Below are 144,179 nucleotides of genomic sequence, written 5' to 3'. Positions count from 1 at the left end.
CTGGGAATACAGGCATGTGCCACCATGACCAACTTGCAAAGATGACTTTGGTGTATCATTGTAAGACTCTGAGGGTTAATTCAGGGAATTTTATTTCTTACGTAAGATCTGTAGATAATAATTGCTTAGTATTTCTTATTGACTGGATTACTATAATCCATAGACATACCCAATTTTACTTAGTTACAACTCATGTGCCTTATACTTCAGTTCTCTTTATTTCTCCTTAACCATGATTACATAATGGTTTCATATTACTTCACATGTACTTTATAATGGTAGTTTTATTATTTTATGGCATTCTATGACATTAACACATATCTCAATTTATGATTGCAGAGGTATGTTTAGGTTATTCCCTGTTCTTGTTATTATGGGTTACATTTCATTGAGTATTCTCATTCTAGTACCTTCATGCTTCTTTTAAACTGTTTCTTGGGATAAGTTCTTAGGACTTGACTCATTTACAGAAGGTACAGCCATCTTTATAAATACTGTGTCTCACTCTATTATTTGGGAAAGGATTTTACCCACTATTGACAAAACTACAGGAAAAAATGTGTCCCTTCCCATGTTTCTTCTGAATTGAATGTTTAGATATTAAGGGTTTCCCCCCAGTCTGGTAGACATTTAAAAGGACAGCTGTACTTTGTCATTTCAACTTCACCAGCTGCTTTCTTTTTAAAATTTGTTTTTACTCATTAATTATTTTTTCCCCGCCTGATCAGAGTTTCCCCCTCCCTTTCTCCCCTCACACTGGTCTTTCCCTCCAACCTCCCTTCTTCCTCACTCCCCAATCCACTCTTCTTCTTTCTTTTCAGAAAAGGTCAGGCCTCCTATGCATATCAGCCAGTCATTGTATATCAAGTTGCAGTAAGTCTAGGCACCTCCTCTCCTATTGAGACTGAATGAGGCAACAACATAGAAGGAGGAAGATGACCCAAAGCAGGTAACAGAGTCAGAGACAGGCCCTGCTCCCACTGTTAGGAATCACACAAGACCAAGCTATACAACAGTCACATATACACAGAGTGCCTAGGTCAGACCCAGGCAAGCTCCCTGGTTGGTTGTTCAGTCTCTATGAGTCCCTATGAGCTCAGGTTAGTTATTCTGTGGTTTTCTTGTGGTGTCCTTTCCCTCTTCCACAGGATTCCCAGATGTCTGCCTGAGGTTTAGCTGTGAGTCTCCGAATCTGTTTCCATCTTTTCTGGGTGGAGCTCCCTAGTGGCAATTGGACTGGGCATCAATCTATGAGTATAGCAGAATATCATGAGGAATCACTTAATTGACATTTTTTTGCCAGTCATGTTTGGTTCTATGCCAGGTCTCTAAGATGTCCAGTCTCTGGGTCTTGGTTCTCCAGGTGTGCTTCCTCTCATGGTATGGGTCTCTAGCTGGACCAGTCATTGGTTGGCCAGTCATTTCTACATCATCTTTTCCCTAGCATATCTTGTAGGCAGGACAATTTTATGTCAAAAGTTATATGGCTGGATTGGGGGTCACAATTCCTCCACTGAAGGTCTTGCCTAGTCATAGCAGATGGCTGGTTCAGGCCTCATATCCCCCATTACTAGAAGTGTTAGCTGGGGTCACCCTTGTAGATTCCTGGGAGCTTCCATTGCACTTGGTTTCTAGCTCATTAGATATTTTCTTTAATTGTGTTTAAAAAAATATGACTTTGGAGAAGGGAAGGAGAGGAAGGATGCAGAGGTCATGAGGGAGCAGAAAGGTTGAGTCAGGTGTAGATTAGAAGAAAAAATATGTGATAGGTAGAGATTTAGTTGGGGGATGGGAGGGGAGAAAGGGAGGGAGAAGGGAACTGGGATTATCATGTAATTCAATCTTGTTTGTAATTCAAATTAAAAAATGATAAAAATATGACTTTGGAATCTTTGGAGTTTTAAAAAAACATATCTAAATTGTTATACTATTATACCTGAGAGACAAACACTTCACATATTATGTTAAGTGTAAATACTTTTCTTAATGTATGGTTGTCCTATAATTTTGCTATTTTTAATATATGAAATTAAGAAATTATATATTACACTGTACTACTTTTCTGGTATGATTGTTTTTGCTATTGAAACTTCTTCATTCATTAATACAGCATGGTGATGTACATTGTCAACCTTATACAAATATGAGTCATTTGTTTGTACTTCATTCTTCTGAAGTAATCAATTTTATTTTCTTAGTTTACGTACTTAGGCTATTGTTTTTTCTTTTTTGAACTTTTTCTTTCCATGTCTCTTTCTTTTCCACCCTGGCTTTCCTTTCTGCTTTTACTTTTCTTGCACTCACTAAGTGTCTTCCTCATTGTTCCTTGTTCTGCTTTGAGTGTCCATGATGAAATGGTGACAGCAGCCCATTACCAAATTGTACTGCAGTTCATATTCTACTATCATCTGTTGGTTTAAATGCTTGAAAATCCTGAGCTTTTGTTTTAATTAGAGGTCAATTCATATATTATACATAAATGGACATATATGTATGTGTTTTGTTTTGGGTAAAAACAATACAATTCTAATGATAACTTCTTTGTCCATAATTATAAACTAAGGCAGAGGCTGGCCACACTTCTGGACAGCTGGACATGAAGCTGAAGACTAGATTGCTTCCCTGCCATGCAATTATCTCTACTCTTAGGGCCAAGTCTATTCTTTCTTGTTCTTGATCCCTCCTTAAAGTGGTGCCTTGGCTGTGTGGTACTGATAAGCTAATGCTTCTTTGAATTCTCCCACTTTGACTGACTGGAAGAATCTCCTCTTAGTTCATTGAAAGGTTATTATGATGGATGGATGCTTGTAGAGCCTAGTCGTCAAATGTTTGCTTTAGGATGTTATTCATCTAAGCTTTCTTATAGTCCCTAGTGTGTGAGTGTCTCACAAGAATGTGTCTCTCACAAGTCTGAACAAAAGGAAAAACGTATTTTCTATCCTTGCAAAACTTACCTGTAGTTGGGTAAGTAAAATGTGAGTGTGGAGGGGGGAACACTGCACACTAATAACTATATAAACAGGAGCCACTAGCAGGGCCCAGATCTTCATATGCTATGGAATTTAATATTAGGGGCCACAGTAGAAGCATGGCAGCATCAACTAGCAAAGGTCTTATAGGTTGACTTGTGTCAGAAGGACTCTCAATGACTGTGAATGTGAACTTAGTCGGAACTAGAGTCTTCACAGGTGTAATCAATTTAAGACGGAGGTTATACTGAATTAATGTAAACTCTACTCTAGTATGAATGATACCCTAATAAGGAGAAAAAAACAGACATACATACATATTTTCATAAACTTGATATCTCCTATTGCTTGATCTTATTAATGGTGCCTGTAGATTCTGATAGCTTAGATAGAATTTTAAGATCAAATAGAGGGTCAAGAATCACTCAAATCAGAAGTGGCATGCTTTAAATTTTAAAAGCTTCTGTCAGTTATATACCATATGAAGAGTAAAGTAAGAAGAGACTTTTCCTGGAAAATCCATCTGAAACAGTTCTTGCAGGCTTTTTCTTTCTTTGCTACCATTGTTGGCAACTTTAAACATCCTTTGACCATACATTAATCCTGGAACTTTTTGTTACACCACCCTATTAACTTCTTTGTAGAATTTATCTCAATTTATAAGCATGTCATACTTTTATATTCTTAGCTCTTTAAGTTTCTCACCTCAAAGAGTCTTTATCTCTACACATGTGGCCATTTATCCATTGTCACCCTTTCACGGTGATCATCACATCTTTCTTTTTGAGACCTTAATGATAAAAATATCTACATTTATTAAGATAGTTATATTGATCTGAGCTGTTATATTCAGCAAGCTCACTCTGTAAAAGCTGGACAAGTCAATGAGACTGAATTATTATAACTCCTTTCATAGGTAAACTGATTGAGGGGGGTGATTTCACTTTCCAAGGTCAGTTAATAGATGGCCAAGTCAGAATTCAAACTCATGCTTGTCAGATGCAGGAAAGCTTGACTTCGCTCTCAGAAGCATCTCCCTTCTCAGCATCTCATACCCCATCTCTAGTGTTCCTCATCACAACCTAATCCTCACTGAAACGTTCCTCATCAAACCCATTCTATTTCAGCATGGTCTGTCTTCCTTGGTTCTCTTTCCTGAAAAGGAATGCAATTTAAAAATCTATTACAAAAGCAGACTGGTCACCTAGAACCTTATTGGTTAAGAAAAGGGAAACAGAACAACAGGTTATTTTTGTGAGGATTTATGGCATACAGACAACTTTACTGTTATTAAATATGTCTTATAACTTGTTTGAAGATATGCTAGAACATCATTTGATGTGTTTTTAAGGCAATTTTTAATGTTTTCTAAGTAAATTTAATGATTTCTTATATCTTCTAAGATAGAAGATATAAATTACAGAAATTGGAATTATTACAATTACAATTATTTGAAAAGCTGTTAAAAAGCAGACTAGTCATCTAAAGCCTTCCTTGTCAGGAAAAGGGAAACTGAACAATAGGTTGTTTTCTTAAAAATTATATTAAATCACAGGCTGGGGAAATAAAAGAGTGGGTAAATGCTTACTGCGTTAGCATTAAGACCTGTGTTTATATCCCCAGAAGCCACAAAAACCCATAAACCCAGGTGCCATAACACATGTCTGTATTTCCAGTATACCTGTACTGAGATAGACGTAGCCAGGAGATCCTGGAAATTCAGGGACCATCATGTCTTACAAAGAAGTGAACAAGAGACTCTGTGATGGAAGGTGAACTGCAACATCCAAGGTTGTCCTCTGGCCTCCACAGAAGTACCAAGATACAAGCCACATTCATGAACCTTTACACACACACACACACACACACACACACACACACACACACACCATGCATACAAATTGTAGCAAATCAAAGAAACAATATTTGGTTGGGGGTGTAACATTCAAATTCTGTGGCATGGCATTTCAGCTTCATCTCCTGTTATTTCTGCCTATCTTCAGATAGACAGATCAGTTCACAGGAGCTGAACATGCTACATGCTGGTGATCCCCACACTTTTGTGTATATATAGTGTGTGTGGTGGGGAGGGATTAATGAATGACCTGAGAACTTTAAAATCAGGAAACTCAAGCCACACCTTGGATTCTCTGATCTATGGATGGATGTAGGCATTTCTGCTCGAGAACTTGTGCTGATCTCACTTGCAAAGTGGGCATCCCTGATAAATGCCAATGTGTTTCAAGATTGGAGGTCTTTACATGTATGTCCTCTATATGGAGCTCAGTGAGTCATATACTCTGCCATAAAACACAATTCAAATGCCAACATTTATCTTTGAAACCTCTTTGATGCTATCCCCTCATCCAAGTCATATGTAAATTTATTTTCTGGTTTCTTGAAACACATTCCTGTAATCTGCTTATTTATTAGCATGTCGATCTCTTCTATATACATGACTTTACATGCGTCGCTGAATTAAACTGTAACTTTGTCAAATTCTTTTAATATCAGCCTTAAGATTTGAGAACTAATGAAATTGTGTTATCTGAAAGAATTCTATTTTTTATTCATGTTAGTTTTGTTTCTCACTGTTGGAATTAAAGGTGTGCACCACAACTTCCTAGCCTGGAGTACTTTATTTCTATATAACACATACACATGGTCCTATTTAATAATTGCTACTACTCTTTAATGAAGTTATTTTAATTCAAATGTTATGTCTAAGGGAAAGTTCTGTGGAAGTCAGATGAGGTTTTTCAATCGGAAAAAGTGAAATACATGGTATTGAAACTCATCCATTTTCTAGCTACTGTCAATTTGCTTTCTTAAAAAAATCTCAGTATTTAAATATATTTCACATAGTAAAAGATGTTTAAGACTGTAGATGTCATTAAAATAATATTTTTGAATTTTGTGTATACTGCAAACATTTAAGAACTTTGGTAGCCATAATTAGTTACTGTCCTCAGAATCTGATGGTCTTACTTTTAAGTTCCTGCCACTGTGTTGTTCTAGTCCCTCCACTTGAAGTCTTTCCTGGTTGCAAGACATGGTCAGTTCAGGCTTCATATCCTTCATTGCTGGGAGTCTTAGATAGGATCACCCTTGTAGATTCCTGGGAGTCTCCATTGCACTAGGTTTCTAGTTTTCCCTAACTTATCCCCCAATTACAGCTGTCTGTTCCAGGACTCTCTACCTCCATTCTCCCCATACCTGATGTTTCCTGTTCCTGTGTCCAACTCCATCTACCCTTGATATCTATTCTATTTCCCCTTCCCAGAGAAATACATGCAGCCCTCCTTGAGCCCTCCTTGTTGCTCAGCTTCTCTGTGTCTAGATTATAGCATGTTTATCCTTTACCTCAGAACTGGTATCCACTTGTTAGTGAATACAAGTCATGTTTGTCTTTTTGGATCTTGGTTACCTCACGTGGGATTATTGTTTTTCTAGTTCCATCCATTTGCCTGCAAATTTCATGATGCCACTGTTTTTAACAGCTGAGTGATACTCCATTGTATAAATGTACCACATTTTTTTATCCATTCTTCAGTTGAGGGACTAGGTTGTTTCCAGTGTCTGGCTATTATGAATAAAACTGCTATGAACATAGTTTAGCAAGTGTCCTTGTGGTATGATGGAGTATCCTTTTGGTATACACCAAAGAATGGTATAGCTGTGTCTTGAAGTAGATCAATTCCCTTTTTTTTTTTTTCTGAGAAACCACCACATTGATCGCCAAAGTGGCTGTGTAAATTTGCACTCCCACCATCAATGGAGGAGTGTTTTCCTTGCTCTGAATCCTTGACAGCATGAGCTGTCACTCATGTTTTTGATCTTAGCCATTCTTACAAGTGTAAGTTGAATAACCTTTGACCTAAAATTTGTCCTGCCAGAAGTGTTGGGGTAAGGGTAGTGCAAAAAATGGTGGGAGTGGTCAACCAAGTGGTCCAGCTGGAGACCTATGCCATGAGAGGGAGTCCACCCTGGATGGCCAGGAACCAGAGACTGGATGGACCAGAGACTCAGGAGAGAATCAAACAGGATTGGGAAAAAGTCAATGAAATGATTCCTAATGATACTCTGCTACACTCATAGATTGATGCCTAGTCCCATTTTCATCAGAGAGGCTCATCCAGCTGCTGGTGAAAACAGATGCTGAGACCCACAGCTAAACATTAGGTGAAGCTTGGAGGAATCTGACAGAAGAGAAGAAGGGTAGGACGGATTATAGGAATCAGAGGAGTCAAGGACACCACAAAAACTCCCAGAATCAACTAACCTGGGTTCATAGGGGCTTACAGAGACTGAACTGACAACCAGGGAGCCTACCTACATGGGACCTAGGCCCTCTGAATATATGTGACAGTTGTGTAGCTTGGTTTTCCTGTGTGACTCCTAATAGTAGGACAAGGCACTTTCTCTGACTCTTTTACTGGCACTGGACACCCTATCCCTCATACTGGTTTGCCTTGTCCAGCCTTAATAAGGGAGGTGCCTAGTCTCACTGCAGCTTCATACACCATGTTTGATATCCATGGGAGGCCTGCCCTTTTCTGAAGAGAAATGGAGGAGGAGTGGAATGGGGGGCAGGGAGAGAGGGAAAGAATTGGAGGAGAGGAGGGAGGAGAAACTGTGGCCAGGATGTATCTACCAAGGTTCTCTACACAGTAGCTGACAACCAGTGGCTCTACTTTCCTGGAAACGATTTGTGCCTTAACATTGCAACTTTAATTATACCTATTACAATTGACAATTTCTCTTGAAACCAGCTCCACATAGTGCATTATTGAGGATGCCTACATCTTTCTGTCATAACTGCTTTAATCTGTACACTTGAAAAAACCACCCCTTTCTCACACCTTCCACAGTTAGCACTTAACTGGAACTCAAGTTATGGCATCTTTGGAATTTCAGCTTTGGGAAGACACAACTCCATATGTGTGGTAGGAGAACTCTGGCTTTACACACCATTAGATGGGTTTTTCATGATCAGAAAAAATACCAAAGAGGGAAAAGATCAACAAGACAAAAAAGAAAACCAAGCAATTAATAATAGGAGCAGCTGGAGAGAGGAGAACAGGGGAGCAGCTGATGGGCTGGAGGGAAGGAAAGATGAAAGTTTTCAGTGAAAACCCATTATTATTCAGAAGCAATCTTTGATATAGCTAAAAGCTGTTTAACAAGAAAAGGCCTGACCAACATTTCTGAAGACAAGGAAACTTTTTAATGCTAAATATAGCTTATAGAAGATCAAGAAAAAGAAGGCATAAAATGCCTTTGGAACTTAGGATAATAAATGAAATTTAAATCACAGTTGAGGGCCTTCTAAAACAATTTTCTTTAAAAAAATTGGGATATTGATAGGTAGAAGATGATTAAATATTAAGACACTGGTTGTTTTTAAAAATCATGTTATATATCACTGAGTGCTACTGAGAGAATTCCCAGTTATGTTTCAGATGATTCACTGATAGACATGAAGAATTAGAGTGGGATATTGACTGTTAAACCCTACATAGTGAAAATTGTTGACATTAGTCGGTAACTTAGCAGTTGATTTTAAAAATAGTTTTGAATGGAATAGTATATTAGTGATAAATAAAAGTTACCCCAAACATAAGGACCTAAGATACGAATCAGTTAATGATCTAACAGTTTCTTAGAATCAGAAATTTAGGGTGGCCTTGCTAGATGACTCTGTCTCAGAATCTTTCATGATGCTGATAGTTCAGTATCCATCTATCCATCCATGCTGTAGCTCAGGTTATCCATCATCTGAAGACCAGAGTGTGGCTGGAGGACCCACTTCTGAGTTCAGTCATATAGTTATGTGATTTATGTTGTCAGGAGACCTTTGTCCTTTTCTGGTCACTCAGACTCATTAACCATAGAACTGCTTATGGTTGACAAGATTTCAGCTGGCTTCCTCCAGGGACCAGAGAGTAGGGGATGGAAGTGGATCTCTGGATGATCTGAAAAATATAAAACAGTACTTCATATGCTCTTCTCAAACCATGAGGAGTTTTCACATGAGACATGTTGGCTTTCCTTTATCTCACTCCGTTTTTCATGTCTTCACCTGTTCTAATATGTTGTCTGCATTTTGCTTTCGGATTGACAGTAGGGTTTGCAAATATTTTTAAGTTTGATTTTTATACTTTTTATTTAATTTTTATGTGAAAATACTTAGCATATTATCTAATAGTTTTGCTAAGTATCTTCTAAATATGTTAAAGTTTGCCTTTGTGTCATGTTCTGAATCAACTGAAAATAGACTTCTGTATTTGCATATCTCTATGTGCATCTATAACAATGAGATAGACACCCCCTTCTTCTTTTTAACTATAAAATGTTTAAAATGTATACAAAAATGTAGAAGAATTTGTTTTAAGGGGAAAGTGATTATTTTGGCTGGTGATTTCAGGGAATTCAGTTCAGTTTCTGACTCTACATTTTTGAGCCCATTGTAAGGTGGAATATCAGGTTAGTAGAGAGTATGGTGGAGAGGCAACTTCATGGCAAAGAAAGGAGTGTGGTGGACCAGATAGTTTTCTCCTTTTCTCCATTGTATTCTATACAGTCCTCTAGCCTTTCTGATGGTGTTACCCACATTCATCACTGTTACTTTAGACACATCTAGAGGGGTATATTACCAATATCCTAGATTATTCTAAGTCCAGTCAAGATGACAATGAAGATTAACCATTACAAGTACCCCATCATCAGTTTGATATCCAAATGTGTCTTAAACCTAACATCCTACCCCTGGCCTCCAAAAGATCAAGTCCTACTAGGAATACAAAAAGTATTTAGTTGAAATCGGAAGTTTCTGCAGTCTTACCAGTTGTGACATTTTCCAAAAGTAAGTTCAAAGTCTTCTCTCAAACTAATGGAAAATGCCCATCCATTAGCCTTTGTGAAACAAACCAAATGGCATGCTTCCAAAATACAAAGGCACAAAATAAATGAGAATAGTGATTGGAGGTCTGGCTCAGCTGTTAAGAGCGCTGGCTGTACTTCTAGTGGTACTAGATTAGGTTTCCAGCACCCACATGTTGGCTCACAACCATCAGTCCTGGTTCCAGGGGATCCAATGATCTCTTTTGGCCTCCCTCAGCACCAGGCATACACATGGTACACAGATATGCATGCAGACAAAACACCTGTACGCATAAAATTAAAATATAAGTCTCCCCCTCCCCATTTTTTAGAAGTAAAGTGTAGAGACAAAAGAATCACAAGAAAGAGTTAGAACACAGTAATAACAAAATCCAGAAAGGCAAACACTAAAATATAAGTTTGTATGCCTGGCATCCAGTATGCAATGCTGTGTTGTGAGCTGCAGGGGTCTTACACAGTTCTAGTCCTGAAGCCCTTCTCATGAACTCCAACCTGCTCTCTCTCTCTCTCTCTCTCTCTCTCTCTCTCTCTCTCTCTCTCTCTCCTCCCTCCCTTTCTCCCTCTAGCTAACTCCTCTGAAATCTTTGGCAGATTTCCACCTTTGTGTCCTCACTTACATCCTGGAGTGCCTAATGCAGCTATAGCTTTATCCTCACAGCTTCACACATGGCCTTTGCAGGGGACCCCCATGGGGAATCCTATTCTACTCCATATTACCCAGCCTCCCAGGTTTACCTTTGGGATCTTGGTAAAAGCTTCTCTGGTCCCATAACTCTTGCATTTTGCATGCCCACAAAACCAGCATCATGTGGTATAGCTACCATGGCCTCTGAATGCTTGGTGGCTTACTCTAAGAAAACATGTCCATAGGCAGCATTGTGAAAGCAGGGTGCCCTGATATCAATGTCTTCTCAAGGGAAAAATTTTCACATAAATTTGCAATTTTATGTCCTGGTGTGAAGTCCGGGAAATTGTTTATTGTCCCAATGCAGAATGTCTGACATCTCTTTATGACACTAGTCTCTGTAACAACCACAGGTTCCTTCTCTACAACTCTAAACTCTCTCCTTCTCCGACCAAATGTCATTGTCTTTTCAAATATTTCTTCTCTACTTTTAAAAATCCCAATTATTACTGTAAAGACTAAACATAGCCAGAAATAACTGCCACAGCCTATACGGTTGCTGTCTTGAGATAGCCTTGGCTAAATTAATTAGTTCATAACTTGTAGGTTCAGCCTTATTAAAGCTCCAAGTGTTGTGTAACTGTTTTCTCTGAGATTAAAACCTTCCATTTTGGAGGGAAACATTTTAAGACAGGATTATTCAGGGAGGTGAAATAGCAGGAAGTTTTAATGGGAAGTGAGATACTGCAGGGAAACTCCTTAAGACAGGAAGTAAACAACTCAAAATAGCTTCAGGAAGTTCCTGAAACCACACAGATTTTCTAGGTTCCTCCCTCCTCAAGAGTTTATAAACAGTAAAGACTGATGAGAGAAGACATCATAAAAACCCAGCAACCTAGAAGAAGCAGAATTTATCCAAATTGCTAGAAGAAATGAAGCCAAGAGCTGCTTCTAGTCTCACATGGCCTCCAAAATGAGGTGCATCTCCCAACCACTGCTTGCAGATTTGAGCCACCAGCCTGAGCCCTGTCAGTATGCCATGAGCTAAGATGCATGGTGGGTTCCTGCAGTATCTCACATGGGCTGTGGTACAGAGAGACATCTCCTGCTGCTGCCTACAGGCTTGAGTCACCAGCAAAAGCAGAGCCAATGCTCCATGTGGCAGGTTTTAGGCTTTTCTTACACAGACAGAAAAGATTACAGATATGCAATAAAGACAGATCCAGATAGAAAAACCTCTCAACGGGTCACAGGGTGTTTAAACTTACGCATAGGCTTGAGAGAGAGAAGATAAAGGGTATATAAAAATAGTTTAAGAATAATAAAGTCAATAAAAATGGAATAAAATAAAATAACTATGCCATGTAAAGATGGGAAATATACAGAGAGTCTGGATCTTGTATGTTATTGTGTTGTCTTAAAATTTTTGGCTGCTAAGAGACACTAGATTGTAAAAACTGCTAAATTAAGCCAATCTATATATTTTTAAAAATATCTTGACTTCAAATCAAAGGTGTGTTCCTTTGGAAGAGAGGTTATGCATTTATTTCCACAGGAAGTGAGAAGCTATAGATTCATTATAGGTTGAAGAAAAACAGTTTTGATCAGGGAAGACTCCCTGAAATCCTAATTATAGACATAAAAAATATAAACCCAGAAGAACTGAAAGACACATAATGTATGCTTTACCTGCTCAAACATAGAACAAAAGATCATCTTTGACTTGTGAGCACCACATATTTCATATTTGTAATATATTATAACTTTAAAAGTTTGCATATTCTCAGAACAAGGGGACTAAACACCAATGAAAACAGATGACCTAGGTGATCCAGCATTTTAAAATGCCTCTGGTACAGTCTCCTAAAATTCTATATTCCAGAACAGCTTCAAGGTTTTTGGCTGAGATGATCTAACCTCACAAACTACTCCAGGTAAGACCTAACAATTATTCTGATTTTCACGAAGTTTCTCCAAAGACACCAGCATCCACAAATAATAGGAAGTAGTCTAGAAATCTCTGCTCACATCCCCATAAGATGGGTTATAGATATTTATCATTATTTAAGGTGAGTGGGTTACATAGTCATAGTCAGAAAAAAAAGGCTAGACAAAGGACTTAAATTCAAAGATCTCTTTCTAAAGGAAAAAGTGGGGATATACTATAGAATTGAGATGATTGATTATTGAATTCACTTTGATTCAATAAATAACTATTAATTTCAAAATATATATTGGTACAAATTTAAAGTTAATTTTGTTATACTATATGTATGTTTCTACTCTTACTTAGGGTATTATGTTTTTGCAGCTCATTTAAAATGTAATATATAATTAAGAAATACAGATTAATAGTCATCTATAAGAGTCAAACTTATAGTCACGTTAGGTATGTTTTCAAGGTCATAAACAGATATGTTTATATAGATGGTCTTCAAACACCTCAAAGACCTACAGAATATGACATTTAATATGCATAATAACCCAAGGCTTTTCAGGATAGTGAGACATGTCTTCTCCTGGCAGCACCAATCTACTTAAGAGAAGATGAGAGTATTGAAGAAACTGCAGTGAATTTGTTTTCTTTATGGAAAAAGCTAGCTATCTTGGCAAAGAAACTGTCCTTGCCCCAATTGTTGACAGTATACTGCCCAAACTGGAGCAGCAGGACACAAAAAGGCAACTGCCAAACTTTACCAAGACAAGGCAGGAGAGTTCTTCAAATTCCCCGCTTCTCAGAAATGTCTGTCAGATATACTAGATCTTTAGACAAAAGATGGATGCCCCAACATTACAGAAGAACCTAGGCTGACTGTTCAGGCAGCCAGACGTCCTTGTTATTAGGTAACATTTTACCCATCTTGGGTCTTTGATAGAGTTAAGGACTAGATAATCATAGTTAAAGTTTTCCTTAGTTATGATAAAAGGTAAATTAGGTATAAAACTTTAGAGTCACAAAGATAAGATAAATAATAGAGTATTTTCTCTAAATTCGCCAAATACAAATGGACAATTTATTGTAACTGTAATTCTTACTTACTATCTGTTTTGTTGTATATAATTTTACTATGTTAAAGTTAAAACCTTCAGTTTTAATTATACAAAAAGGGGGAAATGTGGAATATCCCTTTACACTGTGTGAATATATGTCACTGATTGGTTTAATAAAGAAGTTGACAGGCCAATAGATGAACAGGATAAGGTTAGGAGGAGAGCCAAACAGAGAATGTTGGGAAGAAGAAGGATATAGTCTGAGGAGTATTGAGCAGCTACAGAGGGGTGGAAGGCAGACATACCATACTGAGAAAAGGTACAAAGTCACATAGGAAAGCATAGATAAAAATATGAGTTAACTGAAAATAAAAGATTTAGCTAGAAACAAGCTTGAGCTATTGGCTGAGCATTCATGTTTAATATTAAGCCTCTGTGCAGTTACTTGGCAGCAGTTTGTGGTGCTGAAACTTCTCCTACAGAGTAATTTCCTAAATCTCTATTTTTCTTGTCAGTATTCCAATTCCTCAAGAATGTGCCTTCTGTCTTTTTCTTGATCTCTAAGAACACATTTATCTTTAAAACAAGTGGCTACAACATTGTAAATAATGAAGTTTAGAAAATGTTTGAGAATAATAAAGCCAAACCTGTTTTAGATGCCTATGAAAATCTAAGACCCAGAAAAATGAAAATATGTACTTAGAGGCTAGGCTCATTATAAATGAAGACCTTTACACTGGCATCAAACAATCCCCTCATCCATGAGTTCTGTGTTTTTATTTTCAAGATAGATGGGGAAGAAATGATAATGGTGGGAATAAGAATGAAAAATGAGTAGCAGAGAGAAGAGCAGTAAAATAAGAAAATGGTCAAAACTTGCATTCTAGCTTTGAATAACAGAAAGAATATTGTTAATCCAAAGTAGCACTATGATTTTTAATCAATAAAACTAATTCAATAATTTTAAAGCACAAAAATCTTTTGTTTGATCATAAAGATTTTCTTTTTTCTTTTTATTTTTTGGTTTTTTGTTTGTTTGTTCTTTTGAGACAGGGTTTCTCTGTGTAGCCCTGACTTTCCTGGAACTTACTCTGTAGACCTGGCTGTTCTAGAACTCACAGAAATCTGCCTGCCTCTGCTGCCTGAGTGCTGGAATTAAAGATGTGGACCACCACCACCCAGCTGAAGATTTTCTTAAATTATTTAGTCACTTGGTATTTTAGTTAGGGTTTTATTGTTGTGAATACCATGACCATGGTAACTTATAAAGGAAAGCATTTAATTCAGCTGCTTACAGTTCAGAGGTTTAGTCCATTATTGTCAGGGCCAGAAGCATGGTGGCACACAGGCAGTCATGGTGCTGGAAGATTAGATTAGAGTTCTACATCTGGATTGGCAGGCTGTAGGAAGAGAGAGTGATACTGATCCTGGATTGAGAATTTGAAACATCAAAGACCACCTTCAGTGACATACTTCCTCCAACAAAGCCACACCTACTCCAACAAGTGACACTCCCTATAGGCTTATGGGGGCTATTTTCATTCAAATCGCCACACTTGGTTTTCATTCATTCATATAAGTCTGAAATTCTATTTTATTTTTTGTCATCATTATTAATAGAATTGATATTTATTGACTGCTTACCATTATCAAGACAAAGTATTATCTACTACATAAATTATCTCATTAAATTCTAGCTGCTATTTTATGATATATATTCTAATTTTTTCATTTGAAAAAAAGAATTAGAGCAATAGAAATGTTCAAGATTTTTTATTACACAGCAATAGTATGTGGTGGAATATAAAGGTGTATTTAGATCATCTGATTCCATAATTTTCACTTTTATTAGTAGATAGACTGTTCTAGACAAGAACCCTACAGTCATATATTTAAGAATGATCAACACAGAAGTGAGCCATGAAAATATGTGTCCTTTATAAGGTAATAGTGCTAACTAACTCTTGGAGGATTAAAAATCAAGGAGCATACAGAGTTGTACAGGCTGGGTAACTGTGAAGTGAGCCAGTCTTTTTGGAATCAGTTGACTAAGTATAGACAGAGTTTCAAGAAATAAGTGATATTCTGTATTTTTGGCAATAGAAATATGAAAGAGAAGGGGAGAATAAATGCCATTAAATAGATTGGTGTCTGAAAGTCTACATGGAAAACGGATCATAGAGAGTTGAAATGATACACTGAGTGATTTGCAGTAGAGAGATTTGATTTAGCAAAAACAGTGAGTTCAATAGTCTCCTTTCAGAAAAACTGTGGTAACATGTTGGCCAAGTAAAAGCCAACTAACATAGAAGAAAGAGTCTTTAGGAGGATCAAAGTGTAAACTTAAAGAGAATGGAAGAAAAGATAAAAGTATTGAGAAGCCAGAACAGTTCAGAGATAATGAAAAATGTTTTTCAGAGCTTTATGTGAGGTAGCCGTGATCTCAGGAAGGCTTTTTTGGTCATTGGTTGAAAGTAAAGATGGAAGGAAATATCTGTAAGAAAAAGAAAACTTGTATTGAATCCTATACTGCTTACTGCATTTCAGTATCAAGACTCAAGTTTTGCACTCTTTGTGGATTGTACATTCTTTGTGAGTCATTTTCATAGTCCCTTTCCTAACACAGTGAGGAAGTACGCACTAGAAGTACTTCCAGGAATGGAAGGTATAGTCAAGTTTGTGGCTACACAGAGGTATCATTGCATTGTAGCAAGGAAGGCATGGTGCCAGAAGTGGCTTTGTCCCTCTTGAGAACACGAAACAGCTGTGAACCAGTGCTGGGTGATGAGACTTCCTGTGGAGATGATGCGCCCACACATCTACTCACCTCAAATAGGGAATGTACAAAAAAATTAAAAAGTCAGTTTTTGCATATTAATTGTATTGAAAAATATGTCTAATAGTGCATAAAGAGCTTCATCGGATATCTAAGAAAATATATCTTAGTATTTTCTTCCCGTCTCCCCTTTCAATCCCCCCTATCTCCTTCATCCCTTCCCTCTTTCCCTCCCTACCCCTCTCTGACTTGGGACCTTGTTCTGTAGCTCAGGCTGGCCTTGAATTCACAATGATTCAGCTACAGCCTCATGGATGCTAGTACCACAAGCACATGTCACCATGCTTGGAGTTGCTTTAATATTCTTTATTTATACCTGAGCATGATAGGTTAGGAATAACCAAATATTATTCATCCAGGTCTGCTAGTAATGTTTGGAAATGAAAGGCATATATTCAATTCTTGTTAGTGTTAGTGAGACCTTCTAATTTATACACATATATTTTAAATTATATAGTATCACAATAAAGGAGGTATGGTTATTTTGCGCACACGTGTGTGTGTGTGTGTGTGTGTGTGTGTGTGTGTGTTTGTGTGTAGTCAGAGGTTAACATAAGGTTTATTCTTTTATTGTTCATATCTTATTTTTTTGAGACAGGCTCTCTAACTATTAGAAAGCCCACTGATTTGCTACACTGACTGGCCAGTGAGATTCAGGGATCTGCCTGTCTCTACTCCCTCAGCAGTGGGTTATACCTGTACACTGTCATGCCTGGTTTTTACATATGTTTTGGGGACTGGAACTTGGTCCCCATGATTGTGTGGCAGACACTTTTCCCACCGAGCGTTCTTCCTAACTCTTATTTTTTTTTTTGTATGTGTGTGTGTCACATATATAGGGAACTGAGGCACAGAGAAGGTACACTTTTACTAAAAGGTGAAGAAGGGACCTCAAATCAGGCACTACAGCTTGGTCTGTACTCTTTTAGAGTATTGAACCCTGGCAGCCTCTAGACACTGCATCCCACTAAAGCGTAAAGATCATTCTAGTTTTTCCACTCATACATTCTAAATTAGTTTCTTAGAGTGTGGACCAATTTAATGTTCTGTGTGCTGAACACAAATAGTACACCCGACAAGAGTTTGTAAACTATTTGGCAATAAAATTCTATACAGCACATTTCATGACCATTTGGGCATAAAAATAAATGTGCTTTTTCCTCAGTGTTCACAACAATGATTCTCATATATCTACCTCATAAAGGATTTGAAAGAAGTTGTGCTTATCCAATAACCAATTGGACATTTAGTTTGATACTCCCTAGGAATCCAATCTCAGTATTTAAAAATTCTATCTATTAATCCTCCAGAAGTTCCCACTCTCAGCATCCACAAGCTGGCCAAGCATAAACCTAGCCACCATCTCTACCCTCCTACTCCCAAGCAAAGTCAATTTATGGGACAATCAAATCCATCTGCTTGAATTTTTTTCTTGTTTTCTTATTGCTTACCATTCCCCCATGCTTAACATATTTCCCACAGTATTACTTTTTCTAAAACACACTTATTCTCTCCCATTCCCCATCAACATCGGTGAATAGCAATGTGTAGCTTTACTCAGGCTGTTGGGTTCTTCACTCTATCCTCTTGTACCTCTTCCCACCCGTTCCACTCTTCACAGCCCCTCTGACAGCAGGATGCTCACTCCAGCCTTGTCTACAAAGATTTTTCAGAGCAGAGAGGGAGATTGTTGGGAATCATTTGAATAAATAATGCAGGCACAAGGTTCTCTGATTTATACTTCTCTTTTAAATTTTTTAAACAATCTTTTTTCATTTTTACATACTAATCCCAGCTCCCACTCCCTCCCCTCCTCCTGCTCCCTTCACCTCCATCCCCCCACCTGTTACCATCCACTCCTCAGAGAGGGTAAGTCTTCCCATGAGGAGTCAACAAAGTCTGGCACATCACTTTGAGGCAGGACCAACCCCCCCCCCCCAACTTCCCCTCTATCTAGGCTGAGCAAGGTATCCTGAAAAAGAGAATGGGCTCCAAAAAGCCAGTTCATGCACTAGGGACAAATCCTGGTCCCACTGCCAGGGTCACCACAGACTGTCCAATGAATGTGGGTAACAATCACGTATATTTCTTATCTCTACAATTTATTCCAAAGGTTCTAATTCTAAGTACTATGAAGGCAGTGGTGGGAATTGCAGAGAAACAGTGTGATTAGTACAGGGTTAGGAGAAACATGGAGTACCTCACATACAAAGATGCAAAAGATACCCATGAACTCAGGAAGTCAGGGAAGTAGCTAATGATTGACATCTCAACCTGATCTGGAGGAGATGCAAGAGTTATTAAGATAAAAGGAGGAACACTTCTCATCTGAAAATCTCTATAGGCAAGATTGGAGTGAGTCTCCTGCTGTCAGAAAGGCAACTTGAAGATAGTAGTGGGAGATGAGAATTTTTAGTTAGATTGTTGCTTGTTCAGGCTCTCTCTCTCTCTCTCTCTCTCTCTCTCTCTCTCTCTCTCTCTCTCTCTCTCTCTCTCCCTCCTCTCTCTATGTAGCATGAGCTTGCAGTGAACTCACAGTTCTCTGCCTTGGCCTCCCATGTCTGTGTGCCATCATACTTCTGTGATGTTTCACATAGGACCACTGAAGTGTGATTAAAATGGAGACTGTACAAGAAAATTGAAGAGATAACCAAGAGTTGTTTAATGTGCACAAAGCAAGAATCATGGTCAATTACTTCCCATAAACCGTAGGTCTCCATGTGTAATTCATTGGGTCAGGATGGAACTCTCTCTGTGAGGTACCCTCCCTCTACTCCTTTGGGATTATCATTGGTGGGCTTTCAGCCAATGGTTTGGTTCACAGCAGACTGTCCTGTGCTCCCATCTTGACTCCTGAAAACAGCAGTTACATAATTGTTTGGTTCATTTTGGCTGTGGTATAGCATATAAGGACCTGTTATAACCAAAATAAAATAAAATGTTAGAATATATTAAAATAATTTAGCTCTGCATTGAAAAGAACTATCCAGATTCACATTAGCAACTAACAAGAAAATACTTTTCATAATTATGTCTATATTAGTCAAAATATTCTTTTCCCTCCTAAGTACACTATTTGTGAAGAAGATGCTTTTAATTTAGGGATCATTTCCATATCTGTTGATTTTTTGAGGATAAATCATTACACTTATGAAATAAATTTGACAGCTAGGCATTGCTTAGTGAGCTTGAGGGAAATCTAATTTATGTATGTTTCTGACCCCTGTAAGGGCTATTCAAGTCTCCAGTTTTCTCTATGGACTCAACACTCACCAGACTCTGAAGTCAGTTTCTAGGAGACTGGAAATTCACTGGTATCAGAAGAATAGCTACAGTGTGTAAATCAATGGACTGTGGCTGATTCTTTCGTATCTCTAAAGGGAAAATGAGCTTACAAGAGCCCGCTAAGCACCTTGCATCGGGCTGTCACCCTCAATGTACCTTGGCTATCCTTGCTTCCCGTGAAACGGGAAGATGGGAAACAGAAAGTGTATCATTTCATTCACACGGACTTGTTCTGGAAGTGTGGCTGTGATATGATTTCTGTCAGAAGCAATCTGCTCGATTTACCTCTGTTTTTGCTTGGGAACACAGAGCGACCTGTGTGTTTGCTAACCTTAGGTGCTCAGATGCGCTGCCTTGTCAAACTGCATTTGTCTTCACTTACTACCTGCTTGTTGAGCAGAGCTCAGCCTCACTGTGGTGGCAGGGAGAGCCTTAAGGCTGCTCAGTGCCTGTCTCTTCATGTAATTAACTGTAGCCCCAGATAGGGAGCAAAACAGAGATTTTGTGCTGTGAAAGGGTAATGTGTCTAGACAGGACTTTCTAAGCAGCAAAAAGATTTGTTAGCATTTCTGTTCAAACAGAACATGGTTTTTGCCTCAAAATATTCTGAAGGTAGTGTCTGCTTGCTTCTAAAGCAAAGGAAATTTTGGAAAAACTACTTAATGTGGCTTAAACCTATCTTCCACATCCTTCATAACAATGCTAAACATAATACACTTTAAAGATATGGAAAATGCAGCCCCTGGTTGTTGCTTAAAGGGGAAAAGTATAAAAGGGCTGACTCACATAGGGATGTTTGAGTCAATGCTGACAGATAAATGATCAATAAACAACAGATTAGAGAATCCCTCTTTATAGTAGAGTGTTAACTGATAGACTCTGAATGGAGGATGAAGTTAGGAAATCACCATTTCAAAACTATCCTGTTGAGAATCTGCTAATAGATAATGCAAAGTTCACAGATGAGTGTTGTTAAGCGTTGGTACATATAGCCTTACATTATCTCTGCGCAATATTTATACATATGTGCTCTACTGATTCTGGGTAAAGGACTCTGGGAAGTTTTTTGTTGTAAATTTTCTGTTTGAAACTGTATCAAAGCTACCCCCCAAATAGAATTCACACATTGTTTTGGTTTCTTCCTAAGTTATCAAAACATGACTCAGTCCTACACAGGCATGACTTCTTTCTAACATGGTATTAGGAGAAATGTTTATGCTGCCTATCATTGTTACTCACCAGCCACCAAAAATACTGCATTGCTACAGCATGCCAACCAGTCAGGATCTGCTATGCCTTAGGAAGAGGGTCATCCTGAGTATTTACAGTTCAGATGTATTGAGATCCACAAGGATTTCCAAGTGGACCGTGAATGTCTGTCTGTGATTCCATGACACAGTTTAAAGTACTATTTGACTTCATAGAAAAGAACACTGACCTTTAGAGACATAAGGCTTGTGGTTGTTTCTGTGTCATTCTTGATAAATTTCTTTTGAAGATAAAGAAGGAAAAGTATTCTCCTATCATAAGATGCTGTTGTGTGGCCATAGCAACTCCAAACTGCTATGAGAAAGAAGATAAATATTGTAATAAAGAGTAAAAACAGTATTTAAGACAATTAGTCTAAACTTCCTTGGATATTTTTGGTCTTCATTTAATACAGAGAATGTGAAAGGAACAGATTCATAAAGTAACATAACAGAATTAAGCAATCCAGTGTGTGTGTGTGTGTGTGTGAGTTGTCACTAAACAGGTGAGCAGGTGCACTAACATGCATCTCTCATTGGTAAGTGATGATGGGCTTGACCACCCCACAGGCTGGATAGACAGATCCTCTTAGCTAGAGCTAGTTGGTGATGAATGAGATAGGTTCACTTCACAACTAAGATAATAATGAGTCTACCAACAACACAACATCTGGGGAACCCCTAGGATTCAATTTCTTTACACTATATACATATATTACATCAGAAAGTATTTTGAGTTCTTGTGCTTGGAAAAAAAATCTATCATCTTCCTTCTACTATGAAGATTGAAGAGGTATATAGGAGTCATATTGTCTGAAGTCCTTATTTAAATGAAGAAATTGAATCCCAGGAGTTCCCCAGCTGTTGTGTTGTTGGTAGGAAGAGAAATTGTAGTAAAATTCTTGATTTCCAGCTCATGGTGGGTGTACCATGTTGTACCATTGACAACAATAAAGAATTTGTTCACTTGACTAGAAATGAAGGCATAACAACTTTTAGTTAGACCATCCAAGGAAATGAAATTGTGTGCAATATTTTAAAATATTTTCTTAGATATAATTTTGGATTCACAGAATTTTAAAGGTAGTATGAGGTTCTTATATCTTTTTAAAAATCAGCTTTCCCTACTGCTAACATCTTACCTAATCATCATGGAGTCATGAAAGCTATGAAACCAGTATAAGTACAATAGTGTTAATTGTAGATTTAATTGTAAATGTAATGGTTTAGTTTTTAAATTTTTTTTGTTCTTGTTGCTTATTTGAGGTGATGTCTCACTATGTATTCTAATCAGGCTATGCTCACAATACTCTCCTACCTCTGCCTTCCCATCGATAGGATTACAGGTGTATGATATCATGTCAAGTAAATTTCTTTTTCTGCTTTTAGGCCTCATATGCATGACTAACCACTTTCAATACTCATGTTTTCTCAATCTCTTCTAATCTACTACAGTTTATTGGAGTATGATTAGTAAAACCAAGAGATTGGTATGGGGGTTCAAGCTAATGATCAGAGAAGCAAATCAGCCAGCCACTAGCTCTTACCTCTACCTGTTGATGAAAGTTTTCTTGTTCTGCCAGGTCCTGCTGTCCTTTTCAGCCCCAAATAAGCACACAGAGACATATATTAATTATAAAACTGTTGGCTGATGACTAGGGCTTCTTACTGGCTAGCTCTGTCTTAATTATTAACCCATTTCTATTAATCTATGTATTTCCATGTGGTCTTGGCTTACTGAATAATGTATGAACATTCTATTCCTTTGTTGACTAGATGGTGACTGACTTTGGCAGGCTCTCCCTGCCTGCCTTTCCCAGAATTCTCCTCACCCTAGTCCCACCTATCTTCCTGCCTCATTGGCCAGACAATGTTTTATTCATCAACCAATAAGAGAAACATAAGAAGGACATCCCCCATCATCTTTCTCAGGCTGAAAAGGCTATCCTGTCCTCAGCACAGCTAGAGAATAAATTGTCACATGAGGCCTTTTGCTTTTTCCTTTTATAACCCTCTCCACCCAGCCATATCACTCCTGTCTCCACTTCCCTAGTACTGGGATTAAAGACATGTGATCCCAAGTGCCAAGATCACCTTTGTGTGAGCTGTTTCTCTTTAGGATTGGATCAATTTCATGTAGCTCAGTGTGGCCTTGAACTAACAAAGATCTGTCTGCCTGTCTCCTGAGTCCTGGGCTTAAAGGTGTATATCACCACTGCCTGACCTCTGTTGCTTGTGGCTAGCTTTGCTTTCTGTACCCTCAGGCAAGCTTCATTAAATCATAAATAATATATCACCATAGTTTATCAACTCTTTGTCTTTCCTTGATCCTTAAACAATGGTCAGATATTGTACAGAATGCCCTTCAATATCAGTCAACTAGAAAATGATCATGATTAGACTAAAAAGATGGATCTGGGCCAATACCACAGACATAATGTACCACCTTCATTGTATTATATGATGGGTGGTGCATGATATCAGGATCACATCACTGGAGATATTAATTTTGATCTTGGATTGGAATGGTGTCTGTCTCCCTTCCCATGGTGAAGTTAGGTTCTACTTTGCCACATTTGCTTAAAACACCCAGTTCAGCCCACTTTGCAGTGAAGAGGAACTCAGCCAGAGCTCCTAGATACATAAGCAAGAATTTGCTAATATAGTTAAGATGACACCACAGTTAGTATTTGGGGGATTGCCTTAATGTGGAAAGATACCAGTCTCTCCTGCAAGTTTCACCTGTTAGCTGAGAATTCATTGCTGGCTTTTTGCAATGATTAGTTATGTCCTAAGGCTAATTTAACTCCCATTAGTTTTGCATTTATTAATTGGATATTTTTGTAAAGAAGATCTACCCATTTGGTGATATTTTGTTTATGATCTAATAAATAAAGCTTATCTAAAGATCAGAGCATAGAGCTGGCCACACTAGTCAGTCATAGAGGTCAGGTGGTGGTGGTACACATCTTCAATCCCAGCACTCTGGACACAGAGGCAGATGGATCTCTGTGCGTTCAAGGCCACCCGGGACTTCACCTAAAGTTGATCCCAGCACTTAGGATCACATACCTTTAAACCTAGCACTAGGGAGGTAGAGACAGGAGTGATATGTCTGGGCAGAGAGATGAATATAATGTGGGAGGAGACGAGCTCAGGGCAGTCTGAGCAGTCAGTCTGGGCAGTCAGTCTGAGGATGCAGTCTGAGGACAGGATTGCCGCTTTGGTCTGAGCATTTGTAGAGGTAAGAAGTATGGTGTTTGGTCACTCTGCTTCTCTGATCCTTCAGCTTTCATCCCCTGATAGCTAACTCTGAATTTTTATTATTAAGACCAATTAGAATTTGAGCTACATACTTATCTCCACCCATTTACTTATTCAGTTTATTATTTATAACCAAACTATTTGCATTTACTCTTTGAGAGATAATTAAATACTGTAATTAGTCAGTTTTACTCAGGTTGTAAAAGGTGTTAGCCCCTGGGAGCTGCTTTATGTTGGATTTCTTTCCTTCTGATATTCATTGTACTTACCCTTCAAAAGCACCCTTTTATCAAATGCTACAAGATACTTAGGTCCATTTCATATGTTCCCTGCCACAATAGTAGAATTGGTCATTTGCCAAATTGCCAATAAGTTCTGGTTTATTTTCTGGAAAAAGCTGCTTAGAAACCACAATCTGAACAATAAGTATGCTCATTGCTACTTGAGCATGTTTCTCGTAGACCTTAGTAGATAGAAACATGCGCGAGCACGCGCACACACGTACGTCCATATTTAGATTTATTTCTGTCTATAATAGTAAAAATACAATCATGAAGTCATACTGTTATGTTTGATTCTAATCTAGTAACTCAGGGGCTTGTTCTAATGTCTGTTATTTGGGAGATTATTTGTAATCATTTCCCTGACATTTGAGCAGGATACTAGTTGTAAGCTTTTATTGTGTTCATTTGTGGTAAATACATTCCATCTTATCCTTTAATTACTTCCATACTTTGTTGATTGTGTTGTGTCTCCTCAGTGAAATTTGAATACAGGCCCACATTGTTCTTTCCCAGAATTGTTCTGTCTGACTATTCAGATTCCTTTGATGTTCCAAACAAATTTTAGAATCAGTTTGTCAAGATCCCCAAAAATATTGGCATTTTTATTCTAATTGAGATCACACTGACTCTGTAGATCAAATTGTAAAAAAATAGCACTTACCAATATTAACTTGTCTACCTCATAAATATGTTGTATATTTTCATTTACTTAGATCATTTCTTTCTATTGGTATTTTGTAATTTTCAGCACATAGAGACTGTACAAATGTTTTTTTTAATTTATTTATTAGTTCTAGTTAGGGAACAAGCTTGTTTCACATGTAAGTCCCTTCTCCCTCTCCCTCTCCTTACCCCATCCCTCCTCCCCACCCCCAGCCTACCCCCCACCCCATCCACCCACCACTCCCCAGGCAGGGTAGGGCCCTCAACAGGGGCTCTGCAAAGTCCACCAAATCTTCCTGTGCTGGGCCTGGGCCCTTCCCCATGTGTCCAGGGCCAGAGTGTTACCCTTCACATGGGATGGGCTCTCAAAGTCCCTTCTTGCACCAGGGAAAAATACTAATACACCACCAGAGGCTCCCTGGAGTGCAGAGGCCTCCTTATTGACATCCATGTTCAGGGGTCTGGATCAGTCTTATACTGGCCTCCCTGACAGCATCTGGGATCAATGTGCTCTCCCTTGTTCAGGTCAACTGTTCCTGTGGGTTTCTCCAACCTGGTACAGACCCCTTCACTCTTCATTCCTCCCTCTCTTCAACTAAATTCCCGATTTCAGCTCAGTGTATATCTGTGGATGTCTGTCTTTGCATCCATCAGCCACTGGATGAGGGCTCTAGGATGGAGACTGCACAAATTTTTAAGGATTTGTTTATAAGTATTTCTCTTAATATTTTGTTTAATTGAAAGTGAAATGTTCAGTGTCAAATCTCAGTTTTTCACTGCTGGTCTGTAGGAATATAATAGGCTTTCATTCTTTTGGTTGCATCTTACAATCCTGTGTACTCTCACTAGTTCTAGAAACTGTTGAAATTTCTCTGGACTTCCTTTTCCATTTAGACTTTCTTGCTGTCTATGAGTCAGGACTGTTTATTCTTTCCAAGATGTATGCCTCTCATTCCTTTCAATCTCACTGTTGCACTGAATAGTAACAACAAGGGATGAAATCTCTGTTTAGTTTCGATTTTAGGGGAAGATCATCCTATTCCTGACCACTGAGTATGATGTTAGGTCTAGATTTTGTTGTTGATTTATGGCAAATACATTTCATCCTATTTCTAGTTTGTTAAAAGCCTTTATCATTCATGCATTTAAATTTTAATGGTTTCGAAAACAATTTTATCATACTTACTTACTGAGTATATACATGCACACCCTGGTATACAGAGAATGTATGGAGGTTTGAAGACAACTTGCAGGAGCCTATTCTCTCCATGCACCATGTGGTCTTGGGGATCAAACTCAGATACGAGGCATGGCATCAAGATTTTCTACCCACTAAACCATTTCACTAAACCCTTAAATTGAGATGGTAGCAGGTTTCTCTTATTAATCCAATATAGAAAATTACACCAACTGTGATAGTTTGAATGTAATTGACTCCTATAAACTCATAAGGAGTGGTACTATTAGGAGGTGTGGCTTTTGTTGAAGTAGGTGTGGCCCTGTTGGAGGAAGTGAGTTACTGTGGAGGTGGGCTTTGAGGTCTGACATATGCTCAAGCCACACCCAATGGTTCAGCTCACTTCTTATTGCCAGCCAGTCAAAGTGTAGGAATCTCAGCTCCAGCACCATGTCTACCTGCATGCCACCAATTCCCACCATGAGGGTAATGGACTAAACTTCTGAAACTGTAAGCCACCCCATTAAATGTTTTCCTTTGTAAGAGTTGCCGTGGTCATGATGTCTCTTCACAGAAATAGAAACCATAACTAACACACTGACTTTCAAGTGCTGAATAGGAATTCTTGGAATGAATCTATTCTGTTACAGAAGCTTTGACCACCATTTCCTTTTTAAACAGCTGGATCTGCTTCGTTACTACCTTGTTGAAGATTTTTCTTTTTTGAATCTCTGTTCATGTTGGTCTGTAGTTTTGGGAGATTTCATTTTGTTTGTTTTTTTGTTTTTCCTTCCTTTTGCATCTTGAGACAGGGTCTCACTAAGTTGCACAGGTAGTCTGACTTCTGTAGCACAGGCAGGCATTGAACTTGGGGCTGTTCTGCCTTAAGGATGTTTTCTGTTCTTGGTAGATCCTCTTAATGTTAAAAACAGTTGTTTTTCTAGTATCATATTTATATGAGAGAATTGATTTGGCATTCATCTTCCATAGGAAAAAGTTACTTGGATATTTGTTGGAAAAATATTTTTCAAACAAACCTCTCTTGGGGCTGTGCCTAACAAGTCCTTGCAGAAATTATATATATATCAAAGGTATCAGGAGAAAATGGGGAGGAGGTTTCCACCATGTGGTTACTGTGGCAAGTTTAGTGACCTCTGCAGTGAGTGGCAGTCCTTGAATAGACATTCAAGTTCAAACTTCCTGCTTCCAGCCCTCCTGATATATGCACAGGCCTTCATTCTTTATTTCTGGTTATCATTACTGTGTATATTATTGTGTTTTGATATGCATCTGCCTAATCTTGGTTCTCGGTGATTGGGCCTCCCTCCTCCTGAGGGAGCAAGGCAGCAGCTTGCTCATGCGTTCTTCTGTCTGCTCTTGAAGGTCTGAGCTTTCATTATAGCTAAGCACCTGCTGCTTCAGGCCTGCCTCCTCTGAGTTTCAGGGATGTCCTTAGTCTTCCCTCAGCAAGCCCATTTGTCATCTGCCTCATCCCTTGGCAGCACCTATTCTTATACCAGTAATATTACAGCTTTCTCACATCAGCGTTCCTTCGTAATTCTCACTTTAGTGTGCCTGTATTATCCTAAAGAGCTTCCCACCCCAGAATTATTTTGGAATGGCACAATTTCAAGTCCACTGGCCTGGAAAATGTCACAAGAATGGAAAGTTCTCACCCATGCCACTTGCTTGAACGTAGGTTTGCCTCGCTGCACTTGAGCAATTAATGTTAGTGAAACTGTCTACCCGTGGCATGTCTCTACTAAATAACTGCTGAAATATAGCTCCACCGTGCAAGCAGATTAATACCATTAGCAAGAAGAAAATAAACTCAGAAATGTATATATAAACACGTGAGCTTTAGTATTAGTGTGACCCTCATGTCTTCGGGCCTCAATTAGCCCGAGGTCAAAATAAGGTTACCCAACAAATGCTCCTGTTTCCTGGCTAAGGGCCTCACCTATATAGGTCCCAAACCTTTATCTTTCTGGATCAATTTCCCTGGGTCTCCTGAGTTGTTCCTGGAGGACTCTGCAGTGTTTTATAGTATGTGTGGTTAGTCATCTTGCCATTGTTCTGATGGTAACTTCCTCTGTGAGAGTGTATGACTCAGAAGGAAGATGCCCACTCGGCCACAGGTTCTCCCACATTGACCAGGCTCCCCTGCTCCTGGGAGACACTTCCCATGACTTTGTGTATTACCAGTGCTTCCAGTGGTATGAAATGTTGTGTCTGCTTAACTTTATAGTCATGATGCTCAAATATATTCCTTGAGGAATATACATCCGAATGAGATTTTATAGCAGTGGAATATTTAAAAAAATTTTAAGGAAACAAATGTACTTTATGTTACAAAATAATAAACTGTATATATGGTGTGTGTGTGTGTGTGTGTGTGTGTGTGTGTGTGTGTGTGTGTGTGTTCCCCTGCTAGTAACACATCAGCCCTAAGTTGACTTTTGTCACTGAGTTTCAGCACTGTGTGTGCCTTATGTTGCACAGTGCCTTATGAGGAAGCATCTCCTTCATTTCTGAGTTTCATGGTAGACTTGGGTGCTGGCTGGAGGACCAATACATCAAACCCATTTCCAATATCTTAGACTCAGGCCACATACACATGCACACAAGCCATGCTCAACTATTCAAACAAAAGACACAGGTCTTCCTTGTGCCTCCTCTTCCCATCAATCACAACTTCCCTTCCATCAAAACCCAAATGCCTAAAGTTTTTCCATTTCACATTGTAAGATTAATTGCAAGCTGACTTTTCTTTTTCATTTTGTAGCAACCAATTTTAGCAATTTTTTTTATTTTTGATAAGCTGGGAAATGACATGAATGTACAGTATTATATATCATTCAAAGAAAATTTTCCAAGACCTATATTATTGGATATGTTTAGACAAAAATAATTTATACTACCTAGTACTATGTAATTGAAAGTTAGAAATATGTCTCTTTCTGTGGTGTAATGTACTGAAGAGCACATAGCATTTGAGTGAACCTTGAGTGAGCATAGTTTGAAGTGATGTTGGTGTTGTTGTGCAATAATAGACAATGGGAATGAAAAGAGCAATGGGAGTTCTCCAAAATACAATTCCAGGGAAGGCAGCTGTCAGCCAGATCAACTTGGGAGGAAGGGGGAGATCTGTTCCAGTTTAACTACCTTGTTTTCTCCAGAAAAGGAGTGACTGTCTTCTGGTCAGGTGTTCCCATCACATCCAACTAAATATGGAAAAGGGCATCTGCCCAAGGTTTCTAGACCTGGGCTCCAAGAGAGGAAAGGCAAAAATTCTGCTATTCATTGTGGCTGGGGTGGGCAGTATTCAACCAAGCACCACCCATGACTCAACCAAGAGCCCTCGCTCTGGATGATCCGGCACCAGTGTAGTGCTAGAGAGTACGGCAGGGGGAGGGGTGTGGAAGATAGAGACAGAATGGTTCATGGGCTGGGGAGAAAGGTAGATTTGGAGATGTGAGGGTGGTCAGGAATCGGCTGGTATGAATAGCCAGCTGATCATCTGAGTCCAGGTGATATCTGGGTCTGGGCTATGACCAAGGGCTAGTCTTAGTCCGAGGCCCTGGATCAGCTGGGAGACCTATGTTGATGTCTGTGGATCTTGTCACTGCTGGGAACCTTGCATGGGCCTCTGATTGAGACGCTACCTGGGGCCATGTCTGAGGACTGCACTGCCATTGGGGCCATGCCTATCTGGGTGGCCTGCATATCCACTTGGGGCCATGGTGACATCCTGACCTGGGCTTCTTCTGTGGACCATGAATGGGTCCATGGTCCTGTGGTGACCGGGAACTGTGCTGATGTCCTTGGACTATGTTGGTTCCAGAGGTCACAAGTATACAGGGGTGAGGGGTGAAGGGCTGGGGGAAGGGTCTGGGCTACAACCTGTGACTATGTTGATGTCTGAGGGCTATGCCTCACACCCTGCTGGGGCCAGGCCAATTTGGATGGCCAGGCCTGTCAACTTGAGCCGTGATATCATCCCAACCAGAGCTGCAGCAAAGGGTGGTGTCTGTATCTGTGACCCTGTGCAGCCAGCATTTCTGTTGATGTCTGTGGCTCCTGAGACCATGCAGGAGTGGGCAGTACTGGGCTACCATCTGGAGCCATGTTGGTATGCAAGGGCTATGCTGCTATGGCTAAGGTCATGCCAGTATGGTGGCCGGCATTGCCACCTGGGACCATAGTGAAATCCATCCCAGGCTGCTGCCTAGGACCATGCCTGGGTCCATGGTCCTACCATAGCCAGGGTCTGTTTTGATATTTGTTACCCATGTTGCCACCAAAGGCCACACAGGTGCCTAGAAAAGGTGTGTGTGTGTGTGGGGGGGAAGGTTGGGCCACAACCTGTGTCCAGGAGGGCATTCAAAGGCTGTGTTGTCACCAGGGAATTCTGATGAGTGGCCTGCTCTGTCACCTAGGGCCATGGTTTCATCCGGGCCAGGGCTGCCACAGAGGGCCATGTCTGGGTCCATGGCCTTACAGTAGCCAGGGTCTAAGTTGTTTTCCAGGGCTCCTGTTGTCATCAAGGACCATGTGGATGACCATGATCTAGTCAGCCACCTCAGACCATGTCAGTGTTTGAGAACCATGCTACTCCCAGGGCCTAGCTGATCAGGGTAGCCAGTGCTGTCAATTGGAACCACAGAGACCTCTGGCCAGGGGGCTGCTGCCTAGGGTCCTTGGCTCCAGTTGCCACCAGGGGCCCTGTGGTTGCCTAGCATCTTGGTCAGCCACCTGAGACCAGGATGCCTCCAGGGCTGTGCTGTTTTGGGTAACCTGTGCTGCCACCTGGGCTGTGGTAACATCCTAGCCTGAGCTGCTACCAAGGGCCATGTCTCTGTCCATGGTTCTTGGACAGGTGGGGTCTGTGTTGATGTCTGTGGCCCATGTTTGCATAGGGGTCTTTGGAACCATGCTGTGCTGAGCTGGCCTGCTTTTTACTGGCCGAGATGGCTGACCCTGCCCCTTGCTAGATACTGCAGCGGGCAAGCTGGCCCTACTCCTCAGGAGACAGCTTGCCCCTGCAATTGGGAAAGATGACCCCACCCTTCCCCATGGGTGGGTACATCATCTGGTCAGCACACTAGAGCTGACGCTTTGGTCGGAGACACGGGTGAGCTGACCCTGTGGGCATGAGGGCAGGAGAATTGGCACTGTCCCACACCAGCTACAGCACATAGGCAACTAGACCCTGCACCCCGCCTAGGCAGCACACTAGAGCTGACACCTTTGTTGAGGCACAGGTGAGCCAACCTTTAAGGTATGAAAGTAGGAGAACTGAGCCTGCCGCCTCATATGCCCCTACAGCAATCAGGAGAGAGGACCTTGCACTTTGCCTGGGCAAAATGCTAGAGCTGACCCTGGTAATATGAGTGAGGGGGACCAAATCTGAGGGCCTGAGGACATGAGGAGTGGCCCAGCTCCTAGCTGTAGGTCGCAGCAGATGAGCTAACAGAGGCAGTGCAGAGAGCTCACCAGGATAGTAAAGACGAGGGAAAGCCGGTAGGCTGAACAACCCACCTACAACCAAATCTGTAAGTATGAGCATGTGAAGGGGACAAACCTACAGATCCAAAAGGATCTCCATGACACAAGACAACAACAGGATATCCAAGAGGATCCCCAGTGAGAGCCCATTGTCGGTAGCATAGCAGAAGCCAGAGGCCTTGAGTCAGACCAATGCAAATAAAGATGAATGGACTAAAGGTAAACTACGTGATTCAATGGGCCACACTACAGCTTCCACAACAAGATTCTTCTATATTTTTTCTGGTTTTGTTTTGTTTTTCTTTGTTTTGCTTAGGTTTTGTTTCTGTGTTTTTGAAATTTGGTTTTGATTTTGGGGAGGTTGTAAGGGGAGAGGGCAGATTTGAGGAGATGGGGAGATAAGTGGGATCAGAATGCCTAATGTGAGATCCACAAAGAATCAATAAAAGGTGGGAAAGGGGGCATTGGATCCTCTGGGCTGGAATTACAGGCAGCTGTGGGCCACCAGAGGTGTGCTGAAAACCAAGCAGAAGTCTTCTGCAAAGCAGTAAGCATACATAGCTCTGGAGTTGTTTCTCCAGCCTGCCTCACCCCCACCGTTGTGATGTTTCTTCAGGGCAATTAGAATTCAGTGTAGTCAAAAATGCTAACTACTCCTGTGTCCATTGCAGATATAGATTTCCTATGACATAAAAAGTGGAACCCATTATGTGGAATCTTTGAGAAGAGTATTTGAAAGGTATTGACTAAACTATTAGGTGGATATTCTTTTACATTTGCATCTTGTCAATCTTGCTGCCTGGAAAAAAAAGAGAGAGAGAGAGAGAAGGATGCCTGGGACTGTAGCAACTAATTTGTGACTGTGAGGCAATAACAAAGAAAGAAAAGATAAATAAGGTAGAGGAAAATGAAGACATATTTATAGTCATGATGAATCAATGTCATACCAATTTTGAGCTGACAGTCTCTAGATTTATGGATAATAGTAAAGCAAACCAATCATGTTTAATCCACTATTGTTTGAGTTTTCTCAGTTCAATGCAGCTGAGCCTGTTACTGATTTCTCAGTCCCCCCAAAACATGGTATTTTCTCGACTGTTGAAACTATCAGAAAGTCGGTCTTAATAAATTGCTTTATAAAATGTTCTTACTAGCCATGTGACATAATTTGGTGGTGTAGCTTATCCCTTTGAGTGTTGATTTTCCCTGTCCTCTATTTTGATAAGACACTACAGTTTGGAGAAGAGATTTATGCTCTAAGGACTGGTAGCCTTGTGTTTAAAACTTAAGTCATCTACTGTCTGATCTTTGACAAATTTCTTAATTTAATCAGGTCTTACTTCTTTATATCACCTCATATGATTTTAATACCATATGCCTTTTTGATGGTATACAAAAATAATGGAAATTGTCTCTTTCTTGAGGTCACACTTCTCCACACATATCTAAATGAGTTTAAAAAATTACTTGATTACACATCTGAGATTTTTTTACATCTTACTTAAGGTAAATAATTTCTTAATTAAAAACATATCACAAATAGGCTTGTCATAAATGGGGAAAAAAGAAACTCCCTGATTTCAGTGTTCTAACATGATACCATGGTTTCCCTAATGAAAATGGAGAGACTCATTCAGAGGGAAGGGAAGTTCTTTTAACAGATCTTTCAAGTTGAAACTCAGAAAGAGAAGTTTACATCCTCTAGAAGTACAGACAAAATACCATATCGTGCTGAAGTTTTCTTTCCTACTCTTGGACTCCTTTATTAGAGAACATTACCCCCAAACCTGTAATTCATGATACTTTTGTGATATTAATTGAAGAACAACCTTGTGCTAAAGAGAATGATAGGGAGTTTATAGTGAGCCCAAAATGAGAAGGCATGGCCTAGGAACATGGGTTCAGATTACCCTGAAAGTCATGACCTGTGTGGAAGATGTTCATGAACACTGATAATCACAGAACAAAAGAAAACCATAAGTCAATGCATTTGCCACATATATTGGTACAGACATCTGGTAGGCAGAGAGGAGCTGAAAAATTTCAGATGCTAGCCTATAATAATCTTAACTTTAATGTTGGTGAGAGTTAATGGTCTGTATTTCAAAGTTTGCCTAATGCTCACAAATAGAGTTTGGTAATAAATGGTTATCAAGCCAATAAAGACAACCCAAGATAATTTTGACACTACATCTGCAGCATTTCGCATCACCACCATCGTGATGCTCTAGTCAGTCAGTCAGTCAGTCTGTCTGTCTGTCTGCCCATCTTTCTTCAGGAGTCTTAGTGGAGATCCAGATTCTTCAGAGAGCAGCAGTTCAGTTTCCAATGCTGAGACTTGAAGTTTAGGAAGCAGAGTCTTGCGTTTGCATTTCTGATTTAAATTGGGGCATCAGTGTCCCTGACCTTGGGAAGTCTCTTAAAGAAGTGCTGGCTCCAAAATGGGGATACGGTCCTATTGCATCTGTGAGAAGAACTTCTGCCAAAGTCGAGTGCACAGGCTTTGAGGCCTTAGGAAGCTCTCCAGGGTAGCCCCTTCTTTTATGTCCAATGGTATTCCTTGCCTGAGCTTGTGAGTTCCTGTCTGTAGAGGTTTTCTCCTTCTCTTATTGACCCCAAATGTATGTAGCACATGTGCGAGCAGCTCCCCCATCCTTTAGAGGTACCAATTTACTTCTGTGAAAGACAGACTGCTTTTCCCATTACACATTATCCTGGACTTTAAGAAAACAGCTGTGTGGCGGCCAGATGACCTGCATTTAACCAAACAGCTGCTGCCCAGAGTCACCAGCAGGGTTTGTGGGTCTTTGTGGGTGGAGTCATGTCACACCTGCATTTGTTTGTGAACATGAGTTGTCATGGGTCTGAATGATGGCTGCTTCTCTTCTTGATTGGATCATGAATCATAGGGGATGGGGTCCTGTGATGGTTGGTCTAAAGCAACTTGCCCAAGATCAGACCAAATAGATCTGAGTTATGGGGAGTGCCTGTTCTTGCTTATTATTTACTCATCAGACAAAAAATGAATTGTTTTGTGAGAAAAAGAAAACTTGTCTCCTTCAGGTTATTTCTGAACTGAGGATACTGAGGCAATAGCTCCATGGCATATGCTGCTGAGTAGTATATTTACTGATGAGGTAAAGTGCCCAGTGCCACTATTCAGTAAACACACACACACACACACACACACACACACACACACACACACACACCTCTCAGCGAGTGACTGAAACTATGGATTTAGATATCTTTATTTCTGTCTTTGTGAAATAAACTCTGAGATCCATGGAATAAACTCCATTTATTTTTGCTCCTTTTACCTCCTCACCTGTACCCTGCACAGTAATTTTACTCCCCAGGACAGCTTTTAAGATTCTAATCTTGTTCCTGTCCAGCACTTTTCTCACAGCAGTAAGGAGAGGCCTGGACTTCCTCCAGTACTGTATGGAGAGGAGAACCTGTTCACAGAAATAGGAGCACTGTTTATGTTGAGATTCCCTGAGCTTAGCTGAACCTTCGATTATGTCGTCCATTCAGATAACCAGATTTTTACCCCCTGTGGTCTGTTTCCATTCTCGGAGAATTGTCAACAATTTACTTCTGCTCTGGTGATTATTTTCATGACAGAGAGAGAGAGAGAGAGAGAGAGAGAGAGAGAGAGAGAGAGAGAATTGATTTTGATAACTGATTCATGTATACAAAACACTAAGCACATTTTTAAAAGATATGATATAGTTTTCCCTTAAAATGGCAAATTGAACTCAGGATGGAGGAGGCACTTGTAAGCTGGGCCAATGTTTAAGTATAAATCACACTGCTAACTTCATTTCAGAAGGCATGGAAAAGGTCTTTATTTTTAGTTCAGAAGCTGAGGTATATTATTATGTTTAAAATTGAAGATGATTTTCTAATTTGAATGGATCCCGATTGTGAGCCAAATAATCCTTTTATTTGAGTAGAGACTGTACGACGTAGAGTTAGAATGGATGGACTTGAAATTGGTCATCAATTTGATGCAACAGAAAACCCACAGTGCAAACCCTCTCACCTCAGATGTTTGTCATTTACTCTAGGGCATCGTGTTTTCTCTAGCTTTCCATTCTCACTGTACACAGCATCTATAAACAGTGGAAAGTTGGTGACAACTTGGTGGTCAATAGCCCCTGCTTACTAGGAGAGACACATGATTATCTTTTTAGATACCTGGAAACATTGCTTCATCCATGCCCTTCCCACTGCTGAACGTTTACAAGGAGCGGAGAATAGACAGAGCAGAGACACCCTGTTTTGGACTTTGTTAAGTTCCACATTTACAGCACTGTATATGGAATGCACATAAATGGTGTTTTTTAAAAATCTATTCCTGTTATATTAGAGCAGTTCACGCCCCGCTCTCAGCATTTTCCAACACAGCTGTAGCTTAAAGCCTATTTTTTAAATAAGTGATGCTCAATTTGTCTTTGATGATCCGGATGATTCAGGTGAGATGGGAGCACGTTGGGCCCTTATTTGCATAAAAATTAATCACAGAAAAATGTAAATTGATAAAATTTTGCCTGGCTTTTCCCCCCTATTTGAGAACCCGAGGACGGCTCCCAAAAGCAATCATCTCAGCATGGGGCCGCATTGGATGCTGTACAAATGATCACATTTGTGTTGAATACTCACTCATTTAAATGTCAGCACTGATGGGGAGGTACATCAGTGGGAAAAATGAAAACGAAATACACAGCAGCTGAGCACTATCAAACCCGTGGGCACTCTTTAGAGATATATGATCTAATGTGAAAAAATTGCAGATTAATTATCCTTCTTGCAAAATGGTAATTGTTTTAGTATCACACCAGAAAAAAAATCTGCAATTTATTTGGAATCAAACAAAAAACCCATAATGTTAAATACGTCATTACATCATTGTGTTTATTAGAAGCCTACAATTAATTCCTGAGGCTTCTTTAGTCTGTAAAGCTGTATAATATGAAACAAAAGAATGTTGCTATTAATTTTCAAACAAATTCTTATCTTTCAAATGAGTTGGACTCCTGGGAGAGAGGAGCCAGGCTTATGGAGTTTGGTGGACATGGTGTGTTGATTTTGTTAGGTTTCTGATAATATATACGTGGATCCCTTTGAAGCAGCGAGGTTAAAATGTGAGGGTTTTGTTCAAAGAGCATGTAAGTTTAGCACACCTTGGTAGAAGTTGTGGCAACTTCTCATTCTCATAGGCAGAAGCTTACAGAAAAACCATACTGAGACAAACATTGGAATTAGAAACTATTCCCAGAACCGGCACAGGAGAACAGCTACAGTGCACTGTTGGCCTGCATGAAAACTTAGGCATGCAGCTTCTGTCTGTTTGAAATCAAGAATTTAGAGTAGCAACACTGAGGAAAATTATAAAACCCTAAAACACTATTTGGTTAAAAGTAGGGGGGCAGGTACAAGCAAGGCCATTGTAACAGAACATATAAGATGGTGCGTGGCCTTCATTGCTATCACTGTGGGATTCTATAGCTCATCCAAGTTATTTTTGTGCTTCCACGTAGTTCTCCTTGGCTCCTATATTCCAGACTTCCGGCATTCTCCTCTACACTTTCCGTACAGCTTATGACAGTGATGGAAATCTCTGCTATATTGGAGCATCCCTTGTAAAGGACTGAAACACTGCCCATGTTTGAGTAAGAGAGGGAAGTCAAAGAGAGAAGCCAGTGTCCCCACTTGCCTACCCAAACAGCTCCTATTCAATTCCTCATCCACTAACTTCCCTCAGCCCTGGCAACCTAGTTCAAACATTTGTCAAAGCTTGGAATCTGAGTTGCTTTGTTGTTAGCTAGCTTAGTGACTAGTCCTGAAAACTGAAACTGGCCAGCGTCTTAGAGAACAAATCTGTTGGGGATTTGGATGTTGAATTATCCTCTAATAATAACTAATACTATGAGTTATATGCTATTTAACAATGTCACATTCAATTCTGGAAGTCAGCCATTCAAGGCAGCTCTCTATGAATCAGACACTGTTTTATGCCTTTACAAATAAGGATGCCTTTTTAATAATTGGTGAACAGTAATAGTCTTGCCCAAGTGTACCATACCCAAGGTTACCCTGCTAGTCCAAGATGAAGCCTCAGAGAATAGTCGAGAAGGTGAAAAGAGGCACAAACTCCATGTAGGTATGTCCTCTTGCTTCCCTGCGTTCATTGCCACTGATTAAATCAGGGGCCACAACAGAAGTCCAGCTATCTAAGTTGGCGGTTAGTGTTGATCAGTGTCTTAGGAGTAAGTGTTGAGTGTGGGCTCTATGGCAGACATTGTTCTAGGCATGTGGGACACACTGAAACAAAGCCCAAGAGTCCTGTGATATTCACATCAACAGGCTGTGAAAGAAGGAGGGTTGTTGGCTGTGTTCGTTGAGAGCTTTGGATTTGGGGCAAAGCACAGCATTAGGAAGCAAATGCAAAGGATGCCTTGAGTGGCACTGAGGCAGTGAGAAATGCGTAGCTCCTTGTGTATCAGAGAAAACCAGGACCACCTACTCAGCTGGCCTTGGAACCCTAACTAGAGGCGGCAAGAGAATGAAGAACAGATACACACACACACACACACACACACACACACACACACACACACACACACACCACACACACACACAGAGAGAGAGAGAGAGAGAGAGAGAGAGAGAGAGAGAGAGAGAGAGAGCAGAGTAAATAAAGTAAATAAAGCTAGGGTCAGGGAACTGTGCACACTGATGAAGTAGCACCTGCTACAGCTCTAACCTGGAACCCCATCATGTTTATTAGGTACACCATGAGGTGGGGTTAGCTATTCTCTGTAGGAGGTCCTTGTAGGCAAGCAGTCTCAGGCTGTAAGCAACTCGGTGGAAGAAGCTACAATTGCTAAGTTTTGTACACGCCTGTCATTTGCTCACACTCCCTGAGGAAGGCTTTTCTTTCCATCTGAACCTACCTTATATAGGGAGACAGGTTTGCCAGTTTCCCATGGTTTGAGTCCTTGGAGCCCTTGGCATAGCATAACTGTGTTAACAATATAGCTTTAACAGGACTTCACTGACTCGGGGCTTCCTCTGCTCCCTGCCAACCAGAGAGGTTTATCTCTCGGTCTGATTTCAAGTACACCTGATAATCCTTTACTGACAACAAACAGTCCTAACTGCCATACAGTAAGTCACCTTACAGGCACTCAGATTCTGTATGTAGTGGGACACACCCGCTTGAGATATGAATGATTTTCTGGGCTGTAGTGGGAGAGCTGAGTTTACCATGAGCTATTCCTGTAACCAGCTGAACAAGTCTTCTTGGGCCTCAAGTGTTAGACCACATACACTAAGCAGTAAATTCCCTTCCAGTCTAGCAACAGAATCATCTGAACCTGACATTGGTAAGCCAAAGTGATCCCTGCCCACCTCTAGTAATGGCAAAGAGAAAGAACATAGATCACACAGTCGCTCAGCATGCACTTGTTGAGCATCTGACTGTGCCTGCAGGGTGGTTCAGGAGTACAAGGTGATGCGGCTTCCCAGTTTGATGCAGTAGCCCAGGCTAAAGGGTCCGTTAACCCAACAATAAATACCTACCTCACTTTAAGATTTCTCTTACAATCTAGCTTAGGAAATAATTTGATATTAAAGCCCTTGAGAGATTAGTGCTTTCTCAGAGACTGGCAGGGTACCAGCCAGCATTAGGCTCAGGACACAGAGGTGACAACATAATCCTGCACTAATTGCGATGCATGGGGTCGGATGAAAGGAGAGATGGGAGGGTAGAGAAACAAAGAAGGAATCCGTTGCATTCACAGCTAGAGTTGGTCAGCTGCGATCCCTTAACACCATCCTTCACACAATTCTGCTAGGAGATGAAACACCTAAACATTTGTCACCCAGAAAACGTAAGTTACTGAGAACAAAAACTTGAGTGAAGACATCTCATGAGGTATTATTGACCATTTTAGTCAAACAGTAGTCAAATACAGTCCCAATCAGAGATTGGGGACATTGTATGGACAATAAGGTTCCAATTTAACTGCTTCTTAAATTCTTCAACGCATTTCTACTAAGATGGTGCCTATTCTTCATTGGTGTGGCAGTCAGCTCAGGTTGGTCAACCTCTGTGACTTCCACCATCTGCCAGGGGTGAGCTGTCTGCACTCCCAGAGTTGTTGACTCTTGTGCTATGTTGCAGTGCCATGCTGGGGAGCACCACAGACAGACATGGTTAGTTGACTGAAGAATGAATTTTACTGTTTAATTCAAATGAATGCAGCTTTGCATTTCAATAGCCATGTTTATTGTTTAGCTGGTGACAGCTAAACTGCACTGTATCACTTTGCCTGCCTCCATATTGCCTTCCTACAAACAAGAAAGTCAAGACTACCTTTTCTTTCTTTTCATTTCTTTTCTTTTCTTTCTCCTTTCTTTCCTCTCTTCCTTTCTTTCTTTTCTTCCTTCTTTCCATCTTTCAACCTTCCCTTCCTTCCCTCTCTCCTCCTTTTTCTTGTGTGTTTATAGGTGTTTATCATTGGCTCCAAGTTCTCATGTGTAGTTGTCAAGCATTTTACTACTGAACATCTTACTAGATTCAAACATTATTTTCTTTTATTTATTGAGATTGAGGTCTTCCACATAGCCCAAATATTCTCAGCTAAATCATTAAATTTAATTTTTTAAAATTTATTTTAAAAATTTCATATATCTGTAAATGGAGTTCTTAATTGGTCTAAATAATAAAAACCTGGAGTCAGATATAGAAGAAAATGCTGAGAGATCAGAGAGAAGAAGGAGCAAGCCAAAGCCACCTCATTAGCTTTCCAGCAAGAAAAATGAGCAAGTTCCTGTTTCTTGCCTTTTATATCTTCTCTCCACCCAGCCATCTTACTTCCTGTCTGTCTGTACAGACATCTAGACCTCTAAGCCTCTACGGTTAGCTAGTGGCAAGCTCCATCCTCTGATCTCCAGACAAGTTTTATTTGTACAAGCAAGATATCGCCATATGTATATGTATATGTATATGTATATGTATATGTATATGTAATGTAATATATATACATATATATTCATATGCATGTTCTTTGAAAAAGTGCCCCTGATTATCTCATTATCTCTCTCCTTCCCTCTAAATACCTTCTTTCCAAGTCCCCCCTCATACTTCCATGTCTGTTTTGTGTGTATGTTGTATTTTTATAATCCTTTTTAAAATTCCCCTAATGCTTAGGGGAATTTTTTTAAAAGGAAATTTATTTATTTTATACCCCAGCAATAGCTTCCCCTACCTCCCCTCCTCTCAGGACCTCTCCCCTACCTCCCTCTGTTCCCAACCCCCAAGCCATCCCCCCCTCCATTTCTGTTTAGGAAAGGATAGGTCTCCCATGAATATCACCAACACATGGCATATCAAGTTTCAGTAAAACTAAATTCCCCATGTGTTAAGGCTGGGCAAAGCAACCCAGTATGAGGACTAGAGTTCCAAAAGCCAGTAAAAGAGTCAGAGGCAGCCCCTGTTAGGAGTCCCCCCAGGAAGACCAAGCTACACAAACGTAACAGGTACAGAGTGCCTACCTAGGTCAGTGCCATGCAGGCTTCCTTGTTGTTGGTTCAGTCTCTGTGAGCCCCTATGAGCTCAAGTTAGTTAATTCTGTGAGTTCCCTTGTGTTTCTGATGCCTCTGGTTGTTAGATGTGGTGTATATAAGCTCTTGATGACTTGTGGTTGTGTTAAAACATTTTGGGGGAAGAAGTACATTCGAATACAGGGATGGGCATTCTAACAGTAGAGCTTCCAAACCCCGAGTTTCAGGAATGTCCCACTAACCTTCACCCTCCTGTCAGGTGATGGGCAGTCTTTAGCACCTCCAATATGCTGTGAAATATTAGTTTAAGATGTGTTACATTCATTTATGCTGCTGAATATTTGTTTAATGATACAAAGATGTGTTGCATTCTTTTTGTTGCATTTTTTTTAAACTTTGTGAAACTGTGTTCCTTTTTCTGCCTAAAACACCTGATTGGTCTAATAAAGACCTGAATGGCCAATAGCTAGGCAGGAAAATGGATAGGTGGGGCTTCTAGTCAGAAACAATTAAAAAGGAGAAGGGAGGAGTAAGAAGCAAGAAGGAGAGGAGGACATCAGGGGCCAGTCACCCATCTACATAACCAGACACGGAATAAGAATGAAAGAAAAAATGTACAGAAATAGAGAAAGGTAAAATCCCAGAGGCAAAAGGTAGAAGGGATAATTTCAGAAAAGCTGGCTATTAATAGACCAAGCTAAGGCTGGGCATTCTTAAGAAAGAATGATTCTCCACGTGATTATTTGGGAGCTGGGTGGCAAGCCCCCCAAAGAGCAAATAGTAAAGAAAATTAAAAAACACTTGTATGTTGTGTTTCAGACTCTGGAGATATAGCCATGAGCATGATGACTAAGAAATTAGTTCTCAACAACCTTCCATTTTAGAAAAGAGAATAAGATGATTACCTGACTACTAGTGGAGTGTTAAGTGGTACTGGTGAAAAGTACCTATAACACAGAAGAACGTAATCCAGATCCGTCTGAGACAGTCCTAGTAAGTCTCCTGACCCACATCAGAATGTCTGAGACACTCACAAATGGCATGGATACCATGGAGCTTTGAGAGAAATTCTTATTTTTTAATTGCTTCTCAAGTCAGATTTGAGACTTTTTAAACAATATAGTTAAAACACCAATATTGTTCTTATATTTTTTTACAAAAATTTTCAAATCTAGTTCCACTCCTTTAGAAAACAAAATTATGATATGTGTTATGATTTTAAATATTAATATTATTTATATCAGCAGTTGCATTTCTAAATATCCAGGGCCTAAGGAAGTTATGAAACATATTGAGAGGGCAAAAGTAAGTGATCAAGCAAATATATTCACTTTAATGTTTTATATCATTCTAAACCTTAGGAGTGTCTTAAATGTTTAAATGCAAGGATTTAGTTGAGAAACATGCAGCATGCTTTTTAAATTTTATTTACTTTTACTTTTTGTAAACTTTGTACATGTATACAATGTGCCTTACTCATACCCACTTCATAATCCTCCCGTCAGATCCCCCCTCAACATAGCTCCAATCTCCCCTCCAAATTTTGTCTTTTTAAAAAGTGACCCAAGAAGCCCAATTAGTTCCATACATATGGCCATGTGTGTTCAGATCATCCACAAGCTTATGGACAAGCTACCAGTGGTCAGTCCTCCTAAAGAAAACTGACTGTCCCTCCCTCAGAAGCCATCAGCTACCATTAGTTCCTCAGCTTGGAGGGGAGCATCAGGAGCTCCTCCCTGGTGTGTACAAGAATTTTTAACTCTATTGATCCTGTCCTGTGAGAGTAGCCATACCTGCTGTGAGTTCATGTGTGTAACAGCCATGTCCTTCCACAGTTTTCCTCCTCTTCTCTGTCTTTTAATTCTTTCTGCCCTGTCTTCTTCTTCTGTATTCCCAGAGCTGTATAAAGTCCATCCTTGCCTGAGTGCTCACAGTCACTATTCTCAGCATTTTGAAGAGTTATAATACTCTGCATTAACCATTGCCCTCTGCAATAACACATTTCTCTGACCAATGTTGAGAGCAGTGTAAGACTATGGATATAAACATAAATATTTAGAGGGGAGTTTGAAAACATGAGTATTAGGCAAACAACATTAATAGGTTCTTCCCTAGGGCCTATGACTGCCCAAGTCATGGAATTTGGTTATATTTACTATACCAGGAATGAATGCCCTCCTGTGAAGCAGACCTCAAACCCAGTCAAGAGAGTGGTTGGTTACCCTATGAACAGTGTTGCCTCTATTGCAGCATTGGATATATACTGCCTAGTAGGACATTCATTATTGTAGCCTTTAGGGTTCAATGTAGATCATTGGTGTCGTTTCTCCCACACACAGTCTGTACACATTTTCTAGCACTATGAATGCTAGCTAGCAGGGAAAGTGTTTCCTGGCCAGTTCAAGATGGATTTCTAGATGTCCTACAACCAAAGAGTGTGGTAGCTTCAGAAACAGTGTCTTACCATCTACTTATGAAGTGCAACTAAAGGCAATGGCAATACCCTGTCTTATTTTGGGTACCTCTGAGACTGGACAATTAACCTAGACACCCCTAAACTGATGAATTGATAATGAAAATGTGCTACATGTACAAAGGGGAATATCATTCATCTGTGAATAAAAATAAAATTTGCCAATAAATGGATGGAACTGGAGAAATTATACCTAGTGAGGTTACCCAGGCCCCAAAAGACAGATGCCACACGTTCTTTCATCACCTCAATGATTGCTTCTATGGTTACACTGTCCTCTCATTTTTGGTACTGCCAAATTTTCTTCTGTTTGTCTCTTTTGTTTAGTTGCTTTATTTTGTTTTGAGGACATTTTTCATTACCTCAGAGTGGTCTAGAACTTTCTATGCAGCTGAGGATGTCCTTGAACTCCTAATCTTCCAGTCTCCCTCTCTCAAATGCTGGAATTACAGTCATGCTCTACCACATTCTCCCCCTCTGCCTTTCTCTTATACAAAATATTTGTATTTAAATTAAATGTCCATCCAGTTAAGTCAAGGTAATTTCCCCAATTTGAAGTCCTTAGCCATGCTTGAAAAGTTGAACTTTGCTTCATTGCATGACATCAACAAATTCTAGTGATTTCCTGAGGATATATTTTGAGACACCATATTTCATTGTCCCATGTGATAATGGCAATGACATCCTATGGCAGCCTTGGCAAAATGAAGGCATCTTTATTTGAGAATAAATAAATTTACTGTTAACAATAGATGTTAAGACTGAGTTTTGAAAACAAGCTTGAGTAGACCTTGCAATCCATCTCACAGAGGACATCCCTTGCTATAGTTAGGTATAATTCTTGTGTTCTGTCACCTTGGGTTTAAAATCAGGAATCTTGGGGATCAATCATTCTATCTATCTATCTATCTATCTATCTATCTATCTATCTATCTATCTATCTATCTATGGAACTCACAATTCTCAGCCTGACTTTATTTATTTATTGTGTATATATATGAGTATAGTATGCATTCCTGTATATTTGTATGGTGGTAGGTAGATGTGTGTGGGGGTCCAGAGTCTCAGCTGGGCATCTTCCTTGGATCACTTGACATTATCATTTTGTTGAGCAGGGTTTCTCACCAAACTGGGAATACTCACTGATTCAGCTAGTCTTAGCTAACCAGCTTGCCTAGAGTATTCCTATCTCAGCCTCCTGAGTCCAGGTCTTGTAAGTGACCTTCAAGCCTGCCAATTTTCTACATGGGTTGTTCTGGGAATTTGAACGCTGATCCTCACACCCGTGTAGCAAATGTTTTATCCACTAAGCCATCTCCCAACCAGCCCCTTGTTTATCTCTTATACTTGTGTTGTGTGTTCATGTGAACACAGTTACATGGCTGTAGGAGTGCACATATACGTAGGACAGAAAAAACTTTGGGCGTCATCCTCTCTAGAGTGCCACTACCTTTAAGAAAGAATCTTACTGTTGTGGAGCTGGATTATTAGGCCAGAGCTCCAGGGGCCCTCCTGTCCCTGCTCCCTGGTATTGAATTACAAGCATGTATTGGGCAGTTTTAATAAGTTTGGAGGAACCAAACTCAGGTCCTCATGCATACAAGACCAATGCTTTACTGTCTGAGCCATTCTCCTATTCCTCTCTGCCTGGATACAGTTTCTTAGTTCATTTACTTACTCAATACATATTTGATGTATGTGTAAGAAATTGGACAGCTCTCTCTTCTGAGACTAGAGGCCTAACTTCCCATTTCCTTTTTTTAACCTTTTGATCTCCTCAGAGGGAATGAGTGAGCCTTTGGTTAAGTATCTGTAGAACTGTGCAAGCATTATTCTTACACTAACTCACCCCACCTCTGCATTCCTGGGACTCCTTCTGTTGGTCCATTCTTTCTGGAAAACTGGGATTTCTTGAGGATAGAAACTGCCTCCGTCCCTTAATCCTTTGCATTATAAATATGGATGCTAAACACATGTTGGATGATGCTTGTCAAAACAAACTTTAGACAAAGGACTCTTGTTACTTCATTATGTTTGTAGACTTCTTATTAATAGTTATTCTCCATCTCTCAGAGCTTTCTGACCCTATCTTTTCTCCTCTGTATATAGCTAATTTTTGATTGACATGGGGCCAATACTGTGGCCTTCTTTCCTCTTCAGTTTCTTGTTTATCTTCTTTACATCTATTTTCTGAGATCTTTGGCTGCCAGAGAACTAAATGAACAACAGGTTATCTACGGACTTCCAAGGCTGTTTGGAGAAATATTTCTCAAGAAAGACAATGTACTTACTGAAAGCCACCACTCTCTTCATGTCTACCATTAACCATCACTACCTTAGTAGAGATGGTTAAAATTCACCCCACAATTCTCTGGATATGCAAACAGAACCACCTTGGAGTGAACTCCAATCCCTGACCCCAGACCTCTGGAAACTACCTTTCTCTTACTCAAGTTTCTTTCTATGTAAGGAGCATGTCATCTGTTTCCTTCAAGGCCATCTGCTATAACTCTTGCTGAATATTCTTGCTTTTCCCTATAGTTTAATCTTACGTTGTGTTAAAAGAATCTTTCCATATGTAAACTCTTTAGGAAGTGCTGTGATTTTTGAGGCTGGAGAAGACTTGCTGCAAGAGCATGAAGACGTGAGTTCAAATCCCTAGCACCTCCAAAAAATGTAGATGTGGTTACGTGTGGCTATAGCCCCAGAACTGTGGGGAAGGCAGGGACAGGAGGATTGCTAAGCCACCAACCTAGCTCCAATAAGCTAAGATGAGACAGCTTATTCTGTTTCAGAAGAATAAGGGAGACCGAGAGTAATAGAGCAAGACAGCCAACATCTCCTCCTTCCTCAACGAACATGCGTACAGAGGCTTGCTCACCTGCATATTCACATAATGTACCATACTCCATTCAAACTCATAGAAAATAAAAAAGAATAAAAATTATAAGAATAAGTAACTAACGTTCCTGAAGATTGGGCTACTATTTTTTCATTTTCTGTGATGTCCATCTAGCCTAGGCACAGGAGGAGAGCAATGGTTCAATAGACAGAATCATTCACTTACTTGCAGAAAATAGATATGGAAACGTCAGAGGGTTTCTCACAGATGTGAGAGACCAAAGCTATCCTATGGGAAGCAGATGCAGCAGCCCAGGATCTCCTGGAGTTCCAGCACAAGCAAGAATCCCGGAGAAGAGATTTTATTTTATTTATTTTTATTACAAATCTTGCACTTGGTAGAGGCTTTACCATAGCTGCAGAGAGAACTTGCTTTTACACCAAGTATGAAACCCCCTGAGTACAGGAGATAATGATAGGGTTTTAGAGCTGAATATAGATTACTCCTATGGATCCAGGATCTAAATAGCCAGGAAACTCACCCAACTAGAAAAGCAACATAGAGCAGGTAAAAGACATTTTCAAAAAGGAAACTTCCAAGAGATGTTATGACTGGCTTTGTATCTATTTTTTCCTAGACTCAATGCATGTGTGATGCTCAGACTTGTCTTTAATAAGCCCTCCGAAACTCCCTCTATAGGACATAATTGATCTTTTAAATATAACTGTGGTGATGTTTAATTGAATGTAATATAAAGACAGATAAATTATAATGAAATAAATATCCTTTTCATTGTCACAGTTGAAACAACTTCTCTTCCTACAAATTCCTTGAGGTAGATTAGGATCATATGCTTATTATTATTACCTCTTAATAGATACTAAAATCCACTTCCTACATAATCTAATTATCAAAATAATGTAAAAGACAAAGCAAAGGTGAGTGTGAAATAGCAGATGAAAATTCATATTTGATATTTTGTGCAAAAAACACCAAAATAAAATAATATATAATATCTGTTACTTAATCCCTGGGATTTCGAATCACAGATAATAATACTGCATTAGGGTCTTGTTTCTGCTGGAATAAATTACTTACAATGAATGTCCTAAAATAATTATTAACATAAATTATTATGTTTATCTGTAACAATCAGTGTTAATTCCAAGTAAATATAGCTTAAAGTACTTCCTGTGTGGGTCTGGTAGAAAAATGGAGAGTAATATCCAAGTTTTCAGCTGTTCATCTATCCTCTAACCCTTGAGTGGGGTTCAAGGTCAGCTTGTGCACATGGAGTATCTTTTTCCGAATGATTTCTTCCTTATGTAGAAGACTCGAACCTTCCAATGCTCCTTATAACTCAAATTAATGGGATTTTGTTGGACTGTTAGCAAATCTCAGCAAAGTATGACACTGTTGCTATTTCTTCTACAACCCCTGTCTGTTTCTTTTTCTTTCTTTCTGAGATTGGACACTTAATATGGGTCTCATAAAATGAGTTCTATCAAAATCAGTGTGTCAAATGTGTTATTGCCTTGTGTGGAATCATGCTGGTCACTGTTTCTGAGGAACTGTGCCCTTCTACCTTCATTATAGATGAATTCTATGTCATCTAATCTAGTGGCTTAGATAATCTCTAACAGAAAAGTGATGAGTTAAGTGGGTACATAGGTTCTAATATCTAACCAAAAGTTAAGCGATTCCTTTGAGAGTCATGGCACAGGCATCCACATTTGGCATGCACATTTGTAAGATGCTGCCGATTTGGGCTGGCGTTTGAGTATCTATTGTTTACTGAATCAGATCCAAATTATATATTGCATCATTTTATTACTAAGTTCACTACATTTTTTTTAAATGTTACTGTATCCTGACAGAATATCACAAGAGAAAATCCTTTCAAGTAGGATACATTCAGGTCTGTTTTATTTTGTTACCAAATCCCAAGAGTGTCCCAAGGATAATACCTTCCTAGCACAATGCATGCAGTTTTGCCCCCCCCCACACACACACAGTCAACCACAAATCATAACTTTGCCAAAGATGCTGGACTCTGAAAACACAATCTAAAGTGTTACCACTTTCTGTTCCTTCATGAAATGCATTCAATATTGGAGTCGTGCCTAAATCGATCAGATTAGAATTAATGTAGTCAATTCTGGGCTTCATTTCTTTGAGAGGAAATATCATCCAACCAGAATATTAAAGAATCACCCCATGTTTGTATTCCTTTTGGTTTGAAAGAATATAATAACCTTGGAAGTTATATAAATTTGAAAGAATACTATAACTTCAGTCATATTTTTATACATGGAGAAGATTTCCACCAAAGCATATTAAGAAGAATTTACCATGGTTAGAAAAACAGTCTTCAGACCATTGGCTGCCATGTGGAGTTTGTAACGGTGTGTGTGTTTTCAGTTTGGTTCTTCCACATCTTGGACGTTTGTTTTAGATAGTGCTTTGATTAGAAATGTTGCTTGTTCTGCACTGCTTTGCTTTATACTGAAGAAAAAGAATGGAAGATGTTAAATAGAAGCTTTCCCAGCTAAGGCAAAGCCTGCTGCAAGCTTTGCACGAGACACTGTCTCCACCTAGTGGTAGCTGCTGAAAACGCGGCTCTGAGAGTTTTCTGATGCTGTGTTCTAATTTATGTTATGCACATGTACTGTCATTATTGCTGGGCCTGCTAGTGCCATTACAGCTAAGGGTCTGTCAGCGCTTCATTTATAATGCAGAATATTAAGAGGTCTATTGCTTTTACATAAAAGCTCATGCTGTGTTAGAACTTGGGAGTCTAATGGCTTTTGCTCTGTGTGAATGTTTAACAGTGTATGCTAAACTTGACCAGCTCGTTTTAAAGACACCCTAATGAGCTGAAGTTACAGAGGCACTACAACCAGAATGACAAATCTTTTTCCTTTCTTGAAAAACTTCAGAAATTGACTACTACGAAATGATATTTTTAGAACCAAGCACGTATATAAGATTGAGTTCCTTATATACATGGAGTCAAGGTTATGTATTTGAGTCTTCACACTTGAAGACTAGGTAGTACTTGTTACTTTTCTCTTCATGTAGACAATACCTGACATAAACAAGGAAGAGGAGGCTTATTTTTGGCTCACATTCCAGAGGATAGCAGTCCACCCTGGAGCAGGTCACCCAGTGACAGGAGCAGGTCACTCTGGTGGCAGGAGCAGGTCACTCAGTGACAGGAGCAGGTCACTCTGGTGGCAGGAGCAGGTCACTCAGTGACAGGAGCAGGTTACTCTGGTGGCAGGAACATGCAGCTGGTTGTATCACAGTGGCAGACAAGAAGTAGAAAGCCAGATAGGGGACTGGATGACAGCCTTCAAGACCTGCCTCTATGGTACTATATCCTCCAGCTAGGACCATGTCGAGAAGTTCCCACAACACCCCAGACAAGCACTACTTGCTAGGGACCAAATACATACACACATTAATCTGTGGAAGACATTCGTCATCCAAAATATAACATTCTATTCAGGCCTCCATATGCCCATGATCATCATACACAACAAAGTACTTTCAATCCAAGGCCATAAGCCCCCATATTCTTAACATCTCAACACCGATGCTGTTCAAGACTTCCAAGTCTGTACTGAAACTCAAGGCACTGTCTTAACCGTGAGTCTCCATAAACTCGGAAAAAATTAAAGTTTAAGTACTTGAAATATACAGTGTCACAGAGTAAACAACCCCATTTCAGATGTGTATGCCAATGCCTTGTTCTGTGTCATGAAACAATGAGAAAGTTGGCTCTGCTAGGAAATGTGATGTCTTTAGCTTGTAGAGTAGGAATCCTAAGAAGCCAAGCAAGTTCAGTAAGTCACATACACTGAGCCCTATACAATCCACCTCTTACGTGTTGCATAGCTACTTGGGGCTCTAAGGATCTCCAGACCTCACAGGTTAATAAGAGTCTTCAGTGCTGCTTCAAGAAAAGATGTGATGGTCTGTTACTTCAGTGCTATCATCTGTTGGATTACCAGACAGTGATTCAAAAAGGGTTTGGCTGTGGGGAACAGAGGAAATCCTGAGTGAGTGTGTGCAGTTGGCATGGCCATGCCAAGGACTCTATTCTCAGACCCATGGAAAATGGCAAAGCCTCCCCCAGCCCCAGGCTGAGGTTCAGAGCAATAGCAAAGCCATCCCCTGGTTTGAGTGTGGGTGTTGATGGTGTGTGTAGAAAATGTCCACATAGCTTTCTATGCCCATCTCTGGATATTTACAGCTTGAAGATAAACCTGCTCCTTACAGAGACTGCTCTCTCTGAAAAGAGTTAAACTTGCCTCCTCGATCCAGCAGAATATCCTCCCCTTTACCCCTTGCTACCTGCAGAGAGTGGGAGAACTAGCCCTGCCCCTCACCAACTACAGCACACAGGGGAGCAGGCCCTGCACCTCTCATAGAGAGCACTCTAGAGCTGACCCTGTTGTCAGGGCTAGGTGAGCCAGCCCTGAGAGTGTGAGAGCAGGAGAACTGACGCCCCCCACCCCAAACACACACACACACACACACACACACACACACACACACACACACACACACACACACACCTCGTATACCCCCTACAGAAATCAGGAGAGAGGGGCCTGCACCTTGCCTGAGCAAAACAGTAGAGCTGGCCCTGGTGATGACAATGTAGGTGACCCGAATCTGAGGACCTGAGAGCAGGAGAACTGGCCCAGCTCCTTGCTTCAAATTGCATTGAGTGAGCTAGCCAAGGCAGTGCTGGAGAGCCCATTTGGGTGGTGAAGATGAGGGAGAGCTGGCAGGCTGACCGACTCAGCTACCACCCAGGCCCAGACCAAGGCAAAGAGTGGGCCCAACACAACATCCACCTCATCTATGAATTGTTGGAGCACGTTGAAGGGGATGAACCTACAGAAAACAGCAGGATCTTCATGACACAGGACAACAAGAGGATATCCAAGAGGATCCCCAGTGAGAGCCTACTGTTGGTGGCATAGCAGAAACCAGAGGCCCAAGCCAGACCAATGACTCATGGCAATGAACACTGGCAAAGATGAGTGGACTAAAGGGTAAACTGTGTGTCTCAAGGGCTACGCTGCAGCTTCCATGACAAGATTCTTCTTCTTCTCTCTCTCTCTCTCTCTCTCTCTCTCTCTCTCTCTCTCTCTCTCTCTCTCTCTCTCTCTTTGTTTTTTGCTTTTAGTTTTAAATTTGGTTTTGATTTGGGGAGGAAGTTGTAAGGGCAGAGGACAGATGCTAGGGGATGGGGAGATAAGTGGGATTGGAATACATGATGTAAAATTCACAAAGATCCAAAAAAAGTAAAAAGAAAATATGTATTTGGGCCCATATTTTGACTAGTGTTGGCTAATTGCCTAACAACTTTCCCCTTGGTAGGTAGCAGCTCCTAATTTCCTCACCCTTATCAGACTCTCACTGCTGCGGGTGTCCATTCACGCTTTTCTGGACACAGAAAGGGCTCTCAAATTTCATCCCTTCACCTCTGCAGTGTAGGATCAATTTTTAGTTCTCATGGCAACAAATAGTAATTCTCCAGTCAGGACAGTGACTATCCCATTGGCCTGCTACTCTACTGACATGAGAAGCTCAGACTAGCCAGTAACACTAATTCAAGCTTCTTTAGGTTAGTTCAGACTTCTCCATCACTAGGCAGAAGTCTTTTCATACTGAAATCAGTATTACAACACTGCAAAGCCTGAGGCTTGGTGAGCAACAGAGAGACTTCTGAACTGGGTCACTGGAAGTAAGGACCTGCCTTCTTCTACTAGTGGTTTCTGGACTCCAAATTCTAGTTATTGATGACATGATGCTAGACCTCACTCAGTCATTACATATACTGACCTTTTAAGATAACAGCCCAAGAATACAGGTTTTCCTATAAACTGGGCCCTTACAGATTTCAGTGTCGCTTGTACATTCGGTCAAGGCAGCTATTTCTTGTAATCATGTATAATGTTAGGAAAGAGAATCTTATGGTTCACAGTTATACATTCTCATCCCTCAAACAGTTTATTCTGAGGCAATATTAGGTATGATATCAAGACAGTGAACATTCTAGGAGGAACACTGTGGGCTTCTTGCCTATTTGGTTGTTGAGGGCCTCTTGTGTGATGGATGTTCTCTGGTGTGCACAGACATAAGAAATAAAAATCAAATGCTTTGGATCCTGCCCTCTATCCATCAACAAACTTCCCCCCAAATTCCATGTCCCTAAGCCATGCTTTCCAGTTTTGTTTTCTTGAACATCTTCACCAACATGTCAAACTCCTAATCACTGCCCATGTATGAACATATTTACACACCTGTTTTCTACTTGGGCAATATTTGCTACTGATCTTCATAGCTATAGGAAGGAGGAGCACAGAGCTATAGTGCAAACTGAGAAGTGCTAACATGACATATTATCCTATTTGCAAGTCAGCCTGTGAAAGCCAGCCTGAGTTTCTATAAGCTTAGACAGCTAATGTTTTTCAATTATTTTTTTATTGTTCTGAAATAAAATCCTTACTTAAGATAACCGTGCTATCAGCAATGATGAAGCTAATCAAATAAAAAGAACTTTAAAAGTATTGCACTATCACTTGTCTAGGAAGAGTTATTCAACATGTATGTGCTTGCACCTATGCATACTCTCCTGAGTATGGGAATTATAAACACCAAAGTATGCAAGCGTGTTGTGTTGGCAGCTCAAATATCATGAGGGCAATAAATACAGTATAAAACAAGAGAGTGGCTGTATTGATGGACTGTGAATCTTACATGTGTATGAAAGGAACTGTTGCTCTGCCAAGGGGGTCAGAAGTATAAAAATGTGATAGATGCAATGGTTTGGTGGTGATTCTAAACATCTGCAGATATTTGGGGGAGGGGTGTATGGAGTAAGAATAATATAGAAAAGGCTAGGAGGAGCAAGAAATAGAAGCCTCCTACCTCTAGGCCCAGAGTGATTTGGCATATGGAGGATAAAAGTGCCACACAAAAACCTGTCAAACACAAACAAAAAACAGGTACTTGGAGATGGTCAGGAATCCAAAATAGAAAATAGAATTGATGTGAGCTAAATACATATGTTCTCAGCACTGTATCCTGCAGTAGTGGGAGCTTACTGTCTTCTGGGGTTGTTCTGTAACACTTAAACCACTTAAATGAATTGTTCATTCTCTATTTCTCTTTTGAACCCTTCCAGGTAATTGGATGTCTAATGTCTTTTATATAGCTAACCCCTGTATGTAGGGTCAGTACAGAATGTTGATAGAATACATAAAGGGCTTCCTCAAGGAAAGAAGGGGAATGTAAAATGGATGGGGGCCATATCCTATCACTACCCTGGCTCCTAAGAGCTCCCAGCTTCACACCTCTTGGTTGGTTGAAAATGTTGCCATCTTTTGGTTTCTGTGCTCCATAAATTTGCAGCAATTCTGCTAAAACGCCAGGCTCTTCAACATAAGATAGATATTACATATGGTTTTGATTGGCCTTAGAAATTTCATCTCTGCTTGAAAAATACCAATGATGTTCCTGTATCATTTATTCTCAATAGTGGATTAATTAAAAACTGTCCATAATTTTATCCTTGGGATCAGATTGACTTATATACAGTGATTAGTCTCCTGCCACAATATTATATTTTATTGATTAATATTGATTTAGTAGTGCTATGTCTTTAAGTATAAATAGCATTGTTGTATTTCTTCTTAAATAACCAGAGACTGAATTAATTATGAAGGTTTTCAACCTGTCATAGAAATAATTAATTGGCTTCCTCTACCTTATGATTTGGAATGTTTATATAGCACAAAAATGCTCTTTTCCATGACCTTTTCAATTATGTGGTGAGAACATGCTTCCTACTTCCTACATCTGAATTTCAAGTGTGAATATTTTCAGAAATTATGATATCAGAATTCTTTTCCTTAACTTTCTAAATACTTAGTCTTTGTGTCTTTACCCCATGCATTTTGACCCCATTCATCTACCTTCCCTTCATATCCACCCTCTGCCTTTGCAACCTCCCCGGCAAAATAAAACAAAATTTAAGAGAAAAAAAAAAGAAAAAAGAAAAATCTCATCATGCAAGCTATAATGTGACACCTCGAGTCATACAGTTTTCCTTTCTATCCATGTATCTTTAATTGCAAGTGTTCATTGCAAAGAGTCACTGATCTTGTTCCAGGACTCTGGTTTTGCTACACTGTCGGTGATGAACGCTCTCTGGAACTCCTTTTGGATATCCCATTGTTGCCCTGTGTTGTGGAGATCCTGCAGCTTCGGGGCTTCAGGACTAGCCCTTCCAATGCTCCAGCAGTTCATGGATGGGTGGATGTTGGGTGGACCAACTCATAACCCTAGTTCTGAGCCTGGGTAATTTGCAGGGTTGGTCAACCTACCTGTCAAACACAAACAAAAAGCAGGTACTTGGAGATGGTCAGGAATCCAAAATAGAAAATAGAATTGATGTGAGCTAAATACACATGTTCTCACCACTGCATCCTGCATCACTCTTCTCCATCACTACTCAACCAGGGTGAGCTCTCTGGCATTACCTTGTCTAGTTCATCCCTTGCAGAAATGAGCGAAGGTCGGGCCAGTTCTCCTGCTTTCATGCTCTCAGTGTCAGCCAGTTCACAGCAAGGCCAGCTCTATTTTGATGCCCAGGAGCGGTGCAGGGGCTGCTCTCCTGCGTGCTGCAGCTGATGAGCTATGTTGTATGGGAACAGCTCTCCCAAGCCACCTACCTCAGTCTGTTCTTCACCGCTTTCACTTATTCAGATATGTCCCTGTCCACAGGACGTAAATCTCTCTCTCTCTCTCTCTCTCTCTCTCTCTCTCTCTCTCTCTCTCTCTCTCTCTCTCTCTCTCTCTCTCTCTCTCTCCTCTCCCATACCATTCCATACATTTACTCATAATAGTGCCTGTGCCATCAGGCAGGCCTATGTTTTCTCCTTGGAGCCCGGGGCAGACCCTGGCTTGCATGTGAATCCTCTTTACTGGTTCAGTCTGTCATGGAGCTTGGGCAGGACTGTACTTTCTCCTACTTACCAGAATTCTTACACCAGTACTATTCACATACACATTCTACCCTCACTTTTAATCTTTTCTACAGCAAATGTTTAGTTTAATTTTCAATTTTTATCTTTGTTGCAATTGTATTAATTTGTACTTATTTGCAAGAGATGTAAGATTTCTGGTTTCTTAAAAGTAATCATTTTTCATACTTAATATTTAAAAGGACACTTACATTGAAAACTAATTTGGAAATTTAAGAAACCACAAACAATTAGAGATTTCACTATTTTTATTTAAAAACACCTCGAGTCATACAGTTTTCCTTTCTATCCATGTATCTTTAATTGCAAGTGTTCATTTACTCATTTCTACTGAATGTTTTTATTTTCTAAAATGTTTAGTTCTATTTGAATATCATTTCTTTCCACCTATTTTTTTATGGGAACATTTCAAATTTTTAAAATATAATTATTTAATAGAGTGCTTTATTGGCTTGCCTTCTTTAAGTCTTTTATTAGTTAGATTTATTTAACTTTATTTTGTGTATATGGGTGTTCTGCTTGCATGTATGTCTGTGCTCCACATGTGTACAGTGACCCTAGAGGCCATTGGATTCTCTGGAACTGCAACTACCTACAAATGGCTGTAAGGAGTCATGTGGATGCTGAGACTTGAACTCAGGTACTTAGGAAGAACAACAATGCTCTTAACTTGCCAGCCCCTCTATTTAACTCACAAACAGCCCTTTAAGTATCAATTTACTTTGGCTGTAATTCTAGGTATACCTTATAAGTTTTCACAGACATAATTTTAACTGCTTACCAAATAACTATTGGCCATTTTTCCTACAAATGGTAAAATAACATTTTGAGAAAGATACTTTGCTTTTAAAAATATTATATTGATGATATTATAAAATTTGAACTTTGTGTGTGCATGTGTGTGTGTATGTGTGTGTGTGTGTGTGTGTGTGTGTGTGTGTGTGTGTGTGTGATTTACCATGATACATGTAAATTTAAAAAAGGTTTTGACTATTTTTGTATATATATGCATGTACATGTATGTTTATTTTGTGTATGCATTTGTTCATGTGTGAGGGCATATACATGCCTCAGTGTGTATGTGTATAGGTCAGATAACACCCTTGGGTGTCGGTCCCCCACTTACACTTGAGGTGGGGGTTTTTCCCATTTGCTGCTGCATTATATACTCCAGTTAGCTGGGCTACAAGCCTCTGGGAGTACCCTGGATACAGCTCTCATTTCTGTAGGATTGCTGGGCTTACAAGAAAAGGGCTACTGTAGGATTGCTGGGCTTACAGACAAGGGCTACTGTAGAAGTGTTGGACTTACAGACACAGTCTATTATGTCCAGCTTTTATGTGGGTTCTAAGGATCCAAATTTAAGTTATCAGGCTTGTACTGATACATACATACACTGTACCGTATGTGGCTATGTTGAAGTTTACTTTTTCTGTATGAGACAAATATTACCAATACTATAGTAATTGTTGAGAAAGATATTCTCTGTAGGCAGACTATAAGATGTATAAATAGTAATAGTTTCATTTACTAATTTCAACGATGGGATATTTTAATTAATTATTGGTTTTCAAGATAGGATCTTGCTGTCTATCCCTGCCTGGAATTGTAATCCTCCTGTCCCAGCCTCCTGAGTGCTGGAGTAACAGGTGTGTGCCTTATTGCTTAAAGATTATAGGCTTAAGACTTGCCTAGCATGAGTGAGGCCCTGGATTCAATGCTCAGTACTATAAACATACAGAGAGAAAGAGAGAGAGAGACAAAGAGACACACAAATAATTAAGACTCACCTAATAGCTTGAAATCTGCTGGTAATAATAATGTCATAATTTTTCCCACAATAAGTATGTACATATTAGCTCTTCTTTGCCATTTAGGAGTTTCACTGAATTTTTCTATTTTCAGTGGTTTTTCTATCTCTGTATTATTATTATGTCATTGTCATTGTAATGACACTTATTGTACTTTGTCTTTGGCCTCAGGTTTTTTCTGTTATGCATTGACAACTTTGGCTCAGCTTAATTAGTTTCCTTCTTTTTTACAATTAGTTCATTTATTTCTAAATTGCTTTCATTTGTATTCTTGTAAATAGCAAATGGGCAGTCTGGGGATCTCAACTCAAACTGAAGTCTTTTCCCAGTACATAGCAGATATTCAATGAAAATCAGTAATCTGGAATGACATTTAAAGTTGCTACATCCCCATTTCATTTTCTGTTTCATTTTAGGTGGGCCATAAAGCATAAAGGGATAAGAAAACCTGGCCAGTGGAGACACTCCAAAGTTGAGAATCCTCTGTGGAACAAGCTCATGTACATGTGGCCAGTCCTTCCTAGTGGCCAGCTTAATGAGGTTGTATAACTTAGCATATATATATATATATATATATATATATATATATATATATATGTGTGTGTGTGTGTGTGTGTGTGTGTGGTGTGTGTGTGTGTGTGTGCCAGTATCTGGTCAGCCTTCTGAAAATGCCATGTACATTTTGAATTTCAATATTAAAAAAAAACTCGTTATTTCTGTTGATTACTGAAAAGAGGTACATAAATCTTTCACTGTGGAAATAAATTGATATGGATTTTTCTTGTAATCCCTCAAATTTTGCTTCATATACTTTGAAACACAGGTTTTAGGCACACATATGATCAGATAGTATATTATAGTCAAATTTGTCATTATGTAGAAACACTGTCTACTTCTAATAAAAGTATCAATATTCGATGACATTAAAAGCATTCCAAAATATTGGTCATTATATGTCTAGTATGTTTTCTTTCCATCATTTTACTCTTTGGTTTTGCATATTCTTGGAATGGGCCCAATAATCAACTTAGCAAGTTGGCCTGACATCACCCTTGTCTATCCTAACTACACATGTACCTGAATTTCTATTGTCTTTTTGTTTTTTCATGCCTTATCTTCCCTTCACCCCAGGCTTTTATTCTTTTATTGGGGCGTTTTTGTCCTGATAGGTTTCTTCATTTACTGGTTTGTACATTGTTCTTTCTATTTCCATTCTTTGGGAGGGGATAGTATTATTTTAATTACTCTGAACATTCCAAATTGCATAAATAAATTAACAAAATGCAAAGTCAGTAAACATGTTTTGTCTTCTCTCAAGTAATAGGAATATTGGAATAGCTAATGTCAAACTTATGATTTCTGATATGAGGAATTACTTATTGCCGTATGTTTAAGTTTTATCAATAAAATCTCCACAAGATATTAACTTTTTGCATGCTGTCACTATGTATTTCCACTTCTCCTAAAGTTTTCACTGTACATCTCAGGTCCTCCCTGTAAGGTTACTTTCCTTTAGGCCTGCATGCCTTTCATTTAGTTAGTACCTAATAGATAGGTGTCACCTATCTAAAAATGCCTTTACTTTGCCCTTTGAGTGTCAGACTATACCCCCAAATTCTTTGACCCTTACTTGTAAAATGAAGAGAAAGAACTGAGGCATTAAATTAGCTAGAGTCAGATGGATGGACTGCATCTTCAAAATGACTGTTTTTTGGGGGTCCCGCTGCTTCTTGAAATGTTTGGGGAAGAAAGTACTTAGCAAGCAGGGAACTCAAATTAAATACAACCCATTTCACCTCAAGTCTGTGTCCATTTCATTTGAAAGACCCATATTTCCATATCCTTCTTCACATAATTGGTTTGGAAGTTTGACATTCATATTGTGGAATTTAGAAGCCTTTGGCATGTGTTCATTAATTTTATTCCTGATTTGATCTCCAAGTTTATGTTCTATCTATTGTTTGTAATGTATTTAAGTGTCCAGAAGGAGAATAGGGAAATAGATATGATCTCTGACCCCCAAATCTTACAGTTTAAGTATAGACTGCAAGAGAAGAGAAAATAAAGCATTAAAGGAGGCCAAGGTGATGAATAGAGAGTGAAGTGAGCAGAGAGACGAAATTCACATACAAGTGTGTCCAAACAGTAAATGTTGAGTGTTGAGGAAAAGTGAGTCAGGCTTGAGAGCCTGACTGGACCTGAAAATTAAGTACAATATCGAATCTAGGAAAACCATCTAACAATCACTGAACTAAGTGAGTGTCCAGTTCTTTTAATTTCATGACAAGAGCTATTCAAGATACAATGATGAAAAACAGAAAAGGTAAGAAATGCAAACACTATGGAAATATAAAGTTATCTTCACAGTGTCTAAGGCTGCATATATGCTGAAAAATACTGACAGCTGGTCTGAGAATCACTCCTTGCTGTCACCACATTTCAGATACTATTTATCCTAAAAGGAAACTATAACATCTAATAAAATGTAGTTAATAAACTACAAAATTTCCTGTATACAATAACATCAGTGTTTTAAAACATATTCAATCTGATTAAAAATGGAGAACTTATATATTCTTTGGGTTTATTCTAAATAAACCAATAGTTTTAGTTTGTTTATTTTATTTAGGAATTGTTTAGTTTATTTAGGAATAGTTTATAGGAATGAATTCTCACCTTATTTTCTCAAACCTTGAAAAGTTATAAATTGAAAAATACAGTTCTACATCTTCAAAGACAAGGAGTAATGAATTTTTCCTACTCAAGGATGAAAACATTATAGAGTTAGAGAGTTTAAAGAGGCTTGAGATTTTGGTATGCATTACAAGATAATGATCTTAAAGCTGCAGAGTTAAAATACTTTCTGTAAATGGAGTTCTTAATTGGTATAAACAAAAAAAAAAAGCCCAGAGTCAGATATTGAGGAAAATGCTGAGAGATCAGAGAGAAGAAGGAAGAAGCCAAAGCCAGCTTTCCCTCATTAGTTTCCCAGGGGAAAAGAGAGTTCCTGTTTCTTCCTGCTTATATCCTCTCTTTGCCCAATCATCTCACTTCTTGTCTCTGCCCAGCCATCTCACTTCCTGTTTCTGCCCAGCTATCTCACTTCTTATCTGTCTGTACAGACCTCCTGACCTCTATGGTTAACTAGTGGCAAGCTCTGTCCTTTAACCTTCAGACAAGCTTTATTTGTACAAGCAAATTATCACCACAGCATGTATTTGGATAGACCAATAATAGAAGAAAAGTAAATGTTCGTGTTTTATTAATCTGTTGAGATATGACTTTTTTCAGTGACCAAAGATGATAAAAGGCATACATAATGGGGATCTGAAGATATTAGGCAGGGCACTGTGTCTACATATGGAACAGGAACTCTTTTACCAATGACGTACAGTCCTCTGAAATGTCAGGCAAACTAAGAAACAATTTTAAAGAAAGGAAAGGGAGGGAAACACACCTGAAATGAACAAGCTAGAGAATTGAAGATTTGGTTGTCACTGACAAACAACATGGGGGCCAATACTGTGGGGAAGCTGGAGTATTGACTGACTTCTGATCCGACACATCTCTATGTATGAGATGAGTAAAAAGGAAAGCAAGGGGATTATCCACTTAAGGGAGCACTGGGCCCATCAAGGGTCTCCTGACAATGCAGCTGTGCTGGAGGATGGCCTGAACACAGAGAAGACCAATAAAGAAATGAGTGGGAAGACCAGAATTCCAACCGAGAAAATGGAGGGGGAGAAACAGCCGCAGCCAGTTTAATTATCCATATTTGTGTTGTCTGTCATTATCCTGAGGCTGTATTTCCCTATTTCCTTGGATGGGAAATCAGACTTGATGGCAAACCCCTAGCACTTGGAAAGCTGAGGCAGGAAGATTATGACAAGTTTAAGATCATTCTGGGCTGGTACCATGTCATCCAGGACTACATAGTGGTACCTTGTCTCAGAAAAACAAACAAAAACCAAAACCAAATAAGCAAACAAAAACAACAACAAAAAACTGTGAGAACAAGAATTAAGATAGTTTTTGTTACCTCTCTCTCTCTCTCTCTCTCTCTCTCTCTCTCTCTCTCTCTGTCTGTGTGTGTGTGTGTGTGTGTGTGTGTGTGTGTGTGTGTGTGTAAGATAACACAGAAACACCCAGATATGAAAAATTAGCTTTCCAAATATCTGAGCTACTAACATCAATTCTTCCTTTTATGATACTTTAATCCTTAGGTGGGTGAGATGGCTCAGCAGGTAAAAGTGCTGGTCACCAAGGCTGATGACCCGAGTTCCATTCCCAGGACTCATGTGGTAGAAGGAGAAAAATGACTCCTGGTTGTCCCATGACCTTCATAGGAACAATGTGGCATGAATGTGCATACACACACACACACACAGAGAGAGAGAGAGAGAGAGAGAGAGAGAGAGAGAGAGAGAGAGAGAGAGAGAGAGAGAGAGGGAGGGAGGGAGGGAGGGAGGGAGAGAGAGAGAGAGAGAGAGAGAGAGAGAGAGAGAGAGTTTTTAGCTTATTCCTTCTACCTAGAAATCACAGAACCCATTTAAAGGTAGAAGGGCATCCATGGCGCTGAACAAATGTCCACAGTGGCTACCACTGTTAGAGATGATTTGGAAGCTAAGTAGTTCAGAACCCTCTAGGTGCTAAACTATCACATCTCAGATTTGTTCCTCAGAAATATACTGTCAAATTTACTTTTGTGTTGCTATGATATTAACCAAAGCAACTTATAAAAGACATTTAATTTGGCTTATGGTTTTAGAGGGTTAGAGTCCGTGGTGACAAAGGATCAGATCAGATCAAAGGAACAGCTGAGAACTCATATCTTGATCATAACCATAAAGCAGAGAGAGAGAGAGAGTTAACAGGGAATGGTGTGGACTTTTGAATCCTCAAACCCCACACACAGATAGACCTTCTCCAACAAGGCCACACCTGATGGTCCCTCCCAAACAATTCCCAAATAGGAACCAAGCATTCAAATATATGATCCTATGGGAGCCATTCTCATTCAAACCACTACAACCAGGTATGAAAAACTCTTAGTTGCAAACCCTCCTTCTATAAATTGAGAAACACACAGGCTAACTGTGAGAATGTTAGTAATTTTACATCCAAATGTCAATGTGGAATTAATCTGTGTGTGCACATGTGAGGTGTGTGTGTGTGTGTGTGTGTGTGTGTGTGTGTGTGTGTGTGTGTAAATCAGAGAATAATCATGGGTTATAGTCCTTAGGGATTGTCTATTTGTTATTTTTACAGACAGAGTTTCTCATTAGCCTAGGATTAAAAACCCAGAAAAACTAAAAACTGATGAGAACAGTATCCAATTTATGGAGTTAGGAGAATAACAGTAAGAATGAAGTTAGGAATTAGGTAGCAGGCTGGAAATATAGCACAATGGTAGGGTACATGCTTAGCATGCATAAGGCTCCATGTTTGACCACCAATACACCAAAAAAATGCAAAAAGTAAGAAGGAAATAAAATAAATTATGAAATAAAAAACTGACAGACTAAATGGCACATGTACACAGAAACATCAAAACAAACAAAAATCTGTTCTTTGACAATATTAATAAAAATATATACACAAGCCGTACTTCCTAAGAAAATTTGGATAAGATGAAATAATACAAAGAATAAAAGAAGATGTATATGTATAGCTGCTGAGAGATTAGAAAGCTAAAGGGATATTATAAATAACTATGTGCTAATAACTATAGTAATTAATAAAATGGTCAAATTCTTTGGATAAAAGCTCATATATTAAAAAGGAGTCAAAAAGAAACCAAAAGGGCTGGGGAGATAGCTTACTGGGTCAGGTGCTTGCCACCAAATCTAAATGACCAGAGTTCCATCCTTAGGACTCACATGGTGTAAGGAGAGAACTGAACCACCTGGTAGGTAGCTCTCTGATCTCAAGCACACCATTGCACACCCAAGGCACCCTCCCAATAAAGAAATAAATTTAATTAAAGAGAGACAGAAAACCTGAGTGGTCTACCAGTAATGGGAAAGAAATGTTAAAAGTCAACCCCACAACTCCGCAGTGGCCTAGTTTTACTGATTCAAACAAAAAACATCGAAGTATCTTCCAATTCATTTCACTATTTTTTTCCATTTGCTCTATATGTTCCATTTAATCTCTGTGGATAGCAATTGTATTTCCCAACCATTCCAGGTGTGCTTATGAGCCATCCTTTCTTTCCTTATTTCCCACATATCATGGTCCACTAATATTCATATCTGATATGCACACTTCTACCAATCCTTTGCTACACTAAGGCCAGCACTCTTCCCAATACATCTGTACCCCCAGCACCCAAACAAACAAACAGAATAAAACAAAATACCCCAATTGGATTGACACAGTATTGCAACTATATCCTAAGACTTTAGGACTGCAATGTGGCCTTACTGAGTTAGGGTCTCCTCTTGTGAGATCCCCTACACATCCTACCTTCATTACGGTGATTTTCCAGTTGATGTCTAAGTAAGTTATCTCAAAAGTATAGATTATTCTGTCCAATTTATAGTTTTAATTCTGTGCCTAAAATAAATAATCAGTAACTATTTGAGGAGTGGATAAATTAATGAGTAAAAGTTTAGATGAGTAAATAAAAATTCACTAAATTCCACAACAGAAATGTCTGAAATATATTATTTTTTCATCATCTTATTCTGCTTTGAAACTCCCCCATTGTCGTCTGCCCCTGCCACCTTGATCTAGTTTAAGATGATATAATTTCAGGCTATGGTAAAATTCTTTTTCACACATTTTCATTTCCTTCACACTGACTAAAAATACTTCACACAAAAGCAAAACCAAAGATACTTGAGGTTAATTCACTTCTACTCTTCTAGAATGTTTCTTTCCTTTGATACTTTAAAAAATGATCAATTTTGAATTTAAAAAGTTGGATACTTTTAAAACAGTGAACCATTTTGAATTTAAAAATATCACTGGATTCTATTTTACGGAAAAAAAAACCTATAATTCTTTGGAGCAGCTCAATTAATTTTTGCTGAATGAATGAAGGATTAAAGGTACAAAAGACTCATATTTTATTGTTCTTATATTCTTTCATTTGTTTTTGAAGGCGTTTGACTGGCCAATAGAAGGTCTACTGGTGCCAAACAGCCCTCCCATGAAGAGGCCAGCTTCTAAGACACCAGAGCAGTGTGCCCCTATGAGACTCCGAATTCTGAGGAATGGAGATAAGAAAAACAGCAAATCCCTCGTTATGGGCCCAGACATCTTACCAGGATGGAAATCACAGTAAGAGCAACAACTCATTGACACTCACCTTTGAGTACACTCTCCAGGTTCTGTAGCTGTGAGTCTTTGGCTAGAATGATTTCTGGAGGGATTATATATGTATTTACAAAAGGGTCCTATTTGAAAATGAAACAGACACATGATTTTATTTAGTTTCTAAGTCAGGAGCTTATACTGATCTCTTCTGTGTTAGTACACACACAAATAGAAGAGTTTGAAGGGTGTCGTGGCTGCAATTTATACAGTTCTCTCTCTGTTTTCAATTAGTACTTTAGTTCAAGTTTTACTAGTGTATGTAGACACAAGTGTAGTGGCATCTTGTTTAACCAGTGGATTTGCGATGGTGGCTGCATCCTAGGGTCGTGTCTTCAGGTGTGCCACGTGACCCCTTTTAAGGAAGAAGAGGGACTGGCTCTCTCTCTCTTGGGTTGCGGTTAGAGCATTCAGAAGGGCACAGACCACATCTTTAGGAGAGAGAACCAACATGCTTGGTAAATTTAGCTTTTGAATTGCTCAATGATTATTGTCAATAATTTTCTGGTATTTTTGGGTTATTTAAGACACACAGTACTAGGGAAGCATTGATTTGTAGTCGAAAGTTACCCTGCACATAAAACCATCCCAAACATCCTGTATGTCTCTACCACTGGAGACAAGTCACCTGCCGTATGTTTCTATTTTATGGATTGTAGAAGAGCTTTGATGGGAAGAATGAGTTAAACACATTGTTTCTCATATAATTACCGGCAATGTTACCTCTTGACCTTTCTTCTGGGATATTTAGGCTATCTGAGGCTGCCGATAATAGTTTAATATTACTCTCTTCACATCGATTAAATATACTTCATACATCACTGAACAATGAGTAACATTCAGATTGGCTGTCCACTGAACTGCCTGTAAAGATGATAAAGTAAAAAATTAATCTTCAAAGTAAAGTCAAGCCTGAAATTGAAATCTTTGACGCATACATCTCATAATTAGCTCATTCTGCTCGATGTAAGATGTGAGGGTAATGCCCTTAAAGAGAGCATGGCTTTTCTCTAAATGCTCGAAATTAACACTTCCTTTCTATCCCTCTCTACATTTATGCTTTTCCCCCCTATTTTGTACCTTTAATTGTAATTATATATTATACACAGATAGCATCCTATCATCTTAGTGTTTAAAGTGCTTAGCTCAGTCAAGGAATTCAAAAGTATTTTGAGAGACTGGCAAATTTGAACAAATATCTTGGCAGAGAGCGTGTGAAATGCCCATAGTCTGAAATGCTTTGCTCTTAACTAGCATGAAATGTATTTAATTTTTTAAAGTTGAGCTATTGTGATTATGTATGTATGTATGTATGTATGTATGTATGTATGTATGTATGTATGATGTTTGTATGAATGTGTGAATTGCATTCTGGAGTAATGATGGGAATCCATTTTAGCACCATCCTGCTCTGGCCACAAGCTGTGCTTCAGCTGTGTAACAACTCACTGTGGACGATTTCGAGGGTTTGCTATTGGTGTTGGTTCCACCATCTACGAAGCTTGAGGAAGACAGCCCCGGCCTCTCGGCCTCTCTGTGTCATGATCACCTGCTGTGCGGTTGCACACTTCAGTATGCCTGCTGCCTGCCGGGTCACATCAAGGATCAAAGCATTAGAAGGCCACTTTAGCACCACCATTAAAGGCCTACAGGGAGCGCCACAGCAGCGCTCCTGAATGATTAGCCATGTTTGAACCATTTTTCATTTTCTAAGATACAGTGATTATAAAACTACACAAAACAGCTCTCTGACTTCAAAATCGGAATGAAGATACATTCCGATCAAATGTTTGTTTTCCGGTCATCATTGTTTAAAATTTGTTTAGGGTTAGATTCAAAATAGAATCATTAAGTAAATAAAACATTACAGAGAAAAAATGAATGTCATCTTTAAGTTTTTTAATTTACATTTTAGAGTGTCCAACACTGTGGGAAAAGGATCAGAATATTGCAGATTTTCTTTTACAAATCCTTCACAGCATACAGGTTTCTTTAGCAAGCCATATCATTCAGTATACAGTTTGAAGTTTTACACTTAATTATGAAATATGAAGTTTAATATTTAATTGTGTTAAAATTTGAAGTTTTATATTTTAAAGAAAGGCAGATTATTGGCAGCAAATCATTATAAGTTAAGCTCTCCTCACTTTTCCACATGTTAGCGTATGCTGTACCTAGTCAAAAATGTCAATAACATGCACATGCCTTGAATTGTATGTTGCAGAACTGTTAATGCTGAAAGGAAGGAGAAAAGCCATGCTGCAAACTATTCTGAAACAGAAAGAAACCAGATTGAATTTCACCACCTTTTGGAGAGGTAAATGTTTACTATTTGAAATGCAAATGTGCTTTGCATTTGAATGCTCACGCCTAACAGAGAGCACACAAAACATTTCTATATACAAGTCATAAATATAATGTCTGCTGACATTTTTAATCGGATGTTGTGATAGGAGGTCAAAGCTAATTTATAAAACCTCCCTCCAAAATGCAAAATTGGAAAACTCCAGAAACCCCAAAACCAGAATAACAGAGGCCTAGCATTTGAATCTAGATAATCAGACTCCAGAAGATACATTCATTACAAGGTGTTAGAAGTCAGTTGTTTTCTGCTCCACACTTTGATTCTGGCCAGCAAGGATGCTGCAAAGAGAAAGGAGTGTACAGAAAACTGCTTGTCTCAGCCCTCTGCAGCCTACCTGGAAGGGCCAAATTCAGCTCTAAAACTAGTGTTTCAAAACAGGATAAAGGATAAAGAAAGATTAGTTAGCCACCCATTTTCCCTTTCCTCTGTGGCCCTTCTGTGAGTCCGGCAACAAAGGCTGATTTACCATGGACTTCACCGTAACCACACGGAGGTGCAAGGACATCAGTCCAGGGAAATGAGAAGGCATTGCATTAGCCCTTTTGTTATCAGTCAAATAGAAGCAGGGCAATTCCACCCACTGCTGTGAGTGAGGGACTTCACTCTGTACACTGCTCCATCAAATGGAGCATGAGACGATGTACTTCTTACTGGCTTATTTCCTTTCAAGACCCGCTCAAGGACATATCTGGTCTCATTATCTGCTTAATTGCTGCATGCTGATGAAGGAAGTAGGAATTAGAAATGCTCATGCTAAGTGCAGCTAAGGAGCACCAAGTCATTTCTAGCTCGCTACAGTGGTGCATGTAGCAAAAGCAATGCGTGCCGAGCCCTTCATCCAACAATAGTGTTTAGGAAATGGCCCACCTCATGTTAGCTCTACTTCTCTCTGCCCAAGGTCTAAGCATAGCCAAGGGCAAAACACCTACTACAATCCCTTCAGTGGCTCTCTGTGAACTAGAACTCCAGCTTGTCGTTCTAGAATCCTAAATACCTTCAAGCTGTTCCTATCTTCTTTCCAGGCTCATCAGATTCCCCCAACCCATTCACATACTCAGGCCCAGCCTTAACTCATCTATTTTATTTTTAGTTTTTGAGAATTTCATTTCTACCTTCCTTCTGTCCCCCAAACTCCTCCTCTCCTGTCAAGTTCATGGACCTTTCCTCTATTTCTTTAACTGTTATTGTTTTACACACACACACACACACACACACACACACACACACACACACACACACACACACGAGTCCCTTTAGTGTTCTTCCTGTGTACATGTGTTTAGTGATGATCACTTGGTATTGGATAGCCTATCTAGGCACTCATCTCTGGAGAAAACTGATTCTCCTCTCAGCAGACACTGATTGGCTTATAACTCTTTATCTAGTGTGGGACCTTCTGGAATTTCTCCCATCCATATTGGCATATTATTTGATATGGTCATTATGCAGGTATTATTTAACCAACTATACTGTTGATATTTTCATGAGTGCTACATCATGGTCATGTCTAGAAGACACTGTCTTAGCAGGTATCCATGTTCTCTGACTCTTGCAGTCTTTCTGCCTCCATCTTCCATGGCATTTCCTGAGCCTTAGGTTGTGTTGTAGATCTCCCAACTAAGGCTACACACTCCATTGCCACTTATCCTTTGCATTTTTTACCAGTGATGGTTCTTTGTAGTAGTCCCTGCCTACTGCAAAAAGAAGCTTCTCTGATAAGGTGTCGGCCTTACACTTAGCTTTGGGTATGAGGTTCAGTGCTTAGAATACAGTTAGAAATTATATTGGTTCAGAAAAACATCAGTAGTAGATTCTTCTGTAGGGTTCATGATCTCTCCAGCCATGGGGGGTTAGCTAGGTTTACAATACTAGGCATGGTTTCCCTCCTATTGAATGGGCTTTAATTCCAATTAGACTAGCTGTTAGTTACTCCCCAAGGTAAGAGTCCCATTGGAGGTATCTTACTGGACAATTATTTACTGAAGCCAAGGCTTTATAGTTGGGTGGGATTATTAATGCCTTACATAGGACTTTCTGATATTATGAGAGCTAGCCCTCAAGGAGGAGGCTTCTATGTCAGTTACAACTCGATTCCTCCAAGTTCTGTGTCTGAAGTGTAAGGTGTCTTCTGCAATTGGGTCTCACTTTTGAGTTCTGAGGAAACCTAGGGCAAGAGCAATAGTCTGTGCTATTCTAGGAGTCTCTTGGAAATGCAGGGCCAACAGCTCTAAAAGGGGTTTTCAATGCCTGGCATAGGGGTTTTGTTAGATAGTCTATGGCTCTTGGGGAAAAATATCACCCCATGTGGTGTAACTACATTTGGACTATATAAATGCATATATGTGTACATTTGTATTTTTAAGAAAGCTTATAAAATAATGTTTCCCTTACTGTCTTTTCACACATCCTTAGTGTTGCCTCTTCTTCCTCTTTCCTTCTGTATTACTCCCCTTTCCCTTCCCCAGTCAAAGTCTTGTTTGCCCCTCCCCTTCCCCTTCCTTCCACCATAACACCCACGATGTCATTCTACTCTTAATGAACTCCTATTAATGCTTTCAAGTCCAAGCCAATGTCACTTACTTAGATAAAGCCCCTGCTTTATCTACTGTTTTCCTTTGTTTTTAAAAGACACTGGCCATTGCTTACAATAGCACCTACTCCATTGTGCTGTGCATCAGCGGATGGCCTGTCTTCACTCTTGGCTAGATAGGTGACTCCTCCAGGAGTCAAGAAGGTATGTCATTCATCTCAGTGCCCACAAAATATTGCATGAAACTGAGGAGCAGGGAATCATTGATAACACTGTTTTCTAACCAGGCCAAAACCCTGGTTTCAGTCACTTCTAGGAGAGGAGGAAGAGAAACTGCTGGGTGACAGGTGTGGCTTTGGTGACTTTGGAGAAAGCCTGGAACTTCAACTGAAAAAGCTAAGGAATGTATTTTAGGTAAAAGGATGAACATGAGTTAAAGTCACAGAAATGGCCAGATGTAGATAAGCACGGGCTGAGAAAGTTTGACTTTCTTAAGTCCATAAACCAGAGACAGGAACTGAGAGTCAAAAGACACACTGGCTCATGAGGCCTCATTAATGGCCAGGCCTTGGTTTCTTTTGTTTTCTTACATTGAAAACTGTCTATATGCAAAATCAATTTATTCGTCTCTTATTACAGATGCACTGAAATTTTAAATTTACCTTCTGCTGCTCGGAGACTTTTCAATGAAAAGGGGAGGGAAATTTTTTCCCTGAATGACCTACAGAGAGATGAACAGGTAACCAAGGAGAGGGTGGAATTGGAAATGTGAATACATGAGCACTAGAGCTAAGGAAAACACCCTTCAATGCTTCCATCCTTGCCATTCTTGGGCTCTACTATAGAGCCCAAGGCAGGCCAGTTATTCATCACTTCTGATTTCTATATCTGTTGCTGATGGAGATAGATTCCTAACTCTTTTTGAAATCTATATATAGTTATTAATGATTTTCTTACTAAATCACTAATTTCCTCAATTTCTCAGATAAAAAAAAAGGTACACCCTTTCATATGTTCTACTTGGAGTCTAGAGGAAACTGAAAAATGGAAGGTCTCACACAGCCTAGTCTTTCCCCCCACCCCATTTCTGGATTTAGAGATAACAGCATAAGTAAAAACATTCCTTTCCCTGACTGATGCCTGAAGTTCCTTGAATAAAGAACCAAGCTCATGCTATTGTACCAAATCTCCAAGCTGGACATGGTGGCTCATGCCAGTAACCCCAGTACTCCTAGAATCTGAAACAGGAGAATTGTGACTTCAAGGTCAGTGTTAGCTGTATAGGAAGTTCTGGGCCAGTCTGGTCTGTGTAGGGAGATACTGTCTCAAGAAAAATCAGCACGCATGTGTGTACACACACGCACACACACATACACACACACACATGCATACATGCATGTACATGTGACCAAAGCAAAAACAAAAAACAAAACAAAAAAAAAAAACAAAAAAAGCTTGACTAGGGCTCTGAAATCTGAGGACCTCCTGAGAGAGTTTGAAAGCCACCTATACTGAACAGAGTGAGAGGCAGCAGGTGAGGAGGCCTGGCTCTTTGGCAGTTTTTTTTGTTGTTTTTTTCTTTCTTTCTTCTTTTTTTTTTTTTTTTGGTTTTTCGAGACAGGGTTTCCCTGTGACTTTGGAGGCTGTCCTGGAACTAGCTCTTGTAGACCAGGCTGGTCTCAAACTCACAGAGATTCACCTGCCTCTGCCTCCTGAGTGCTGGGATTAAAGGTGTGCACCACCACTGCCTGGAACTTTGGCAGGTTTTATGTGGAATATGAATTCTATCATTTCTAAGAGTTTTGTGGGTTTTTAATGTTTCTGCTTGTACAGAAACAGTTGTTTGTTTGGTTTTGTTTTCTTTTTTCATTTGGAATTTTGGGAAGACTAGCTTAAAATAAATAATACCAAAAGATAAATAACTGTAGCATAAAGAGAAGTATAGAGAAGGCACCAGGGCAAAGGGAATATGGGTAGAAGGAGGGTGAGATGGAGTTGGGAGTGTGTCTTTAGTCACCAGGGTTTAACTCACCACTCTCAGAGTGTGAAGGTTGTAATGGGAGTAATTATTAGATTTAATGTCTGCAAAAGAATGGGAAGCCTCTTGTTCAAGGAGGGCAATGCCTAGGAGGAACTTCAGTGTATCCTCATCCTCATGCAAAGAGCTAAATGATGAGTGCATGGTGATGGCAAGAGGTAGCAGTGGGGTTCTCTTCAGGCTGGGTTTCAACATGACATTATTTTTCCTCTCCTTTAAGGGGATATGCCAGGTTTGGTGGCATTCCCACACTCCCAGCAATCAGGAGACTTGGGCTGGATGATTTTGAAGTGCAAGGCTAGACCAGGCTATATAGATGGACACTGTCAAGGGGAGGGTAAGAAGGATAGAAGGAAGGAGAGAAGAGAATGTATTTAAGGGCATTTAAGGCATAGGTACATGGAAAATGAGGAGAAAAGTGCACATTTGTTGTACATTTTAATATTGTTCAATAAACCAAAGCTACCTTAAAGAAGACATGTTAATTCTATATAATTTTAATTGAAATAGAATTCTACAAAGTTTTTAATTAAAATAAAATTATGTCACTTTCTCTCCTCCTTTTTCTCTCAATCACTCTTCCTCAAAACTCCCCCAAGTCCCTGCCACTCTCAAGTTGAGAGCCTTTTATTCTCTGATTATTATTATTTTAAACAAATATGCTTGAGTCTATGTATGTATGTGTATGCATAAACAAGACCAGAACAATGGCAGTATCAACAGACATCAAGGGAACAATTTTGTAGAGCCCTACCCATAGACTAAGAACTGCAGGCAACTAATGACCACTAGGAGAAGGAGAATTAGCCTCTCCCAAGGTTGAGCTCCTTATTGGTTGTCTAATTCAGAGTCACCAGTCTTGAAACCATATACATATAAACAGCAAAAACAGATCCAGGTGTGTGTGTGTTTAAAAAATCTTGATTTTTAGTTATGTGTTTAGTTTTGTGTCTCTGTATGGGGTTTATACATACATATGCTGTGCCCCTGGAGGCTATAAGTGGGCATTGTATCCCCTGAAGCTAATTTAGGGGTGGTGGTAAGCCACCTAACATGGATGCTAGGAACCTAGCCCTGCAAGAGTGGTACCTGTTTTAACTGCTAGCCATTGATGCAAGGGATCTTTTTTCTAAGAGAGGACAGGTAGTGAAGATGTTAGGCTTTGGTGACAATGTGGTCTCTACTGCAACACCAGCATTACTGATTGCATGTGAGCAAATGGGCAAGCCTCCTTCCCAGTAAAGCTGTATTTACAAAAAGCACCAGCAGCTCCCATCTGTGCCTTGGTCACCGTTGGCCAGCCTCTGATTATACTTGTATTTTAATCCCTCCTTCTTTCCTCCCCTTCCATTTTAAAAGACTAATTTTTTTATTTGTAAATGACTACAGCCTCATAGGAGTTGCAAAGAAGACGTGTAACATTTTGTTTTCTGCTCTAGCCATGTTGCACAAGATGCTGGCATCACTAGCAAGCCACGAAAGAGGTCCTGGCATCAAACAGCACACACACAGTTGAGGCTTTGCCGCCTGTAGTGTGCTATGCAGAACTGGTGCCTCTGTCAGTAGCTTGTTCCTTTTCATTACTGGGTGGTATTCCATGATACAACAGTTTGGCTATTCACCCTCTGGAAGGTTCTGACTGCCATGATTTCTTCTATTCTGGGGTGTTTCTTGAATAAAAGTGCTTCAATCCCTTACACGCCAGATCCCTGACTCATTTCTTTGATAGGTATATGTTTCATGTGGAGAACACTGGATTAACCCTGACCTCTCCATTGCTCAACAAAGGAAGCAAGTCTTCCTCAGGAGCCTTGAGCTTGATGTTTCCAAGATTAAAACCTTTTGCAGCATGCGCAAGGTGGAAGGTAAGCTTTGAAGTTACCTTACTTTGACACCCCAACACACTGGATGTCATTGCTTTATACTGAAATCATATTTATTCAAACAACCCATGTTTCAGCCCTGCAATTTGCTGTTTAACTCTTTAGCCTCATTTATTAGAGTATATTTAACAGAGTTGCATATTTTGTTACCTACAATGCTTCAGAAGAGCAAAAGGATTAAAAAAAAAACTCAACACAATTCCTTTTATGTTTTACATATATATAATTTGTGAGCCCCATGCATTCCCATCAAGGAAAAATGGATTACATGTCCAATCATGTTTTCATGCTGTACCATTTGTTTATGTAATCAGTCTCTTAGGCAGGGCCTTAGAACTCTGTAGTCTGCAGAGTCCCACTTGGCTGAGAGGAAAAAAACTTGGGATAGAGATCCTCTTGTGCCTGGCTTCCCAGAGATGTCAATGCCTGGGTCACTTGTATTTGGTCATTTGACCTGGATTGGACTTTGAGTGAGCCATATGCTTCCTACCTGGCTCAGTCTCCTTCCTGCTCTGACTTGCTCTCTGGAACCAGGCAGTGGCAGCTGGCTTACCTCTGACTAGAGAGCCTCCTTATCCTTGTGTGTCAACCACTTTGCTGCTTGACAACTGATAGGTCCTAGTTACATCTCCAGAAAGCCAAGTCCATATGCATATAGCCATGAAAGGATTGTGTTATGGAGGCCTGATGTTTCCCTAGTTTCTGCAGTGAAGCCTATAAGGAGAAATAGGATTCCCTTGTGGTGGTTTTTGGTATTCTCTGCCTTCTACCTCTTTCCCTGAAGGCCAACACTGAAGTAAAACTCTTTATACACTAACTAGGAGAGAAAGGCTTGTGGGAAACGTATGCATCGGTGCTGTATTTCTTGGCTTACATGGTGGTTGTCTTGGGACAGGATGCTGTTTGGATGTCAGAAACTGTCATTGGCATCTGGTGAGACAGACTCACTGGTCAGCTAAACTAGCCTAAATCAGTGAGCCCCAGTTCTCCTTGGGGAGCCCTGGCTCAACAAACAAGGTGTTGGCTTCAGAGGAACAACATATGGTTGATTTCTGCCACCCCCTCAACCCTGTTCCTGAGTTTGGACTTTCACTTTTTCTCTTACAACATCTTTTTCTTCCTTGTGAGCTGCCTCTTTCCTTTATCTAAGTGAGGAAAAACCATTATCCCACACACACAAAGTTTTACACACATCTTTCACAGCATTGGATTTCATGGTTGAGTCTGAATTCCAGATAACAATCTAAAGACACATATGTAGATACTATAGCTTATTTGAATAACTGGAATAGAGAATAATTAAATTAACCTTGGGAATAACTGTTATTAGTACTTTTGTCTAAGTATATCTTAAGAGGAAGGAATTGGCCAGCATCCAGTTAAATAAAGTTCAACTTCTTGTTTAAAGGATGTTCAAAGGGTAAAGGTTTCATACTTGTGGGAATGTGTATTTTGGATTCCTGATGCTCTTCGGTCAAGACTAATATGTCTTTGCAATTTGTTCGTTTCTTCTCAGCTCTTGTTTTAGAAGTCCAAGGTGACCTTGTGTCTGGGGGTAAGCTTGCTGTGAATAAACCTGTAGTCATTCTTGAAGAAGAGAAGCAAGTGAAAGGACCAGAGGGAACTCAGATGCAAAATGCTGCTTTAATACCAGGAAATGCTTCCAGAGACACTCTGTAAGTAGTCACTGTGGCCAGAAAATGGACCAGTGTTGTGTGGCCATAGCTCTTCCACCTGAGGCAGCATGCAGCCCATTCAGGGAACTCAGAGAAATTTCTGAAACTCCATCACTTTAAGACACAGTATTTACTTACTTTTTTTGACAGATTAGTGGAACTAGAGCTTTAACCATCATCTTCATCTACTTTCAGTGATATTGCCACAACGTGATGATTCTTTAAAGACATTATCTCAGCATTATTCTCTCTGTGTGTGTCTCTGTCTCTGTCTCTGTCTCTCTCTGTCTCTCTCTCTCTCTCTGATTCATCATGTTTTTTACCAGCCAACATTGAATCATCCTAAACTATTGAAATAACTTTCTGACAGGTCTCCATCATGTCATCCTTTCAAGTCCTCTAAGGTCCATCTGTGGACAGTTATCTTGCTGACATGTCAGCTTTTCCCACAGTGCTTCAGTGAGCACCTAGACTGACAAGTTGAGTAATACTCTGCCCTCTGCCAGCCCCCAGCCCTGCCTGTCAACAACCTCATTTGTACCTCATGGTCACTCCCATTTGGCACATGTCTTCTTGCTATCATACCAAGTTCTAATAGGTGACAAGCTGGGACCTGAAGGTAGCATATTCCTAAGGTTCACTGCAGATACTTCTTTCTGCCTCAAGTTCTCTCTCTTGTCACACACCTATCTGTGGTGACTTCCATACTTTTCACACTGCTACACATGGAGATGTCCTTGTGAGACCCCTTCTCCCTGATCTTTCTTGTCCCACATGGGGCCTCAGTGTGGAAAAGGACTCCACACCACATGCTCTGCAAAGGCAGAATAAGGGAAAGATTGAGTTCATTCCAGACCAGAGCCTAGGGACAGTCAAAACTCTTTTATCCTTGTTATAAACTTACTTTTCAATTTATTAATTTTGCATATGTGTGCCACAGTTCAGGTGCAGAAGTCAGAGGACAAGGGCTTCATTATCTTCTTCCACTATGGGCTGTAAGGATCAAACTCAAGTTGCCAGTCCTGGTAACTGGTGCCTATACCTGCTGAGCCATTGCTGGCTCACCTTGTTACTAACTTGTAGGAAGCTGGTTTTAGGAATCACATTTTTCAATCTGACAAGTGATTCATCTAGTCCATTTCTTGAAGCAACCACAGGCTGTTTTTCACGTGTAGCATCTCCCATAAAATTTAGGTAATTGGACAGAAGCTTTCCTAACATTCCTTCCATTCTTCTAAAGAATGCTTTCTCTGGCCTCTGAGATACCAGGCTGCACTTAGACGAAATTGAGTGAGGAAAAAGAACCTTTTGAGAGCAAAGTTCTGCTTTGTGAACCAGTCACAACAGGGCCTGGAGTTCAAGGCGAGGGAGCTCACAGTACCCATTATATAGTGTGGGTTTCACTCAAACACTCAGGTGGGTTTTGTGACCCAGGCTCTCCAACACTCCTGAGTCCAGGGTGTCACTGGCTCACAGGGCAGCTCATTCTGCTTTGATGACTGCACTAACTGGCTTTGTGTGTCAGCGTGACACAGCTAGAGTCATCAGAGAGGAAGGAGCCTCCATTGAGGAAATGCCTTGATGAGATTCAACTAAGGCTTTTTCTCAATTAGTGATCACTAAGGGAGGGCCCAGTGCATGGTGGGTGGTACCATCCTTGGACTGCCGGTCCTGGGTTCTATAAGAAGCTGGGCTGAGCAAGCCAGGGGAAGCAGGCCAGTAAGTAAGCAGTTCCCCTCTATGGCCTCTGCATCAGCTCCTGACTCCAGGTTGCTGTCCTGTTTGAGTTACTGTTCTGACTTGGTTCAATGGTGAACAGCAATGCTGAAGTGTAACCGTTTCCTCCCCAACTTTCTTTTGGCCATGGTGTTTCGTCATACCAATAGAAACCCTAAGACAGATGACTAACTCTTAGAAATCTCTATCCCTTGAGCCTAGGCTTCCCTGTGATGAACTCCACTTCTAGCTGACAGGCCTTTAGGCCTCACTTATCAGTATACCTAGCTGTCCCTCTTTGAACATCACTTTCACTAGTTCTTTGATCTTTGTCTGAGGACATTATCTTCTGTGTACATTTAATTGCGTTTATTTATTTATTTTTTTATTTAGTATGAAAAGTCATGGGTTTGGCTACAGTGTTTTCAAACGTTCATCCCAAGAGTGCATATTACTCTTGCTCACCTCTTCCCCTACTGCCCTCCTCCACCCCCCTTCTTGCTCTGCTTTAGTCACCTTCTTCCCAAATGTCCCCGTTGGCCTTCCATGTCACATATCCTTCACTACCTTCTCTCATGTTCCTTCCTCCCTCTTCCGGAAGATGTCCTTGATGACAAAACTCCATGTTAGAAATCACCGTGCAGTTTGTCTGGAATCCCTCGGTCTGCATCTTCAGAAGATCTAGCGTGTGAGAATTGAGATGATTTAAGGAAGGCATCCATCAAGCAAGCTCTAAGAACATAAGTCTAAAAGGGATCTTTTCTTTTCTTTTCTTTTTGAGATTATGATTTAATTACATTTCTCCCTTCCCTCTCCTCCATCCAAGCCCTCCCACAAACGCTGCCTCACTGTCTTTCAAACTCATGGCTTCTTTTCTTTCACTATCACGTGTATGTTTGTACATATATGTATGTACATATATGTTCCTAAATGTAACCTGCTCAGTCAATATGTTACCTGCATGTTTGTTTTCAGGGCTGAAAGGTGAGTCTTTGTCCTTGCTGCCTTCTGAGGAGAGATGTGTGCCTACTTCTGTAAGGAGCAGTGTGAGAAAGAGCCTGGTACTGGGCTCGGCACCCCTGCTGATGAAGCAAGTTCAGAGCACAGAATGTGGGGACGACCTTCTCACTTTCTCACAGTACTGCAGAGATTGTCCTTTCCTAACTTCTCAGCCCTGTGTGAAACTACCTCCCTAACCTCCCACTCTGTTGTATCAGCATCTTCCTGTTCCTCACGAATCAAATGTATTCTTGATCTTCTAAGTTTTAGTTACTTATTTGGTTCTTACAGAGCAGACTTCTTCATGGCCCTCAGAAGTTTTTGTTTCATTTTCTTTTTTTTTTTTTTGGTCCCTCAGTTTTAAGATGGCCACTGAGAGGACTCTTTGGCTCCATTTCTGAAGTATTGCAGATCCCATCACAGTGACTTCCCATTGCAGTATTCTGTTTTCTTCCACAGGGGAGCAAGTTGTGGTTATTCACTTCCTTGTTTGCTATTTTTCCATTTCCCCACACAATGTGAGTGTCATGTATCATGAACCTAGACCTTACCTATCCTGTTTTTAATGTACCCAACATGAAGTGTACTATACCTGGCATATACTAGATGTTAGATAAATATTGGTGAAAGGGATGAATAACTAGTGGGAGATGCTTCTTATGAATAAGCAATTTGGTTCATTAATTATTTAAACAAGATAGATTCTTTAAAGGCTTTTCTAGAATTGACTTTACTACATTTGACTTACCAGGACTAGCAAAGCTGTTAAATTCCATGTAGACTATAGGACACCTGTTTGTGAGGTGAGGGTGGAAGTATAACACAAAACATAAAAGACCCAGAGACTGACATTGGGGTTCAAGCGTCAAGCTGGATATCAGAAAACAAAGCAGCTGGCCACTAGCTTCTTACCTCTACTTTGGGCTGAATGAACTGATCCTGTCTCCATGAGGTCTCACCAACCTCAGACTGTAACCTTTCCTCAGCATGGCTGGAGAATGAATGCCTCTCTGAGACCTTGCTTCTGACTTATATACTTCCCTAAAGTTTGGATTAAAGGTGTGAGCTGTAATTCTCTTTTAGACTGATTCACTCTTGTGTAGATTTGGGTGGCCTTGAACTCACAGAGATAAGTCTACCTCTTAACCCTGAGTCCTAGGATTAAAGATGTGTACCACCACCTCCTAGTTTCTGGCTGCTGGGGTTAAAGATGTGTGCCTGGCTTCTATAGCTTGTGGCAGACTCTGCTTTTCTGAATCCTCAGTCAAGCTTTAATAAATCATAAATAATATATCACTATATGGAAGAGCTGTGTTTTCTGTTTCAAACACAAGATGGCACTGGTGTATTTTCAACGACCGGGGATATGCTGACTGGGGAAACTGCTTGTGCTCTGAAGGAGGCCCTGGTTGCACTCAAATCTCATACCCATGTGCAGCACCTGGCCCTGGCACTCGAAAAGTGCAAAGCCAATGTGTTAACGCCAGAGTTTCCCTGGAAGTCTTCAGTCATTTGATAATGCTTGCAATTACATCAAGTTATCACCACTACCTTGTTGGGCACAGCCTATTGCAGAGAAAGAACGTTATTTGCCCAGTTGTATATCAGGGCTGAAATACACTTGCTGTTTGCCTGTGTGTTTATTGCTCCCTTGGCAGAACAGTCATCATAATGCTGCGTCCCAATCTCACTCAAAGAATATATGTTCTAATTGCAGCCTGGAGTTTAGAATCCATGGATCTGAACAGTGGCTGCTACTCCTGGCCACCTTTGTCTTGAATATTCAAACCATCACTATTACATTCTAAAGTTTCTATGTACTTTTCTCAATTAAAAAAACATGCATGCAGCTGTGATTTGAGTCACTTTAGATTTCTCTATTGAGAAATATCATCTTCAGAATAAATGTATGCAATTCCCACATCTGGGGTATACTGCTTCAGACAAAATTAGGACCTACTTAAACACCAGTGTAGGAGTGTTATCTCATATTTATTATGAATTGCTCAAACTGTCTTAATATAACTTTGGAATATAGTACACAGACCCATTTTCTAAACTAAACTAACAAAAATGAATGCTGCCTATTTTGTGATTGAGGGGTTTTATTTGCTGGCTTCTACTAACAGATCTAAACTGTGTACCAGTGAAGTGTGGATTTCCAAATCTAGCCCCCCCCCCATGAAAATACGATTTACAGAAGTGCCAATATCCTGCATTCTGTTGTCATGCTACAGCTGGAGACTCTGTGAACATACGTCACCATTCTTAAGACTTTGCCCCTGCATCTTGACAGAGATTCACATGCGAGAGCCCATCTCCGCATGGAAGCCTGTTGCCGGATGCTTAAGTATGCTTGGCAAGACCCATCATACAACCTTAAAGATGATGGCAGCCTTCCCAAGAAAATGGAAATAGAGCCCTTTGAAAATGTGCAGCCCCAGAAGAAACACAGGTAAAATTGGCAAGGGATTCCTGTTGGAAGGTTCTGTCTGGCCTTAGACCCCCCTCATGCTGCTTACAAGCACAGTCTTTAACATTTTTACTTTGATTGGCTACAGTGTGTGCCAGCATGCACATTTTTGTCTTGTGATGCTGATGAAAGCATCTGTGAGTGGTGAGAAGGATGGATTCTTTGCCCCTCAGCTCCTCCCGTGCAGGCTGACCATGATGTCTTGGTGTCTGATGGACTCTTTTTACTAAACAGTACTTCCATCCACCTTTGACTCCTGAGAACTTAGAATAGAATTTGAACCTTTGTATTTGTTGGATGAGTGTGTGGATAAATTGCTAAACACTCAGTAGGATGTCCTTAATGCCTTTAAGAAGCTAGAAAAATACAACTTTTCCTTTTAAACATTTCATTCTGGTCATCATCCAATGAAATATTAGGAATATAACATACACAGTACTTTTCCATAATCTTTAGACATTTGCCTGACATTATAGTAGTTACTAGCACATGTGAGTTAAACGATTTCCTCAGATTTAGCCATTACCATTAAAGCATGCACACAACAGAGGCTTAGTAGAGCTCTTTAGATTACTATGACATTGTATTTTGATGTTTATAATGTGCCACATGTCTACTTAATGTTTTAAGGTCCTTATGTAAGATATTTGTTTAAATTAACTTCCTGACATTTCCTTATTCTTTTATGATAGTTCATCATTGAAATTTTGGAACCCAGAACCCAGGAGCAAGAAGAAAAAAAGATTTCACTTTTCACAAAACACCATTATTTCTCTGGTTTCATTCTACATGCCCCTTCTCTGGCTCCTTCTTTCCTTTGAATTTAATCTTTTCTTCCTTAGCTGTGCTGCTTTTCCATCTGAATTTCCTTTCTCTTAGCTGGCAAATTTTTCAAATGTTCTCTTAGATAAGCATTTATGTCTTTTATAAAATAAGCTCAGGATTCTACTTCAATTTTTTTTTAAATTAACGTGTGTGTGTGTGTGTGTGTGTGTGTGTGTGTGTGTACCATATTTGAGTGCATTTTGAGTAGAAGCCAAAAGAGGAAGTCTGATCCCTGAACCTGGAGTTAGAGGTGTCTGTGAGCTAGCTGTTGGCTGCGGGTGCTGCAAACCAAACTCAGATCACTCAGCCAGTACACCTAACTGCTGACCCATCTCTCCAACCACAGGATTTACTATCTATGCCAGCTTAGAAGCACACTGCTGATGGCCTCAGTGCTGTTCTTCTGGAATATTTACCACTGCAAGTTAACAGTTCAGGGGCAACTCTGACCAACAGAACTTAGCATCTCCAGTGCATACACGCCCAGGGCCATTTTCCTGTCATTAACAAGAGTTTTCTTTGCCTTAGCCATTTCCCAAAGCATAGTAAATTGAAGAAGCTATGTCGTCAGGAGTTTGAATATAGAGACGGGCAAATCATCAGCCTAGGTGCTCCTCAGCTGGTTCTGGGTGTACAAGGCTCAAAACTCCGGTCAGGCACAGAGGTAGTTTTGATGGAGAAGAAATCCAATGACGGTCACCAACACTGGACACACAAGGAAGAAAGCAGGTAAACTCACTTGTGAGGTAACTTGATGCGTAAACTTGTGAGGTTTACGAATCAAAGTGCATGGGACAAAGTTGAGATGAAAAGATAAAATAAGATGGAATGTTGACAGCATTTAGATTCATGTTTCTTTACACATTTCTCCTTGTTCCTGTACATGGTTAAATATTAACTTAATGTGTTTCTCTGTGTGTAGTTGTATACACATAGGTGTAGGTGCCTGTGTAGGTCAGAGAACATATCAGAGTTCCTGGAACTGGAGTTACAGGTGTTTGTGGGTCAGTATGGGTGCTGGGAACTGAACTTGAGTCCTCTGTAAGAGAAGTATGTGCTCTTGTCTGATGAACCATCAATCCAGCCCCAGTAAAACACTTTAAAAGGCCACATGAATACATAATTATAACGAATGCTTGTCCTTATAATGTTTACTTTTATGTGTATTCACTCATTCAATTCCCACAGGATGCACATTATTCTAGCATACAGATGGGTAAATTGAAACATTGAGTTGTTCATGCCATAAAGTGGTAAGAGATAGACCCAGGATTCCATCCCATTTCATCATCTTCACTGCTTCTCAATTATAGCAACATGGAAAAATATTAGCCACATGGATAATAAAGATATATCAGGTTGGGAATAATCTAGAGACAGAAACAACAGCATAATTTAAATAGGGGAAATAAATTTTGAGGAATTATTAAACTATGATAAAATACAAGCTATTATTGATATATTATACATAAATTATTATAGATATTTAATAATATTCATAGCAGACTATCAAAGCTTATTTGTTCTGATAAGCTGGTGAACCTAAAGAAACTTGGGTTTCTACATAGCAGAAACATATAGAAATTCCATTTATAATAACCACAGTCTGTTACATAATGCAACTAATTCTGTCTTCTTAAGGACTATTCACCTAGTGAGTAACCCCAACCTTGTGCTGGCAGTGTCTATGACCAAGGCTCAAAATGAAGCCCATGGCTATCCAGTTATCATTCAGGTAAGATATGCACAGGCCAACAAGAAGCCATGCCCTTTCATGAAGCTGCAGGGAGGCTCAGTGTCTCTTTGTTACAGAGCAAAGCAATAGCTGTTATAGAATATTATTTTGAATGTCACTGTTAAAAATCTTTTTGTAATACTCTGTCTAGACTTCAAATTGAGCATATTGAGATACCTCAGTTTGATTCATTCTGACCAATAGTGAATGTAGGCTTGCTGATAGTCCAGGGTGGGGGCAGTTCACACCCTGGCAAGTGAGTGAGAAACTGTCCCCACAGAATTCATGGAGCTTGTAGCCTCGGGGGTTGATGGCTCTTGGGTGCACCTAAATTCATTGATGAAAGAGCACAGGCAAGGCCTCCTGGTGTGAATACCAGAGGAAGAGATCTGGTCGGTGTTTTTTGGAGGCCATGAGCCCACAGTGGTAAGTCTGCTAAGAAACCCATTTGCAGCACCTGTTAATTCAGGCTTCACTTGAATTTGGAACAAAGACCCAGGAAGGTCTTTTTTGTCACCCTTCCTTATAAGTAAACACTTGAAAATGGGCTTGTATTTTCCCTGACAGGCCAAGACCCAGCCCAGGAACATCCCAGCTCTAATTCCCCTTCTGTAAGCTCCACCCTAATTCCCATGGAACAGAGTAATTATCTCCAAATAACATTTGATTTATTCCATGTTTTTAGTGAAGAAACTTGTTTTGCAGTTTGGTATCCCAAATCAGGACAGAGCAATCTGGACAGATTCTGAAGCTTGCTTAATTAACTCCTCTGTCCTCGTGATAAAGAACTAGACATCTATCCTGAAGAAATAGCACACATAACATTTCATGTTTCCTATCAGGTGCCTCTTCAACACAGGCCTCAGTTAGGTTAAACCTCACATGGCTGCCTGCAAGTTCAGTTCCTTAATCATTTTCATAACATTTGAGATATCAATGTCACCTCAATGCATCTTATTGTATAAGGAATTAACTTAATCATAAGGTAATTTGGATTAACTTTCAAGATATCTTTTCATTACTAGTGTTTCGATTTTTATGTATTTAAATGATAAGTTTGTGAGAAAGCATTCATGTATCTGTAAGTGGAATCGAGCTGCTTCAGGTAATGCCCCTAGATCCTTTCTTATTGCTTGAGAATTTAACCTTGGGTTTTCCAGAGGGAGCTCTGTTATCTGACCCATTAAATTAGTGCTAAGAACTTCTTCGATGTTTATCTCTTACCAGGTGCAGTGGTTATTATAAATTATAAAGTTCCTTGAGGCATCATGATACGCTTTCCTAGAGCTAAATTGCTGGCCTATGTCTTTTTACTTACACTTGAGATAACTCAACAATGTTATAATTATATAACAAAATCATGTTCTTTAACAATGTAAACAACAGAATTAAAATACATATCCTGTTTTGTTGCATATTTCGCTGGATTGTTTTTAAAAACCCACTTTCTTGACTATCAGTCAAATACATATTAAAATGTCAACAAATTGCTGGTTTTTCACTTAGTAAGTTGGTGTTTAGAGAGAGAGTGTGCATGCATGTTGGGCAAGAACATAAAAACAAGTGAATTCATATACTGTTGGCAAAGGAGGATGTCAAATAATCTTTCTAAAACGCTTTCTTGGTCAACACCACAATCTTTTAAATAACCTTAATCAATAATCCTTCTAGAAGTTTTTCCTAAAATATTTTCATGAGTACACACACACACACATACACACACACACACAGGCGAACACATACCATACATGCACATATAATCCTGCTGTCTTATTTATTAGAGGGAATGTTAAAAAAAAAGTCCTGTAGGTTCAATTATTTAGGAATTTCCTGAATTTCCTAGGCATAATTACTCTAAGAATAAATGATCAATATTCTTTTAAAATGTCAGAAAAAAACACAAAATAATGTTGAGTAAAAAGTAGTGTAATTAAAAAATTTTAATTTTTATTGTCTTTGTGAATTAAATATGTTTAAAATCATGAAATTATGTATGTAAGTCCCAAATATCAACAGTAGTTATCATTTACAGTAATTTATGAATAATTAGATTTCTAAATTTATGCAATAAAAATGCCTGCTCTGCTGTCTTATAAACTCACCTGTTTAACTGAGTCCACATTTTGCCACTCTTTTATTTTTTAGAAGTATAAGCCATATGGCAATGGGGCTGCCAATCAAAAGTGGCATTACATGGAAAATACGAGAACATTTATAGCCTTTCACAGCACTGCCCTGGATAAGGAAGTCACAGCAGCGAATTCCTCTGGCCTTTGTACATCATCTGTCACTAAAGAAAACATTGATCAACCTGTAAGTATTTACCTCTCCCCAAAGATGAAAAAAAAAAAAAGGGTCATTTAATAAAGCAAGGTGTTTTTCGCCCAAGGGAGAACTTAAATTCATACATGCTGAACACTAATTTGTTTGTTTCAGACAAGGTCTTGCTACCAAGGCCACGCTGGTTTCTGACTTGCAACCTTCATCTCTTAGCCCCCAAGGGTGGGATTACAGGTGTGTACCACCATGTCTTGCATTAAGACTAATTCTTGATGAAATCACTTATACTCTGGGATTCTTAATAGGAAGAATGAAAGAAAATTATGAAAAGTAAAATAAATTATATACTCTCTCTAAAACTACTTGTTTTACTGTGGAAATTTTCATACATACTCTAAAGCAGACACACTGGAACAGTGAATCTTGATTTACCCATCACATATAATCAGCAGTCATTAAGAATTGATCACTTTGTCTAATCCCAGATGTGACACTGTTTACCTCTAAATTAAGCATGCAATTTTGTAATTTTGAACATTTTTGACACATATCATCATGCCACTGTCATGATTAATGAAATGAACAGTGACATTTGGGCAATGTAATAAACTATTTTTAATCAAATTTTCTAGGTTGTCCTAAAAAGTCATTTTTAGTGTTTGTCACTTTAAATCAAAACTCAAGGAAGGCCCTTGGGTGGGATTGTGTTCATAGCCTAGTCCATAGTCAGGCAGCATGCTCTGTATTTGGATTTCCTTTCTTGTAGGTCATTTGACTTGTCTCTCTTTCTCCATGATTTCTGTCAATTGGATGCACACTAGAGTTATCATTAGACCTATGCTTACCATTTTCTGCAGAACCTTTATGGGTTTCCATGTGTGTCTCATATATTTAGGTCTCTGAAGCCTGTACTTGTCTGTCCTGTTTTTAATGATGCTTCTCGTGGCTTAAAGTAATTTCTTCTTGTCCGCATATTTGGAAATTCCTCAATGACTGACTATTCCTCTAATGTCATCATTTTGCTTCTAATCAATCAACTTTATCTGATTATACTGTTTTCTCCACATCAATTAGCTAAATATTTAGTAAGAATATTACCTCACTAGTCAACAATACAGTTTGAAAGAAAAGACGGAGTAAATGCCAGATTCTTTCTTGCATGTCCATTTGTCTGTTAAAACACAGCATATAAAACACAACAGGATATATGTCCCCGTGAGGTGGTGATTTGGGCTGAGCTCTGCTGGGCACCTCTGCTGGTCTTAACAAGGGCCTCTAAGGTGGCTATAATCATCTTGTAGATTTTTAGTAGTATGAGGACTGTATAGTCCATGATGGAATCTCTAACATGCATAGTGATTGGTAGGCATTGACTCTCCAACTGCTATATGTCTCAAGCAGCTTTGTTTAATGAGTTCAGTGTGACCTCAGGGCTCCAACTGTAGCTATAGAGGCCAGGCTCTACTGTGCAAGCTCCTCTCATGTACCTGCTTGCCTCTTACTTCTGTTGTCATTGGGCAAATGTCAAGGACATAGCTTTCTCACAGTCACAAAGAGAAGATAAGGAGAAAAACGCAGAGCCTCCTGACCAGAGAGGAACAATAATGTCACTGGTCAGAAGGGCACACAAACAAGGTTGGAATGGTTTTTATTTTAGCCATCTTTAGAAATAATTTGCTATACTAACAGTCACAATGGTTAGTTTTCAAGTCAATGTCTACCAACCATAATTAATTTCAGATGATGTCAAATGAGGCCCCACCCCTTTCATTCTTTACTTGTATTGATAGCCTTGTTATGAACTCCTAGGAGTTTACATAATCAAATCTAGTCAAACTGAATTATCATTCTTTATAATCTCAAATTATCCTTCTTTGAGCCAGTTGGGACACTTTTATTTTGGCTCCTGCATTCTTTTGATATATTCCTCAACTCCAGCAAAATGTCCCTTATATACAAGATGTTATACTAGAGTGTTCCTGAGGAGGCACTGGTAATTCTTCAAATAAATCTTGACTCTGTATAGAAGTTAGGATTCCCAGTAGTGAATAGTCATATCAGAGTTAAAGAGTATTTTTAATTTTTTAAATTACTGGGACTGGTGAGATAGTTCAGCAGATAAGGCACTTGCTGCCAAGCCTGAAGACCTGAGTTCAATCCTTGCAACCAACGTGAAGGAAGGAGAGAACCAACTCCTGAAAGGTGTCCTCTGACCCCCACCTATGTATACCCCATCTCCAGAATACACACACCAAATAAATAAATAGATAAATAAATGTAAAAACTAACTATTAGGAAGCATAATAAGCCACTTGGCTTGTGGCTTTAAATTTAGCATTTGATAATGACAAATGTGCTTTCCTTGTGCTGTGAAGAATTCTGCAAAAATGCCATTATGGTTTAGAAGCACCCAATGTGAAAACATCTTTCCCTCTGTTTTAGGGATACTGTTACCTCTCACCTGATGGAAAGAAAAAAATGATGCTCTGCCTGGCTTGCGGACAGTCCATGAGGGCAGGGAAGGGGCTGAAACAGCTGCTTCCCGGCGTTCCATTCTTCTGTGTTTCAGGGTCTGAGCAGAAGTCCTTGGCACGGAGGCCTTTCAAGGTCATCAGCATTGCCAAGGTACTCATCCACTTCCCTGCTGAGCTCCTCTACTGCCCATGCAGCAACAATTTGGAAACTTCGGTGCATTTAGATTGGCCTCACTTTCAGGTTCAGCTCCGCTCATCCACGTCATCTTCCTCAGATGCACCTTCCCATCCTGCCAGCATGGATTTCTTTCTCCTCATTGTAATTTAAATTGTATTGTCTCTTAATAGTTCTGTCCAGCCTTTGAAGTTAATTGGGCACTTCTGCTGCTGCAATCTGCAGACATCGTTCCCTTCTCTTTGTGCAGCTTTTGGGTCTGGAAGTAACTTCCAACCTTTACTTAGCACAGTGGCATTTGCCCCACACCAATAGGGAAAGCTCCTTTTTTTTTTTTTTTTAAACGGGTATGGTGCATTTCTGGGAGGATTTGACATGTTGCTGTTAGTAACAGTTCAGGCTAGGTGAAAGAATTCATCCATGTCTAATACCATTTAGAAACCCTAGGGGTGGGGGGGACTAACTCTGCCACATTCTGTGACCTTAATTTAAAATGACACCATTAAAAAGAAGAAAATCCTTCCCTTCAGGCTGAGCAGTGTAAAGAACTGAGGTGGTGGGGGGATTTAAACAGCGAATAAAAAGGAGGTAATCCTAAAATGTGAGCAACCCACCAGCCTGGTGTACCCCTCAGGGATCATCTGCCTGTCTCCAGACCTTACTCCTCTGTCTTGAAATTCTGCTTTATGCTAGAGGTGGACAGTGACAGGTTGCAGTGAACTCAACCCAGGTAGTAACTTGGAAGGAAAGGGGAACCAGTCCTCCGGGCAGGTTTCTAGGTCAGAACGTTGGGGAAAAGCTTTCTAAGGGATGTTCTGCACCTTCTTGTCCTTTTCACTCATTTCCCACCAATGGATGACCTAGTCGTTAAGAAAATGGCTGTAGTGCTCATATCCCCTTACTTCAATCCCAGGTTCTCTTTGGTCCTGACATCCTCTCTTATACATCTTTTATGACCCACCACAAGCCCAAACAAACATATAACCCAAGCAAACCAGAAAGACAGACAAACTGTTTCAAAAGTCAGTGAGAGAACCTGAAAGAGAACTGAGGAATTCCGACCCAACTCTTCCTCCGCCACACCAGGTATCTATAGTACACGATGAAGACACTATAAAGCACAGGTCCACCCACATACACACACATGCAGACTTTAAGTGGGGAGTAGAGATATGCCAAGATAACAAGGCAAGGCAGAAACAACACAATCTGTGTAAACGTTCATTTTATTTTAAATAAACCAGGCTGATTTATCTTCTTATGAAGCTGAAAACACTCTAAAGCATTATGAAGAACGTCTGTCATCTTTATGGATGAAGACACACGCATGCACCACTTCTCACAGTGGTGTGGTAGCTTCCTACCACACCTACCAAAAGGCAGTGAAAATAATCGCATACAAAAATGGGGATGGATATCGGAATGGGAAGTTAATTGTGGCTGGAACCTTCCATGGGGTAAGTGGCTATCGCTAAAATGCTGTCTATCTCCTTAGAGGTGAAGGTGGTGGCGACTTCTGACAAGAAGTACCTCAAAACTGAACAACAAGCAGGCCTGTCTACGCCTAACAATTTAAGCTGATGAGATCAAGATCTCTGTTTTCCTAGAGGCATTCTTTCTGATTGTTTTTCTTTGAATATAAGGTTAGAAACAGTGAGAAACCAGTGCCTTGGTTCTCAAGGGGCCCACAGCAAAGATATAAAGGAAGAGAGAAAATGGAACAACCAGGCTATTTTCACCCTCGTGATGGCCAGAATGTCTTTTTCCTCCTTGTTGTCCTTGCACAGCAAGTTGAATGTTAACCTGAATATCTGTTGTTTGTTTTGTTCTGTTTCTTAATGCCCCCTCATTTGGCATTCAGAGTATCTGAACAAGTATTTGTTGACAAGGTTTTTCACTTCACTTTTCAATGGGAGGGAGCAGCACTTAGATTGTTAGAGACTATGTGATTGCTTTGGAGGCTGTGTAGTCATGAGATAATCATGTCTCAACAACTTGCCTAATACTTTCAATAAGCTATTTTATAGGGAAGATTAAATACAGTATGGGTTTGTTTTTTTGTTTTTGTTTTTGTTTTTCTGACAGTTCCTCCTACCCCCTTCCTGTTCATTCACCTCTGGGGTTGGAAACAATTGACTTTTCTTATTAAGATACTGTTGTTCAGGTCTGGAGAGATGGCTCAACCTTTATGAGTATCTACTGCTCTTACAGAGGACATGAATTTGGGTCCCACACCCATATCTGGTAGCTTGTGGCAGTCTGTATGTAACCCCAGCTCACCAGGATCTGACAGCCTTTGCTGGCCTCCTGGGGCATCTGCACTCATGTGTACACACAAATGGACAATCAGAAACAGAATTAAAAACAAAAATAAATCTTTTCACAAATGAAACTTTCTCAGTGGACAAAGCAAAGTCCATAAGTTAACCCAAGATTTACCTAAGGCTCCAAGGCTGGCCTTCTCCCTCCCCCACTTCCCCCCTCTCCCTCCCCCTCTCTCTATTTGTCTGTTTTGTTTTTTTGTCTTATTTGGTTTTTATACTTTTATTTGTTATGGGGGGTGGGTCTTGGGTTTGCTGTGTGTGCCAGCATGCATGCATATGCCACACTTATGGCACAGTGCACTTAAGGAAGTTAAAGAATAACACGAGGGAGATGATTCCCTCCTCCCACTACCTGGGTCCCAGAGACTGAACTCGGGTTGTCAGGTCTGTAGCAGGCACTTGAAGCCTCTGGGTCATCTTGCTGATTTGTTTTTCCATCTGCAAAATGGAGGTAATAATGCATGACAGTTTGGCTAGAAGACTAGCTATTTGTTTTTTTTTTAAACTGTTCACCCATTTGCAGTATGACAATATTATATCTTATAGTATAACAAAACAGAAGGAGATTTCTAAGTTATACATTTTAAGTGACCATGTCTTATGGAAAAACGTGTCAACATATCTAAGCTGCTGGGCTTCAGCTCTAGAGCCAGTTCAAAACCATGTTTGTCTCGTATCAAATTAGAGAAAACAGATACAAAAAATTGCCTGTAACCAACAATCAGCATCAACAGTTATTCAGTGTCTGTTTTAAAAAAATAAAAGATTTTTTCAGATTTCTACAATGACAGGCATCTTGGCATAATTTCAGATGTCATCATTATTTCCTGTTTTTAAAAAATTGTTTGTTTTTATTTTTATGTGTTCTGCCTGCATGTAAGTTCACTTTATGGAGGACTGGTACCCTCAGAGGTCACCAGAGGGAACTGGATCCCCTGGAACTGGAGTTATCTGCAGATGGAAGCCATAATGTGGGTGCTGGGAACAGAACCTGGGTTCTCTCAAAAGCAAAGGAGTGTGCTTGTGACTGCTGAGCTGGTTCACAAGCTCCTCCTATCAGTTATTTACAACTTGTGTTATGTAGCTTCTTGCAGAATGCACAGAACGACTTGGACTCGCTAGAGCAGCCTCTAAAGTCTACACCAGAGATGGAAGCAACATCCTCACTTTGCATGGCTTGATTCTGTGGGCTGTAGGTGAGACCCTTAGCCAGAGAGACCCCAAGGAGCAAGAGAGCAGCCCAGATTCTGTTGGGACAGAAGAGACAGCTGTTCAAAATGCAGAAGGTTGGTTAACTTCCCCAGGCATTAGTCAGTTCCGTTTATGCTCCATTCTCAAAAAGTTAAATATGATTTATCCAGTTACCACAGCAAGAATTGCAAAATTCTAGCCAGTGACTTTTGTAAGTGGTTTGCAGAGTATCAGTGAGATTCTCATGGTGTCCTTACCTTTCTTAATAAGTAAATAGATTAATAATAATAATAAATTCCAGTTTTATAATTGAAACAATAAACCAATTCATAACTAACAACAGTAGGCAATTTAACTACTTTGTAAAGCACTAACATTTCTTGGTTCTAAAACTCAGAACCCAAATCAAGTGGGAGCACTGAAGAAATTGTTGCTAGATCAGTACCACTCTCTTCCTGTGGTTGAAGGGAAGGTCATCCCTCTCTGTACTTTTTCTGCCCTCTGCTTTCCTTCCCTGACCTTGCTGCTCTCACTGCTTCAGTGAAACCCCCGGAAGCTCTGGTGGATGCCCCTTTCTTGCGACTTGTGACACAACAGTATGCTCCCAGTGTAAGATTTTCAACTCCTGTCCTAAAAGTCATGGTTTAGAGGTTACAAACTTTGGTTTGGGACTCAGAATATCAAGTTTTGAGTCCCAGATTTGCCAGCTACAGCTGAATGACATTGGCCAAGTTCTTGAACCCTTTCCTACTTCAGTTCTCTCACTTGTGACTAGATATGCCAATAATCACCTTCCTTACAGACTTTTCATGAGAAGCACAGGAATATAGGATTGATATAAAACAAAACAAAAAGCAAAACAAAACATGGTAAACTTACCTTAAAGGGAATAAGAGACAGTTTATTCTGCAGCCATTTTTTTTTGTAACCATAGCTAGGGAAACCAGATTTATGTTACCCCAAATTCCACATTCCAACATGGAAGCAGCTTTATGGTTTCACGGAACAAAGAAAGTTATAAATCACGGCAAGTTTAAAATACATTGATGGGTAAACCAGAAAGGCAGGTACAGTGAGATGGAGTAAGTTATTTTTGTAATCCCAACAAGCTTTCTGATAACATTCTTAGCTTTTGAGTTGGTGGAAGCTAGTGGTCTGGGTCTGTTAACAGGTTTTAAAATGTTTTTACTTACTATTCACATGATGTTAGTTCAGACTCCGGTGGGTGAGGAATGACTGTTCTGGAGGGCTAGAACCTAACCAAGATAAGATAATTACCCCCTGCAACTTTGAAACCTGTCCACAGTACTGACTATTGTGTCAGAATCAAGATTCACTAGGCTCTGTACAGGTTAAGTGAAGTTTATTCAGGGAGAATGCACTCACACAAGAGGCGGGTAACTGCTGCAGGTTCCAGCTCCAAGGATCCTCCCAGGCTGTTTCCTGTGACCCTCCCAGAGGCAAGAGAAAACTCTGGGTTCCGGACCCCAGATCTAGTCCTTCCTCCATCATGTCCTCACCTGTGACCACGCCCATTTGGTGTGGGTGGGGTGGATATCTCACTACAACTGACATTCTAATTAGTCCATCTCCATAGACTGGGTTTCTATTCTGTAGCTTTTGTTCACAATAGAATAGATCTGCTTGTGATTTTTGCTTTCTTCTTTTTTGTTCTATTATAATAGAACACTACTACAGTGTGAGAAACATTTTGCTCTATCAAAGATGGGCTGACCTACCAACAGTCCATAAGTCTCCCCCCATCTTGTGATACCTTAGCATGTTCCTGTTTGCCCACTTCTGAATGTCAGACATTTCTGAAACTGGACCACATCCTTCCTTTTTGCACCAGCAATGAATTAGCCAGGCTGTGAGGTCTAGCTTCCACCAATGAGGCAAGAAACAGTTACCACCTGAGTCAGAATAAAAACTAAGTGAACTTCCTGCTCCAATGTGCTTGCTCACTCAGTTTGGGTCATCTTGAACCCTTTTGCTGAAGTAAATTACCTACAGAGTTGCCTGTGTTGTTTCTTGGTGAAATTCTGGGAATATTTTTTCCTAGTAGACGAGGCAATTCTAAAACCATAATATGTTTCACAGGGACCAGAAAGTTCAAATATAGGCACTGGCAAGTTTGGTTCACTGGTAAGATCAAGACCTGCATTTTCTACAGAGCAGAAGTGCTGGGTTGTCACATGACAGGAAGTTGATAGACTGGAGAGCCACAAAGCTGTGTGAAGTCTCCTTTAGAAGGGGCTTAGTCCCAGTCATAAGAAGAAAAGCTCTTAGACTGTAATGCTCTTTTTAAAAAATCCTATCTTAGGGCTGGGGAAATGGCTCAGGGAGTAAAATTCTTGCTATGCAAGCATGAGAACCTAAGTTCAGATCCCCAGCACTCATGTAAAACAGCTTGCCATGGTAGTACATATCTGTAACCTTAGGGCTAGGAGGTGTGGACAGGTAATTCTTGGGGCCTCATTGGTCAGCCAGCCCAATTGAAAGAGCAATCACCAAGTTCAGTGAGAGACCCTGTTTCAAAATTAAGATGGAGAATGATAGATGATATTCCCAAACTAAGCTTAGACAGCCACATGTGCCTACACAGGCAATCATGCCTAAAATCATGCATATACCATTTGAATAAGTAAATAAGTCAGTAAAAGAGTCCCACCTCCTAATAACATCATGCTGACCATTAATTTTCTCTACTTGAATTTACAAATGGACACAAATGTATAAATATGCACATATATTCATGTTTATATACATATTTACTTGAATAAATACTTAATATTCTTTTCATATCATTTGTATTTGTTCCTTATGAATGTAAACATATATTAGACCAGTGCTTGGCTGGTATCTATCAGACATTCATGACTTTTATTTATTATAATTGTGTATATTATATTATTTGATTTTTCCCACATGTTTTAAGAAACAATGATTTGAATATTTAGTGCCTGGATGATTTTCAAAGCACATGGCTCTGCTTCTACTTAGTGTTTAAATGGATGGTCATCTTAAATACATTTCTTTCAAATTCTTCTTAAAAATCTTTTTGGAAGGACGGAGTAATGCCACTAATCAGGACTATCAGAAACATGTCTTTTTGACTGCACTTCTTCTTCTCCCCATATTCTAAAGCATATCCTGGGACAAGGCAGGGTCATTCATGGTCCACTCCTGCATGGAGTTGAGTTTGGGTATTGTGCCATTAATTTCCATAGAATAGCTTTAAAGAAATATTGATCAAAATTCAGTGTGGTGCTTACTGGGCAGGAAGCAGCAAGAGCACATCTGCTAAAGTCGCTCAGCTCTGCTGTAGCCCAGCAATGTCACTAAACTTCACACATTTTAGTTACTTCTTAAAGGTTTATTTTATTTTAAAGTATTTGGTAGGATATTCAATTCTTTGGTTGTCTATGGCATTTCTGACTAAATGTGTGCGTTGGCTCCAGTTTAGATAATAATTATGAAAGTCATCAACGAAGAAGAAAATACTTTGGCTGAACAAATGAATTCATAGAGGATATTCATTCATTATTAACTGACAAGAGTGAATGTGTTGCTTGTTTCCCAGAAAACTCAAGAATGAAAATGGAAAACAGATTGGATTGTTTGGAGGGCATAGATAAATCTTTGCTTGCTCAGATCCTCAAAAGTCCTATTGCCATTTGGGTGTCTTGTGGTGAACCATTTCTGCCCCTAAATGGTAAGGTTTTTGGTTTTTGCTTCTTTCTAGACAGTATATAAAGAGAGAGAGAGAAGTAAGTTTTATGTCATGAGAAAATGAATTAAGTGTGTATAATGTCACCATAATAATACTGTATTTATACAGAGAGACCATCAGTCAATTAATACATGTGCAAAGATAGCTGTATGCACATATTTGCACAATTGCTTGTTTTCCTCTTACTGGAATGGATTGTTCTACATGGAGAAGTGTCTAATTTAGTTGATAAAGAGATGCTTGGTCTATAAGGCTGAGAATAATGGTATCCATTAGAAAATAACAAATGAGTTTAATTCACACTGAAGACGACCTGTCTGCACATTTTCATTTTTAAGAATTGCACCCTTTAGGCAGTAGGTGGATGTTTAAAAAAAATGAATGGTCCCAAGCTAGGCTTTCATCACCTAGGAACAGTTGGTGGAAGCAGAAAATGAAATATGGCTATTACATATGGTAAATCTATACAATAAAGCAGTTTTGATCTCCTTCCTGGCCCACCTCTGTTCCATGCAGAAATGCCCTAAGCTTTCTCATCTTTCAAACAAAATTTATTTTAACAGCCCTTATCTCTTTTAATTATATCTTTCTAAATCAATCTATCACTTGAATCAGAAAGTTCTTTGTAAGTTATTGGTACCTATGATAAATTACTCTTGATAACAGAGCACCAAGCAAAACATTGTTTCTTTACTGTAGCTCCACAGAAATCAGAAAAATTAAAGAAACAAAACTGGCTGAAAAGGAATCAAATTTTGGCTGATTTAGACACCATGAGACACAAGATGCGGCAGTTGAAAGGTCAGTGTGGATGAAGCTAGTCATTGTGTTTAATCCCAAATATAGCAACAGTTACCAATGATTATTTTCTGCTGCTTGATACCAAATAGCCAGTGCACGCTACATAAACATTATGCTATATAAATTATAACAAGGTGTAAAATCTAATAGCATAGCCATTTAGTGCTGATTTTATATCTGTACATTTTATATAAAAAAGGAATACCCCATGACTTGCATATACACCAAAAAAATAAGGGTTGTCTGTCCTTGCCTCTGAAATATTCTCTTAACTGGCACTGTAGAAATTTTAGAAATAAAGAGAAAAAGACCTGGACATTTAAACAAAATCTTGCTCTTATTCCTTGGTATTGTGTTGCTGGGGAATAAAGTTTATTCATGGGACATTTTTCATTTTAGCACTTAGAACAGAGACGTATTGAAATCTTCAAGGTCATGGTCAGTGAGCCAAGGACACTCTTAATATAGCATCAGATACACATTTTATACTCAAAATTACCAGTGGGCATTGCATGTCCTCTTCCATTGTTCTTCTCACAGAATCTTAGGTTCCTGACTTTATACTATTCCAAGTTCTTGAGATGCAGGTGACTGTACAAAGAGAATCAGTGTCCTATGGACTTAAGTCTAGGGAGGAATGCATTTCAATAATTGTAATCACAGAATTTTGTCTCCTGATTATAAATGTTGGTTTATGTCCCAAGCTTATGAATCTTGCTTCAACAACAGCACACATAGTTCTCAATGTAAAAGGCAACTCTGGCTTTAGGATAGTCAATGTCCATTCCTTACCTAAGGAATGGTTCTAGCTATGAGCAAAAGCATTGATGACTACTCCAAATGTCTGCTGTTCCTACTACTAGACATTGCATGTTCCAGGGACAAGCATAAACTCAAGCTGTCATGTCATCCAAATGCCAATGCCTCTGTCTCCTCAACCAGTAGTTCTACCACCATCCACCCAGGCATCCTCTAACAGGAACTTGCAAGTCATTTTTGTTATTACCCCATCTCTTTACTTCCCAAAGAGAGTCTTTAAAAATCTTGTCCCCTGAGTTACAGTGAGGACTAATAAATTCCAACCCCCTTAAGTCTCTGAATTGGTTAGTTTCTGTCAACTTGACAAAAAGTACAGTCACCAGAAAGAAGGAACTCAACTGAGGAATTGTCTCCATCAGATGGGCCTATAGGTATGTCTGTGGGGCAATTTCTTGATTAGTGACTGATGCCTGAGGGCCTGGCCCACTGTGGACTATGCCACCCCTGGATAGGTGTTCCTGAATTTTATAATAAAACAAGCTTAACAAGCCACAGGGAGAAAGCCAGCAAGCAGCATTTCTCTGTGGTTATTGCTTCAGCCGTCTGCCTTGATTTCCTGCCTTGTTTTCCCTCTAGAAGACTATAGCCTGAAAGCCATATAAGCCCTTTCCTCCCCAAGTTGCTTCTGACCAGTGTTTTATCATGGTGATGGAAAAGCGAACTGCAAGAGTCCCCACTGCCCTTATTCAAATTCCAGAACAGCATCTACTGATTGGGTTAGAGCAATTCCTAACTGGTCTCCAGGCTTCAAGTCTTGACTGCATCCATTTGATAGTTACCAGCCCTGCTCATGCTTTTGTTTAAAAAAAAATGATCTGTTTTCCCACTCACAGTTGGGGAACCAATAATAATACTGAACACCGATTCATAACTGAAGAGACTTTCATTCTTAACCAAGAACCTGAGAAATGGGAGATAAACCTCAAATAAATTCTTAACCCTTGAAGTTGGGAAGTGACTGATAGAATAAGATAAATGAAGGCAGGTATGAGGTAGGGAGTACAGCTACTAATGGAAAATATTCTGTCTTTTCTGGGAACCAGCAAAGACTTTCCTGTAATTCAGGCATCACTTCTTTTCCCTCCTATGATTCCTTCAGGTTGTCACCATAGCAACTATCAACTGTATGGCCACAAAAAGGGTGTCTTTTAGCATGCAGATGGGATTATAATAAAGTCAGAGATTGAATGGAAGGGCCACTATGACAGCTATCAATTTCAATAAGCTCTGATTTAAAAAAAAGAATTTGCAGCATACAGCTATACATACATACCATCCTCAAAGATAATCAAGATTATGGTGGGTTAACAGTCAGACTGTCAACTCAGTACTCAGGCAATATGAGCAAGAGTGAGACTCTAGAGTTGAAACAATCATGTAAAAATACAAAGGTGTTAAGGTATCCCATATATAAGAACTGCTGAGGCTCCCCATGCCCTTAGAAGCAAGGCTGGACCTTCTTCACATAGACACCCATGATCCCACTGTCTGTAAGATCTTCTGTTTCTTTGCTCACCCCACCCATGAATTTTCTTTAGCACCCTAGGCTTACCATATGCTTTTAGATTTTCCTTCTGCTTCAAGTTTTCTCCCTTTGGCCCTCTTGGATTCTCATTCCTTGTTATTGCTATGTCTTCATTCCCAGGGCTTTCCCTGCCCCACCATATCTTGAACTCCACCCCCATGGCCCTCAAGATATTATGGTAATTATTTGTTCATAGGACTATCCACTTAGATGAGAAATGTTACACCCTTTTTAATATGTTCCTGACTAGTTGTAGAATGATTGAAAAAATGAATGGAATTTCAATACATTCACTTCAGGGAATTTTCCAAGCTTCATTTTTTTAATTGACTTAAATCAGTAGAAAGCAACATACTGAAAACAGCATCCGGCAAAATTGCCTTTCCTGAATTCTGGCTTTACATCATGCCTTCAACTTTTACTATAATTTGCAAAAAGATATTTAAATGTAATTTGGTATCATCCACAGCACCAACACTGAAACAGTCTATATTTGGTTAGTGAATGTCCATTATGGAGTTATCCACACATGAATCTTCTTTTCAGAGTCAATGCTAATTCTTGTCTTACTTAAAAACTGGTGTGTGTTCTCCTGCTACACATAATTTAATGCATAATTATATGCCTTACTGTGATTAAAACCATATACTAGCTAAAGGGATTATCAGAATAAATAGTAATCAATCCTAGCTCAGGTAACTGCAGGTTCTATTAGATGTTCTCTCCCTCCACCTCTTTACACACACACACACACACACACACACACACACACACAGAGAGAGAGAGAGAGAGAGAGAAAGAGACAGAGAGAGAGAGAGAGAGAGAGAGAGAGAGAGAGAGAGATTGAAGGAGGGAAAAAGGGAAGGAGGATAGTCTCTAAATCATAATCTCTTTGCCTGTGACTCCTAAATTCTGGGGTTGCAGGCATGGACCTCTGATTAATTCTATACATCTTTTGAAGGTTGCTTGAAAGAGGTGTGAACATTTGCTGAACTGACTGTCCCCAGTTATTACAGCTGTTGGTCATTGCGGCAAGTACTGTGTACAAAATGCTGCATTAAGCTAACTGTTCTTCATTTGTAATCATTATCAATACTATTAATAATAGTAATTATTTTGAAACAATTTTGTGATTATGTAGCTAATGTCAAATAGTTATTATGTGGTTAACATATAATAGACAATAAATGTTGGTACTTGTGTTCCTGAGAAGAAAATGTATTTCCTAACTTGGCTTTTTAAACTAATTAAACTCAGTAATTACAAATCAGACCAAAACATCACCCTCGGTACATATGAACCAGGTGCATCTGCCAACCAAAATCCCTTCCCAGACACAGACATTGAAAATTGTAGGTGTCCCGATAAGGGGGTGGAGTGGGGAGAACAGGTCATGTGAAGCAGCAACAAAGCATTTACCCTCTCTAGCTTCTACGAGAAAGCTGCAAAAGGAACAAGAATCCTCCCTCTACTTGTTTTTCTCAACCTCCAATGGGAGAAGCCACCTGCTGTCATAAGGGATCCACCTATTCAAATAAAACAGTAGAGGCATGTCCCCAATTAGCCAACTCATTGCTATCCCCCATCTCAAAATAAAGTGGAACATAGAGAAACTATAAGAAGAAGATGAAATAATGTATACATAACCCTTTGCTTGGCTTCTGTTTAAGCTATCTTTACATACACAAATTACAAAGTATTATGGAAGGCTTTTCCCTGACTGAAAACTTTTGTGCATTTTCATGACCATCATAGTGCTAATATATCTGTTTGCTTAGGACCTCTGGAAACAAAGTGACAGAAATAAAGGCCATGTAATCTGGTTCCAGTTTTCAGCTGCTGGCTCTCAGCTGTGTAAATGATAAGCTATTGCTGAACTCTGTTGATCTGAACAAAATTTGAATGTCCCTGGTGCATTCTAAATATGAGATTTGTTGGGGAATTTTCCATTAAAATGTATTTATCATAAATTAATATTATCTGCACTCTGAATGAAGTTAGTGGGAAGCTGCCTTTTTTATGAATTTGTGCTAAACTAGACTGCTGTGGTCCAAAGCCCGTAACCTAGTGACACTGTCACTGTAACTTGCTGACTGGACCAGTTATGCTTTTCCACTTATAGACAGCATATGACATGTTACGAGGCATGTTGTATCCTTGTTTCCCAGAGAAGTCATTGCCACCACTTATTTTTATTACTGGATCTTCTCATACAATTTAGCTGCAAGACACACAGTCTTTATCCTTGGTAAATCCTGAATTATTTTTGAGTTTTGTTTGTAACCATCATCTGAGAATCTCTAAATTAACAGCATCTTGGCAACAAAGTTGAGACTTCAGTTCATTTTCACAACTCTCTCATTTATCCGCCTGGGTGTGGCCTCCAAGCTTCAGGTCAGCAACTCCTTCCCATGTCCCCTTTCTTCAGTTTGTATTTTTAAGTGTGGACACTGAACCCTGAGCCTTGAGTGTATGAGGTAAATATGACAGCATTGGGCAGTACCAGCAATACTTTTTAATTTAGTTTTTTTTTTAATTGAGTCAGAGGCTTAATTGCTAAAATTGCTCTAGTTAGCCTTGCATTTACTCAGATAGGCCTCAAACTTACCATCCTTCTGTATCATCCTTCATGCAAGCTTGGGTTTCTGTTATCTATATACTATGCCATACATTTACAGTTTATAGGTATAAGCATTTTCTTACCATTTTCCTTCCCTACTAAAGTTACTCACTGAAACATACAGTACAAAATGCACAACGTAAAACATGGCTCTTTTTATTTAAGAAGTTTAGAAAATTGGGGGAGATGCCATGCTGGAAGCACCTTTAATTCAGAGAGAGAAAATAATACCCTATATGCAAGACTCTGAAAACCTTTTATAAGGATTCAAAGTGGTCTTCTTGATGGAATGCATATGCCTGAGTCACCACACTTAATAAACTATGCCTGTAGTTTTTCAGAACACAGTATTCCAACAAATAATTTCTCTTACTTCAGTTTTTAAACACCAAAAAGGGCTCAGCAGACACATCAGAAGCAAATTGTGCTCGCGGGGTGTTATTAGATGGAAAAAAGGGGGCTCCCATCACTTCTGCTAATATTATCACAGAAATACTTAATCCCCAGGCTGTGAAGCTAATTGTGGGGGAAGGCTTGTTATTAGTGAAAAGAACAAAACATATGCTCTGAGACTGGAAGATATGAAGGGAACTAAGTAAGGTCATGAATTCTATTTGACTAAATTACTGCTGAACCAGATCGCAGATGCTGTGCAGGGGCCAGGTGGAAGTCAGCACGCTATCTGCCTTTTCCATCTGTACAGTCCTGGCCATTTAAAGACCTATGCTTGAATATTGTTAAATAGTATCACCTTAGTCATCTTGGCTTCTATGATATTTCTAGTATTTTAGCCTATTTCCTGCTCCTGGGTAGAATAATTTATGCATAGAAAATCAAACCAATTCCTCTAAAACTTGGAAGCCTACCCTCAGAAACAACATCTCTGGGGGCCTCTTTCCAGGGCGGCGAGTAGCAGCATGTCAACCAGCCACCATGGTTCCCACCCAAAGCCCTCTGCAGCCAGTGGTGGTCAAAGGAGGCTGGACTGAGCAGACTCAGGAGGAAATGCAGCTCATGGAACTTATAAGACAGACAGAGGTATGTTCTTTGGGATCCCAGGCATTAAAGGCATTGCCCCTTTTTAGCAGCACTTAAAAGTATCATGTTGAATTTTTAAATTCTGCTATTAATATGTTCTTAGCAACTAGGCAGTTATGACCACCATAAGCATATGCCAAGCATTGAGTTGGCATTTGGAGAGTAGCTATCCTGGAGACAGCCAGCTCACATGAACGTCTGTTTTGTTTGAATGGAGACCAGAAATTATGACCTTAGCAAAGACGAGAAAAAGGCCCAGTGGATATGTACAAAGGTAATTACACTAAGTGTAGTCAAGTTGAACCGTATGGCTTCATCACTCACCATTCCTGAGGGTACTACTCAATATGTAAAAAGAGCAAGGAGCACGATGCTGTTCACAATGGAGACATTCAAGAATAAGAAGATGAAAAAGTGGTTTCAGCCAATTGGTTAATCAGTCAAGATTGCCAGACATAAAACAGTTGAAAAGATAAAGGTCAGCTGTGGAGACGGGACTCTGTGGGGATAGAGACTAGGGGAACCTGCACGCTTTATGAAATTTTTCATCAAACTATTTGTCACTATTTTAACGGGGCTTCTCGAATTTGTGATGTGTGTCCATTGCAAATTTTAAATGTGTGTCTAAATCAAGGTGACTGGAATGAAGAAGTTGACACTGCTAGAAACTTGACTCCTTGCCAAGTTAAAGAAAGACAAGTCCCTAGTTAGGGAGTGAGTAAGCAGGCACTGAGCTAGGATGCTTGAGGGAGGATGAGGAGGTGCCAGGCAAGGACTTGGCAGAGCAGAAGGGTGGAAGCTGCATCCCAGAAACTAGTGAGCTAGGACTTGCTACACACAGTCCCCTAAGCATCACTTAGCTAGAGGAAACGAAGATGTGTTTCTAAATCAAAAACCCACTTGTTCGTTGCAAAGACATCTCCTGTAGGAGAAGCACCACACACATGTCCAGAGACATACTGCACTTCATTTCTCAACATTGCAAATGAGTTAGTTAACTGCTTTGTCAAAGTGAGGCTGTCTGTGTCATTGCTTTGTGGAAGCAAGGGGAATTCACCCAAGTCTGTGGCAGGAGAGGTCTGGGCATGCCACAGTCACTTACAAAATCATTTTGGCATACATTGTGATTACAAGGCATTTCTGGTTTCCATCGAATTCCCTTTGCACACCAAATCATTCTCCACTCGCAGCACTCTCTGGGCTCTACTTGACAGGCACAACTTTCGGAAGGCCAAGAACTGCAGTCCAGATGCTCTCTGATTGCAACTCCATGTAAAGTAACCCAGCAGCAGCAAGGCCTGTACCAGGCTCCCCAAGTGAAACGAGTGTGGGCTTACCAGAATGGAGGCAGACCTGACGATGGCACTTATGCCTGGGCCAGCACCATTTCAGAGGTAAATGTAATGTGAATGCCCAGTAAGCCTTGAGTCAGACCCCAAATTTGACATCTCTGGATTGGTACATCGGGCAGGTTAATAAACTTTACTGAACCCCATTTCTCATTTGGTCAGTGGGAATAATACTTCCCTTACAAGGCTGGTCAGAATTTTGAATGAGCTCACATGTGTGAACATGAGAAGTCTAGTGCTATCTGGTGTGTGTGTGTGTGTGTGTGTGTGTGTGTGTGTGTGTGTGTGTGTGTGTGTGTGCATTCAAATATGACAAAAGGCCATCAGAGAATGGTGCCAAAAGCACATACTCTGGACCAGACTACACTTTAAAACCACTTAAGAGTGAGCTTGGTGGCACAAGCTTCTAATCCTAGAACTTGAGAGGTGGAGGCAGGAGGGTGAGGAACTAAAGATCATCTTTAGCTACAATAATGAACTGAGGACAACCAGGGCTAAGTGGGATAGTTATAATAATAATTTACAATGCTTTTCTCATTCATTTTAAATCTAGCTCACAAAAAAGTCATTTCTACCACCTGTCATAAGTTATTCACTAGATATGTTCTCATGGCAAGGCAACCATGGTTCTTGTACAAAGTCTGTCATAGTCTTGCTACCCACCATCCTGGCCCAACAGAATGCCCATTCCCTGAGATAAAGCACCAGCTTGAAGAGACAAGCAGCTGTTCCTGCATTGTAATTTGAGGGATATTAATCTATAGTTTGACGTTTTTTGTATTAGTTTTTAAGTGGTAAGCTGAGGCAAGCGGCAAGTGGCTTTACTAGACACTCCTAAATTCTTTCCCATTTGCAATGGTAGTGCTGTGTTTCACCTGTTTTCTTTTGCGAAATGTTTGCATAGATTTTTCTGGGAGGAGAGAGATTCCCAGAAAGAATGTTGGGGGCAGAGGTGGAGAGGTAAGAAGGTGCAATAGAAAGGCCTAAGGAAGTTCACAAAGCTGATGAAGGTTCTGGAATAGCAGAGGCATCTCAGCTGAGCCGGCCTCCAGGGAAGCGGCAGTCTCAAAGCCTCTCTTCACTGATAGAGCCTTGAGTGCAGCCTTGTCTCAGAAGCTGATGGCTGAGCTGTTGCACTTGAGAAATGAGGCAAAAATGTACAACATCCTCAATGAGCACTAAAAGGAAAATGCTTTGTACACCTGGAGGCAAACAGGAAAACGGTCACTTAAAGGAAAAAAAAAAAAAAAGAGGGAAAGCCAGCTTCCTAGGAGAGACACAGCAGTGTGGTTGAAATGTTCCTCTTCACATCGGTCTCTTCAGAGCCAGGCGTTGGTGGTGCACGCCTTTAATCCCAGTACTCGGGAGGCAGAGGAAAGCAGATATCTGTGAATTTCAGGCCAGCCTGGTCTCCAGAATGAGTGCCAGGATAGGCTCCAAAGCTACACAGAGAAACCCTGTCTCGAAAAACAAACAAACAAAAACAGCAACAACAACAACAATAACAACAACAACAACAAAAATCGGTCTCTTCAGAAACCAGAGTCAAATGTTGATGCTGCTTTGGAGTGAGCATGTAGCCTTGGCAACTACAGGCAATAAGTAGTAAAAGAATATACAGCAATTAACCAATAGACATAGAAAGGAGTATGGATTACAGGAAAATGGCTTATCAGACCGTATAAGGAAATGCACAAGGAACTCTCCAAAGAGAGTTTTGATTTGTGTGGCTTCACAGTGTCAGGTACAAAAGGCACTCCATATCTATCTATGGTCCCATGACCATATAATTTTCATGAACTTTGTATGTGGAATCTGCTATGCTGGAAGCTGTGAAGCATCATTTTAATTGATGTATGTGAGTAGAATTTTATAAGCTTTGGAAGCACTGGGTAATTGACAGGTAGCATCAATAGCAGACAACCCGTGCTACATGATCTCATTAAATTATGATTCCAAGGTGACAGAGACTCCTTACACTCAAAGACAACTTGCCTAATGTAGATTATTATATTACAGAACAAGGTGATCTGTTTATGTAAAAACAATTTAATGACATTCTTGACTATATTGACTATATTTGGCAGGTTTCTTTAATATAAATTATATACTGTTCTTTGTTACTATCTTTAATTTTTTAAGTTAGCATAAAAAGTATTGGTTTGGTTCCTTCAGGGAGGTTTTTGGGTTGTTGTTGTTGGTAGTGGTGGTGGTGGTTCTTTGTTTGTTTGGTTGGTTTTTGGTTTTTTTGTTTTGTTTGTTTTCTTTTTTTGAGACAGGATTTCTTTGTGTAGCCCTGGGTGTTTTGGGGCTCACTCTGTAGACCAGGCTGGCCTCAAACCTACAGAGACCCTCCTCTGCCTCCTGAGTGCTTCGACCAAAGGTGTGTGCCACCACTGCCTGGCCTTCAGGGAGTTTTTATAATATGTGTCATACTTTGTTCTCAGTCTTTCTCCCATCCACTATCCTCTCCCTCACCAGGTCACCTCTCTACCCCCTACCCACTCCATCACCCCCCTACCCCAGTCCCCCTGGTCCCCATTCTTCCCAGTAAGTGCTCTGATTTCTTTTCCTTTTATGTGTAAGTCTTTGCTCTCTCTATCTTCTATGCCCCTTAAATTCCATTCCTTCCCTCTCCTTACCCCCTTTCTAGTTCCATGATCAGCAAGCATAGACACATACATATATGCATGTGTCTATGTAATTTAAAAGTTAGGTTCCATGTATAAGAGTAAATGTAATATTTGCCTTCATGAGTCTGACTTATATACTTGCTTAATATGATTTCCAGTTGTATCCATTATTCTGCAAAGGTCAAGCCTTTATTTTTCTTTTTGTTTGCATCATATTCCTTTGTGTACGCATGCTACATTTTCTTTATCCATCCATTTACTGATAAATGGACACCTAGGCTAGTTCTATTCACTGACTTTTGGGAATATGGAGGTGTGAGTACCTCTGTGGTACGCTGACTCAGTGTCCTTTGGCTGTATACCTATGGTTGGTATAGCTGGGTCATTTTGTTCTAGTTTCAGTTTTGTGGTGACCCTGCATATTGATATTCATAGTGGTTGCACAAGCTTTTATTCCTACTAGTCATGTGTGAATGTTCCTGGCTAAGTGTAGTTGTCCCGACCCGCAGGACAGCAACCTAGAGCAAGAAGTCCAGGGAGGGGAATGGAGACAAGAGAGGCGAGAGAATGAACACAAGACAGGATTCTGATCAAGTGGCAAATTGTATTTTTCCAGGGTAGCTCATATAGTCAGTATTATTGGGTAAAAGGGGGGGGGCAAGAGTCCAAGAGCCAGGTGTTAGTTTAAGCAGGATGTTAGAAAACTATAGAAAGATGATGTTGGCAGGGTGAAAAGTTCATGGGTGGTGGAGAGAGGGAGGGTTACCTAGGTGAGTGGTGGGAAGAAGGAGGTTGCTTAGGTAAGTGGTGGGATGTGGGAGGTTTGCTTAGGTAAGTGGGCTTGTGGTTGGAACAAAGGATTGACGCTTGGGTCATGTTGTTCCTTCTGAGTGCTCATGCTTCTAGAAGCCATTTGTAATCAAAAGACAGTTCTATAACTATGTGGCTTGCCAAGTTTGGCCTAAAGGTTCATGCCAAGCTGTATGGCTCCCAACATATAAGGATATAAAATATATTTTATGGTATTTGCTGAACATATGCACTTCCTGTATTGATAATGGTCTATGCAGTTTATCAACCCACTTTTTGACTGAATGATTTAGTACCTCAGTACTGGGATGGGTGCAGGCAGAGGGCCTGCAGGAGAGACGATGACTGCACGGGTGTACTCCCCTGGAACTTCAGAGTTCTAGTGTTCTACAGCAGAGAATGAGATGGCTCCAGAATTTGATCTACCTGCTGGCTCAGAGCTATTAAACCCCAGGGTAATTCTCAGATGAGATCTGTCCCAGGTCACTTGTAGTGGGCTTCTTTTTCTCTGTGCACCCCCAGCTGGAGCCAGCCTCTTGCTACCTGAGATCTTTCCCAGGTCACTTGTGGTGGGCCTGTTTTTCTCTGTGCACTGCCCAGCTGGAGGCAGCCTCCTCCTACCTGCATCCTTTAGCTCATTGAGGGCCTGCTCTCTGCAACTGCCTTGCTGAGTCTTTCCCCACCCAGGTGCTGTGCCAGACCAAATCAAGACTCCCTAGCCAGAGGGTGTCTCCTGCTCTCAGGCCCACAAGGTAGCCAGATTTTAACCATACATTCTGTTTCAAAATAGCTCTCGGCCACTGTCCTCTGAGTCATGTGGTGTGATAAAATTGGACATTTCTCCACTGTTCCTCACACCCTGCAACTATGTGGGCTTGTCCTGAGTGTGGGACTGACTGTTTCATCTGGGTTACAGCTTGGAGACAACTGCTGAGTCCTCTTCTTGCCTAAGGCGCTGTGCCACGGCAGTGGTGTTCAGCTTGCTCCTCTGAGTAATGGCACACACTGTTTTTGCTCTTTTCCACGACTCTCTACTTCTTTTGGGAATGTCAGAAACAGCTTGTCTCTGTTCCTTTCTTCAAAGTCTGTTTGTTTTGTTTTTCTTATTATTCTTAATCTCTCGTTTATCAGCTCTCACAGAAGTAGCCACTAATCTGTCATCTTACTAGGCTGTCTCCTCCAGTTGATAAAGAGAATGAAACATATCCAGTCTTTAGCTGGTACAGAGAAATAGGTGCTCTCACATCGATGGAAATTCACTGTTTTAGAGAACAAGCACTTGTTATATATCTCATAAGCAAATGGACTTCTGTATGCATCCACATTAGCTGTTTTGTCACTGTGTCAAAATAATGAGCAGGTGCACTCATGGGGGAAAGAATTTATTTTAGCTCATGGTTCTAGTCCATTAGAGCCGGGAGTCCACAATAGAGTTCGTGATGACAGGAGCAGGTCCCTGTTGTTTCTCTCATTTCATCAGATGAGGAAGCAGAGACCAAAATTAGGGAAGGCTGTGACATTCAAAGGCCCGCCCCTACTGCTCTACGTCTGCCAGCAAGGTCTTGCTTCTTAAAGGTTCCACTAGCTACAGACAGCAGTTGAGGAATAGGTGTTAAAGTCCACGAGACTGTAGGGTGACATTTCACACTTGAACCATAACTTACCCCAAGAGCATTTCATGAACTCATGTAAAGTTTGTTTGCTAGAGCTATTCATCACAGACATGTTTTCAATAGAGATAAAGTAGAAATAACTTTAAAGCTTATCAACCGGAAATTGGTTAAATGAATTATAGTGCTTAGGATGGAATGTCATAATTAAAATCAACTTTAAGAAAGAATAAAAACACCAAGTATGGTTGAGATACACTAAGTAAAATAAACAAAATCCATAGAATTAGGTTCTATGCACACATACACTGGTAAATTGAAAGCAGCATGTGAGGACTTAAGGCTCTCAGTATCCACTTTTGATTGGGTTGTATCATGGGTTACTTTTATGTTTCTGTTTTGTGTGTTTGTATGTCCTATATTTTTATAATGAATACAGATTGTTCTTATATGATAAGGGAACTGATCATCTTCTTGGAGAAGGATGACAAATGTGATGAAGGTCAAGTTAGTAGAATTTCAGTAGGACCATCAAGGGAGGGAGATTTTATCCACCTGGGATAAGGGACAACAATACAAAGGAACTCATTGCCACCTCTTACAGTACTTGAGAAAGGGGCATCCATCAACAACTTAGGCAGAAGACATATAAATGAGAAGGAGAGGTGCCAGACAAAGGCATGCGTGTTTGCGTTGATGTGGTATGGTAAGCAGATGGTACTTAGACCAAGGGATAGGGTGAGGTATGACTGTCCTGAGAGACCACGTGAAAGTGGCAGGTATTAGTCTACTTGGGATGTGTTGTGATCCTTTGCAGGCTTGGGTTTTTGGACACCTGGTCCCTAGCAGGGACACTGTTTGAGAAGGTTGTAGCACCTTCAGGTGGTGGAGCCTTCCTGAAGGAAGCAGGTCTCTGGGGTGAGTATTGAGACTTTATGGATGGCTTGACTTCTGTTTATGGCAGCTTTACCGAGTGTGGCTACAGTATGACTAGCAGCGTCCTGCTCCCACCACCCTGCCTTCCCACTGCTTGCCAAGGGCTACCTTTTAGCTGTGTCCTTTCACAGCCTTCCCTTTGTGTGGGGAAGAAAGGGACTCTGTTGTTTCTTGTAAAGCAACCAGCTCTGTTAGGTCAGACCCCTCCTTTATGTCCACTATTAATGTCATGCATCTCTTTAGAGGGTCCATCTTCAAACATGGTTGAATTGGGAATGAGGACTTGAACCGGCATGTTTGGAGGAAGGCAGAATTGTCTGTAATGTTATCCCAGACTAAAATGAATAGACCACAGTTAGTCTCTGACTAAAGGGCACCGGGAAAACTGTTTGGGGAGATCAATACAGCCTTGGTATGTACAAGCATTCTTAAGATTCATTGCTTCATCTTTCCAAAAGTTCATCCCACCCTCTCTCTTTTCCATACTATACATTATTTAATTAGGAGGCTGCATGGGAGTCTTGATGATCTGTTAGAAATGTGTCCTCACATGCTATCTAGCTGTAAAGAATGCCTCTGGAGAATGCACTGTGTGAAGAAGGAGGCAGCAGGAAGGGTAGAGCTCAGATGTCTCAGGGGAGCTAGCTAACAACAGATTGCAAAGACACTGGAAGTTTCAATGGCTGGACTTTTACTGGAAGAATAGGAAACAGTCACATTACAAAGTACTTCACTCTACTTCCTTCAGAATAGCGAAACCCACAGAAGGCATTCTAGTCTTAGCCAACACAGATTCTCTCTCAACTGCTCTCACTACCATGATCATTGTGGGTGATTTAACCATACCTGCTTCGAACATTGCTAGAGTACACCATCTCAAGCTGGAGCTGGCTCATCAGTTATCAAAGCACCAGGCAGCTGTCTCCCCAGGGCCGGTGGTTCTCTTCAGGACCAGGGCCAGTGGCTCTCTTCAAGCCTGGCACCTCTTCCTGACTTATGTTTGCCTATGACCTTCTTCCCCAGTCTGAAGCATTTGTCTCCTGCAGTCTCTGTTAGATGGTGGATACCACAGCATCTTAAAATCCCCATGTTTGTTCTCAGCTAAGAAATGGCTTTGAATGCTCCAGTCAAAGCACCCCAAATACAAAACAAATGTTTTCTCTTTAGATTAGCAAGTACCTCATGTCCCCTGACACACATAGTGGGTCCTTGATGTCCTTGTGGCCCAGCCTGAGGAAACCTAGTCTATGAAAACTACACTCATAAAGCAGAGCCTAGGCAAGAACTGGTTATTATGCAACACCGGCCCTTTACTGTGGGTTTTTTGCCACAAAAATTATCAATATTTGACTTATACTAGTCAGCATAATAAATCAGTATATAAGAAGCACGTGAGCAAACTTAGATACTCATAAGACACTGCTAAAGCTATACCCAGATTACATAGTTTTGAAAGTAATTGTAGTGAAAACACCTTATTTTCTAACTAATTTTTAAAGGATTTTTATGAACTCATTGACTTTGTCTCAGTGAAAACCAAGTGAAATGGGCATATATTTAATTTCTGTTTAGCCTTTATTATGCTTCTATCAGGTTATATTCATTATCCCAGTTATAAATGGGAGCCATGAGCTCTGAAGAGTAGTGATATCTAAGTAGCAAGGTAATTTTTCACCTTCCTGTTGAACGTTTCAAATTACATAAGTTTCTCCCACATACCAAATTATATGTATTCCCAAGGCTGTTTCCAGCCCAAGCAGATACTCAGCTATCCTACCTTTTGTTTGCCACGACATAGAAAACACATAAATAGAGTGATGATTAAGAAGTAAATTATATCCCACTCCTTACCCCAAATTCAAATGTTGAAGCTCTAAACCCCAATGTGAGTATACTCCAAGATAGAACTTTCAGACGCCAGTTCAATGTAAACAAAACCATGAAGATAGGGCCCTGTTTACACAGAATTAGTGGCCTTACAAGAAAAGAAAAGAAGAGAAGAGAAGAGAAGAGAAGAGAAGAGAAGAGAAGAGAAGAGAAGAGAAAAGAAAAGAAAAGAGAGTACCGAGAAATGGCTCAGTTAATAAAATACTTGGAGCACAAGATACCAACTAATTTTCCCCATGCTGGCAAAGCAGAGACAGGAAAGTCATTAGGTTTGCTAGTCAGTCTGTGCAATTGAACCAGAGAGCCCAAGGTAAAAGCAGGAAACTCTGTCTTAAAACGCAAGGTGGCTGCTTTTCCCAGGACCATACTAATCTGCATTGCCAAGTGAGGTTATAGTGATATCCAGTGCCGAGCTGGAGCAGAAGGCAATGTCTAGGTCCATGGCCCCACCACAGCTGGGGTCAGTGTTGATGTCCATGGCCTGTGGACATACCACCAAAAGCCATGTGGATGCCTGGAGTCTGTGTCCCCACCTGACGTTGTGTTGGTGTCCAAGGGCCATGCTGCTGCCAGGGCTATACCAATCTGAGTGGCCTGGGCTGCCACCCAGGGCCACTCTGGGTGCCAGTGTTGTGGCCAAGGACCATATCTGTGTCTGTGGTCCTACAGCAGTTTTGGTCTGTGTTGATGTCAGTGGCCACCAGTGATGTCAGGATCATCACTGTAGACCATGGGAGAGCTGGCCATGGTGCTCTTGGCATGGGAGAACTGGTCCTGTCCCTCACCAGTTGCCTCAGTGGGAGAGCTGCCCCCCTACCAGAACCTGTCCTTATGGTGTGGGCATAGGAGAACTGGCCCTGACCTTCAGTGACCCTGAGAGAACTGTCCCCCTCTCCACCTCACTGGCTGCCATAAGGAAGAGCTGGTCCCATCCCTCACCATGAGTGCAAGAGAGCTGGCCCTCAAGGTGTGGGCATGGGAGAGCTGGATCTGTCCCTTGCCTGAGGTGGGCAGTCCTGTGGAGGCCTGGACTAATCAACTCAGCTACCATTCAGACCCACATCCAGGGCTTTGAGTTGGCACACTCCAGCACACTCCAGCATCTATGACCTGCTGGAGCATGTGAGCCATAGCCTCGGGCAGGATCTTCAGGATTCAGAGCAACAACAGGACGTCCCAGAGAAGTTTTGGTGAGGGTCCAGTATTGATGGTGTGCCAGAATCCAATGCTATACCAGAAGCCAGAGGCCTTGAACCATGTCAACAATTCACTGCAGTGAACATTTGCAAGTTTATGTTTGAGCATATTCTACATGACACTCTGCAGCTCCCAAGGCCGCTATGACAAATGAATATGCATGTTATAGAGAGGTAGGAAAGACAGAGAAGTGAAATGTTTTCCTTTTTCTTTTTTTAAAATTTTCTTTTTGATGGGGAGACTATCAGGGTGGAGGAAGAGCTGGGAAATGAGTGGAATTGGGGTCCATGATGTGAAGTTCCCAAAGAATCAATAATAAAAGTAATGTTTAAAAAGAAGGCAAGGCTGGAAGTGACAGATTGCATCCAAGGTTGACCTCTAGTCTCCCCACATGGACACCTATGTGCACTTACACACACACACATATGCATGAACACACACACACACACACACACACACACACACACACACACACACACACACACCACACACCAAAGCTATCTCCTTCCTTCCCTCATTCCTCCTACTCCTGCTCCTCCTCTTTCTCTCTCTCCCATTTGGGGACACAGCAACAAAGCGCCCATCTGCAAATAGGAAGAGACTCTCTAGGAATTTATTTATTTATTTATTTATTTATTTATTTATTTATTTATTTACTTATTTATTTAATCTATCTATTTATTTTGGTTTTCGAGACTGTGGCTTTGGAGGCTGTCTTGGAACTAGCTCTTGTAGACCATGCTGGTCTCAAACTCACAGAGATCCGCCTGCCTCTGCCTCCCAAGTGCTGGGATTAAAGACATGTGCCACCACCATCCAGTGAGACCAGGAATTTATCTAACCAGTTCCTTGACTTGGTATTCTGCATCCTCCAGAACAGCAGAAATGGTCTACTGTTTAACCCAGCTCACCTCTGGTATTGGTTTGACACCTTTAGAAGTTAAGTAGTGAAAATTATAGAAAATTTAGAAAAATCTCTCTCTCTCTCTCTCTCTCTCTCTCTCTCTCTCTCTCACACACACACACACACACACACACACACACACACACACACACCACACACACACACACCACACCGTATGGATCTATTACAGTTACACTTCTATAATAATCAACATGAATTTCTTGATAACTTTTATTCTGTTTTCTAATTATGAAAAACCAATAATGGTATAAAGTCAGTGGGAAAACTAAGAGCATCAATAAGGAAATAGAGATGCAGTTACTCACAAAGATGTCTGTTCTTGGCCATTTTGATCATAGTAAGTCCTGTGGCAAGTCAGTTTTGAAAGTTGCTCTGCTCACCTACGAAATGGCTGTGATGTTTCCTCATATAACTTAACAGTCTTAAAAATAACACAGTATTTCTGGTAACATCATACTAACCTACCCTACATATACATTTATTTACCCAATTTTCTATCGATTGCCAACTGGGTTGTCTTAGGATTTTTATTGTTGTGAGGAATAATGATATATAAATTTGTATTTATTTTCTGTTTTTGTTTGGTAACTCCAATTCGTATAACCATGTTTGAGCATTTGCACTCATATTGCTAGAGTATCCTGTAGGGACAGTGCAAGTGTCTGTGTCCCAGTCTTTACAAGTCAACGGGAGCTCTGAGGCTAATGCTGTGATTTAGATGCACACAGGATGAAGAGAGATGGTAGAGGCTCATGTAGCTTATTTGTCTTCAGTGACCTATACAGAGAAGATTGACAGGTTTTGTATCTTCATTCAGAGCATTTTATTCTGAAGAACAATATAACATCAGGAGTTCTCAAGGATTCTTGTGAAATTCTGCATGGTTTTGCTGTTGGGTAAATTTTGTATATTGGTGACAGATGTCCCTTTCTGCTGTTTCATGTGATTGTCAGACCTGCGGTGGCATGCTTCCAACTTTCCACTTGTCAGTAAATTTTTTAAACATACAAGAAGTAAACAATGATACGCTTATTTGTTGCTTTTAATGTTTTAGATAATCCCTCATTACACCAAGGTAATATCAAGATCCAATGATCTTTCTTCTAAATTTTTCTGATTGTGGGTTTTTTCCTTTTAACAGCGATGTGGATTTTTTTCTGGTGAAAATTTTAAGTGAAAATATTTTCTTCTCTGCTGGCTCAAGATGACTCTCTCAACTTTGCTACTGACTAGCCTTTCGTCCCCCTGTGGAGCTGCAATACCATTTTAGAATGCACTGTACTCTTGCATAGCACTCACCCTGCTAAGGGAGGTTCAGTACCCAATGCTTTTAAAACTGTCATCACTTTATAACGTAGTTTGCTACCTGAAAGTGACAGTTACTCACTATTTCATTGAGCTATCATAATTTTACTTCAGAATTATTGTTTATTGAACACTGTAAACAAATTATGGAATTACTTTCAACCCCATAAAATCATCACACAGGTGTTTTGACTGCAGCTGTATATGACTATTAATTTACTTCATGAAAATTGACAGCTTTTGTGATATTCACTTTTCACAACCAGACTTGTGGTGGTCTTATGTGCATGGAATTAGATTTTTGGTCCATCAGGAATACTGTATAGTTTTCATATAAGGAGCTTACATTTCTTTGAATTTTTTTTATTTGAATTAGAAACAAGATTGTTTTACATGTCAATTCCAATTCCCTCTCCATCCCTCCTCCCCTGCCTCCCCCAACTAACACCCTACCTATCTCATACCCTTTCTGCTCCCCAAGGGGGCTGAGGCCTTCCATAGGGGGTCTTTTGGGTCTGTCCTATCCTTTGGGCTAGAACCTAGACCCATCCCCTCCTCACTGACACCCACATTCATGAGGTCTGTATCAGTCCCATGCTGTTTTCCCAGCTATCAGTCTGGGGACCAAGAGCTCTCCCTTGTTCAGGTCAGCTGTTTCTGTGGGTTTCACTAGCCTGGTATGGACCCCTTTGCTCATCACTCCTCCTTCTCTGCAACTGGATTACAGATCAGTTCAGTGTTTAGCTGTGGGTGTCTGCTTCTACTTCCACCAGCTGGTTGAAGGCTATAGGATGGGATATAAGTTAGTCTTCAACCTCATTATCAGAGGACGGCATCTGTTGCTTATATCATTAGTTGGTCTACAGCCATACCACCCTGAACCTGCCCAATCTCATCTGATCGTGGAAGCTAAGGAGGGTGGGGCCTGGTTAGTACTTGGATGGGAACTTACATTTTTAAAATAATGATTTTGTTTGGGGGATAAATTATCTTCCACTGTATTTTATGAATGTCTAATTTTAGTAAACAGAGAAACTCTTAATGCTCTAACATTTACGTATCTCTTCATTAAATGCTCTTTTTTTTCATTTTTCTTTTTTGTTTTTTTTGAGACAGGGTTTCTCTGTGTAGCTTTGGAGCCTATCCTGGAACTCGCTCTGTAAATGCTCTTATTTTTATTATTGAATTATTTATTATTTGATTGACCAAAGCTTCTTAAGAATAAAACAATAAGCATTTGTATGATTTTTCTTACCTACTGGGAAGAGCTGACTCTTACCTCTGGAACCTACTATGAATGTCTTCTCAATTACAAAATAAGTTCTGTACTAGGATTTCTCTCATTCTTTAAGTCTATGTTTATTAAGTATTTTAACTGATAAAATATAAAGCCTCTATCAATTTCCCAGACTTTTCTGTTTGTGAAACAAAGGACAGAGTCTGGGTTTCCTCACCATCTGTATTTCTATTTCTTTGATCATTAAGAAAAATAATGAAGCTCTTTTGCCATGTCTAGATTCCTAATCCAAGGTGTATTGTGTTTAGAAATTTGTTAGACACCAAGATGCCTCCATCTGTGGAAAAATCAGGCCTACAAGGAAACTAAGGACCGCTGAAGTTCCCTCATGTTCAAGCACATGGGTAGACTCTCACTGTGTGCCTTTCTTGCTACCCCTCTTACCTGTGTCCAACAAGTGTAACGAATGAATATTTAAGTAGGGATAGGACTCTGTCAAAAGCATTGCCTTAGAGCAGTGGTTCTCAACCTGGGGGTCATATATATCAGATATCCTGTATATCAGATATCTATATTAAAATTCATAACAGGAGTAAAACTACAGTTATGAAGTAGCAGTGAAATAATGGTATGGTTTGGGTCAGCACAGCATAAGGAACTGTATTAAAGCGTTGCAGCATTAGGAAGGTTGAGAACACTGCTTTAGAGTATTGAAATATAGTTCCATTGGTAGCGTGCTTGAAACCCTGAGATTACTAACACATAAACCCAGCCTAGTGGTGCACACCTATAATTCCAGCACTGGAGAGTTAAAAGAAGGGGGATCAGAAGTTCAAGGTCATCTTCAACTACATAGTGAGTTTGAGGCCTTCATAGTTACAAGAAGCCTCATCTCAAAAAAAAAAAAAGCTTTAATAACTAATGTGAGACATTTGTCATTCAAATATGGCTGTCCTTTTGTGTTTCAGTTGCTGGATGACTGCACTGCTCGTCTGAAAATGTCCCACCCGGCCAAAGCCCTGTTCACCTCAAATGGGGAGCTCATTCAGTCATGGGACACCATAGAGAGGGATATGACTGTTTGTGTGTCTTCAGGACATGGCTTTATGACTTCAAAAGGTTAGGGTAACACCTCCTCTTTTATCAAGGTCTTGAGGAATTAAAGCATTTAGTCTTTCTTCTCTGCAGAGTCTTTGCCTGCTGAACTTTGAACACAGGATGATTTTTAGCAATTACACTCCTCATGCTGTGCTATTCCATGCTATGAAAGTGAAGTTTAGATCTGTGTGTTTGAGGAAAACCATTGCTAGCATGCTTTACTCTAAGGAAGTCAACCAAATTTCAGTGAGTCTTGGACCTTACCCAGGCCTATTTACAGAAATATTGATACATGCGTTTGAAGGCATTTCCTTAGTTACACATGGTAAATGAAGTTGCTGTTGACTTCTTACTATTTGGGTTATTCAAAACAATGCTTTATTTATAGTATTTTTCAGCTTGAAGATTTCCATTATGTTGCAAAAGTAAGTATATGCTAGTTTTAATAAACTCGCTATTTCCTAATTATTTCCTTTGATAAGCAACAGAAATGGAAAGGACATGTTTATGAAATGTACTCTAGTCTTTTATTCTCCTTATCCTGAAGAATTTAAAGCCCCTTTCTGTAGAAAGGTAGATGCTAGCAAAATATAATTTTCAGGAAATTCCAAAATACATTGTTTTTACACAAAACAAATGAAAAGATTAGGAAGAAAATTACCTGATATCCCTATAATGCTGCAGCTCCTTTTTTTTTCTTTTAGAAATGCACCATAACATTATTACTATGTAATATATAAGGTAGGTGAATGGAAAGGTTTTAAGACAGATGGAGATATACCCTCTCATTTAGCTCAGAAGAGACCAAAGTATAGAATTGCTTGTCAACAAGTGGGGAGACACAGATTTATTGGGATATCTAGCACTGTTAGGAGGGATTGCACAAAGCCTCCCACAGCACCATCCTTCCTTATGGACAAGGTTTTTGTATTCTTTGTGTTCTGTTATCTCCCTCTCCATCACTGCTTGGATCTCAGCTCAAAAACGATAAAGTTGTTGCCATTTGTAAATGTTGGTTAACAGCTTTCTATATTCTCAAAGTATACATCCTATACATTGAATATACACAAGACTTCCTTTTCTGAGAGGAAATATTTGTGAATATAAATGCACTAGTTACTTTTCTTATTGCTGTGACCAAATGCCTGGGGGTACAGCCCATCATGGCAGAGGATGCCCTGAACCAAAAAGAGATTGCAGGTCACATTGCACCTGCAGCAGAGAGTCATGAAAGCAGATGCTCAGTCTACTTTCTCTTTTATTGGGTCCAAATCCCCACCCAGCCCATAGGTGTGCGCCACATTTCAGATAGGTCTTCCTGTCTCACATAACCAAGTCAAGAGACTCTGTCAAAGACATACCCAGAAATTTGTCTCCTAGGAGATTCTAGATCTTGTCATCTAGATCTAGACAGTGTCCCTCAATGTCAACCATCACAGTGAGAGCCCTTAGATGGTCACAGTCAATGGAAAGTAAGCAAACTGGGCAGGCTGGCAGGCGCTGCAGCAGGAGACTCTGGCACAGTTCCCTCCTGCTCACACTGCTCGGTCTTTCATAAGCTTGGCATGAGCCTCCTTGCCACATAGAGCTCACTGGGTCTGACTGAATAAAGCTATGTCTGCCACAGGAAAGCTGTCACAAAGGGTATCCAAGTCACAAAGCAAAATCTGGATTGCCTTCCCAGGAGCAAGTAAATTCCCAGTCAAATCTTTCCTCAAATCTGTGAGGTGGTGGAGAAAAGTCGAAATTCAAGTAGTTCTCTCCCTATCATTTTTTTTTGATTTGCTAAGTATGTCTACAAGTCTGTGCAGACAAACATTCATCATTTTTAAATCTTCTGTTTTATAAACACACATTTCTGTGAAGTCCTGTGGAAGTAGACTGTCTATGTCAACCTTAACGGTGGAGGGTTTGGAGTTTCTCCCAGTTGCTTTAATTCTTTCCAGGGAGTCATGTCTGATCTAGGAAATATGATTGTCACAGAATCAAATTTAATTATTTCTTTAAACCTGATTTTGTTGATGCCATTTTGTTGTTTTCATGGAGTAAAAGAAAAATAATCATCTATTAGCAATCTACATTTTCCAAATACTTTAAAAATGAGGAGAAATGCTTTTGAATGTATTTATCCATTATGAGATGTTTAGCTAATTAATCATTCCACGTGTGATTTTTTTCTGTGACATACCAGGTAGAGGATGTGTAAGAAAATAGGGTATTTGCCAGGCGTTGGCGGCGCATGCCTTTAATCCCAGCATTCGGGAGGCAGAGGCAGGTGGATCTCTATGAGTTCGAGGCCAGCTTGGTCTACAAGAGCGAGTGCCAGGACAGCCTCCAAAGCCACAGAGCAACCTTGTCTCGAAAAACCAAAAAAAAAAAAAAAAGAAGAAAAAGAAAAAGAAAATAGGACATTCTCAGAATCTCACAACATGATGATTATTTATTTCATACACAATAAAACAGAAATCATTTATCAGGCAGATGTATTATGTTGATTTTTTTAAAAATGAATTTCATTTGGCAAAACCAATGAGAAGCTTTCAGAACAGCATCACTTTCTCACATCCTCACCACAATTAAGAATGCTTCCTGTCCTTTGCAGTAAAGCTTGAATGTGGTTCTCAGTGCTCTGGTTTCCATCTTTGCAGTGGCCTTGGTCTTTTCAGCACACTCCTACATTAGCTTCCTTTCAGATGTTATGCTCTTTGGAAGGAAGTTCTCTCCAGCACATGGGGAGCATGCACATTGAAAGAATGGCAGCATGAACTGATGGTGTGAGCACAGCAAGAGCTGAGAAGGCAGGGTGGGAGCAAGGATTGCTGAGGAAGCTCCACTGCCCTCATCACCCCACACTTTAATTCTATAATTTAGTTCTATAAATACATTGACCTGTCTCTGAGTATGTATGTGATTTTCTTTCAACAGAAAAAAAGCAACTGATGGAAGTCAAAGCAAATTATGCTAGAATCCGAAGGCAGCAGGGCCCTGAAGCAACAGACATTGTTCTGTCACCCTCCATGAAGTTGCTATCTCTCATGCAGCTACACAAATAATTTCAGCTGGAACTTCATATCTTGTGCTGTATTTTATGGATATAGCTATGTGTACAGTCGAATATGCTGGTTATGGCATGATAATTCTTTATCCCTTTCAACTTGTACACAGTCTCTCTTTTAGTCCCAACCCCAGCATTGAGATTTGAACCTAGTTGTTGAACATACACTTGAGCAGCGTGCTGCTGAGCTATGCCTCCAGCTCCCTCAAACAGTCTCTTTTAAAGGTTGTTAGTGTCCACATTTTATGTGAAGTAGCATCGGATGCCTGAAGTCTGTTCCTGGAAAGGCAACAAAACCAGACAAATAATGCAAGTACGATGACCATCTTAGGTGAATTTTCTTCCAGAAAATAAAAGCACAACTCCTAGTTATTGAAAAGTAATTTAGAAGGATCAAGGGACATACATATGTGTATGTTTGTTGTGTATGTATATAGATAGGAAATTGATAATAAAAATGACTCTTTGGCCACTGAACCCTAAATTTGACTTCAAATGGCATTTTCTGGCTCCATTTCTCTGATTTTTGAGTTTCTGTTAAAAATCCCTCACATACCCAATTAAACAGGTGACTATCAAATACACAGAAACCGGTCATTTCTTCTCCAATTTTTCTTCAATTTTTCAGGTCTCTCTCAGGACACAGATGTCATGCAGGAGAATGAATGTGGCGGTTACAGTAAATGATGGGTAATAAGAAGTCATAGACTATGTCCTTAGTACAAAAATAGAGGAAGGGTAAGAATGCAGTGTTTCAAAGAAAATTCATAGAAGGAAGAAGGGTGTGAATGTGTGAGTCTCAAGTCCCAATGTCACCTCCACAGGACAAGAGGAATTGACCTGTTAATTTGTTCCTGGGAAGAAAAAAGAACTTTTAGAAAACAAATGGTGATGTCAGCGCCAGGCGTGCATTTGGTTCTGTTGCTTGTGGGATGCTTCAGGGAACCGGCCCTCCTCCCCGACTTCGTCCTTACTACTCACAGTTCTGCCACAATGTAAATGGCAGCCTGACTAGGAGTACACACACAGAACAGAACAGCACAGCCAGGTTCCCACCTCAATCCTCCACTTGAACTGATAACAGGAAGGCAATGTATTATTTCTACTGAAGGGGACTCTCGGTAACTGCTGCAAAAGGCCTGGCATTTATTCCCAGTCTGCAAATCAGTAGGGGTGCATGAACAGATCCCTGCTGCCTTTGGACACCATGGTGGTGAAATCTCACGTGTTAGATGAGCAGCAGTTCATTTTATCTTGTGATATTACAGAAGCAAAGGTGGTCCAGGGCAGTTTTGTGCAGCGGAGGAGGCAATGCCACATGGCATGTTTACTTTGTTTTTCTTTCTTCTTATTTTGCTAACAAACCTGAGAGAAAATGAGAAAGGTTAGGGAACTTGCCCACGGCTGGACAGTGAACCAGCAGGACTCCCACCAACTGGGTCTTTCCTTGCAATGAAATGACTTGATCACAATCACCATAAAGAAAATAAACATTTTTTACAAGATTCTATGAAAACAAAATGCATTTCTTTAGGTGTAGAAGCACCTATCATTTACTGCCAGGGAAAAGTTGTTTTGCTATGAAAACGGCATCATTCACCCTAGATCAAATGTGCAAATTCCTGTGAAGTCTTCCCCCGTTGCATGGGAACAGGCCTGAAGCGAAAATTGATAATATCACACAACGCCCTATCAAGCACCAGGAGACATCAGGCAAAAGCCTTAAGTGAACTCCTCTATTGCCAGTAAATGGGATGTTAGATGTAATCTAACAGTCATCAACACATCACATTTTACTAGCGAGGCAGTCACACTTACTGTGTAGATGACAGCTTGCCTAGAATATCTGTGGCAATCTTAGCTCTAACTTAGACTAAAATGGTCCAAAGTTTTTCCTTATGATTGCCTCTCTTTCCTTGCTGGAGATTAACTGGGGAACAGTTATGACACCTTAGCCAGGACCATAGAAAAAGGCTATTTCAACTTGGTGACTTGTCCTAAGCTAATAAACATGGTTATTTCCTCTGGGGACGTGTTTATTAAATTTGAGTCAATTTCATACATATGTCAGATTTCAGTATTTTTTTTATCAACTGAAAGCCATTTATTATCAGGTAGTAAAGCAGAATGCCCAAGGCCATAGCCTTCCCCTAAAACATATTCCCTGCTGGCTCATCACCCTTGAGGTGAGCCAGGAGTCAACCACAGACACCTGCACTCGTGATTACTTTCAGCAGAATTGGAATTCTAACAACGTTAATAGCATTCAATATGTTTAAAAGTTTGACACATGGTGAAGTTAAATGACTATTTATAACTAAACATTTCACCCGAGTGCTTCCATGAGCTTTGTGAGGCAGGACTCTGGAGTGCTTCATATCACCAAGTTATTCCAGGGTAGTAACCATGAATTTCCATTTTTTCTTGATTGCTTATAATAACTAAATATTGTTTTATAAATCAACAAAATAAAGAGAAGGCAAAAAACATAAACAGGTAAATTTATTCTCTTTTGACCCAAATTCTCTTAGAAACTATGGCCATTGTGTGTTGTGACCTTTGTACACTAACCAGCAGTAACAGCCCTAGTGTGCTGCTTGTCACTCAGAGATTTGTGATTCTCCAATGCAGCAGATTAGGGAGTAGCATCATTTGGGAGGGTGTAATCAGAGCATACAAATCTGTGTCATTCTAGATGGTAACAAAATCAGATGAAAATGTTCTCAATTAAATGGAATCTGAACCATTGGACAGTGATACTCAGTTGTGTCTATTAAACCAATGACTCCAGTTTCCTCCTGGCTCTAGCACACTTTTTTCCCCTCCAAGGCTAGGTACGCAGAAATAGAGAGCAGCAGTTTCACTCTCAACACAATAAACTGGAATTCTGCTTATATGGCATGGTTTGGGGCTACGAAGCCATAAGCAACTGCAAAGCAGTATCCACACAGCCCACCCCAAACTGATGCTGCTAAAAGCCAGTGGACCTTCCAAATAGCATCAGATATTCATAGAATTCCCACTATCAAGCCACCATATCTTTTAATTCTCCCAGCCTGTAATGCAAAAGTATTATCAATAGGCTGTCACACTGCACTACATATGCAAATAGAAATATAGGAGAGAGGACATGCTGGTGCCCCCATACAGCTGAGTGGGGGCGGAGGAAAAGAGCAGAGGCTTAGTTATGTTCATAGGGTAAGTAGGTGGTGAGTCTGAATTGAATGCACTATTGTTCATGTTCCATGAAACATTGGAATCTGAAGGATTTCAGAAAGATACTGTGGTAGTTTGAATGTTATTCACCCCCATAATCTCATAGGGAGTGGCACTATTAGGAGGTATTCCACCATTTGCTGGAATGGGTATGTCCTAGCTGGAGGAAATGAGCCACTGTGGTAGTATCCGCGCTCAGGATACTACCCATTGTCTCCGTCAGCTTCCTGTTGCCTGGAAGATATAGGACTTTCAGCTACTCTTCCAGGACCACATCTGCCTACACGCTGCCATGTTCCCCACCATGATGATATTGGACTGAACCTCTGAAACTATAAGCAAGCCCCCTCAATTAAATGTTTTCCTTATAGGAGTTGCTGTGGTCATGGTGTCTTTACACAGCAATAGAAACCTAAATAAGACAGAGACTGACAGCTTAGGGATAGACAGGAGGTCTGGTCAGGCTGCCGGGCAAGGTTCTCCCTAGTTAATCATACAGTGGAGGTGCCATACTGAGCGCTGACTTTGATGCTCAAGCACAGCTGTGGATGCTCAAGGGCATTAGTACTGTCATGACACCTGGCCGGCCAGTCCATCTTTCAGGGTCACCACTGGAAGCTGCATTTCCAAAGGAAAGAGTCCTGGGACTCCCAGGTGAGTGCCTCCCTGAGTGTGAGACTTGATCATATCTGTTTTCTTTCTATCACTCTTTCCTCTCTCCCCTTCTCTGCTCCTTGTCTTTGGTCTTTTCTGCTCTGAGAAACTTCAAGAGTCTGATTTTTCATTTAAAAAAACATAATAAATCCAGCCCAGGAGGTGGCTTAATTGCCCTCAATGCATGAGGAAGTGAGAATTTGATCCCTAAAACCCATGTGAAAAAGCTGGGGATGAGCCATAACAATGACCAGCCTAGCATGATATCCCTAATGGTGCAATAGTGTTACTTGTGTATCTTGTCACTCTAATTGGATTTATGGCCTGCTCAACAGGAGGGAAATCATGCCTGGCACCAAAAACCCAGGCAACTACCCAAGGGCTACTGAAGTCATGGATCTTAGAGGAGAACCTACCACCAAAGCTTTGCTAAGCCAGCATCATTCCTAACTGCATTCATTCTAGATACTTAACGTGCACAGATAAAAGTAGTTCTCACCTCCCATTAAAGAAACTTCTCTTTGCAGTAGACAGAAACCATTATAGAAGCCCACAACTGGCTAAAATGCAGAGAAGAAGTGATCAATGGTCAACCCTTAAGTCATATATGTAAGGCAACAGTAAAGGGACTCATCAGTTTTTATTTATGTATTTGTACACATATATATGCATATAAATATGTAATCATACCATATATACATATATATAATCAAAGAAAATGCTATGAATTTGAGAGGGGAGAAGGGACATAAGAGAAAAGGACATATAAGGAAAGTAGATGGGGGAAATGATGTAATTATGACTTGCTGGCCTGCTGACCTTGCCTAATTAGTGAGCTCTGGGCCAATGAGAGAGTCTGCCTCAAAAGATGTAGACAACTCCTGAATAACAACACCTACAGCTGTCCTCTGGCCTCCTACATGTACATGTACAAATACACGTGTGTGTGCACACACATGAGCAGATATACAAATAAATAAATAAATAAAAATCCTTCAAAGACTCGTGACTAAATAAGGGTTTCTTCCTTAATAGAGTTCTTATATTTTAGTGTACACAGGAAATACCTGAGAAGTCTGATTGAAAATGCAGATTCCTAGGCCTCATGGCAGAAGAGTTATGTCCCTATGCCTACATAATACATTTTGTCCATCACCTGGGAAGAAGTCTGGGAAGCTGCTACAGTTGAAGGAGCTTTATCAGGAGTTCAGGGATTATCGAGGAGTGAGTTGTTTACTGTCAGCTTGTGACCCAAGCTGGAAATCCCAGTTTGAAGACCACTCTCCATTCCCTGCCAGACCCTTTGCTGTGTGTGTGAGCGATTGGGCTTGTGTGTGCTCATTGCCATGCCCTTAATAAATGAAGATAATGTTCTTTCTTTCTTTTTTAAGTTGGGTTATTGAGATAGCATCTCTCACTTATCACAGGCTGGCATAGAACTCATTATGGAACTCAGCCCATGACTTCATATCAATCCTTTTGCCTCAGCCTCAGAAATGCTGGGATTGCAGGTGTTAGCCACTATGTCTATATTTAAATGGTTTCTGTCAGAACTAACCACCTAGAGGTTGGGACTAGACCCTATATTGGAAGGGTAAACAGGGAGTCACAGTCATGAAAGCTCATAATGATTAAGTAGCTTTGGTGCTGATAAAGGTGCTATGTTAAAGGTCACAGCAATAATGCTGGAATTATGGGACATACACAAGTAGCAGGGTAATTTTGAGGATGGTAAAAAAATAACCAGTTTCCTAATATATTTTTATAAGAAGAATGAGAGATTTGTAATGAAAGCAGGATTTCTGCTTTCCCTAGTTGAGAGCCCTCCCTCAGTGTGGGAGCTACTTGGGCAGGGAAGGCTAATATTCTCTAGTGTTTGCCTGGCTCATTTAATGTGAAAGTCCAAGTCACTTCTTTAGAAGCCACTTTCTTTGTGTAGAAAACACAGAGAAAACTAGTATTTTAAAGACTTGATTCATGAGTATGTATTTAACCATGCATGTGTGTGTATGTGCATATGTCGGTGTGTGTGTGTGTGTGTGTGTGTGTGCTTGCTATTAAAGTGCTAAGCATGCAAAGGTGAATATGACACATGACATATGGTGTGTGTTGGTAGGAGACACTCAGAAGTTCTGCATGTTCGTAAAATAATTAAGTGCAGTAAATAAAATGATCAAAAATTGTTTTAAGTCAAAATGAGTTAGAGAATAATTAGTGAGCAGGTGAGGGCTAAGTTAAGTATAAAAGGAAGCCTTATGTAAGAAAATGACATTCTGAAACAGATAATATTCAGGAAAGAACTCAGACATGCTCAGATCACCTTTGTAAGCGTGCATTATTACAGAAAAGTACCTGGGCTGTTTCAGTTAGAAGATAGAAGGATTATTTTGGCTCACAGTTTCAGAGGTATTAATCCAAGGTCACATGGACCTGTTGCCCTTGGGCCTGTGGCACAATGGGGCATCACAGAGAGAACATACAATAAAGCATAGCTGCTGACTTCATGACATAGGAAGCAAAAGCAGAGAAAGAAAAGAACAAAAGTCCTGCCATGGCCCCCAGTGACCTCACCTCATTCTAGTAGGAGTCACCTCCTAGAGGTTGCACACTTCCTAATAATGCCCACGCTGAGCACCAGGCTTTAGCATGTGGTCCTTGAGGGAACACTTACTCAAGCCATAGAGGTGTGAAGGAGGAAAGAGAGCCACAAGTCACTCAGAATTTTCTAGTGGTTTCATTTTTAGATGTTGAAAAAAAATGTGTGAGATACAGTTTAACAGTGTGTGTCTTGGTCAACACACACAATATATACAAGATTTTGTCACCACAGTACACAGTCAGCACAAAATTGGAAGATCTAGCGACTAATAAAGGCAACTAATAGGGAAGCTGTTGTAGATGTTCAGGGTACAAATTCCCCAGATACTCCACCTCTTTTTGATGATAAAGGTTTGCCAAGATGATCATGGCAGTGAAGAAACGTAGTAGGGCCAGAATTCAAGCTTCTTGGAAGTCTGTATTCAAGATGAGCCTATGACTGTGTCCCATGGCTATCCCATTATTCTATTGTTCTGTTAGCTTTTGTTTTGTTTGACTTGTGATCATATGCATTCTAGGCTAGCCTTTTACCCACTGAGGATAACCCCCCTCTCATGCCCCAGGACATCCATGGAGAAGTGTTGCTAGGTAATGCACAGTTCATGTGAAAAGCTTATATGACCCACATCTGTGCATATAACAAATGCTAAGTGTTTGAGAAGTTTATGCAAACTGTAACGGCAGTGCCTAACGGCTTCAATGGGGAGCTACAAACTGGGTCCTTGGTCTGACTCAAAAGATGAGTTACAACAGAGGTTGATTTCCACCTTCGTCTACTTGCAACTTTTATTATGATTAAAACAGGATTCCCAGGGTTCTTTTGGCTATGAAATCACTTACTTTCACTATCTTCAGGCCAGTTATCAGTCACTGGAATGAAACCAACATTTTGTAACTCACCACTACACACATTCTGCCCCTAGCCTTCCTCCTCTCTAGTTTCTTTCCTTTTTAAGAATTGAGAATTTCATACATGCTTATAATGTATTTTGATCAAGTTCACTCTCCTTTCCCTCCCACTCGTTCCTCCCCATTCATAGCAAATGCATGTATTCTTTTCCTCCTCTCCATCTTCCTCTCTCTCCTCATTTTCTTTGTCATTGTTGTCATCATCTACAGAGTCCATTTATTATTGCTGCCCATATATACATAGATATAGTATTACCTGCTCTAGCATGAATAGCCTCTGGTGGGCCATATACCTGAAGAAAGTGGAATTTCCTCCCAGCAGCCATCAATTGCCAACAGCTCCTCATTTAAGATGGGGACTTCCTGGCCACCTGTTCCCACCATGCTGGGACTTTGTATGGCTTGATCTTGCATAAGTCTCGTGCATACAGTTACAGTTACTGTGAATTAATATATGCAACTATCCTGTTGCATGCAGAGAACACTGTTGCAACTACAGTCATCCACTTACTCTGGCTTTTACAATCTTTTTGCTTCCTCTTCCCTGACAATCCCTAAGCCTTGAAGGGAGGGTGTGATATAAAGATAACCTTTAGGACTAACCATTCCACAGTCTCTTATTCTCTGCACATTGAGCTGACCAGTGTGGGTCCTTGTGACAATCACTGTCTGCTTCAAAAAGAAGCTTCTCTGATGAGGGCTGAATTATCTATTAGCCTATGGGTCTAACAGTACGTCTTCAGGAATCTACTTAATTCTGTGTCCATTTTGTTACCAGTGTCGTAACTGGGCTCATCTTTCTAGAATGAAAATCAAAATCATATATGTTACTCTCTTACTCTAAGTCCTTCGGTAACGTCTTGACCACAAACTGAAGAGCACACTACCCCCACAGACACTCCAGGCCTTGCATGTGATGTATCCTTGGATCATCAATCTTGACTTTGGTCCTTTGCTCACAGAGTTCCTTGTTCCCCACATCCTAACCTTCCTCACATGGTACATTCTCTCTTACTCCATACCTGTTCATTCACATTCTCTTCCTGCAACTATCTCAGGCCATCTTCTTTGACCACTCTTCTGGCATGACAGGGATGGGGACTACCTTTATCACAGGAGGCATAAGATTTCTTTTCCTTATCTGCAAACCTCTTTACAGTAAGGCCAGGTTTATTCAGATGTGTGTTCCAAGGGCCTGAATATCCTTTTTGTTTCACTTTGTTTTGTTTTCAAGACAGGGTTTCTCTGTGTAACAAGCAGCCCTGGCTGTCCTGGAACTCTGTAGAACAAGCCGTCCTCAAACTCACAGAGATCCTCCTGCTTTTGCCTCCCGAGTGCTGGGGTTAAAGGAGGGTGCCATTACCACCCTGCTGTGAAATTCTTTGTAACATAGGATGAATATTTGTTGAATGAAAGTGAGATTTATGGTAACTGTTTGGCTAAAAAGCTTTTCACTTTATTGTTTTACCAGGCACTGAAATGTCTGATTTTTAATATGGATAATATACTGAATAAATCTTAGCTTTCCATGAAACTTTCTTCTCCTAACATCCATTATCAATCACATTGATCCATAGAAGGTCACATTATCATAATAAAACAAGTCAACTCTTGTTGACAAGACACTGTAGACTGACTACATTTCCTTGAAGGCAAACCAAACCAACATTGCTTATGATCCCTTCTTTACCAACTATACCATTCAATACAGGCCTGATACAATGGAAAATACACCACTCCTGTCACAGCCCATGTAGATTTTCTTCCCAAACAGCCTGGCTTGGGAGGGAAGACATGTCACTCCCTTTCACAAGCCTGATGATTTGTGGCTGAGACTGGAGAAGCTGCTCTCTGAACCACATGCCCCCTGGTGCAGGCAGGCTAAGGAAAGATGAATGGCGATATAAGACAGACATCTGAATGTTTCGTATTAAATTAGTCCCACAGAGCACCCAGAATTCTCATTCCATAAATCACTAGGTAACATAAACTCGCTCCCGGGTTAGATTGCTGTGACTTTGGCCTGCGGTGTCATAGATAATCTGAGAACAGTTAAACGTTTGTCTGAAATTGTAATCATTTTCAGACTATTTACTCAGTAGTGCTGAGTGACCCAGACAGGTCTCTGCTGCTAGAAACAGCATGTAAATGGGACTCAGCCAATTGGGGAGATTTCCAATAAAGAGTATCTGTCCCTTAAATTCTTGGTTGCTCTGAAAGGGCCATGCACCTCTTCCGAAGACACCTTTCAAAGGCATGCACATGAAGGCGCACCAGTGTCCCCATCCCTTCAGTAAATTGCAGTCACAGTGTCCTTTTTCTAAACCCATCCTCACCTGGTTTGCTCTACAAATCACAGATTTAGAAAGAAGGTGATTGCGCCAACACACATTTTTCTTCAATGGCCAAGGCTAATTCTGAGAAGAGCTCACATGTTCTTGGATCTATTGTGGGTCTCACATTTCTGAGCTGACATTTGTTGCTATCCAGGACTCTTCATAGTCTGAATGGAACATTGGCCCAGGGTTCAAGAGGCCATCCCACTGGCTGAGGGTTTGTCTTTGAGGCTGCTGCCTCTCTCAATTAGATCAGGCTTTAAAAGTCTGGTTCTGATACAGTGGTGAGAAGCAAGGGAAAAGGAAAAGCTGAGACAACAATAGTTCCAAGTGGTTCTTAAGTCTCTCTCTCTCTCTCTCTCTCTCTCTCTCTCTCTCTCTCTCTCTCTCTGTGTGTGTGTGTGTGTGTGTGTGTGTGTGTGTGTGTGTCCCTCTCTGTCGAGGTAAAGCCTTTCTATACTAGATCTGTGTCTAGGGTGGCTTTTACCCTTAGAAGCTCAGCCTAAATGTGCAGAGAACCACATAAAGAAGTCATGGCTTGGCTCTGTGCTAGCCAAGGACTAGAAGTGGCTTTTAACAGAATATCTGAAGCTGAGTGATTAATAAAACACGTTAATTTATTTTTCACAGTTCTGGAGGATGGGATATCCAAGGTCAAGATGAAGTCATCAGTATCTGGTTCAGAATTTTTCACTTTATCTTCACATGGCATAAGCCTGGGGAATAAGGGAACACAACTTTCTGCTCCAATCAGTTCTTATAGATGCCCTCACCTGGTTACGAGAGTAGAGGCCCTGTGACCAACATACTTCCCAAAGTCCAACTTCCTAATGCTATTGGGGATTAAGTTGCCAGCACTTGAATTTTGCATGACATGTTCAGGTCACAGCAGTTGCTACAACATAGGTTAAGCCATCTTGGCAATTATCTTACAATTGTTTCATAATTTTGCAAACCCAAATCCCAAGGAAAAGTATGGGTAAGGCTGGTTCCCTCTGAGGGCTAAGAACCTGTTCCCTGTCTCTCCCTGACTTCTCAATGCTCTGATCTAAGGTCTGAATGTTTGTGACTTGTCCCCAGATCACCAGTGTGGTCTCACCTGTCAAGTGGTGAGACCTTTGGAAGTTATACCCTGGGGAAGATCTCTTCTGAATGGGATTCCTGCCCTTAAAAAAAAGAGGTTTCAGAGAGTGGCCTTTCCCCAAGCACTCTTCCAGGACATAACAGGACAAAGCCATCTGTGAACTGTAACAGCAGGTCCTCCCTCACCAGGTGACTTCTACTGTCACTGAATACACATATCCCAGCTTCCAGACAGGTGTAAAGGTAACCAATCCAAGGGGTTTTGCTATATCACATAAATAAACTAAAAAATGACAATCTTTGCCATTCCTTGTCTCTTAAAATATCAGCCTAATCTCTCTCATCTCTATTTTAAATGCCTGGGTCTGAATTCTCCCTCTTTGGTGAGGACCCTGACTATGCTGGAGATCACACTCTAGTGTGGCCTCATCTTCACTAATTACATCAGCAGGGGTCCCTCTTCCAAGTCAAGCGACCTTCAGAGGTGTTGAGGGTCAGGCTCTCAGCATGTGGATTCTGAGGGGACACAATTCAACCCACAATAGTAACAAAAATTCCATGTCCCCTTCCAAAGCACTTTGCCTGAGTAAAGTACCCTACCATTAAGCATCCTGGTGACCTGTCTTTCTTTTTTATGTTTTTATGTCTTTCTTGTTTCTCACGAACACCAGAGTCTGATATTAATGGAAAAACCATTAAAAAAAAGACCTATTATCCTATGAAGTAAAGTGAATGCACTCAACTGTAAAAGGAAGACTTATCGATCAATTTCAGTCAAACCTTGCTTGCCTGACACTTTGCAGTTAAGGAATGTGTTTTTATTGCCTGACCAGATAGTTCAGGTTTCCGGTCAGTCTTAGCAAAGACCCTTTTTATAACATTGACAAAATTTTATCACAGAGCTATGAAAACAAAATTAGATTTCATAACTCACATCGGGCCTTGAAACAGCGGCCCCTATAAATTTTACAAACCTTATCAAGCTTTAATGTTCCTAGTCTGATAAGATTTTAAAATAGCAACTTTTGCTGAACTTCATGTATATATTCATGTATATAAATAAACATATATGTGTGTATGCATATATAGAGAGATATATTTTATTTCCTCTTCACCTTAGAGGGAAGAAAGCTATGCCTGTGTGATTCCGGGCAGAAAACTGACAGAGGCCAATTACTTAGATTGATGAAGATTCCCTAAAAGTAGATAAATTTACCTATAGAAAGGAAAGTTACCATTTTTCTAAAAGTTTTGATCTTAAAATTTACCTTAAAATTAAATGGATTTTTTTCATGGTCATATTTTGACAGATCAGCCACAGTATATCCGTATGTTCAGAGTGAAACAGGTCACAATTGAGAGCAGTTTTAGCCACAGAAACTTCATTTGGGTGAGATCCTACATACATTCTTAGGCTTTTTAGTCTGTAGAGTTGACTGCTGCAAAAGCAAAGACTGTTACAAAAGACTGAATGAGTCCTTTGTATCCCTAACCAGATAGCAAGCAATGAGAAAGCACAAACCCTTGGTTTTATTTACTTGGACTGAGGCTCTCCCCACAAAGGCTCCTTGAAAAACTTACCATCTCTACACCAGTGCCCTGGGAAGGGATAGTTCTGCCATCTTCTACCCTTGTGCTGGCCTGACACTGAAATCACTGATGGGAATGGAGAGGGTCCACTTGCTTTATAGAACTTTAGTTCTGTTAGCTGCTCAACAACTATAATCCTGAGACCAGTAAAAGCAATGTTATGCCAAAGTGTCTTTCTCAGAGTCAAGAACCACTTCTCAGAACTGTGCAAACACAGTGAATAGTCACGGCATAAACTATGTGTGTTACATTCTTACAACACATCTCTGTTGATTATACATTTTGGTTTTAAGTACCAAGTCTAAGGAAATTAAAAAAAAATGTTATGCGAACTCTCTTTCAAATGATTGAGCAGCATTTAAAACATCAACAGGCCTCTGCGGAGCAGTTTCAAGTCATTTGGTTTCATAAACTCCTTTAAGAACTTTGCAAAGCCACAATCTCAGGAAATGCACCTAGCAAAAAAAAAAAAAAAAAAAAAAAAAAAAAAACTGTATTGTTTTTAAAATATAGTTTTCCCAGGTTCAAGGAACCACCAGGAAGACTTCTCAAGTACAGAGATCCTGATAGAAAAGATCATGATAAACTTTGATGTTTGAGACAAATCAATTTTTTATCTCTCAAACGGCAGACTCCCAGATACATTTCAGATGGAGTAAATGCCAACTTGAACAGTTAGTCTTGTGTTGTCTTGCTATATACAAAGGTAGTCATAAACTATGATGGTGTTTTAGCATCTTTGGGTACAATTTTTTGCATGTGGCAAAGAGGAGAAAATGCTATCTTCTTCAAATGGTGCTGTTAATTTTGGAACATTCCATGAAGAAAACCTTATTACCTAGAAGGAAGAAAAGATAATTAAGTTGACATTCTTCTCAATCAGGAGGCCATTTTCCCAGCCATTCTTCTTGGCAGAAGGAAAGCATGATGTTTATCAAGAGAACAATACACAGAAGAATGAGGGACTGAGGACTTCTTGAGCATGCATGGTATATTGCTCCCTGTCTGGAGAAAATGGGACATCTTGTTTTGGAAACTCCTGCTGTCTCTCCTTAACTCCTTTGTATTGAGTTTATCTTTCTGTGAGTCAATAATGCAGGCTAAACACTAAGTAACTTTCTGATCATTTTATTCCAGTCAGGTTTTATTTACTTGACTTCCATTTATGAGAAATCATGAAGTACCTCCTGACTCCTTCTAAATTATCACTTAGAAATCTTTTTGAACTATAAAGTGTTTATATGAAAAGGGGTTATGGGTTGTGGGTCAACACCACTGTCAGTGGCTAGAGTTATCAGATCAGTTAAAAGCCCTGAAATCAGAACCCACCATGCCTTACATGGCTATTCTGTCTATTCTCCTTGTTCTCAGAGCTCAGCAAGGTATCTGGAATAGAGTAGGTGCTCATTAAACCCATTCTTCAAAAGTGTAAAATATGCTTGTTTTCCTCTAATCCAAAGCTTTTAGCATCAGATCAGAAAAAGCATAGAAAGGCACTTTCATGTCCTTTATTTTTTTAAGGCCAAGCAGTATTCAAAATCTTGAATGTATACTAGAGAGAAGAAAATGATTTCTCTGTATCTTTTTGGTTCTTAGATAGGGCAGACTTCTGTGATGAACAACAGACAAAAGGAGAGCAAATAGAAGCTGGTTAGCATGTAGACCTTGACTATAGAAGGGAGATAACCAAAGAATGTGTAATTCTCAAAGGGTGAGCCGATTACAGGCTTAAATCTCATCTTCACCTGAAGACATTTTAGTTTTGAAGAGAAATCAGGCACTAGGGAAATGTCTGGAGATCTACAAAGATGATACCAACTAACAATCTAAGCAACAGAAGAGAGGCTACCTTAAATGTCCTCCCCTGATAATGAGATTCATGACTGATTTATATGCCATCCTATTGCCTTCATCCAGCAGCTGGTGGAAGTAGAAGCAGACACCCACAGCTAAACACTGAACTGAACTGGAATCCAGTCGCAGAGAAGGATGAGTGATGAGCAAAGGGGTCCAGACCAGGCTGGTGAAACCAACAGAAACAGCTGACCTGAATAACAGGAAGACCTTGGTCCCCAGACTGATAGCTGGGAAACCAGCATGGGACTGATCCAGACTCCATGAATGTGGGTGTCAGTGAGGAGACCTAGGAAATCCATGGGGCCTCCTGTAGTAGATCAGTACTTATCCCTAGCATAGGTGTGGACTTTGGGAGCCCATTCCACACAGAGGGATACTCCCTGAGCCAAGACACACAGGGGTGGGCCAAGGCCCTATCCCAAAGGCTATGACAGACTTGGAAGACCCCCTATGGAAGGCCTCATCCTCCCTGGGGAGTAGAAAGGGTATGTGATAGATCGCGTTTTAGTTGGCCGAGTGTGGTAGGGGAGGGAAAGGGAACTGGGATTGACATGTAAAACAATCTTGTTTCTAATTCAAAAAAAATTGGGAAAAAAAAGAACTAGGGAGAAACCAAAGAAGGTGAGATTGTATCATCTCTATTGTCAAAAAAATCTATGAAGCACCAGTCACAGTGCCTGGAGCTGATGTCTTGGAAATCTGCAGGCAGAGGCAGGAGGAACACCTGAGACCAGAGTTCAAGATGAGGTGCATCCCAACCCCTCTCAAAGCAAATAAACAGATTGGACATCCTTCTCTTCCTGTTCCAGAGAGAAAGACACATACAGGAAACTTCTTTTGCAGGTGTCAGTTTTGTTACGAAAAATGTAACTTGAATTTTGATTTCAGAGTTTCCTGATATCTCCTGTTCTCCATGTCTAATTTCTCAGAATAATCCTTTTGCCATAGCTGGGTCTGTCATTCTGCCTCATATGGATTTAGAAGTATTACTAATAATTGTAGTGAGGGAAAGAAAGCTCAGATCTCCCTTGACTGCTGGGAATTGAGCCCAGGACTTTGTATATGCAAACAGTCTACAATAAAAGTACACCACATACCTCTTTCACAAACCACAGGTTGATCATAAGACTTTTTATCTTATCAGAATTTTAATGCAGGAAAGGGATGTGCTCAGTGACAGGAAGTGAAGAACCACCACCATACAGGAGGCCTTAATGCTACCAAAACATTTAGGGAGTCTCTTTGTGGTCACCAGATAATATGGAGCATATCAATGTCCCCTCTTGGGATTCTTACTCTCATTATTAAGAGAATTTAAGGATGTATTCAAACAGAAACTTGAGGACAATGTTATTAGCATTTTTGAAGAAAAACTTAGGGCAGGTAAACTGTAAGTCTCAGCAGCTGCCCTGAAGGGGAGAATGGAAAAGAAAAGGAAACAGGTCACACTGTTTGAGTTAGTCTGGCCTGCATGTCAGCTGCATGGTCAACAAGCAGTTGGATGGTTGTGACAGGGAGAAAGAGGGGAGCTGGAAGACTTAGGGATAGCTAAAGTATTAGGAAAAGCATGCTTAGAAGACAGATAGAAGAAAAGAAAAGTTATGTTTTTCTGCATAATTCAGAAAAGTTTAAAAATTTATGAAGCTGCATGGCTGCACTCAGTTAGCTACTCCACCAGGGGAAGGAAAATTATAGTATCCTGGTAAGGGAGTAATTATTCCATCCAGCTCTTTAGCATGCTTTAAAGTGAGCTGTCTTTCTGATGGGTAGTCCCTTTGTTATTTACTGTGTGTGAGAACAGACCACAAGATATACAACAAAACCCACTTAAGAGTTTTATTAGTAAGGAGTAGGGAGAGGGGCTGGGCAAAGGCTTGTGATGGGGATGTCCTTCTATATGCTGTGAATATATGTTTTTCTTACTGGTTGATGAATAAATGCTGATTGGTCAGTAATTTGGCAGGAAGTACAGGCAGGGCTACCAGACTAGGAGAATTCTGGAAGGAGAAAAGCCAGGACGCAGTCACCGGAGATAGAGGTCATATAGCTGCCAGGAAAGTCAGATGTACGGGCATTCTCTGGTAAGATAAGGCAATGTGGAAATACATAGATTAGTAGTTATGTGTTAATAATTAAGAGAGAGCTAGACAATAATTAGCCTGAGCCATTGGCCAAACAGTTTACAATTAATATAAGCCTCTGTGTGTTTATTTGGGACTAAACAGCTATGGGACCAGGCAGGACAGAAACTTCTGTTCACAGGCCCGTCTGGAAGAAACTTGGTGAGAGAGGAAGTTGGTCAGGCATATATGCTTTTAAAGGTCAAATAGCACATAGCACATATATATCAGGCTTACATAGCCACACCAGTCATGGATTACATGACCCTGGGATGACTGGGCATTTTGCCTGAATGCTGATGGCCATGTGAGTGATTGTGGGACCCCAGAAACGACAACACCCTTGACCTGGTGAATGATGAGCACCTATCAGGTCTCCATCACAACAGAGATTTCCTTCTCTTGATGAGAAGGATATGATTTTCCCTTAGTGAGCTGTTATTGCTCCTTGATTATCAATGCATCAAAATTGTGTGCTTCTTTTATTTATATACACAGCTTCTCACAGCTACCACATGGCTGTGGGTATTGCAGGTATAAATTACCTGACACACAAGTTGGGAAGGTGGAGCTTTGTGATTCTCAACAGTAAAGGGGAAAGTAGATTCTGTGGTTGTAAATTAGCAAACAAACAAAAAACAACCAAAAAAATTTTAAGTGCCAGTATGTGGTAGAATTGTGATTTGAGAAGCAAATACTCTGCCTAGCCCAAGGCAAAGGAACTTTCCATAGCTTAGCTCACATTCATGAAATTCATTTGTCATGCCAGCACTACTTTGGGTGCTGAGGCTATAGTGAACATTACTAGCCTATGGAAGCTAAAGTTCCATTGAAAGAATAGCTAACAAACAGGTGAGTGGCATAGTTGGAAGTGCCTTCCCAAAAGCTCATGTGTTAAAGTTCTCTTCCCGTCCAGTGGTGCTATTGGAAGATGAGGGAACTTTTAAGATTTGTGTCTTAGTAAAAGTCTTAGTAGGGGGAAATTTCAAGATGGGGTCCTAAAAGGGAATCCTGGGTGTAGTCAGATATTTCTTTGTGCTGCCAGGTCACAAATAATGACACAGAGACTTCATATTAATTATGAAAGCTTGGCTTTAGCTTAGGCTTTCCCCCAACTAGCTCTTATAACTCAAATTGATCAGTTTTTATTAACCTGCATTCTGCCATGAGGCTTTTCCTTTTTTCAGTTCGGCTCATCAGGCTTGCTCCTAGTTCTGCTGGCAAAAAAATCTGCATACTTTGATTCCTCTTCTTCTTATTTCTCCCCATAAACCCAACCATTCTCTCCTGCCTAGCTATTGGTCATTCAGCTCTTTATTAAACCAATCAGAACCAATCAAAAGGTGGCTTAGAGAGGGACGCATCTTTACAGTGTACACAAATATTCTGCAACATTTCCCTCTTTTGTCTAATTAAAAAGGAAAAGTTTTAACTCTAACATAGTAAAGCTACATACAATAAGAACAACTACCAGGTAAGAATACATTCACAATATCCAGTCCATTTGCACTTGGCAAATTTTGTGACATTACTGTATTATCTATAGTATCTTAGTGAGTCCAAAGTTTTATACTTAAACCAATCTTTATCATAACTTGTTGTTCCAAGCTCTTTCTTTTTGGCCACCAACAAGCTCCCAAATCATGACATGGAGACTTATTATTAGTTTTAATGCTTGGCCTAGCTTAGGCTCATTGCTGACTAGCTCTTTTAACTGAAATTAACCTGTTTCTCTTTGTCTATGTTTTCTTTTGGGACTTTTTTACCTTTCCTTACTTTGTTACTACCTCTATGTCTGGCTGGCTCATGGCTGCCTGGCTTCTTGCCCCAGAATTTTTTTAGTTCTTTCTTCCTGCTTTCATTCCTCTCTTCTCTCCCCTTTCTATATTTCTCCTCTTGTTCATTCTTTCTGCCTGGCAGCCCTGCCTATCCCTCTCCTGTCTAACTATTGGCCATTCTGTTTTTTATTAGATTAATCAGATGCCTTAGGCAGGCAAGGTGAAACAGATACAACACATCTTTACATAATTAAATGCACATCCTTACATCATTAAATAAATGCAGCATAAACAAAAGTAACACATCTTGCCCAGTTAAAAATAATATTCCACAACCTTTCCCCTTTTTGTCTAATGAAAATAAATGGTTTTAATTTTAACACAGTAAAGCTATATACATCAAGGACAATTATCAAGTCAGGATTATATTTACAATATCCAATCTGTTTGTATTTTGCAAATTCAGAGAAATCCATTATCTATTCTATCTTGATAAGTCCAAAGTTCTTTACCTAATTCATCTCCTATCATAATTAAGGAAAACTGTAACTATATAGTCTTCAATTTCATCAGAGAATCCAGAAGGATATAGTATTACCTGAGTAAACAGGAAGGGCAATGCTAGCCACTTCCAAACCTGTAGAAATAACAGACATCTGACTGCCTGGGCAGTCACCCGATGTTCTCTACAACACTGAGGCATCCATCTTCAGCCTACAGGCTTAAAGTACCTGTCTAACCAGGACTACAGATAAGCCCTGTGCTTTCCCATTGCACAGAGAGTGGACTGTTTTATGGCTAGTTTTCTCAGGACTTGACAATTCTTTCAATTTCATAGTTTCTTTTTAAAAGATGCCATAGACTTTTCTATGAAGCAGGATTTTTGAAGGACTATCTCTCCTTATCTTGGTAAAATGCAACAGTCTTTTTCCTTTTTGTCCTGCTTGTCCAGTTTTTACATCATACTCTCAATACTGAAGGCAAGAACAGTTTTTCTGCCCGGTGGTTAATTTTGTCATAAAGAAAACACAATATGTAGTTTCTTCGATGCCCATCATCCTTTTATGAATTTGATTGGTGCTTCCAGGAGCAGACATGTTTTACTGTCATGAAAAGCCTTGGGTTATTAAATACCTTAAATGCCATATTGTGTAGGTCTTCAAAGGGTTTGAAGTCCATCTATCTATGAAAATATATGTTTAACCTTGAAAATATACCTCCTAATACAACTACAAATTTGATTATTATACATGCCTATTAACCAACATTTATTAATTATACATTACATTTTGAAATGACCTGCATAAGCACAACACCACAACTAAGAGTAGAAATATACATACAGTATAACAAAAATAACTTTAAATTTATATCAGTATACTAAAGTCCATACCAAGCAAAATGTTTGATATTTATAGTTGTCTTTTTATTCTATATTCCTATAGTTCCACTAAATGATGACAAATATCATAACACACAAAATGATAAAAAATCACCTACCCCACCTCTTGAGAATATGGGTATTTCATTCTCTAGAGTGAGTCCTAGACTGTGGGTAAAGGCATCTTTTAAAAAGAAACTATGAAATTGAAAGAATTGTCAAGTCCTGAGAAAACTAGCCATAAAACAGTCCACTCTCTGTGCAATGGGAAAGCACAGGGCTTATCTGTAGTCCTGGTTAGAATAGTCTGTGAGGCTGGACCATCTCAGTCAGCAGCCATGAAGCTGTTCTAGAGGCAGAACTCTGATGGTACTACAACAAAGGCACTCTGAGAGGCTGGATAATCTGAGCCACCCATTTTTCATTTCTGTCTGGTTCTCTTGCTTTGAAAACACACAAGTTTTTAAAGATAACATACATATCTGCATCAACACTAGTATGAACTAAGCATTATACATAAGTCAGCCAAAGATGATTTTTGTTTTGAGGAGGTAAATATATATCACCTGTCTTGTAGTTTTTCTAGGTTTGTTTCTTTACATCTGTATCCAGGATTTTCAGGGGGTCTTCCCTGATCAAACCTCCATATTAACATGGAAGGAATTCATAGTCTTTCATTTCCTGTGGACACAAAAGCATAACCTCTTCCCCAAAGCAATACATTTTTTTGACTTTCATTTTAAAGTTAAGATATTCCTAAAGTTTATAGGGTGGTTTAATTCAGCTGTCTCTTTCACAATCCCTTGTCTCCCAGAAGCTGTCCTTTGCTCATTGGCATTCAAAAAATTCAAAGTCAACACAACATAATGTATTTCCCATCTTATTCTTTTTTTCACTATATTACTTCTCTCTTTGAAGACTTTATTACTTTTAAACTTTTTTCTATGACTGTATATACCCATTTTCTTTTCTTTCTTAAGCCTGTGTACAGTTTTAAACACACTGTAATATGTTTAGAGTTTTTTTTTTCTGTTTGAACCTGCTTTACTGCTTATCTCTAGTCTTTTTTGTCTGCATGAGCAAACCGTTTAACTGCTAAGCAGTTTTGTGCTGGTGGTTCTCGTGTCTGGCTCCACCCTGCTGGGGTCCCTGAGAGACAAGCTCTTTGCTCATGGACCTTGCTGAGAGTGTCATTTTTTAACCAGAAACTGCCTTCAATCTCCCTGGCTCTGGGATGCTGGTGCCTGCCCTGTGGCAGGTGTTTTTACTTAGCTTTATGTTTCCACTTTACATGATAACTGTCTAAGTGCTCTGCTGAATGACAGAGCTTCTTTAATGAGACTTATCTTTTTTCTTTATCTCCATTTTTATTTAAATTAGAAACAAGATTATTTCACATGTCATTCCCAGTTCCCTCTACCTCCCCTCCTCGCCTGCCCCCACCCACTAACACCCTACCTACCCCATACTCTTTCTGCTCCCCAGGGAGGATGAGGCCTTCCATAGGGGGTCTTCAGAGTCTGTCATATCCTTTGGGATCAGGTCTAGGCCCATCCCCTTGTGTCTCGGTTCAGGGAGTATCCCTCTATGTGGAATGGGCTCCCAAAGTTTATTCCTATGCTAGGGATAAGTAAGTACTGATATACTACAAAAGGCTCCATAGATTTCTGAGATCTCCTCACTGACGCCCATGTTCATGGGGTCTGGATCAATCCCATGCTGGTTTCCCAGCTATCAGTCTGGAGACCAAGTTATTCAGGTCAGCTGTTTATGTGGGTTTCACCAACCTGGTCTGGACCCCTTTGCTCGTCACTTGTCCTTCTCTGCAACTGGATTCCAGTTCAGTTCAGTGTTTAGCTGTGGGTGTCTGCTTCCACTTCCACCAGCTGCTGGGTGAAGACTCTAGGATGGCATATAAGTCAGTCATCAATCTCATTATCAGGGGAGGGCATTTAAGGTAGCCTCTCCTCTGTATTAAGGTAGCCTTTCCTCTGTTGCTTAGATTGTTAGTCTGTGTCATCGTTGTAGATCTCTGGACATTTCCCTAGCACCTGATTTGTCTTTAAACCTATAATGGCTCCCTGTATTATGGTATCTCTTACCTTGCTCTCCTCTATTCTCCTCCCCCCCACTCAACCTTCCTGCTCCCTCATGTCCTCCTCACACCTCCTGTTCTCCTCTTCTCATTCTCCTAGCTCCCTCTCCCATCCCCTCATGCTCCCAATTTGCCCAGGAGAACTTGTCCCTTTCCCCTTGTCCAGGGGACCATGTATGTCTCTCTTAGAGTCCTCCTCAGGAGACTGCTTCCTGAGCATTACACCAGTAGCACAGACACTGAGATCAACAATTAATAAATGGGACCTCCTGAAACTGAGAAGCTTCTGTAAGGCAAAGGGCACAGCCAGCAAGACAAAATGGCAGCCCACAGAATGGGAAAAGATATTCACCGACCCCACATCCAACAGAGGACTGTAAATCTCCAAAATTTACAAAGAACTCAAGAAGCTAGTCTCCAAAACACCAAACAATCCAATTAAAAATGGGGTACAGAACTAAATAGACAATTCTCAATAGAGGAATCTAAAATGGCTGAAAAACTCATAAGAAAGTGTTCAACATCCTTAGCCATCAGGGAAATGCAAATCAAAACAACTCTAAGATACCATCTTACTCCTGTCAGAATAGCTAAAATCAAAATCATCAATGACAGTTTGTGCTGGAGAGGATGTGGAGAAAGGGGGACACGCCTCCACTGCTGGTGGGAGTGCCAACTTGTACAGCCACTTTGGAAATCAGTATGTTGGTTTCTTAAGAAAATGGGAATCAGTCTACCTCAAGATCTAGCAACTCCACTCTTAGGCATATACCCCAAAGAAGCACATTCATACAATAAGGACATATGTTCAACTATGTTCATAGCATTCTTATTTGTAATAGTCAAAACCTGGAAGCAACCTAGATGCCCCTCAACTGAAGAATGGATAGAGAAAATGTGGTACATTTACACAATGGAGTACTACTCAGCAGGAAAAAAAAAGGCAATGGAATCTTGAAATTCGCAGGCAAATGGATGGAACTAGAAGAAACCATTCTGAGCGAGGTAACCCAGGTGCAAAAAGACAGGCATTGTATGTACTCACTCATATATGGATTTTAGACATAGAGCAAAGGATTACCAGCCCTCAACCCACACCTCCAGACTCTTATCTTTTTTTCTGCTTTCTCAGTTCCTATGTGAAAATTCTGGTCTCATATTGGAATACCAAAATATATCATGCCTTTTCTCTTTTAGAGGGCCTCCACCCAGCTCCCAAATGAAGCCACAGAGACTCATTCTGTATTACAAATTCCTGGCCTTAGTTTAGCTTATTTATAGCCAGCTTTTCTAACTTAAATTATCCTTTTCTTCTTCTACATTTTGCCTCTGGGCTTTTTATCTTTCTTTCTTCTATATATCTTTCTTTTCTTCTTACTCTGTGATTGGCTGGGTGGCAGGATGGCAGGATGGCTGGCTTCTAGCATCTCCCTCTCTCTCCTTCTTTTGTTCTTTTGCTCTTCCTTTCTTCTCAAGCCATTTGCTTTTGGCAAACTCAGAGAAAGTACTATAGTATCTAACCTATCTTAGTGAATCCAAAGATTTATACCTAAACCACTTTTTATCATAGCTTGTATAGCCCTCCTAAAAATACCTTTTAAGACCTAAAATATTTTTAGATAAATAACTTCTTTTATGTTGTAAAAGTGTTCAACCTTATAAATGTTACATTTTTATATAAGTATCTTTTTTTGAATTTGGTAATAAACAAAACTGTAAAACTATAACTCTCTTATCTTCAATTCCATCAGAGACCTGAGAAGGGTATAATATTAGCTGAGTAATCAGGAAATGCAAGGCAAGCAACTTCTAAAACTATAAAAATGACAAAGACATCTGACTGCCTGGATAGTTAGCCAAGTTTCCTCTGCAATGATGGGGCTTTCCCTCTTCAGCCTACAGACCTAGAATATCTGATAGACTTCTTTGCGAAGCACAAATCATACCTTATCTTGGCAAAGTTCAACAGTCAGTTTCTTTTGTATCCTGCTTGTCCAGTTTGGAACAGCATACTGTCAGCAGTTGAGGCAAGGGCAGTTCCTTGTCCATATTGAAAGCTAACTCCATATGGAGGTTTCTCAATACCCATCATCCTTTTTGAAGTAATTGGTGCTTTCAAGAACAGAAATGTCTCACTGTTGTGAAAAGTTTTATGTTATTAAAACATCTTAAATGTCATGTTCTGTAGGTCTCTAAAGTGTTTAATATCACCTACCTATCTAATATATAGCTCTGCATGACCTTGAAAATATACCTAACATGATTATATAGATTGTATAGTTTGATTGTATAGATTACTACTAATCTGTCTTTCTTAATTTTCCTAAATTGTTTGTAATAATAACTTTCTAGGACTAGAACTATACATTAGATTTTTAAATGAACTGTATGGGTACAATACCTTAAACAAGAGTAGAAACATATATACAGTAAAACAAAAATAACCTTAAATCTGTAT

General features: G+C 40.0%; 1 protein-coding gene across 2 annotated transcripts; it reads left to right on the top strand.

Annotated features, from left to right (window-relative positions):
* The first annotated feature begins 58,026 nt into the window (after nt 1-58,026).
* On the top strand, nt 58,027-120,568 carry Dcdc1 (doublecortin domain containing 1). Of its 2 annotated transcripts, none has more exons than XM_035446859.1 (18): nt 58,027-58,062; nt 64,631-64,809; nt 70,377-70,476; nt 73,505-73,640; nt 75,175-75,334; nt 80,346-80,504; nt 81,876-82,076; nt 82,989-83,082; nt 85,228-85,395; nt 87,805-87,987; nt 89,256-89,468; nt 91,420-91,621; nt 95,110-95,241; nt 95,959-96,060; nt 101,926-102,062; nt 103,277-103,456; nt 116,920-117,070; nt 119,975-120,568. In XM_035446859.1, the coding sequence occupies exons 1-18, from the start codon at nt 58,027-58,029 to the stop codon at nt 120,100-120,102; spliced, it is 2,661 nt and encodes an 886-aa protein (XP_035302750.1). In that variant the 3' UTR covers nt 120,103-120,568. The 2 variants fall into 2 exon arrangements, with proteins under 2 accessions (XP_035302750.1, XP_035302749.1); XM_035446858.1 differs by lacking the exon at nt 58,027-58,062 and adding an exon at nt 67,067-67,159 and having other exon boundaries at nt 64,648-64,809.
* Nucleotides 120,569-144,179: the final 23,611 nt, after the last annotated feature.

This window comes from Cricetulus griseus, chromosome 6 (assembly GCF_003668045.3).
Source record: "Cricetulus griseus strain 17A/GY chromosome 6, alternate assembly CriGri-PICRH-1.0, whole genome shotgun sequence".
In the NCBI taxonomy this organism is placed as follows: domain Eukaryota; kingdom Metazoa; phylum Chordata; class Mammalia; order Rodentia; family Cricetidae; genus Cricetulus; species Cricetulus griseus.
This window is presented reverse-complemented; position numbering and strand designations above follow the sequence as displayed.

Excerpts from the sequence above, each read along its gene's own strand:
- Dcdc1 (XM_035446858.1), top strand. The coding sequence starts at position 64,679 with ATGAAGAGGCCAGCTTCTAAGACACCAGAGCAGTGTGCCCCTATGAGA. Across the intron at positions 85,396-87,804 it reads AAGAAAACATTGATCAACCT|GGATACTGTTACCTCTCACC; the intron begins GTAAGTATTTAC and ends CCTCTGTTTTAG. Across the intron at positions 96,061-101,925 it reads CAAGATGCGGCAGTTGAAAG|GGCGGCGAGTAGCAGCATGT; the intron begins GTCAGTGTGGAT and ends GCCTCTTTCCAG.